The sequence below is a fragment of the Protomyctophum bolini genome (genome assembly GCF_963924005.1).
Source record: "Protomyctophum bolini genome assembly, chromosome: 3".
NCBI classification, from domain to species: domain Eukaryota; kingdom Metazoa; phylum Chordata; class Actinopteri; order Myctophiformes; family Myctophidae; genus Protomyctophum; species Protomyctophum bolini.
The window spans coordinates 30,341,071-30,485,249 of record NC_137864.1 but is presented as its reverse complement, the minus strand read 5'-3'; the positions used below and the strand labels follow the sequence as shown (position 1 = coordinate 30,485,249).

The 144,179-nt window shown below is 40.9% G+C and overlaps 2 protein-coding genes and 1 pseudogene across 8 annotated transcripts in view; all 3 read left to right on the top strand.

The window, feature by feature from the left end:
• LOC308312760 (A-type potassium channel modulatory protein KCNIP2-like) overlaps positions 1 to 13,267 on the top strand; it is a 17,004-nt pseudogene extending 3,737 nt beyond the window's left edge. Inside the window, exons 2-9 of the transcript in view lie at positions 6,946 to 7,058; positions 7,915 to 8,027; positions 9,780 to 9,849; positions 10,419 to 10,489; positions 10,751 to 10,858; positions 11,150 to 11,254; positions 12,091 to 12,153; positions 13,220 to 13,267. The product of the transcript in view is annotated as an A-type potassium channel modulatory protein KCNIP2-like (transcript). The remainder of the gene's footprint in view (positions 1 to 6,945; positions 7,059 to 7,914; positions 8,028 to 9,779; positions 9,850 to 10,418; positions 10,490 to 10,750; positions 10,859 to 11,149; positions 11,255 to 12,090; positions 12,154 to 13,219) is intronic.
• Positions 13,268 to 23,490: 10,223 nt separating this feature from the next.
• Positions 23,491 to 55,675, top strand: LOC308312915 (junction plakoglobin-like). Its single transcript, XM_080759702.1, has 16 exons — positions 23,491 to 23,636; positions 44,907 to 44,959; positions 45,488 to 45,661; positions 46,473 to 46,726; positions 47,561 to 47,799; positions 48,803 to 49,004; positions 49,914 to 50,058; positions 50,382 to 50,485; positions 50,793 to 51,131; positions 52,643 to 52,795; positions 53,091 to 53,210; positions 53,503 to 53,653; positions 54,033 to 54,154; positions 54,350 to 54,389; positions 54,667 to 54,809; positions 55,280 to 55,675. The coding sequence occupies exons 2-15, from the start codon at positions 44,947 to 44,949 to the stop codon at positions 54,801 to 54,803; spliced, it is 2,193 nt and encodes a 730-aa protein (XP_080615828.1). The 5' UTR covers positions 23,491 to 23,636; positions 44,907 to 44,946; the 3' UTR covers positions 54,804 to 54,809; positions 55,280 to 55,675.
• Positions 55,676 to 56,917: 1,242 nt separating this feature from the next.
• On the top strand, positions 56,918 to 107,826 carry hap1 (huntingtin associated protein 1). 6 transcript variants are annotated; one of them, XM_080759234.1, is made up of 18 exons: positions 56,918 to 57,294; positions 62,646 to 62,803; positions 77,294 to 77,633; positions 78,261 to 78,450; positions 92,646 to 92,722; positions 93,770 to 93,886; positions 94,152 to 94,246; positions 96,164 to 96,281; positions 96,599 to 96,677; positions 97,329 to 97,459; positions 98,956 to 99,030; positions 99,441 to 99,652; positions 100,704 to 100,916; positions 102,709 to 103,103; positions 103,950 to 104,144; positions 104,483 to 104,585; positions 104,894 to 104,946; positions 105,458 to 105,490. In XM_080759234.1, the coding sequence occupies exons 3-17, from the start codon at positions 77,520 to 77,522 to the stop codon at positions 104,919 to 104,921; spliced, it is 2,142 nt and encodes a 713-aa protein (XP_080615360.1). In that variant the 5' UTR covers positions 56,918 to 57,294; positions 62,646 to 62,803; positions 77,294 to 77,519; the 3' UTR covers positions 104,922 to 104,946; positions 105,458 to 105,490. The 6 variants fall into 6 exon arrangements, with proteins under 6 accessions (XP_080615360.1, XP_080615361.1, XP_080615357.1 ...); XM_080759235.1 differs by lacking the exon at positions 105,458 to 105,490 and adding an exon at positions 105,327 to 105,343; XM_080759231.1 differs by lacking the exons at positions 104,894 to 104,946; positions 105,458 to 105,490 and adding exons at positions 63,376 to 63,460; positions 105,495 to 107,826 and having other exon boundaries at positions 56,919 to 57,294.
• The last annotated feature ends 36,353 nt before the right edge of the window (positions 107,827 to 144,179 follow it).

Genomic DNA, 144,179 nt, shown 5'->3' with positions numbered 1-144,179 from the left:
CAATACTAACCCAAAACAACAACAGACAGCAAAGTATATCAAATGAAAAAATCAGGAGTGATTTGTACAACTGTTCCAAATTCCAAATAAATAATAGATTCAGTGATCATTTGCTTCATGGCCTTAAGTGTCTCTGTTGGCTGAAGGCCATAGTTAATGCTGTGCTGCTGTTTGTAGCTCCATTGCTAGCCTTTCATCAAGGGTGAAGGGAGCTGTTGCCATGGAAACGCTAATCAACTGCGTTGTGGAGCCAGAGAGGCATGGAAGAAATTTACAGAGACAGACCGCTGCACACAGCAGCGCTTGAGGATTCAAAAGCTGAAAGAAGTGATAAAAACAAATAAGAAGGTCAGAGGACATAAGAGAGAGAGGAGGGAAGGATGAAAGACAGAATGGCTGTTTAAAGAAAGAGAACATGGGAAAGTGTGAAAGATACAGAGAAAAGATAAGAAACAGGAAAACAGAAAAGATAGCAAGAGGAAATAAGCGAGAGAGACTGTGAGTCTAAAGTGGTGCAAAAAGGAGAAAAGTTGACAAGAGAAATAAGAGAGACAAAGAGGCTGAGGAAAGGGAGAGAGGTCAGTCTTCAGACAAATCCAAACTACTGGTCTAAACAACTCTGGACTTGGATCAGAAATACGTGAAAAGAAGGAGCCATCAGAGAGAGGATAGAAAAACTAAGATAGAAAAAGCAGACAGCTTGAAGAGAGGCCAGGGGGAGGGAAACAGGGAGGAGGGGAGGTTAACATCTCAGCAGGAGGTGTGTCAGTTCTTTTACAGAGAGGAGGAATGGAGGCAGAGGCAGAGGAGGAGGTGAGAGTGAGGATAGGATGGGATGGGATGGGAGAGTTGCTTCTGTTTCAGCTAGGGGGAGAGAGAGAGGTCTGTAAGATAGGACCGGATAGAATTGTAAAACCTTTTGCTGATGTCCACAAGGATAACTGGAGAGACAAGTGGATGTTTCCAAGGAAGGTGAGACATTTACAAAAGCCTGAGAGACAGTAGGAAGGATGTGCTCGAAGATAAGAGGAAGGTTTCTTCAAATCAGGATTATTTCAGACTGAGCACCTGGACTGACCTGGATTCTTAGATACAAACCACTTGGGTTTCAACAAAGGTCAAATAGTATTATTATTACTGGTTCTTTTTTAATCAGTTTGTATAATTGATTATTGGTTATAAATCTGGATTCTTGGCTTTGGAATAGAGGGTCATTTGACCAGACCAGAGATGATCGAGAGAGACAGAGGAGGGCAGAGAGACGGAGCTCCGCTTTCAGGACGCTTACTTTAGGCTCTTATCGAGACCATCTGAGCACCACACAGACCACAGGGAGGAACTGACACTCAGGCCTCAGGATAAAAACAAACAGGAATACAGGACATCCGCTGTCACATCATCTGGTCACCTCGGCACAAGACGCTCATCGGAATTGGCATCAGGAGGATTATGAACTCACTTCAAAACCACACACGCGCCCTGACCTTCTGAAACATTCATGTCCCCTTTGATGACACTCTGAGACACTTGCTCAGGGTCTATCCACCCACTGGCCTAGGGTTACATGCTTCTGTCCTGTGTCTGTCTCCCGCTGTCCTTCTGTAACGGGAAAGCAAGTACTAAACATCTTTTTGACCAGAAAGAAAGATCAAGACTGAACTTGTAAGCATGGGCCGACGTAGGACGAGGTACAGAAAACGACTGGTGGCTTTGGGAAGATACCTGTACCAATGGGTGACTGGCACACTGTTACCAGGTACTTTTTAACTAAATAGTTTGCTTCATCAAACTTTTGTTACATTGCTTCTCTGCAATACATAGATTGTTGAACATGACTGAATTGATTTGGTTTGCTGCTAAATTCAGCACAAATCATGTCATGTCATGGGTGTGTTTCTTCGGGTAATGTGGACACTGTCATTTATGTCATAATAACCTTTTGTCACTGTGCTGTCACAAGTGTGGCAAACGTTTCGAATTACAGTGCACACTGACTAACCCTGAGGTGCAATTTCTTTTATCCTTTTATTTATCCCAGGTGCATGTTTAAAGCAGCTACCCTGTCCTACATTCACACGCATGCACACATTCACAAGCTGCACTGCTACAACTGCAGTCGTTTGCATTTTGCCACTATACTAGGGATGGGAAGATTATAATGAAAATTACACGTCACGAATATTGTAAGCAAAATAATATTTCCGATTAACAATGTCTTGAGATAATCAAAATATGCTATGCTTTTTTGTAGGATTTGTATTTGCCTTTTTGCCTTTATTGATAGTTACAATTGAAGATAGACATGAAAGAGGGAGAGAGAGAAGGGGAGAGACATGCAGCAAAGGTCATCATGAGCGGGACTTGAACACACAACACACTGTCAGGCCAGAGCCTATTATGTGGCATGCGCCTGGCACTTTAACCACTTGAACACCCCTCATCCATAATCTGGTGGGGCCAAGAATAGCCAATTTACAAGCTCACAAAGCATTGCATAGCCACACGTTGTGAGCTTGTAGATCTGCTATTTTTTGCAAATGGATTTTTGTAGAGTGAAATAAGAGCGTACCAAATGCGCTCTTTATACGTCCGTTTTTATCAAGTATGGTTTAAGTGGTACTGAATTTGCAGCTCAATTCGTCCTGCTTGGACCGTCGGTTAGCTCAACCGTCTGGGCACCTAGGCTGCCAAGTCAGCTGGACGGCGTGAGCCTGACGGCCTTTGCCGCGTGTCACTCCCCATCTCTCTCCCCCTTTCCTGTCAGTCTACTGTTCACTATCAATAAAGGCATAAAAAAGAGAGGAAGCCCGAAAAATTAATCTTAAAAAAACTAAATTCATGACATTAATTAGTTACCAGCTGCTGCCTTATATCCCATGGCTGAGGTCGGCTAGAGGCAAAAAGTGTGTGGTTGCCTAGAGACGAGGCAGCCAATCAGGACGATAGGTTGTCAGTACAGCCAATGAGAAACATAGGTCTCAACTACAGCAAGTGTGCGTGAAAGCACCGCAGAGAGAACATTGACGTTTGTGTTTGATTGCCGATTGCTGGTGGTGTTCTGCCCCTCATCAAACTAAAATGTTTGGTCAAACCATGTGACTCCCATTGGAAAAGCATTGTGGTACTGGTGGCCCAGAAAAATCAAAAAAATTACCAAACATTTGTTTGATTGGTGTTTGATACGTGTCAATGAGGCCCTAGTCTGCCTACTTCGTCTCCCTCCACACCGCTGATTAATGATCAATGACTCTTGACACTTTAGCTCCTGTCCTGTGTTTCATTAGTGGCTGCTGTTGCTGCTGTGACCAGTGTTGCCAGATTTAGCAAGAAAAACAAGCGGCCAGGTCTATGAAAACAAGCCCAAAAGAAGGTAGCCTGGGCAGCATTCCATTTCGGGTTTATGATCCGGTCGGGCGCGGCTGGTAACTTTCATCTTGTTGTAGTCAATGATTTGTAGTCATCTGGCAGGAAACCACAAGGTGGAATCAGTACTATGAATGGATACTTCTTATTCCGCCTTGTGGTTTCCTGCCTGATGACTACAAATCAGTGACTACAACGTGACGTAAATTACCATCTGCTCCAGACCGGTTCACATGGCGGTTAAAAAGAAGGAAGCCCCAATATTCAACTGCACTTTAGAAACAAGCCCAAAAAAACGCAACCCGCAACTACCAATATTTACAAGCAACTTTATAGAAAAACAAGCCCAAAGTCGCTTATAATAAGCAGACATGGCAACACTGGCTGTGACACCTGAATCTCTGTATGGGGATTACATTGCTTGTTAACGAAGTAATTTGAATCAGCAGTGTAGAGGGAGATCTTGTAGGTTAAGTAGGCAGACTAATATGACCCTGATTTCTGTCTGGTTGTGTTACCACATTCTTGACTGATTTGATCCCTCAAATGAATGAGTGACAGGAATTGATGCCCAAAATGGACACACTCCCCTTTCCCCAGTAAGCTCCATTTGTTTGTTTGTTCATCTGCAGCTAGACCGAGTGTTGCTACACAGCAGCATTTTGCATAATTACAATGTAGTAAGGACAACGTAGGGAGGAAAGGGCAGGGAGAGAAAACTGTTCCATGTTCTGTAACATGGGGCTTACAGTTAAGAGACCCTGTCCATTGTAGTTCTATGCACACAGCCTGCATGGGCCCGTTTGGACACTACACCAGTCGGACGAATGACATTTGCCCTCATGGTGTTACAGAGTGTGACTGGTATGTGTTTCCTCTCTGTGTCTCTCAGTCTTTGAAGCAGATGTAGCAGATTTACAATTTACAATTTTGGTAGATGCTTTTAATCCAGGGTGATTTAGACTTGTCATTCAGCAACAAGGGTAATTCAAGGTGCTTTACATAAAACATGAGACATTAAGACATTGAGACAAGAGCATTAAGCATTTAGAGAGTGAGGGACAGATTCACTAAGCTTTTTACGCCCATATTTTGGGTTGTAAAGGAATTTTCCAACTTCCCATATTGGTAGTCTAGATATGTGTGTATGTATGTATGTGTATATAGGCCTACACACCGTCTATATCTATATCTAGGTGTGCCCGAGATTTTTAGGCTATGAAAAGTGTGCCCTGGAACAAAAAAGTTGGGAAACACTGGTCTAGAATAAGGCATTCTAAAGACATATACAGTACAGCAAGCTTTGGTCCCATGGTCATTTCTTCTTCAGTGCAGAAGAAATTATTCACAAGGCTCAAACGTTTCCTGATAAACACATATGCGTAATATAGGCAGGAAACACAGGTTACTCTGATAGGAAACACCTCTCAGGTTATAGACATGTCCCTAATAGGACGCTTTACATTACATTAGGGAAACTAACTTTCAGGGTAAGCTGAAAGGAAAAACCTACATTATCACCTTAAAGAAAGGAAACACCTATATCCCTAATAGGAAACACTCATTACACTGATAGGAAAAACCTATCAGTGTAATGAGTGTGACAAGTTGAGCTAGCTGGTCGCAAGCCGAATGGCCCCATGCAGCACTTCTGGGCATTTCCTGGACGTTCCTTTAATATCTTCTTGAGCTTTGAGCAGCTGTTGTGCCGTTTTTCTAGATGTGTAGTTCTTTGAATAGTGCTATTTGTTCTTAGCTTACACATGTTTCATGATAAATGCTTTTTATGTGATGTATTCCCATGCTTTTTTGTTCTTGCTTAATGTAAGTCGCTCTGGATTAAGAGCGTCTGCTAAATGCCTAAATTGTAAGTGAGGACAGAGGAATGTACTCAACATGAAAACATTATGCACATGCAATATCAAATATTAATATTATCCAGCAATATGAAAACATTAGTGCACCTTGACAAAATGAAGAAACTTACATTATTTGTGAATAGCATTAATAACCACATGAACCCCAACATGCCTATTCTGGGGGGAACATTTGCCAAGAAATTGCCGATCTACAAGCTCATAGATCAGCTATTTTTTGCAGAGATTTGGTGTAGACAGAGAAAAGCAGTCCAAGAAATGTGGGTCAGTTTTTAGTTTAAGTTAGAGGGTTTAAGTAGGCTACATGTGCCTTATTATCATATGGTAGAAGGGTGCAACTTATGACAATAAAGCATAGTTCTTTTGTAGCCCACGTTGTGAAACTGTAGAATTAATTAAAATATTTTCATTTGGATAATTTTCTATTCTTTATTATGCTCACATAAGCCATTCAGATCTGGTAAATAGTATTCATGCCATTCACCACAAATATTGAAATTGTCTGGCCTTTGCTTTGGGTTATCTTCCTTGCATTCCCTTTACATTTACTGATAGACAACTACAAGTGAAAACCCGCCCAGTGAAGGCGGACGCATCTGTCCTGATAGTTCACCAATGCTGAATCCGATCAACCAATCCATCAACTTATCGCACCGATACATACAGTCATACAGTCTTTCTAATCTAATGTTTAACCTTTACATTTAATTTGACTTGGCAAACACACATCTCTAAGGTGCTCTAGCAATTTCACTTCTTTCGAAATTCAGCAGTGAGCCCTAACTCTTCTATAAGACTCTTTCACTTTCTTGACATCTCTAACTGTAGGTATTGTCCCAGACAATGGAAAGTAATCCTGCTGTTACACGTTTATACTCTCAGAGCTAAATTAACACCTATGATTTTATTGTGTACAATAAATCCAGCGTAATCGATAGTTCATTGAGGCACGGAAGGCAGAAGGTTATTTTATGTAGTTCCCCTCATTAATTCCCCTTAGTAATTCATTCTGCTTCTTTAATCAGCTGCCTCTCCAGGTCTCCCTGCTCACTCATTCACTACGAGCTATCTCATCCACGCCCTCATTCCCACGCGTACAGTGTTTCCACACCTGAGCGGAAAACGGCCGACAGCCGCGGACAGAAGAAGCTGTGTTTTACGTAATTTCCGAGTTTTTTGAGCACGTCTATAAAAATGAAAAAGATGGTGGTTTCGTTTTATTATCCTAAGCTCTTCAGGTGTGTCATTTCACATTGTGGTACAATGGCCAACAGTTTGGATTTGTATGGCTCACAATGGGGCCAAAACCAGACCAGCAAACTAATTTGCTTACATAAAAAAAATATTTTATAGTGTAAACATTTGTACTGCGTTTTGTTTAGTATGTTATTCTCGTGACATGATGTAGGCAACATAAAGTGGACAGTTCCATATTAATGACTTTAAAGAATAAAATATACATTACTAATAGTTCATACATTGAAATAATTTGATTTGAATGAGTACCGGTAGCCACTATTATATGGTGACTACTCAATTCAAATTCGGTAATAATTATACTACTCCTACAGCAGAATACTGTATAGTAGGCCTACTATAGTACTGTATAGTATAGAGTATAGACAAGTAATGTGAAAGAAAGGAGCAAATTGAGTAGTTATGCTGTCTCCCCCTCTAACCTTTGCTGTGATTGGTTGTTTCCTAGGGAACGCTCCATCTAAAGCCAATAAAAAGACCATAAAGCAGCGGTTCCTCAGGCTCTTGCCATGCTGGCGCTCTTCCTCCAGCTCCTCCGTCAACCAAAGCAAGTGCTTGTCTGTGGATGTCTGGACCCCCGCAATGTCTGCCTCGTTACAAAAAACACTGTCCCCATGAAACCAAGTCGTTTTTCCACTCGTGTCGCTCAACAAAACATAATCGTACCTGTCACTCACTTAGCTAGTATACAGTATGAGAGCACACACACACTCCTGAGTTACTTTCTCTCTCCCTCTCCTCTGATTGAACCCCTGTTTTTCAAGCGACTACCTGGCCTCATTAAAATTAGGCCCCAGTATCCCCTCGGAACTGAGAATTTTAACATAGAATCTCAGCTAAAAAAAGACTACTCTATGTCCTACTTCTCTCTACCGCACTCTTTTTCTGGCCCTGTATTTCTAGAAAGCACAGTGGTTATGTTTTCCCTCACTTTGACCTCAGACATAATGACCTACGGTATTCACTGTCATCGTCCAAAGCAGGCTCTAGATCTCAGATGTTTGACCCCACAGACACCCATTTGGTGTCACAGACCTACAGTATTTCTATGGGGTCGGGAGTCATTCGTTTTTGTTTCCTAAAAAAATCTTATTTCAAAAGACTCTCAAACAAAAAAAGAAAAGAAAATTCTAAAAGAATTTCAGACTTAAAAAAAGAATACAAAAATCCATAAATTAAAAAGAAATGTAGTAGTGAAAATAATGAGCTGTGTTGCGAGCTTGTAGATAATTCATAGTGTATTTTTGGGTCTTCGGCTGAAAGGTTTGGGATCGTCTGTCTTAGTAGTACACCAGCTCTACTGAGGTTCCCATGAACACTGAGAAATGTAACGTAGAGGTTCAGCTGTACTGATGGTGTTACAGAGTGTGACTGGTATGTGTTTCCTCTCTGTGTCTCTCAGTCTTTGATCAAGCAGATGAAGAAGAATCTTCTACTCAGCGTTACAGACCAGATGGCATGGACAAGCTGCTGCAGCAGACCAGCTTCGACAAGAGAGAGCTACAGATACTATATAGAGGTTTTAAAAATGTCAGTTACACGCACGTGCGCATGCACACACACACACACACACACACACACACACACACACACACACACACACACACACACACACACACAAAACTAGAGACATAGTTTACTGTAGATTCCAACCCTCAGTAATTGCTATGTCACCATATTTTAGCTAAAGTCCTGCAAAAGACAACTAATCATGTGTTATGTGGATGAGTAGCAACATCTTTGAAGAAGTTTAAGATATCTCATTCATACAGAGAGTGCCCTTCTCCAAGACACCAATGACCTCCTTTTAACTAGTGGACTAAAGCACTACTGGGGATTGTTCTATTTTTGTTCTCTGATCGCAGTGCTGCTTTTGACACTGGACACTATTGGTACTAGTAGTACATGCATAGTTGTCGTAAACCATTAAAACCTCAGGCCGATTCTACAAATGTCTTCTAAATAAGTAGTTCTCAAACGTCCAAATGAAGTCCTGTGGTGTACCACAGGGCTTGATTCTACTGTAGGTCCCATCTTATTATTGTATGTTCCCCCATGGCTTGATCATCTGTTATCATGTATTTTTCCATTGTTATGCAGAAGGAATGTTGTATGTCCCTATCAGATCTGGTGGTTCTTGCTTTTGATGCTACTGATGCTACATACATCAGAATTGTATTTCTACAGTATACATTATTGAGTTTATTAGGATTTTCTAGCCCTCTTGCAGCAAACGATAAAACAATGGTAAAGAACGTAGGGGTAAATTAGGGGTCATTTTATTCTGAAAGCTGACAAAAATATATATACACACAAATACATACATATATATATATATATATATATATATATATATATATATATATATATATATATATATATTGGCATCTGGGGACCTGGAGAAAGTGAGGCATGCCTTTATTTACACAATTTACATTATGGAACTTCTCAACCTTTTCTATCACTCTGTCAATTCTTAGAGCACATTTATTTTAATTATCATTCAATCGATTGTGTTGCAGCTTGGATCAATGGAACTAACATAGTATACTACTATTAAGTACCCCCCGTATCACAATGATAGTTAATTGTTTTATATTCATGTTATATAATAATTTAAAAAAATCTCTGTGATTTGTAAAGTATTTTGGAGCCCACTTAATATTCTCAAGGCCAACCAGTGGGCCCTGGCCCACAGGTTGAGAATCGCTGGGCTATAGCAACCTACTTTCTACGCACTGCTCCAGCACTTCTTAATAGGTCAAGGAAAAGAGAACACATCACTCCTACCTACCTCATCTTTACACCGGCTGCCAGTCCACTTGAACCAAGCTGCGTCATGCTAAGGAAACAGGAGATAGGCTCCTGCCAGTATACAGGCTTACATTTTATCACAAGCTCACAAAGCAAGCATTGCAACGTGTTGTGAAATTCTAGATCTGCTATTTTTGCTGAATGTTCATCTATTATTACATAATAGGGATACTAGATTCAAGTGATTAAATTGACTTCAAAGATTTATTGATTTATTGACCCCTATCTTTTGACTGACATGATCCTTCTGCCTGTTCCCAAGGCCCCAAAACATTGGAGATGCCGTCTTTAAAAAAATCTCTTCTAAAACCACACTTTTATGGAATTGCTTTCACCCTTTGATTAGACATTTTGCGCTGTGCCCCTTTACTTTTAATGTATCTTTTTAGGTATCTATTGGTAACTTTCGCTCTTTTTATGAATTAATTGTGTTTTTTGCTCGGTGTGTGTTTATTACTGCTCTTACAGGAGTGTCCCAGTGGTGTGGTGGATGAGGAGGTTTTTAAAAGCATCTACGCCCAGTTCTTTCCTCAGGGAGGTCAGTTATGTTTTTTTATTTCACTCAATTCTTCAAATGCCTTCATATTTGCAGAGATATGGCATACATACACTGTCTGAAAAGTCAGGAGAAGGGCACCAATATTAATGAGGTGCCAAAGGCCTAAGGTGATGAACAATGAAAAGAGAAGCAAAAGGCTGCACACTCATAGCCACGATGCTGGAAATGTATTAACAGAAACCAACGCACGCATGCACGCACGCACGCACGCACGCACAGACAGACAGACAGACAGACAGACAGAGACGGACAGACAGACAGACAGACAGACAGACAACTAGGTCTGTAGTTTGTAGTCTGTACAGTAACTGCTTTATTGCGTCTATTATAATGGCATTTTCAGGTCACGGAGACCCGCAATCTTATGGGCCATTAGTAAATTTGCCTATATTAATACATTTTTGTAAGTTTGGGTCCCGGGGATACACAAAATGTATGTTTTGGGTCTGGAGCTGAAGGTTTGGGAACCCTTGAACTAGAGTGAAAGGTGCCACTATATCTTAGCGGTCACTGTACTCTTGTATCACTGTATTTTCTCTTCCTGTCAGATTCCAGTATGTATGCTCACTTCCTGTTTGAAGCCTTTGACACCAACAACAACGGAGCAGTCAGCTTTGAGGTGTGATCTCATTGGCCTCTACTTTCCAGCCAACATGCTTTGCTGTGCTCTGTCTCTCCTCTTACCCCATGTTTTATTCTAGTTAAATGAACACGTCACATTAAGTTTATCATTTATTATTCCTTGCGATGGGACTTTCTGCTTTTTGTGTTTGTTTGTGTGCACAGTGTGCTCTTTCAGTGTGTTTGTAACGGTATCTAAAACGATCTATCTCTGTTTTTCTCCCTTCTTTCATGAATCCATTCATTTGCCCTGCTAAAGGACTTTGTAACAGGCCTGTCAATCATCCTACGAGGCTCCATCACTGACAGACTCCACTGGGCCTTCAACCTGTACGACCTCAACAAAGATGGCTGCATCACCAGAGAGGTGACCAGGGCTCACTCTCTCGCTCTCTCTCTCTGCACCTTTCTCTTTCTCTTCCTGTATTTGTGTTTGTGGATGCACATGTAAACCATGTGCCCACAGTGCCCTTAAACCCTGTTCATACTGTTGTGTATGATCTTATCTACAATTTTTCATAATAATAAAAAAGAAAAAACAGAAAGGGCTATAATGACATGCCCCAAAATAGGGACGCCAGTTTGAAAGCGGTTATGAGAGGTGTGACTTCTGTAGTGCTCTCCACAACATCACCCCCTCTTTCTTGGTCCTGTCCAGGAGATGACAGACATCATGCGTTCTATCTATGACATGATGGGAAAGTACACCTACCCCAATATGAAAGACAACACACCCAAAGATCACGTTGAGCTCTTCTTCCAGGTAAACCAAGCAAACAAACACTAGCCAGGATAACAATGCAATGTGATAGTCAAACAAAGAATGCAAAAGGTGAGGGCTGGCCTGTTACCCAGACTAGGAACCTGATGATTGGATATCCAATTATCTGATCACCAGGCTGGATAATAGACGTTTTTCACAGCCATATTGACATAGTTGTGTAATGTTACTTCCTTCAGGTGTTACTTACTAATTAAGGTGCTGTTCCGTGTAGCAGAGCCTTTCCACAGCTTGGCTGAGACGGGGCCGGGGGAGGGAGTACTTTGTTTCATGTGATAAACGATTCCGTCCACCACGGCTTGCCAACATGGACAATGTGCTGGACGGCTGCTCGATGCTGCCCCTTGTTCGCTTAGCGGCTAACTCAGGCTACAGTAACATCACACATCCAACTATTGGCTGCCATGAAAAAGATTTGTATCATGGAAGGGAAAATGTGAGGAGTTTCATAAAATGTGCACCACACAAATGTAACTTGCAGAAGTAGAGTATAATCGCAGGAGTAGAGTATAATCTCCCCTCCTGAATCTTCATCATGAAGAGTTCACAAACAGTTCAAAACAGTATTTGTCTGCTAGGGCAGACCTTCAATGGTGCAGTGTGAGTTCAATGTTAAATCACATTGCTACAAAAGAATGATTGTCAGGTTTTTATTATTTGTGTAAAGAAGCCACAGTAAACCTGACTGAGTATCAATTTAACTCAGAGTGTAAAAACATTAAACATTAAATGAACACATACAATGCATCCATACTGTATGACAGGTTCTGTGTCCTGGAGTTTGTAACTTGTTGAAGTCCTGTGTTTCATCTCAACAGAAAATGGACACGAACAACGATGGAGTGGTTACCATAGAGGAGTTCTTGGACTCATGTCAAAAGGTCTCCTACATTATACCCTATACTATTCTTTGTTGACCTGAGTCCCCCGGGCATCTATACTAGGCCCCCTCCAATTTTCCCCCTCATAGATTAACACATTGTGAGCTTGTAAATCTGCTATTTTCACCAAATGTAACGTTCACCCTCATTTTGCGTGTCTTAAATACCAGGTCTTATTCCCTAACTTGAGTAAACTAAAGACCTGGAGGCGTGATCAATGCCATTTGGCTATTCTGAGTGGCCAAAGAGCATTGATCACGCCTCCAGGTCTTTAGTTTACTCAAGTTAGGGAATAAGACCTGGTACTTAAGACACGCAAAATACAGCCCAGAGCTGTTTCATGAGGTGAATTTCCACGTTAATAGTTGTGGTTAATCATTAGAGTTACTCCAATTCTACTTTCGACAGTTCAGCTCAGGATGAACCATTTACCATTTATTGCAGTTTGGTGGTGTGACTCTGCTCCTGTGATAGGCCTACTACAGATTATTCCTGCACAAGCATAACATAGAATCTGAGATCACAAACCCACCATAAGCAGAGCATGAGATACAGAGTTAATTATGCATCAACATAGAACCCTTCAAGGCATGAATTAATATACAGATTTACATACAATCCTCAGAAACAAACATTTAAATATTGAGCCCTTTAAAGACACGTGTATCTAAAAGCCCTAACACGCTAACATCTACATCATACGGTTCATAACAATGATACCATCGACTTGTGAACTGCTTAATGCTTATAAAGACAGCCTAAGAGTGAACCATTAGATTGAAGCTTGTTAGCTTGTCAGCAAATCAGAAAGAAGGGGCTGAGAGAGTTGAACGCTGAATTAATGGGAGGCTAACAGTGAACACCTCCTGCCTCATAAAATGGATTGTATGAGCCCTTGTTTAGTTTATGGAAATGGGTATAACATACACTGAAAAGGGTATAGGAACTAGATAGAAATAAAATGGAAACAAACATTTTTATATAGCCCTGTTGTGAAATGTTTCTTAATCTGCCCACTGGCTTCTAAATAAAGCTGTTCTTTTGTTCATTCGTCCATTCCATCCAGGATGAGAACATCATGCAGTCCATGCACATGTTTGACCATGTGATTTAAGGGCACGGTGGGTGGACTTTGAGCAATATATGAGAATGTGGTCTTTCATCCCATTCCCTGGACTTTCTGGAACCGTTTTGCAGTAATACCTCTCCTTCCACCACACCCTAACCCACTCCACTCCACTCCACGGAGCCCAGTGGAGAGACTATGCAAAGTAGACCTGTTGAGGGAGAGGGACTGGCTTATACCAACCTCCTGTGGATCCCTGTACTAACAACAAGTACCGTTTTTTATTCATGACCAAGAACATAACATGATTGAATTGACTCATCACTGTAGGCGAGTGTGTCTGATTCTTAAAGGACTCGAGTGGTTCACCCATTCTTGTGCTTTCACTGAGCTGTATTGAACACTGCATGGGACAATTAAGTGATATCCTCCTGATGACACCACTGGGAGAAAACTATTAACTTGACCAATGATGTAATGTGAGACTTCTTGATAATTTCATGTGTAAATGTGAGTTTACTTGCAGAATAAATGTTATTTCTATGAAATGCCCTTTTAAATAACAATCCTATATGGCAACCTTTTCTGGATCAGAGCCCACTTGAAAAATGGGCTTTGTCTGTCAAAGATGTCAAGTATATTAATGTCTGTTGTTAACTTTGCACGTGCAAAAAAACACTTTGTCTTAACGTGTTGAAGCATCTGTTTAAACACACACGAGAAACACAGAGCTCCACCCCCCGTGCAGGCAAAACAGACTGGATTTGATCCGCCAGGACATACATGGAGACTATCTGAAGAATTGGCTCGAGTCGTCACTGGGTGTATTGTTGTAGATGAGGTTAACCCGTACCTCATGAACAGTTGACTCTGCCTCATTTACATCCATCATGGTCCGGAGCGGTTGCGCAAAGACCCGCCCGGAGGCAGCACTGTTTAATGCAATGTATTTGTGTGTGTTTAATATACTTTTTTTTATTTTTTTTATTACTCATGACAAAGTTGTAAAAGTCAACAGTATGTATATCCATAAAATAAGCAAGCATCATACTATCTATCGTTTCAGCCTGTATAGTTAGGTTGTCGTTAGGCATTCCGCATTTTAGATAACAAGATTTAACTTAAACCTTGATCTTCCAAATCATTAAAAGTTCTTCCTATTGAGTTCAGAATCATTAACAGTGGTCTGGGTCTCCCGTCTCTCCTATGGGCTATAATAGTCTTTAAGTGTGAGAGATCCTTGGTTTGATTCCACTCAGTAGTGGAAAAATTACTCAATTTGAGTTAAGTAAAAGTATTGTATAGGAGCCATCTTATTTGATTTGACATATTTGTGACCAAATGGCGCCCCCCACTGGTTGCCTTGAGAAATGGCACCATGGTTCCCTTTAATTAAGCCACAGGCCCACAGCTGTAGGGGGAAAGACGCCAGTAGAGATACAGATTTCAACAGCTCGCAAGCAACGCACAAACAGCACAGTTTAAAGAAAGGAAAGAAAGAAAGAAAGAAAAGTACTTTATTATTTGTTTATTGAACCCTGTGCTCGTCTGTTTTAAGAGACCTTTATTTAGTTTATGTCTGGAGCCTGTTCTTGTTTTGTTTGCCCCGTTTATTTTGAAACCATTACACTCACACAACACAAACTCCTACAATAATATCAACCTGTTGCAGTCATCATCAATCACCATCACAACAACTACAAGTGAGTAAACAACAAGACGCCCAAGTCCCAAAGTGTGAGCACGTTGTTAAACCGTATATCTCTGGTGATAAAAGAAAGAAAGGCATATTGGCCCTACAACTACCAAGTATCAATAAAAGAAAACCAAGACATGTCTTGCATGTGCAAGACAACATGCAGAAAAGTCAAGGGTAGACATAGCTCTGATCCATAACCTTCTACTGCTTCTACGATTCTGCCCTGCGCAGTACAAGAAAGAAATCAAAAAACGATGGGCAATAACCGATTGTTTGTTTTTTTCATTTCTTTCAAATCTTCAAAAATGATGAAAAACGGCGTGCTATAGTATGCCGTTATAGCCCATCGTTTATTTATTTATTTTTATCCTGTTTTTTTTTGTTTTTTTTTACCATGGACTATAGCCCATACCGTACGGCATACTATAGCACGCTGTTTTTCATCATTTTTGAGGATTTGAAAAAAAAGAAAAAAAACGTCTAAATAGACGTCTAAAACACGTCTATTTTTAGACGTTTTTTATCCCATTTTTAGACGCTCGTCTAATAGCCCATATCATACGGCATACTGTAGCACGCCGTTTTTCATCATTTTTTTAAAGAATGAAAAAGAAAAAAACGATGGGTTATAGCCCATCGTTTTTTGAATTTTTGAATTTCTTTTTTTATAGCCCGTCACACACACACACACACACACACACACACACACACACACGCACACAATTGCTATGTGCCTATGTGTGTCAGTGCTGCAGTTGAGAGGAAAGAAGGTGAGAGATGCATGCTGTTGATATTTTATGAAGGGTGCGGGGGAAAACATTTTCGAATGGGGGGTGCCTCAGAGGGGGGTTGCCCAGAGCGCTAGTTGGCCCAGCCCCGTCCCTGCAGGCTACTACTTGGCCTCACTCCCCAAACCCACCTCACCCTTGCCCACTTTGACAGGCCGGAATGGCTTAGGGTTGACGACAGAGTACAGCATCTTGCATTGGGTCCAGTCCACAAGATTCGATACACCACCAAGGTACCTGCATGTCTAAATATTTCCTTAATGTCAGCAAAGTCCACACCCACAACACCAGAGGGAGTTCAACAAATCCAGAAACACTGTGAAACCCAGATTCGGCACAAACAAGGGACTAAACAGTCATTAAGACATGGGAATCCCTTGACTCCTCTCAAAGGGCACCTACGGACGGCTGCAATTCGAAACTGGCCCCCGTAAAATGTGAATCCCCCACCCGACCCACACCTTTTCCTCCTCACTGTATATGTTTTTTTTTACCGTTTTACCTCCTCTATGATGATTTCCTGTTTTTGGCTATAAGTGTATCTATTATAACATTTGTAAAGTTGTCACGTGGCCAAAAGTTGTGAACAAAAGTTGTGAACACAAGCCAATGAAAAGATGTGAACTAAAGTTGTGAACAAAAAAGAGCCAATCAGAGCCAACATGCTCACCCGTCACTAGCTCTCAGCCCCTCCCCTTTGCCTACTGCGAGCCTGCAATTTGATCCCCCTCTCTCCGAGTCCGCAGAGAAGAAACATCTTCACGCAACGAGGAATAGTCGGCTCACCATTTCGCTTATTCCTTCTAAATCTCTGTATATAAACTATATCTCTCTCAGCGATAGTCTTAGTTACATCAACATTGTTGCCTAAGTAAAACAATTAGACTGTTCGCAACTTCGCATTGGCTTTTGATTGCATGCACACACACACACACACGCACGCCTGTAAGCCACCCCCCCACACACACACACGTGTCCCACACACACACACACACAAAAACAGCGGAGCGCCGACAAAACGTGCCAGCAGACTCGCTGATTTAATGTTACAGTAAGGATTTCATGGGGAACAGACTCAGTGACTGTACTTGCGGACAGTGGACTACCACGCATACTACCGCGGACCCCCTCCGCCCCGCGCCGACGATCACACACGGCCACACGACAAGAGTTCACCAACATGCGATCCAGACGATACATATAGGCAGCGGCTGCAGCGGCTACATCATTTGTTTTTTATTCCAATTAATTTTGACGTGCGGAGTCTCTCTCTCTCTCTCTCTCTCGGCACGCAACACACACAGGAATTGGGCTAATATAGGCTACCAATACAGGACGTTTACGTTATAATCTTGAGTTTCATTAAATAACTGTCTTTAGTTAGAAATAGAGGGGGGAAATGGTAGGGTTTTATTTTTGTTGGTATTTCACTTTGCTACTGATTGTAAGCAACAACAAGTATTGCATTGTGTGTTTGAGCTGACAGGCCCTTTTTGATGCCAATCAATCAAGTCATCTCAGGTCATCTAAAGCGGCAGATGCAAAAATAACTAATAACCCATCCGTTACTACATGTTGAGTTAACTCCCGCAATTACCTTTTTCCCATAGTGCACTGCAACGTAACTAGGACGGGCCGCGAAATTCTAGTGTTTGTACATCTCTAAATGTTATGATGAATTGAACATGGTGGACCATATTGACAGTAAACAAGTGTAATTCTTTATGGTGTCGTCCACAGTTAACAGTTTTGTATTGAGTTTCTGCCTGAATGTACTGTAATTCTCCAATCTGTTAATACTGTAAATACTTCAATCAATCAATCAGTAGAGATCACAGATCTGGTTTTCTCAGTCTCTGTCTCCCTCTAGCAGCAGAACAACAATACACACAAGCGCACATGCTCATATCTGGTACATCCACCCATCCATCCATCCATTCATTCATTCATTCATTCATTCATTCATTCATTCGTTCATTCATTCATACTACATACCATAGTAACATGTAACTATTTAATATCCTAGAGTCAATAAAACACTTTCATGAATACACAGTGTCCTATTTCTCCTCCAGATGATGAAAGCAAAAAATATCAATTTGATTTTAAAGAACTGAGCTTGTAGCAGATCTGGAGTTTGTTCCAGATATGATGCATAAAAGATATGGTGCAAAGCAAACGTGGAGAAGCGTGTGTGTGTGTGTGTGTGTGTGTGTGTGTGTGTGTGTGTGCATGGTTAGAAAATGTAGCTCTGTTTCCACCACATGTTGTGTGCAGTGGTTGTATTCTAGTGTCTAGAACAGTGGGTGTGTTCCCTTGTGAGCGGGGTCTGCCTGTGGCGGCCTTTTTCTATTGCAACTAAGACTGTGTTTACTGAGTCTGTACCTAGTCAAGGCTCAGGACTCAGGTATTCTCATTCTGACAGTGTTTATTCTCTTTTTAGTCTGCCAAAGTAGTAGTATCTTTTGTTGTTTTTCTTGTTTTTTCGCCCCCTCTCTTCGAAGTAGACTGGGCCATCTCTAAACTGACTGGGCCACGGCCCGCGTGGCCCAATGGACCCCTACGCCGGTGGATGCATTCCATTTTGCTTTGATTTTTGCTTGTCTCTTTCCAGTATGTCAGGTAGCTCTCAATGAGTTTTCCGTCTGGTAGTTTGTGAACACGGTCCCTGCCCTGGACCAGCTTTCTTTCTTTCTTTCTTTCTTTCTTTCTTTCTTTCTTTCTTTCTTTTATTTTTGTTTGGAACACCGTACAATAATGTAGTCACAGGGTCGCCTGCTGGCCGAGTGGTCCATGCGTATATGCCACATATAGGCTTTGGCCTGATAGTGTGTTGCGTGTTGTATGTATGTATATATCAAAAAATAATTGAGTCAATAAATATTTCCACTGCATATTTTCATCTAGTTCATTCCTCTGTTAATGTAGGTTTAAAGCTTGCACATGAAATAAAAAGCACATCTGCCTGGGAAGAGTACAGAGTACAGAAAATAAGGAAATAATAAATAGGCCTATTGTAAAGTGTAAAGACAAAACATGATATGTTTGGAATGATATTGACTGCATTTAGTAAAGAAAGTAATTGATGGAATAGAAGATCCACTAACCGATATTTGTAATGTATCTTTTAGAACAGGAATATTTCCAGAAAAAAAGTCATCCCAATAAATAAAGCTGGTGACAAACATAATTTTACTAAGGCATGTTTCCCTACTCTGTCTCAGTTACTTGAAAATGAAATGAAAATAATTACTTTAGATCAGCCAGATCAACATCAATGGCTTTAACAGAGTTAACAAATAACTTATTGAAACCATCAACCACCTCATTCATATTGCTAATACTGTTATTCGCAATCCATTGCCAGCAGGAACAACAATGGCGACAGCAAGCAACACCGCCTCATTCTTGTTCATACGTGGAACCCTTTGATGAGTTGGCCATCATGGATCACCCTGCAGGTCATTCCCTCATGGGTGTTTTTGATGATGTTGGTGTAGGCCTAATCTCTGGTGCTCTGTATAGTGTCTGAGAAAGTTCCAGGGGGTCTCTCAATTAAGTTGTTGTATAGTGGCGAGTTCCACTCTGCTCCAGGATAATGCAGTCTTGCAATCTGATCTATTCAAGATAAGTCCTTGCGGAAGCCAGCCAGCTGGTGGTCTCGGAGCTGAGGATGTCCTTCATCCTTTCCAGTATGATTCTGTGGAAAACTTTGAGGAGGTCTGTGTGGACTGTGAAGCTTAATTCATGCTGTTAAAGAAATCTGTCAGTGAAAATGTTTAATTAATCTATAGGCCTACACTACAGTAACAATATATATATATGTATATGTTGTTTTTAGTATATATATATATATATATATATGTATATGTTGTTTTTAGTTTAGTTTAGTTTTAGTTCCTAACACCATGAATTCATTACAACACTTTTGGTGAAAGTGACAGATAATCTTTGACATTACTGTTCTCTGTGGTTCTACTCCCACTGTTCTTTGACTTTGTAGGACAAAGCTACTGTTAATTGTTCAGTGACATTCCACAGCGGACAGTCTCTCCCTTACAGCGTGTGTCTGTCTGTATTCTGTGTGTGCCTCCCATCTGGTAGAAGCCATTAATTATTTACTCCAATCTTCATCCAGCCAGTCGACTGCTGGTTTGCTCTGGACAAGACAAGACCACTTCCTGTCTCTAGGACAATAGAACCATTTCCTGTGGTGGGGGTTGGGGTGGGCGGTGGGTGCAGAAGAGGTAGAAGGCGCACAGGAAGGAACCAGAACGAGAGCGAGAGAACAAGAAGGACACAGAGGGAGAGAGAGAAGGGGGGGGGGGGGGGGGTGACCTATTTGGGTCAAATTCAACACTCAGAGTTCAGAGTTACTGAGGATTTTAATGCACAGCTGCGGAATCAGTCAATTATTACCATCCGGTAATTATGTGTGCAATGCTGAGCAATGTTGAGCAATATTAAAAATACCATGTTGTTGTTGTTGTACTATGATTGTAGCCTTGCTTAGCCAGCCTTATGCCTTTGCTATGCAAATTGCCCCACGCAGTGATATTAGTAGGATATGGCTACGCGAGGCTACTATGATTGATGTAATGACCATATTCTATAGTGAATGCAACTCTTATTATAACCTTATGCTTTCGCAATGTGTGGAATGTCCATGTCCAGACAGATAAGCACCCATTGTATTGAATTCAATTGAACGAAGTGACTGTCAAAGAGTACAGAGTGAATAGAGAGACAGAGACAGAGAGAGAGAGAGAGAGAGTGAGAGAGTGTGTGTGTGTGTGTGTGTGTGTGTGTGTGTGTGTGTGTGTGCGCGTGCGACCGTGCGTGCGTGTGTGCGTGCGTACGTGTGTATGTGTGTGTGTAGTGTTGACACTAATGGTTGCCCAACTGCCTGTGGCAACTGGCAAGTAAATAAAACGTATGGGCAAGTGGAGTTTGATTTCAGTTTGCCCAACGGGCATGTGTGTTTGAATAGGGAAGCAATTGGTTATTCATGAAATAACACATTATGCTACTGTTTTACAAGTAGCAGTTGCAGCACTCATTCAGATTTGCCAACTGACTGTCACCACTCGCCAGTTATCGATTGGATTTAACATTAATTCAATTAACTTTTCGGGCAAAGGAGCATGGTCTTTGGGCAAGTCAAACTTGACCTGTGCCTCTGAGACACTAGTGTTAACCGTGGTGTGTGTGCGTGTGTGTGTGTGTGTGTGTGTGTGTGTGAGGGAGAGAGTGAGAGAGAGAGAGAGAGAGAGAGCTAGATTCAAGAATATTAAATTATAACATCTGTGATGTGCACACGACTCAGTAAGAAGGACATGTTAGGATATACAAATAAGCATATCAAAACATAATAGAACTGCAGTTTGTTTCTGACTTCGCTGCATGTCGACTTACAATCACAGGTGTTACTGACATGTCAGTATAAGTATCCCAGTATAGTATCCCCCATGAACCCCAAATATTGGAGTCCTGGCCACTGTTCACAATAAAGAGGCTGCTGTGTTCAGGACAGTAACCCCATTCATTCCTGCAGATGTGTCTGCCTCCCCACTGATGTCAGACGGAACTGGGAATAAATTGAATGAAAACTAAATTATGAGAGAAAAATGTTTGGCAGAACAACATTTAATATATTTACAGTTCTTCTTTTCTGTTTAGGCATTATGGCTGCAGGTTGTCTTCTTATTCAGAATAACTTATTACAAGTTTAATCAGAGAAATACCCTGTAGTTCCTAGTTTACCAACATAGATTCAACATGAGTATTGAAGTAGAACAGTCAGTGTTGCAGTGTCCACTGTCCAGACAATATATCTTATTATCCTGCCCTCCTAAAGTCCTAAAGGTGAAGGACTAAAGACCCAGAATAAAGACAAGAGCAAAGAAGAGCAGAAAAAAATGAAAAATGTATAATAAATCATGGTCACGTTAGAGTGGCTAGTGAAGGAAAGTTGTACGTCACAAGATATTTAGATCTTTGGATGTACAACAATATTTTAGGACTTGTTGTAGGTACTCTTTAATAGTGTATTATGTCATATGGTGTATACCTGATGAATATAAAATACAGTGATACTACTAAAGCGTTATTCATATTCTAATATTTTTGGTGGTGAGGTGACCACCAAACTACAACATGACGTCACTGAGCCAGTGAAGAGCAAACCCTTCTCTCTGTTTTTACTCACCACTGCTCCACGTTATTACAGCTCCGGTGGTCACCTCACCATCGGAGCGGTAGTCACCTCACCATCGGAGCGGTAGTCACCTCACCATCGGAGCGGTAGTCACCTCACCACTGAAAATCCAGACTATGAATCGGCAACAACAACAACAACAAACCTCTCTTCCCTTGTCAATAAGTCCCCCTAGGGCACAGCCATGAGTGGCCTGGCATTCAGTTAGAGCTCAAACATAATGGCCTATATAACCATGACTCTGCCCCTTTCTCTCTCTCTCTTTCAGGCTGACAGTCACAGATAGATGATGACCGCCAGCCACAGTGGTCAGATGGGAAAGAAGAACGGTGACAATACTCACCCTGGGGCAGAAATCACATTGACCTATTTGGGTTTCTCATACAGTATGTGTCATGGAGACAGACAGCTAGACAGCGATGTTTGCTATACATTGTTCTATGCTGCTGTGCAGTTTCACTGCTCTCTCTGGTAAATTTGGAAAATAAGTTATTGACTGATTTATTTGGATTCAAAATCCAAATAAAATCAAAATTGGAGTCCAAATCATTAGCTTAACTTTGGTATGAAGTCAGCTTTAAGTGGGTGGAGGGTAATTGGGAAACGATAGGATTGTTTCAATTTTCACTTTGATGAGGGAGAACTGGACACTGTGTCAGGCACCCTGAGCCAACCCAAGGGAAAACAGTGAACCACCTGTTAGACACGGTGGAGCTTAGGCTACAACACTGCAGAGCTCAAGACCCTGCTGCCAGACAGGAGGGTATGGAGAGCAGCAAGTCATAGGGGTCACGACGAGTTGGTGTTGGCTATAGTCTGCACATTGCATCGTATGGCAATAAATCACTGTAATGAATGATTCAAGTTATTGGATAATTTATTTATAATTTATAAATAAATAAATAATAACAATAAATAAAAAACCCACACAAATAGTTTTTTAGGATTGAAAATAGGTGATTACTAGGGGAAACTGCCCCCCCCCAATCTCTCTTTCCTTCTCTCCATTTCCACTGCCTCTTCCAATTTTACATCTCCGACTCTGCCCCTTGACTCATCCATTTCTTTTCTCCTTTTTCTATCTTATGGACAGAGTAGTCAGAGAATTGAAAAGATTGAGGCCCCTATAGTTCCCTAAACAAAAATAGAAACCTTAATAAGTGTCAGATTTTTGGTCTATGACATCACAATTGTTTCAGCGAATCTACAGTATCAGCCACCGTCAGACAGTGAGTGAGTGTGCAACTTCCCGACTATCCAGAATGACTCACTGGCCAGGTTTCGTGACATAATTATCTAGGTGTGGTTAGCCCATACCCCCTCCCCCAACACCCTACAGGTGTTAAACAAACTATAGGGTAATTAGTGTGTCAACATCAACAACACTTATGTCGCATTCTGAACAAGAGCGCTACAGATTTAATTAAGCTTTTTAGCATTGTTAGTTCACATTAAAAAATTACTACTAATATATCTCCCTTGTTCATTTGATATCCACGCACACATTCTGTCGTGCTAAGGTTATTGAGCTGTAGACAGGGTGGGGTCGTTTTCAAAAGGCTTGTAGTGGAGAGGGGCGGAGTTTGGAGCTGAGGTGACGCTGAGACTCATTGTTCACAGGACTGTCGGACACACAGCGATAGAAAGTAAAGTGTCCCTTCGAAAACAACTCGTACGTGGACTAACTCCCAAAATACACTTGTATTTCGACAGGTAAGATTATATTCTTCTTCCACGTTTTAAATCTTGCTCTTCAAGTTGGCTATTTCTATATTCTTGCTCTTAACGAATTTACTAGTTCCTCAGTCCGCTTTTTTGGCTCCTTTTTAGGCATAACCTACTTTAAGAGTTTTCGTCGTATGTGAGCCTGCTTTTCTCGTTGTGTTTTGTCGGGTGTGTGCATGGCTTTTGCAATAGGCTATACATTTAACGTACCACGTATCCTACCCGTAGTAGAGTTATATACTGTAAGGACCCTACCTGGTTGTGAATGTATGTAGTGTTTGTGGATTCGTTTCCGCATGCTGCGGCTTAAAGCCCGTCACAGCAGCACAATGTCCATTCTCTGCTTCCAGAGTGCTGTGCTCCAAGCAGCAAGGAAAAGTTTGCCAGTAGCCTATAGCTACGTCAGCCTGTGTCAAACGCTCTCTACTCGATCAGAACAAGGGTATCGATCAGTTTGACGTTACTTAAATGTCAATAGGATGTGTGTGTGTGTGTGTGTGTGGGGGGTCGTCTGCGTGCGTTTGTGCGCGTATGGCCCTGTCTGAGTGGCCCCCATGGACAGGGGAACATAAAATGCGCACCGTACGCACATTTTAAAAGGGAATAATCAGTCCAAACTAAAGCAGATTTAACTGTTCCAGCTCTCACTCAAAGGAAAACATCCACTACTACAACAAAGTTATTTGTTATTTTAAGAAAGCTGCTATATTTTGTTTTGCCAGCAGGTATGTCTTGTAGCTCTAGCTAGCATAATATTTTGGTAGTCCAAAACACAACTATGATGATAATATGTACTAGGGGCAAGGCACTGACCCCACAACATGCACTTAGATTTTAAATTGCTCTTTGTGTGTCAGCTAAAAAGTATGTATACCATGAGTCAGGACCCAACAGCATATTTCTTGAGACTGTTTTGCTCAATTTAACCTTCAACTTGGCACCTCTGTTTTGGCCATGTCTTTATCATGGCATGATAGTTTTCAAAAATGGTGAAAAGCTCACATGAGACATGACATATCATTGAAAATGTAATGGGTTGCAGACAGTCACAGTAAATGAGCCATGTCTCCCTCCTGCTGTTTGTCCACAGCAACCCTATGGTTAACAACCTGACTTACTGTACACGAACGATCCATAATGAATGACACTGAATAATAAATAAGTAACGATGAGCAATGACACACATAGTGGTGTTTTTACAAGCCCATGATTCCCCCCCTCTAAGTATCCACATGCACGCAATCTTTCATCTTGAATGTATGCCAACTCTAGAGAATGTACAGTGACATGTTCTTATCATCTGTAATGATGAACCGTTTATGTCATACTTGTCAGTCTTTTGACACAAACTTGTTCTTCAGAATTCATAAGAACACTGAATCATTCCACACCCTTTGCAATACTGTTTAGCAATAATTAACAATTTCTCATTTGACTTTATGGGAAGATCTGTTCTTCCTATCTGTTCAAATGTTCTCATCTACATGTCCTCCTTATGTGATTAAGTCACAACATGCATTCTTGGACCCATACTACCCAAGGGACAACTTTATTGTACTGTGAAAGTCAATTTTGACATGGGGCAGTGTGGCATTCAAGCTTGTTTAAGCAGATCTCTGTCATAATGAAGAGAAAAGAAAAACTCACTGTAGTCCTCCACTGGACCCTTAATTATTTTTGTGCCATCTACGTTTATAAACATACCCCCTCCCCCGGGACATATTTGTGCCATCTAAGCGTATATGCGTAGACAACCGTTTACTCCATATATGAACACGCCGTCTGTCTGTTTACAGAAGGAGCTCCGTACCGATTTGCGTGACATTTGGATGAAATCTGTGCGACTAACATAAGCAATATGTTATGCAGAAATTGGCCTCATGGTGGCGCTATAACCGGCAGATGTGTAGGGATGCAGGGACAATGTTTTTCCCTGGCCTCTAGGGAGTGCCATACATAAGTTGTATACAGATCGATGCAGTTATAGCTAAAAACAGGAATTGGCCTGTTATAGCGCCACTGTGAGGCTGATTTGGGGAAAAAACATTAGTGGCATCGGCATGTCGTCCTCGGCCGAGTGGAAATGTGCGTGTATAATTTCACGGAAATTGCACACTGCGTTTGTGATTTGTGGCATTTTGTTCGAAACGGACCAATCATGTGAGCTTTGGAAGCCAATCTTAGCCAATCGGGATGGAAGATGGGAAATGGTGCAGATCCATGTTGATCACATGACTATGGAGATAGTGTTTACCGAATTGTGTGATGTATGGATAAAATGTGTACGAGTAATCTGCAGAAATGTGTTTTGCCTAAATCGGCCTCATGGTGGCGCTATAACAGGCCCTTGAGGAATATTTGGGGCAGAGGTTCGTCGTTGGCATCCAGGGAGTGTGTGTGCAAAGTTTGGCATGGATCGGGCCAGCGGTGGCGGAGATTAGCTGATAACGGACAGACGGAAGGACGGACACTCACACGGACAGAGTGCAAAACATACTCTCTCCCCAAGCCTTCGGCCTGGTGGAGACAATTACCACAAAAAGTAATTGCGTTACAGTAACATCTGTAACTTATAGATCCTGACACTGCATATTAGGAGGGGTCCAAAACAAACAAGTTCATTGGCACCGTGCTTCATTCTGGAACAAGCGAGCTGTTCCAGTGAATGTGTCACACAGGTTGAATTTAAGCAGGGTGTTAACTTCACTGTGCCAGAACAGAAGCATACTGCTGCTGGTTGGGGCCTCCGCTACAGACAAACAGGAGGACTACTTCAGTTAAAATGTTTTTTTTAAGGCAAGCGTCATGACTACAGTTTTCAATACATGATACATGATACTTTTAATATACAGAACATTCTAATATTTCTCATTATTATCAAACGGTGAGGCAGGCCAGGGACCCAAAGTGGGTCTGTGACATGTGCCGAAGTCTTATGAGGTATAGGTATAACTGTAGAAATTCTTCGGTTCAGAAACCTTGTAAACATTCAATGTAGCTAGCTTAGCTTTTCAACACTAACCAATGTCCTGCATGACATTTGTGTGATGCAGGACATAAGGAGCGGTCCCCGGGCAAAACACCTGGTTTGATCCAGGTCCTACACCTAGAGCAACACCAGGCTAAGGCACTCTGCGCATACCTACAAGAACGGCAGACAAACTTCATATATAGAGTTGTAACTTGTGGTCTGACACAGATGCTGCTCTGTGTGTGTGTGTGTGTCTCTCTAGGACTAAAGTGGGTTCACAGGCAACCAGCTGTATGCTGGTGGCACTGGCGATAATCCCTCTTCATTTTAGGCCCCCCCATCATGACACCCTCAGTTTAATTCCCCGATATTGTCCTACATTAGCATTGCAAGAGGCCGCACACCAGGAGATCCTGGTTTAGAAACTGGTTTCTAAACTTTGCACAGGGAGGTTGGTTTTATGCCATGTCTCTTCTGCTGCTGACTGCTGTCCTCAACTCAGTCAGAATGTCTCTTCATAGTGGATTTGTGCCCTCCCTCGTTCTTTTTGTCCATTCTTGTCCTCTCATTCATCCCCTCTTTCCACCTGAGCACTTCCCGTGGGTGATATTACATCGATATCGTTATGATAGATATCGTCTGGGATTCTGAATATCATAATATGATATTCCTTAATATTGTTTTAGGTATTTGTAAGAAAATATTGTGATGTTTTTATTTTGTCTATCAACAAGCCCTAAGTTCCACTCACTCCTTGTGCACACATGGGACCTGTTCCTACTGGCAACCAACAAAGTGTGTGTGTGTGTGTGTGTGTGTGTGTGTGTGTGTGTAAAACACACGTATGTGTTTTACATGGAGACTGAAGGGCGGAGGGAGATTAGGTTTCTCTGGTCAGGGATGATGGCGGTCTCTGTGGTTGTAAGTCAAAGGGGAAGGTGATGGTGTGTGATTTCATCATATAATCTCTCTGAGAGTTACGTTTCATCAGCTTAAGATCATAGATCCCCAGCATTCTCAGACAATACTGTTATCTTCTTCACCAGTTGAAATAATATAGCTTATTCTGTGCCGGAACTGACTAGCTATGATATGACTCGATCAGACTCTCTCTGGATGCCCTTCTTAGTGGGCAGAATATATGTTGGTTGAAATCAGGTGATATTCTGGGCCAGATCTAACTAGTCTTGGTTTGATTTGATCTGGCCCCAATCGAGACGTCATTAATTCGTCCAGTTCCTGACCGTGCTTGCTGGGAAGCTTGCCATCCTTAGCAGCGGTTGCTAAACTATTTGGATTGGCACTGGACAATCGCTTTTGGGGTGGGGGCTTAAAGTTAGCGAAGGGCTAATTGCTGCGAAAGTGTCTTCAGTAGTATCAATCAACTCGACATACATTATAATTTGACGATGGATAATGCAACACTATCTCCTTTTCAGACCCATGAAATGAAGGAAATTCACCACATGTTTTGTATATTGTGTATATTTACATATATTGCAAGACAGGGTGAAGCATGACTGATATCACTTACTACCATGATGGACAGGGATGACCCTGCCGCCCGCCACACCCAGGTGTGGCCGTCCGTTCACAGGGCAGGAGTGGATAGTAACTAACCTGTAATAGCAAAGCTTTATTTATCTGTTATTACAGTGCAATACTGCCACCATTTGGTAGCCAGTTATACTGGTGTAATGTGTGCTGGCCTCAAAGTGGCCCTATCAAGCTATGCTGCCTGCCTCCACTTGGCCGGACATTGACACTGCAGGGCCTTGCTTGGGGAAAACCTGATGCGATTCTATTGGCTGTTGGTGTGTTACCACTATAGACGCCTCGCCTTCCTTCACACACCACATTTCTGTGTTTGTGCTTAACTGGAATGCGTAGTGGAGTCTCCGCTTGGCGCTTATACTCTGTTCTGGGAAAGCACAGGGCAGCGTAACTGCAGCAGGTCATCAGAGCAGTAGCAGATAATTATGCTGAAGAAGCTAAGTTGGTGTTGGCCTTGCTGAGCCCTGCTGTGCTCCTATTACAGCCCTGCAGATGAATTATTCACCTCTGACAGTTCCCAGGGATGGATCACAGAAGGAGGACGCCTACTTAAAATGTCAAGAGGGCCTAATGGTAGTGTTCTTATATCCCCATCACTGACTCTTTTAGGATGCCGGTGTGTATCTGTGCCAAGTGCCGAGTGCCAACCCATTGTTTTCAAGTCATCTCCCATATTAAAGAAACGGTCAACTACAAAACGACAGTGTGAAACCTGAAGTTATGCTGGATCCTGCCGTTTCAGTAGTAATTACTATTGATGATTACATTTTTTTTACATGGCTGACATAGCTTTGGGACATCTACGTAACGAATTGTGTGTATGTGTGATCTAGATTCCAAGTCCTGACTCAAAGGAAAATGTTCTCTCAGTTTGGTGACTGGGCGGAGCAGTACATTCTCAACACATGGATTCTGATGAGTCCTGTGGTGGTGGTACACCCCCTATCTTCTCCTACTCATCCTTCTCTTAATTACACTCCAATGACAGGCTGAGAGAAGGGAGGAGAGAGCGGGTGTGGTGGAGATGGAATGCTAAGTGTTGAAGATGTTTTACTTGTTGGACACACTCTCTATTAGCAGAGGACCAAGACTTCTTGAAGAGGAGAGAAGATTGTATTTGTGTGTGCACGAGAGGTGATATGCTTGATGCGATGCATGCATAGGCCTAGTTGTCAGTAGTCTAGACAGATCTATTTCTGATTCCATGGCTTTAGGCTTGAAGCAGCTTATCCTCAGCAGAGTTGTGCGTTGCATGTCATCCTCTTGAGTCTTGATTGTCACTGAAATGTCCAATAAAGCTTCAGAACGAATCTAAAAGAAAATACAGCAGCGGTCCATTTACAATATGCTGACCATGTAACTTTGCTATGATCTCTACTCTGGTGAGACAGTGAAGAGTGAACATATTCACTGCTTTCTCTCCCCTCCCATATTCAGGGCTTAAAGTTCTCAGTCCTGGGGACTGTAGTAATTTTCAGTCTTGGGATTCTTTTTGGCTTTAAGCCCTGCATATTGCACATTGTACCATGTGATGACACCTTCAAGTCACTGCTAGACTCTGGACTTAGAATTTTGCTCCGCTCTCCCAGGCCCGAGGCCTCCTATCTCTTTGAAAGTTTTATTACCCATCAGTTCATCTCAGTGTTCACTAGCACAGTGTTTCCCAACCTGTGCTACGGGGAGCTATGGTGCTCCTCTTGATGTCTCCAAGTGTTCCGCCTGATTTTAACTAAATTAACACTATCCCTCCCCCGAAAGCAAAAGCTATTGAGCTGCAGGCTTCCTATTGTTGCGTCGTTGTTGTCACACGTCTAACCATTAGACATGCGATAACTACAACACGGAACAATAGACTCTAACGAGTCAACGACCCTCGGCCATTGAAATGTTAATGCTTAGATGCATGCAGAAGACGCTACATTTCGCTCCCTCCAGAAAGACTGGAGCGCGCAGAGTGCATATGCACGTAGACGGCAGACACACACAGTCCCGACCCAAACACTGAGGAGGTAAAGTAAACGTGACGTTGTTGTGATTAAACATAATGTGCCACGAAAAATAGCTGTCCAAAATAGCTTTCCATAGATGTCCAAACATGATCGCCTCGTTCGGCCAACAAAATATATCTCCCTCCCTTCACAGAAGCGCAGCGATGCCTGATTTATTCTTCGTCGTACACGTGTTATGCTTGCATGCTGAAAATGGCTGATCTACAAGCTCACAGCGCGTTGCGGACGCAACGCGTTGTGAGCTTGTCGATCAGCTATTTTCAGCACGTGGAAATAAGCAGGCTGTGAGAACTGAGACCCTTCACAATAAAAGCATGCAGCATTCACAAGTTGGCTCATAATAAAGAAAGGAAAAGGATTAGGTGGCATTCATATGAGCATTTTTTTTTAAACTGAGGCTCTGTCTCTGTCCTTTTCTTTCTCTTTGAAGTTATTTGATGAGTGCTGTCATGTGTGTTTTTAAAAGTATATTTACTTTTACGTTTTACTATATATTTAATATATATATATTTAATATATATATATATTTAATATATATATATATGTATATATATATACACACCCCCCCCCCCCCCCCCCTAGGTGTTCCCCGAGATTTTAGGGCTATGAAAAGTGTTCCCTGGGACAAAAAAGGTTGGGAAACACTGCACTAGCACAGCCATGCGAGGCAGTGAAACTTCTGTGCTACAGCAACACAGCCAGAGGTTAGTGAAGCATGTAGGTCACTGTAGGTTACTGGTTCGAATCCTCAAGCTGGCTGATAATATCTGGGTGTGGAGAGCGAGAGGGAATAGGGGTTTAAAGCAAAATGGCCAGCATCACTGTGGGAATATATGGTCAATGAGAAACATCCCCTTCCCTCCATCCAAGTACCTTAATCAAGTGTAATGGGCTGGCTCAGAGTTCAGCATCTGAGCTCACATGTCACTTCTAAGGCTGTAACCAAATCCAGCAAGAGCCTATATTCTACTATGCCTATGCTATCTTCTTCCCTCTCTGCCTTTCATACTAGCTGTCAATAAAATAGAAAAAGTTAAGGGGAGTGCCCACTTCCATGCAGCAGGCCGTTTTAAGACGGAGCCATCCAAGTTGGCCAGTGAACAAACAGAGCTGTCCAGGGATGTGCTGCAGCCCTGTCTCTCTGTGGATGGATCCAGCAGAGACACTTGAGAGCCAGGCTTCCCATTCGCAGTCACACTAGTCAATGGGGTAAAGCTGCTACTCTTTGCTCTCCCCCAGCCCAAGATGCAGAAGTAACTGGGACACAGAAGCTCTGTGTTTGTGCGCACGGCCGCACGCATGTGTGTGCGCTCGTGCATGAGCACGTGTGCATGCTATATCAGTGGTTAAGATCATTCTTTCCCTTCCTACCCTCCACCAAACAACATGAGGGTTGGGGCAGGGGCATCCTGCCTAATCATCTTCCATGTAAAAGGGCATGTCAATGACTTCCCACTTATTATTGCATGTTTACTGAACTCGCTGCACAGCTCTTATTTTTATCCAGTTACCCACCAAATTGGACAGGACACTCACTCACTGCTGTTATGTTGATTGTGACTTCCCTGGTTAGAGTAGAGATTCGAACATCTGTGGATATGCATCCCTCATATGTATATCTTTCCCCACATTCTATAATGAGGTCATATAAAGAATTTGGTTTTGGTAGTGGTGAGAGTGATTTTATGTGAAACAATATTAACATGTACGTACGTGTCAAGGAGCCAGCTAATAGGTGGTTCTGGCATCTGGTTAGGATGTCTCGAGCATCTAGGGAGGTCCTCGATGTGGATGCAGCCGATGCACATGCAGATCCGACACATCAAAGGTCCGACATGCGGAAAGAACTGTCGGACAATCGGACATGCAGTCGAATATGCGCTGCTCCCATGCTTGTGGTTATGGTTAGGTTAGGTAGGGTTTTTAGGTAGGTTGTTGGTCTAATTTACAATTTAGGCATTTAGCAGACGCTCTTAATCCAGAGCGATTTACATTAAGCAATAACAAAAGCATGGCATACATGCATCACATAAAAGTAGTTATCATAAATCATGTATAAACTAAGAACGTAACAGTGGAGTATCTATGTAAACTATACATACTATATTATATATTATACATGTGTACTATAAAGTGCTATGACTACATAAAATGCAATTCTAGTGCTGTCTACGTAACAAGCTAAGTCTGTTTAAAATACTATCTAAGTCTACATAAAGTGCCATCTAAGGGGCTAGGCTAGGGCTAGGCTAAGTGCTACGGGCCATGGTGGAGTCTGAAGAGGTGGGTTTTCAGACTATGGCGGAAGATTGGGAGTGAGGCTGCAGTTCTGACTGTGATGGTGCATTCCATAGGGACATAATGACATGTCGGACCAATAGTATGTCGGAACTAAAGCCTGTACCCCCTCAATGCACGCCCCACTGGAAGGAGACCCCCAAGGATGAGTCAGCCAGGAACGCCTTGGGATCCTCCAGAATAAAGTTACTAATGTTGCTGTAGAGAGGGACGTCTGGCGCTCTCTGGTGGAGCTGTTGCCCCTGCGACTGAATACGGATAAGCGGTTGAAGATGGATGGATGTACGTGTCATAGTCACATACAGATTTACTGAAATATGTGATGGACCTTATGTGAAAATATGTTGCTGTGGTCTGTCCTGAGGACATGTTGCTTGAAGCTTCACAAGGTCTACCCCGCGCCCCCGACCTGAACCCCCCCCCAGTCTTTATCTCGCCCTCCTCGTAATCTGATCTCGTTCTGTACTTACACATCTCCTAAGAGACAACTCACATTTCCTTTTGATTTACAGCGGGACTCCAGTGGGAATAAACAACATGAATTAACCACTAGTTTGTACAGACTCTACTACAGTACTATTCTGTACCCACTGACTGACCTGATTCAACTCTCACCTCAAAGTGCTTTTAATGCATTGACATATCTAGGGCTATGTATATCACTGCTTTATTTATTGTTTATTTTATGAATATGAACAGTTGGAGGAAATGGTGAGATTATGTTCACTACATTTAGAATGTTTTGGCAAATAGTCATTTAGCTTTGTGACTTGAATTGAGCGCAACAATAAAGTTGGTTTCAGTTCCCAGCTCACCGCATCAGGCACCGTATGGGTCAGAGTCATAGCATTAATAAAATATTCATTTGATCCTAGACCTAGAGGAGGGGTAATGAAAAGAACAAGAACAAGGATAAGTGGACAATTGTGGCAAGAGAAGAATTCTGGCAGTTAAACACATGTAATCTCTAACAGGCTGAAGTTTGCTTTTTTTCCCATTGGTGGTACTGTATGTGAACCTGGTCGACAACTAGCCTAACTGTCTTGAACATTTTCTGCACTTCATATCACTCATTTGATATGCCCCCTGAATGCAGCTTACTAGATATTCTTGTTGTGTTTTATGCCAAATTCCACAATTGCTTGTTCTTGAATTTAGGCCCTTATCTTAGTGCGAATGGCAGATGGAATATTCACAATATTTCATCAGTCATGAAAATTCCAAACTGTATATTGCACAAGTGTACAACAGCAGTGTTTCAGTCTTCATTTTCCACAATGTGAGACTGTTAAGGGTTCTTCTTGGCATGTCCATATTGCTGCCAGCTGGATTCTGTTACAGAACATATTGATGAATTCTCTCCCAAAGACTGATGTCTTTTCCCCCAGTCCTTTCCTTGGATCGGACCCTTTGAACAAAGTCATTGAAAGTAGATTGTGATGACAACTATCTATGAGCACAGTAAATCTTAAAATCTTATCTTATTAAAAGGGATATTGAATACTTTAACACTGTGATTCTGACCTTTGTATTTGCTATTTATTGCCGGTATTATATAGCAAAATTGTATATAAATTCTATTATTGTTCCATTTGTTATATAGGTTACTCTTTTTAAGAGCATTGAGCTGAATGATTAAATGGAAACCTCTGTGTAATGTATGGACGAATGGTTAAGACCTCTGCCTCCAGAGACCCTCAGTCACACACCATCCTCTTCCTCGTCTCCCTCGGCTCTCAAAACGATACAAAGGGGAGTGTAGTAGTCTGACTACAAATTCTATTATATACAATATTATGGGCCAGCCCATAATAACCCTGTGATGATCGTGAGGGTGAAACCTCGAATGGACCTTGATGACCACGATTTCCTGTCACAAATAATACAATGCCTCCATTAGCCGCACACCACTTCACATCCTCACTTATTGATTTATAGCGAACAGCTAGCCAATTAGCCCCCAGTGCTGCTGTTAGACAACAGAGCCACTGTATGTGTGTGTGGGGGGTTGGGGGGGGTGGTTTCATTCTTGAATTGGCCTGCACCTTTGATTCTAGCTTAGAGGAAGCCTTTATGACCAAAGTCATTAAATACCAGCCGCTCCTCCAGACCATCATAGAGCTAGGCTATAGGTGAAATCTACTTGTGTTTATCTTCGGCAGCCTAGGACATGTACATAGTTTGCTGTAAGAGGCTTCCAACAACTTGGGATGCCAAAAATTCAGCTAAACGGCGTACGAAATTCTGTGCAATCTCTTCTGCTATCAGTAGCCGCCAAATATGGCGAAGACGCTGGTATGGTGGGTATTTGTCAGGGATTTGCTGATTGCATTCTGACTGTACAGCACCTTGTAAATATTTGTGTCCTTGTATTTTATCTCTTATGTGGACATAAATAAATGGTGTGTGTGTGTGTGTGGCATCAAAAAAGCAAGAGAAGCAGACGGACATGCAGGAGTTGTCATACTGTTGTGTGTGTGTGTGTGTGTGTGCATAAAGCATACAGGATGTTGTGTTAAAGAGGAGTGTGTGTTGGGAACCATATGCTTTCAAGAGTGCATGACGATGTGTGTGTCTGCCTGTACTGTACTAGGTATATAGGCTGGTCCAATACAGATGCGTGGAAACCTTTGCCCTCACCCACCCCATTTTCTGGAGCCACATTGTAAAATCCTATTTTGTACAGTAGACACTTACTTTATTGTTGATTTCTTTTTTGTAAAGCACTTTGAGCTGCATTTCATGAAAGGTGCTACACAAATATAGTAAATATTACAAAAGAAATTACCTAGATGACCCATAACGGTCCATTTGACTCATTTGGATACATTTTGGGCTAAGTTATACTTTCAGAGCTATAACCAACTATTTTTTTTAAATCTGTGTGTGGTCTATATCTGTCCGTTTTCTCTCTGTCTGGATGGACTGTGGGGTTGTAACAGGAACTGTCCTACTAGTATCTTCATCTGTATTCTTATCTTTGGCGCTTGAATCTACTCTTACCTGTGCCTCTCCTGTATTATATAGACAAGTCATTTTGCATACAGGTACTTACAAGGAACAGGTGCATAGAAGAGAACATCCAACAACATTGAATACAAATTAGTGGTCTTGAAAGTGAAGACAATGAGTGGCATTGTCTTCACTTACAAAACCTTATTTAAGAGAGAATGACATTCTTTTACAGCAGATGGGATTGGGATTACAATGTTGTGTGTATGTTTTACTATGATCTGGCTGCAAACCAATTTAGCTAACCTTGAACTTAAATAAGTGTGCAATGGTACTAGTATTACTACACTATTGTTTCTAGTACTAAATTAATTATTGGTATAATACTAATCATCTTATTCATTTTGAAGTTTTGATAATGGCAAGCTGGAGAATCAATATTATGTTAATGTAAAAGAAATACAATACTGCATGACAAGGGAAAAAATTATATATAGGCTAGACGCCTCAAATCAGTGTTTTAAGAAATTATTAAGAAGATGAAACAAATGTATGACTGGGAGGAGAGGTACCAAAGCCTAGCGGGCCGGGACGGCTGGATGTGTGACTAGTTGGTCGAGGTTATGCCACATTCTGGAACCCTTTCAAAAGCAGCTTAATCACCACCACCCCACCTGGTCCCCCCCAACCTGTTAATTCATGCTGGGGCAGCGTGACTTTGGGTAGAGTTTATTCAAAAGGTCACACCACGGAGAGAGTAGGTGACGTGGAGAGTGATAAACGTCACTGGCCTAATTTAAGCTTTGTCGCACAGCGTCGCAGGAAATGGCACATTCGTTTGCAGATCCGTTATTTTCGTCAAGCAACACAATGCATGCATTGATGCATAGTCTACTGTAAATGTGGCTCAGCTGCTGTACAGTCTCACTGGTGAGAAATACAAACGTTGCAATACGGCAGCCTCACCCCCTCTGGCGCTTGGGTGTATTCAGCAGAATACAGCCTCACTCTCACACCCTGCATGGACACACCTTTGAGCTGGGGTTCTGTCACTGCTTTCTGTGGAGTCACGCCCTGTTTGAAATGCCTGTGGGGTGGAGAGAGGTGTGTAGTCAGTTGTTAGATTGTTCCAGTCAGTCATTGTGACTTTAGTCATCAACAATGACCCAATGTTAATTTCACTGCTGTGAAAGTGTAAATAAGAGTTTACCTCAGCCTGTATTGGTTTGAGAGAATGTTTGGAAATTAGGAAGGCAGAGTGAGCATGAGTGCTTTTGCGTGCACATGTGTGTGTAAATGGAACAGGGTGAGGGAGAGGTGAGAAGTCCATGTTTCGTCTTTCAGGATTTATGGGAGCAGGACAGATTGAATATGCCAAGTTAGTGTGGAATCTCACAGCAGGATTATAGTGCTGGGAGCCAAACGCTCTCTGACTGCCTCTCTTTCTGTGTCTGTATCACTCTCACACAGTTAAGACTAACTTATAAGTCATTATTTGATCCTGATGCTCGCTGATAATAGCTACATGAAGACCGGTTATTTTCTATGAATGACTGTCACATGCCAATATGAATGTTTTATTCAGAAAGCATATAAAACTCTCACTGTCATCTCTCTTTTCTATTGCTCTCGCCTGTTGCTGTTCATACTTATTTGCACTGAAGCACATTCCTTTTCATTCTGTACTGTAGCCAGTGTGTGAGGGAGCAGCCCCTCTATATCAGCAGTCATCCTCAGTGCTAGGAGGAGTAGTTGGGACCCACACCCACGGCTATACTTTTCCGGAGAAAAGTATGGCTCATGTCTTAATTGATTGATTTTATGACAAAAAAAAGTCTATTTAGAATCTAGGAAAATTAAATGGTGTACTGGATTGTTGGGATGTGTAACATGAACGTGATTTGTGGGAGAGTGGTGTGGTGGTGGTGTGGGCGGTTGTAATGATCCCAGGTGCAGTGAAAAATGAAAGCATATCACTCATTAACTGTGCCACTGATGGGAAGAGAGCAAGGTCCACTTCAAACTGCACAGCACAACAAAGAGCTCTATATATCAGCTAAACATTGGTTAGTGGCAGCCTGCCTGGCAGGGATGGCCTCAGTGTTCATGATCAACGTGCCAGTCGGGGAAGGTTCAGTCAGTGCTTTATTATTGGTCTGTAAGGGACTGTACAGGCTGTCAGACAGGCTTCACAGTAGACGTAAATGAGTGAAAGGGTGAACCATTGAAAGCGTTTGCAGTAAAAAGGGGAAACAAATTATTTAAGCAACAGTACAGTAGCTCAACTGAAGTTGTGCATATAAATTATGTCCTGTTGTTGTGTGTTTGTATGGCTGAGGTCCAGTCTGACTCTGCCCACAATGTCCCAGCCTGCCTGTCTGCTCTGACGTTGGTTTTCTGTATCAGCAGAACAATCTATACAGTCCAAGAGCGAGAGGGCACAGTCATCAGGACTGATAGACCATGGAGGGATTGTGTGTGTTTCAATGCATTTTTATGATCGTATGGGGAGGAATGAAAGTAAGTGGGTGTGTCAAGTTGTATTAATGACATACATGCGTGTATATGAGGCCTGGTCAAAAATAATCGAATGAACCAACGCTGATCGAGGCAGAGCATCACAAAGCCAACTGATAAAACAACTACAGTAGAATGACTGAGTGGGCACTGGGCACAGACTTTGTGTTACCTAGGCAACGCACAGGGTGTGGCTCGCCGCTGCAACAGTTGACTAAATTCTCAGCCTCGCCCAGAAAAACAAAAGACTACACAAGCACTGTGATTGTCTGACAACAGAACAGTACTGCCACTCACTGGCCTTGGTATTGATGTATGAGTCTGACTGCATAAAATATAAACTAAAAAGTACTAACTACACCCACCCTCACAGGCTGCAGAGCACACAGCGCAGCAGTCTAGCAGTCCCAGTTTCGCAATGTGTCAGACCAAAGTAACAACCAACATGGCTACCTCAACCAGCCAGACAATTAGAGGGGGATATCCATTTGTCCAACTTAATCACTCTTCAAAAGTAATCTATTTAGAGACAGTTATCCATGTAAAAAGGACAAAACATGACACAGACATAGGAACTGACCAACCAACCACTGACCTCCTTAGACCAACCATGGATTTATATTGTAGCCGAGCCAATCGGATGCTTTTTTCCTCTGGCAAAACCCAGACATGTTGACTTGTGACTGAGATCCTCTGTTGATGGAATTGATGATGTAAGATGTCTGACCCTGTGAATCTGTCAACTCTTTGGCAGTACACACAGTGCACCACACTAAAGACAGTGGCAGCCAGGATAACAAAGAATAAGGGGAAGGGACTTAGGCTAAAACCAAAGAACAGTGTGGCAGGGCATCGTTTTGGAAATGTAATCTTTAAGAGGTGTTTAATGCACTGTAATTTATATTTGTGAAAGGCAAATGTGACTCACTCATGTAGGGACAGATGTTTTAGGTGCTTTAGATGTGAGACCCTCCCATTGACAACCCAGCTCAACACAATCGGAGCAAGTGTTTAGTGTACTAGAAATCTTATCCTTAGCCATGGTGAGTCAGGGAGTTACGGTACCTCGTAAGCTGATGTGTGCAGTGAGCACAGACAGTCTTTATTGGCGGTGGTACAGTGTTGTGCTGCAGGGCCTCAGGCTAAGTGACTACTTGCCTGACTCACCACTGCTGCTGCTTGAGTTCCACCGACTCACTGGGATGTGCAAGTAAGTTCAGCATGAGATGTATGTGGTTTGAGTATGCACACTGACGGACACACTCACGACTCAGACAGGCATGCACACACCCTCATACACCCAGATGCATGATGTGGAATTGTAGTTGTATAGGAGAATGTGGTTACTTGCCAGTGACTCACCAGGACAACCGAGAGTTGCAGAGATAAGCACTTATTATTAGAGGGGAACAGACGCACAATGTGGAAGTACACTCTCTCACACACACACACGCACCGCCACCCGCGCACATACACAGTTACACACGCATACCGGTACACACACTAGCAAACACATGGAACACCCAATTCCTTTCCAATCGTTTTCCCTCTGGAGAAACAGGCCCCAGCAGGGGCTACAATGAAACACACACACACACACACACCTATCGCAGCGCCTGCACATGCACAGAGTTGTTGTAGAAAGAAACCCCAGAATGCTTTTCTGACTGTGGGAGTGAAACATAAGATGAGACATGTCCCTGTGCCAGGCCCCAGGGCACAAAGCAAGGGAGTGGTACTTTCACTAACACTACTACAACACCAAGCAAACCAGATCTGCAGAACAGCTTGGTTTCCTTTCATTAGTTTGTATGAATCTTTCTTTTCATTTAATCTTTGATGTGATACAATTCGTAATCCTGTAAATACACAAGATGATGTCTGAGGCATTGTGAACAAATTCCAAGATAGCAATTTCACTGCGACTGCATCACGACTCATGAGCCAGCATGCCAGGCTGCTGTTACGCTCCAACTTGTTTAGTAGAAGGAATTTGACTTCCAGATGGGAGACTGATCATTTTAATTATTTTGGCATGAGCTGATTGTGCTTTCCACAAGCCGTGACCAGTCAGCTTACCGTTTTAAACAGTAAGCATGGGAAGAAAAGGATATATCTTTGGTTTATGGGAGCTGTGTTGTTGGGAGTCAGTCACTTTGCTATTAGGTTGGAACTTGGAAGTGTAGTTACGCAATTAATGTAAAACATTTTAAAGGTTGGACTATATGCATTCTTGAATGTTCTCTTTGGACTGTTATGTTATTGGGCTGTACACACCCTTTCCTCTCAGATTGGGCTAATAACTAGTAATTAAACTTTTAAATAGGCTAACCCTTTGTAAATTTACAAGACAGTATAACTATTACAATTAACATTACATAAGGAAGTATAACTTAAAAAAATAAAACAGAAAAAATTGACCAAAGCATAAAATCAAAGACTGCTCTTTTTATGTGGGTCTTTATTGACCCACATAAACAAGTTCAAAGTTGTGCATTTTGTTGTTGATGCTGGAGTGTGTTCGTAACTTAGCAGCCTGTATGGGGCCCTTTGAGAGGGAGGTTTTCAGTGACTCAAAGTCTCAAAATAAGAAGAGTCAAAAATAGTCTGAACATGGCTGCAAAATGGGTGCATGATGCAACAGACACTGATGTATTAAGTAGGTTAGAATGTCATTTTTACATCTACTTGTTTTCTTGTCATTTGGTCGACATAAATGACTCACTTCACTGCATTTAAACGTTTTAAGTTCTCAGCTGACACGTCGCCTACTGTTAAATAATTGCAACTGTAGCTGGAAAGGTCAAACCATTCCAGGCAGCCAATACAATCAAAGACATTCAGCAGTGCCCAGAGACACTATTCCTGATTCTAGAGTTCTAGACATAATTATTCTGTGCTATAAGAAGAAATATTCAGAGAGAGACAGAGGGGTAGAGAAAGAAGATTTTGTTTAAAAAAAGAAGGCAAACAGGATATGACCTGGGTTTGAGACTAAAGCCAGATTGATGCTTTGACAACATAGTGGTGAAAACGTATGTATTTTCAACTTGACACCCCCCCCGCCCGCTTCAACCGTTCAATGTGACGTTTTTTGTAAAGTGACACATGACACTGTCATGCCATCACACTGACAGTTTATGCTAATGCATACATTTGTCTTTAGGGAGTTACAGTATGAGGTCTACTGTAGGTAACTGATTCTAAATCCACACCATATCATTGAAACTGAGGTAAATTGTGAGCACTGAACAGACACTTGGCCCCAGGCCCCCACATTTTTAGTTAAATGTTCCCAAACAGTAAACCGGATATACTTGTTGCAAGTCAGTGTCGCGCACCTGTTTCTTTGCTCCTCAATACACACGCACGCGCGCGCGCACGCACGCACGCACGCACGCACGCACGCACGCACGCACGCACGCACACGCATTAAACACACACACACACACGCATTAAACACACACACACGCATTAAACACACATTTACCAGACATACTCTCGTAAACATTCATATGTCGAACATACTACAAACGGCCACACAGACAATCGTATTCACCACACACTCGGACTGACACGCGTCAGCAGTATGCCAGTAATGTCCCTAGCAAAGAATGCTGTCCCTCCAGTTTCACTCCCGACACCACAAACATCTGAGGACATCATGGCTGCCCAACAGTGTACACATTGTTAACACTAATTTTGAGTGCACAGCCTTTGTAATGTTGAACGAGAGCAGCAGCATGTTTTAGAAACATACAGAACAATGAAGAGTATTTGTGAGATACTACAATGGAGTGCAGCATTGGGCACACTGTGACACAGGTGTAGAAAAGATATGCTAAAAAGAAAAAACACATTTAGGTGAAACGCTAAGTAACTACACCAAGAAGCTAGGGGGGTATCAATTGCCTTTATGGACCCCCTAATTGACGCCCCTTGACATAAAACCCTCCCACCCATCCACCCCTGTTGGAAAATAAGAAGTAGGAAAAACAGAATGATGAATAGAGCCTGTGGTTTAGTGGTTAGATACAGAATCCAATCCCACTAGTGTGCCTTCCTGCTGTGCCACATTTTCACTCCCATTACTCCCAACAACTATAAATCTTCCATCTTTAAACTTGTATAGATACAAATTTTACAAACGATGTTCCTCATCATGGCCACGTACAAGAAACGGAGACACGGGGGCGTTACCAGAGTGTTGTCTCACGTAGCCATTAGCCAACCCTCCAAACTCGCTCCACTCCGAATGGAGGTCTGGAGAAAGTGTCATTGGAAACGGTGAATAGAATGAGTGAGATAATTGTATTAAAACATTGGCTGAGGTATGTGCACTCTGCACTGCACAAAATAAACGCTCCTGACACACATCAACAGCTTTTGTTGGTGTTACATTACCGGTACTTGCTGCAGTGAGTCGCCATGTTTGTTTCACTGAGTACTAGTTTCATGCAGGCTCTATTGATGTGCACACCTGAGTGAGCCCCTCCCCCTTGGTCCTGCTCCCTAAGACCTTTTCACTTCACCATACCCCAGGCTTTCTTTCTGAGAACTCAAGCCTAGGATACAAGGTTATTGTGGGGATGACCATTGAAGCTGTTCGGACCTGGAACGCCAGAGGCAAAATAAGAGAAAATTAAGTCAAGCACCACGTCACTTATTTCATACAGCAAAACATGCATTTGATAGATGTCCTGAATACAGACAGTAACATTCTCTGCATTAATTTAACCATTTTGGTTAAATTGAGTTGAAGTAGCTCTGAGGATTTGACTGTGCATGCTGTAAAAATGATATTAGAAGAAGTAAGAACTTGTTGATGGGACATGGGAAGCATGCATACTGTGAATAGTAAGGCATTTTGGAATTTGAAATCAAGAACCAATAAATAGCTGAGGTTGTGGTATTTGTGTGGTGTTTTTGGGGGGTTGTGAGTAAGGGGAGGGGAGGTGGCATGTGTGTAAGTAAGTGTGTCATGGACACACAGATACACCGTTGAGTCGAAACCTAACAAGCTGGTTCCTGGTGCGTCAGCAACAGGAGTGTAACTCCCACGGTTGTTATGGGTGGTGGCTGGGGTCAAAGTTCAAGCTGAGATGAGAGGTTGGCATTCCTGTAACACAGCTGTCTCCCCTCCCGTGCCTCATACACTCTCCTCTCCCATAGGACACCCACTGCTGTGTGCTTTTTTGGAATATTTCAGTGCTTAAATATATTTTTGTTGTGACGGTAGTACTGCATGTATCAGAGCATGGTTTTGGTAGATTCAGAGATTGTTGTACCTGGGTGGTGTAAACTGAATGATGGGGACAGACGAGAAGAAAAAACAGGAAGTTGTTTGATTCCCAGCCACGGTGCCTCCAGCTTGGTCAGATGCTCCAAATATATATTACCGGTAGACCTTTTCACAGTGGTCATTTTGATGGGTAAACGGTAAACACCAGCTTATGGTATAACATTAATTGTGGGTTTGTCACTTCGGTGTTAGCTCACATGCCTTTATTACCCATCAGCTGTGTCGCAGCATTTATCTGTCAAAATTTGAGTTGTCCTGATACCGATACTGGTATCGGTATCGGTATCGGTAAGTGGTTACTCAACGAAAATAAAAAAGTACTCTTATCGGTACTCTGTATCGGCGAGTACTACATTTGAAATACTTGTACTGGCATCGGGACAACTCTAGTCAAAATGTATGCTGTGCATAGACTGTAAAAAATATGGACAAAGCGTTCCCCGGGTCTAACATGAACGTAAAATGAAGCCTGAAATCCCTTGCACTGTAAGTCACCATCTTTCAAGATCCGTTTGAGCCCAGTTTGGCCATTGGCTGGCCCAGACAACGAGGCGGGACTTCCCCCCTTCTTCTTCGTTGGTTTTTATTTTGACTCGAGTGGGTGGGGGATCCCGTTCATGAACTGTAACGGTAGCCACGCCCCTCAGAACATTTTACTTTATGGTCATTTCTTTTATAAATGGGGCCATCATTTTCCAAAAAGAATATTATGACATTAGAAATGTATGACCATGTTTATTAAGGTAATACAGTCTAGGTGAAGTTGGGCCCAAATACATGGACTTCTATGGGGCTATGGGTTTTTTTGAGCCCAATGATAGCGCCACAACAGGCCATTATATGAACTTTCATTTCCTTAGTGGCTAATCTGTCTGACTGCCCCCCTGATGCTGTGGAAAAGGTCCTTTGACAGTGTTATGTACATAGGATGCCAGCGAGGGGGGGGGGGGGGGGGGGCGCTGCCAAAAATAGAAAGAGAGGTTACTGAGGTGAGCATCACATCACCTTGGTCAGTGTTCTTTTTTTTTAATATATTTTTTATCCCACGATTTTGTAACTCATTTCACCCCTGTGTCAATCATCTACTGTGATCCTGGGCTCTACACACCCTCCGCCAACCTGGGGAGAGCAACGGACTTAACTCATGCTTCCTTCATGCTCGAGTGTCCAAGTTGCTCCTTTACACCTGACCGGGGGGAGTTTCCCTGGTTGGACGTAGCGCGTGAAAGGAACACTTTATTCCAACCAGTTCCTTTCCCCTCCATCAGGCGCCCCGGCTGGCCAGGGGGAGGAAGTCAGTGTGGTTCTTAAAATTATAATCTGGTATTGAACTTTAGCCAATATATTGCACCATATGTCAGATATTGAGTTGGAGCCTTGACGCTGTGTTATTAGTTGATGATTCAGTGTTGTAGGATGTCTTTGCAGACAGAGTTTCTTGACATACAAAAAGATACATGAAACTAGGTTGGGACAAGAGTATAATCCAACAATTTATTTTGTATCATATTGTGGCCAGCTTTCTTGAGTGCTCTGAGTGAGTCTACACTGCAGTATTATATTACCGGTACATATCTGTACAGAGTTCTATTACAATAATTCCACAATTCTTATTTCATCTTTAAAAAATATTCTTCCTCTTTTGTGTCATCCAGGTTTTCTCCATTGCTGTTGGTTTGAGCCCACAAGGCTAGAATGGAAATGCAAAGTAAGTGTTTGTTTTATTTCCATTCAAATATGTTCTTGCATGCTGGCCTGTACCTGTCTACGTCGCTTCTCTTTCTGATGTACTGTCAGTTCATAGTATTATGGTTATTAGGCTCTTTTGGAATGTACAATTTAATCATGGCCTGTGGACTGGATTACTGTTTTGATATTATCAAAGTCTCCAATACTTAATCCAATTAAAAATGGTTGCAGCTGTTGAATGGCCCTTTTATGTTTGTATTGTCTGCTAACTAACAACAGAGCAAATTAGAATGTCGTGGTCATAATTACAAAACATGTTTGTAGCTCCTGAACCTGTATCGATGCATAACATTTAAACGGTTTTCAGGCATAAGCTCAGAGATGAGTATGGGTATGGTTACTATGGTATGGTCAGGGGAAGGATCTGGGATAACACCTGACCTCAAGCTCCTGGAGGTTGTAGACATTGGGAACCGGTTCAAGAACCATGAATCAGCTGTTGTCTATTTTCCTTCACTCAAAATGGCCCTCTCTTCCTGTTTGCCAGTGGCTGACCCTGAAAGCGTGGTGAAAGTGTCCGAGTGGCAGCAGTCGTACTATGGCACAGACTCTGGTATCCAATCTGGTGCCACTACAGTCAGAGACGATGACGCAACAGAGTACAGCACCTCCACCAAACACTACACTGTCACTACGACTGTCACAGGAGATGACCCGCGTGGTAAGATGCACACACGCAGATGCACACGCTTGACCCTTCACAAATTCACACACCCTTGGACAACACCAAACCACATACAGTCACAATCTGCTCTCACGGCCACAACGAATGACCAGTGTGTTTGATGATGCGAGAATCTAATACTTTTAGTGTTTTGACTTTCTCATTTATATACTGGTTTAATGGGTTGTTTGTGAAAGACAGAAGAATAAAACGGTATTGTGAACGTCTGCTCTATATAATCGGAACACAGCTAAGAGGTGGCCAAGAAAGAAAAGGGCATTATTACCCAACCTGACCGTGTTCTGTCCAGTGAATTCAGAGTAATGAACCTCAGGCTGGTGCCATCTCAGGAAAATAAAGCTCTACTCACAGACAGTCTAGTCCTTTATTCCTTCCGCTAACAGGCTATTAAACTCTGACAGTAGTTAAATGTCTGTTGCATTCCTTGAACTCAGTTATTTATATGTAACTATGACAACATTTTTATAATATTTTTGTAATGTTTATTTTAGTTTTAATTGTTTGCTGCTGCTCATTGTTTCCTTATGTTGACAGTGTGTTTATCAGTTTAACTGCATTGCCAGTAAATCTTCTTCGTAAGTCTTTGTGTGATTTCTGTGGCCTGGGTTTGTTGCAAAATGAACTGGCCCAGGGATGGACTACAACTGAAAATGCACATATTTGCAGTGATGTTGATTAATGATCACTCTCCCCGTAAAACCAGAATAATAAGTAAATTTAATTGACCTAAATACACATAGTACTGTCCAATCCCAACTTTTGTTCTATTCTGTCCATCTATTCCCAGAACTAGAGTCCCAGTATGCCATGACCAGAGCCCAGCGAGTGCGGGCGGCCATGTTCCCAGAGACTGTGGCCGAGGGCACAAGCATCTTGTCCACGCAGACGGACGCGTCCCAGATGACCAACGTGCAGCGCCTGGCCGAGCCATCACAGCTGCTGAAGACAGCCATCATACACCTGATTAACTACCAAGATGATGCAGAGCTGGCCACGCGCGCTGTGCCTGAGCTTACCAAGCTGCTCAATGATGAAGATCAGGTGAGGAACACCAGAAAAAGACACACGGATAGATAGGATGTCTGGTGGAAAGTCCAAAACAGCAGACTTAATTTTAAGCTCACTGCTCAAGTTTTGATGCGTCATGAGCTTGTGGATCTGCTATGTTTTTGAAAATGTTTAAATTTTTTGCCTAGAATGACATGCCCAAAATGGCAACGCCAGGGTTATGTGTTAGATTGGCCTTGATTTTTGTACATCTATTAATAACGTCTCTCATCACTCACTCAGAATAGTCTAATGAATGCGTTAATACCCCCTTGTTGACTCCATGGCTGACAAATGCCATCCCAAGGCAGACTAGATAAGATAAATGCATATTCACTTATCATGGTCACGTTGTTGAGCTCAGTGGAATGTTGAGGCCAAGTGCAAATGCTTAACAACCAGAAGCTTCTAGTGGCCAAATGATCAATATCACATAATGATAGTTATAATAATATATTGTATTATATTATGTAAGATAATAAAACCATAGCTCTGTACCAAAATTTGTAATTTGGCTTAAAGTGCAAAATTATACAAAATTGATAAACTTAAAAGAAACAGACTTTCCCAATAATGTCCCCCTAAATACCCCAATGGGGGTGCCTGGTGACTTGGCCAGTTAGGGCACTGACTATATGTTCATTCCAAGCTACCAGAGTTCAAATCCAGCTATTGTCATGTCTTGCATGTCTATCCTTGGTTTCCTGTGTTTCTTTATCTCAATAAAGCATAAAATGCCAAAGAATAATCTTTAAAAAAAAGGAGAAAAGAACACACACACATTCTAGTCTACAACCACTTAGTCATTGTGTCTATGTCCTTCCTCAGGTGGTGGTGAACAAGGCAGCTCTGATCGTGAACCAGTTGACCCGGAAAGAGGCATCTCGTCGTGTCCTCATGCAGTCGCCCCAGATGGTGGCGGCCGTGGTCAGGGCCATGAATAACACTGGAGACATGGACACAGCCCGTGCCACAGCCAGCATCCTCCACAACCTGTCTCATCAGAGGGAGGGGCTGCTGTCAATCTTCAAGTCTGGAGGCATCCCAGCCCTGGTTCGCATGCTCAGGTATGAGTGATGGATGCATCACTCGATAGATCAGTCGACATTTGGGTCTTTTGAGGTCCTTGGTGAAATTCAAGCAGCCCCTTAGTGGCCAACACAATAATGGCACAGCGTCGCTGTCCAATCTTTAGCTGTCGGTAGTAAGTAACTACCGGTATGTGCACTTGAAGCAACAGAAATTGTCAATGCCTGTTGTCTTCAGTGGTGAAGCCGCAGTATAGGGCAACTAGTACAGTATAGTGAGACTACATCTCATTTGGACCAATAGAAATGGCACTATTTATAAATGCTTATCCTAATAGAACAAAAGTGTGTCACAAGAACAATGTAGTTATAAATAAGGCATTCACAATTTTTAGGTATATAGTTATAGGTAGGGATAGGGATGTCCCATATAGGTATGTCCCGATACACTTTATTCGTTCCCGATCTGATCACGATACCACAATTTCTGTGTTAGCCGATACCGAATACCGATACCAGTGTTGTGATCTTGTGTTGTGTTTATAGCTATATATCTCGTGTTTACAGCAGACTCTTCACTCAAATGTACACTTGTCAGTTTGGGCAACTCCAAAGCAAACTCCACATGCCCCAACATTTTATTTACCTGCCATAGTGTCAACCACTTACCCCTGTGTTGGATTGGTGGTTAGATCAGCATATTTGTCGATCCCGATATGAGAAATAAGGGCCGATACGGATACTTTTCAGATACAGTATCGGGACATCTCTAGTTGTCAACTACTATTTTCACACACTTGAGATGCACATTCCCAGGCGTTCATGACCAAAGGTTTGGTGACCTCATGCACGTAGAAGCTTGAGCTGTGATTAGTCTACCTTTAGAGGAGACATACAAACCCCTATTTTAGACAGCTTTGCCTCAAGCCATTGTCTAAAGAAAAAGCAACACTTTGGTTGTCCTGGGCAGCTTCCATGTGTGAATCTGTGTGACTGTAAAAGAGCAGCAGCAGCAACAAATCATCTCTCCTGTCTCTCTCAGCTCTCCCATGGAGTCGGTGCTCTTCTACGCCATCACCACCCTCCACAACCTGCTTCTCCACCAGGAAGGGGCCAAGATGGCCGTGCGTCTGGCGGATGGCCTCCAGAGGATGGTGCCCCTGCTGAAGAAAAGCAACCCCAAGTTCCTGGCCATCACCACCGACTGCCTGCAACTGCTGTCATACGGAAACCAAGAGAGCAAGGTAGAGTGTGTGTGTGTGTACACACATACAATTATGTACTTACTGCTACAGTCGGCATGTTTTTCAGTTCTTGTACTATCTCTGTACTGCCGCATCCTAGTAACCCACTGAACGAGTTGGTACATGTGTTGATTCGGTTAATGTGGTGTGTAAAACTGAGTCATCCAGCTGAGTGGTGCATTTATGGGTTGGGTGGGGTTGTTTACTGTAGTACACTAAGTATATCCTGATAGGCCAGTTTTTTTAAAGTTCTCTTTAGTCTGTACTACAAGGCTTTCTTTAATTAGATTTAGAATTTACTTTTTATATAATAATCTTTATTGTCCCGAAGGATATTCGTCTTCAGTCTGTTCAAACACCCACATCAAAACAACACAGAGCACATAACACCAAGATAAAATAAATAAATACAAAAACATGAGGTCCCCACAGTATACAGAACCATCCTATCGGCAGTTTGTTTAAAGCTGCAATGGCTTTACTCGTACTAAACTCGTACTAAAACTGACCTTTTTCCATGGCAAGGTTTTGTAATCTTTGTCCAGATGGCATGAGGTTAAAGAAGCGATACAGAGGATGATCAGTGTCATTTGATATTGAAAGTGCTAGCCGTGTGATAGCCTTTTAGTTCATATCAGAAAGTGGGTGTAGAAAGTCCGATGATCTTGGAAGCAATACGGATAATACTGAAAAGTTTGTTCCTGTTATAGGGAGTAGCTTATTTTAATAATGATGCCCTGCGTTCAACTCAATATCACTGACTTTCACCTGCTAATTTACTCTCCCTATTCCTCTCTGCCTTTGTTCCATTCACTCAATCTTTCTCTCAAGTCGATGTACAATACTGTCCAAAACACGACTCACAAAGGGAAACATCACATAAGGTCTTTTTTTTTTACCCCCCATCAGTTGATCATCCTGGCTAATGGAGGTCCAGAGGGTCTGGTTCACATTATGAGGAACTACAGCTATGAGAAGTTGCTGTGGACCACCAGCCGTGTGCTGAAGGTCCTCTCCGTCTGCCCCAGCAACAAGCCTGCTATCGTAGAGGCTGGTAGGAAGAGTTTACACTTCTTACCACTGCTAGAATATCTCCTGTGACCTATTACCCCACCCTGTGTCTGTCCCGTTGGCCTTCTGGGACTTTCATCATGTTCTAAACATAGTTGCTGGTTTATGATCCAGTGACTCATACTATATTTGTAAATTATTCCTCCTGTTTTCTGAGACTAAATAGGCATATTCCTGAGAGGTCTGCTAGTTGATTTTAGCTAGCTTCTGTTTGTGAAATAAATGGATCACATTGAAATGCATGTGAAAAACAGTTATTTCTAGCTGCCAGGCAAAGAGCTTAACTGAACGTCTTTCTCTTTCCAGGTGGGATGCAGGCTCTGGGGAAACACCTGACTGGCTCCAGTCAGCGCTTGATGCAGAACTGTCTGTGGACGCTCAGAAACCTGTCTGATGCTGCCACCAAGCAGGTTCGTCTGTCTGTCTGTCTGTCTGGCAATGTTATCTCAGTACTATATTGTAGTTGTTCCTGTCACTTAAAAATAATAGTCATACAGTGCATGTTGCTGGCGATGGATTTAATACTGAATTTGAAAAAGAAAAACAATTCCATCACCTAATCAACATGAGTTAGACTTTAATATATTAGTGCCCCTCACTTCACAAGGGTGTTTTCTTTTTTAATATGTATATTCATTGTCACAGCACTTCTTATTGTCATGAAAACCGTGTTACCTAAGCAGATGAACTAGAACTAAAAAGCTTCTCCACATCCAGGAGGGTCTGGACAGCCTGCTGCAGGTCCTGGTGGGCCTCCTGAGCTCTGACGACATCAACATGTTGACCTGCTCCACCGGCATCCTCTCCAACCTCACCTGCAACAACGCCCGCAACAAGGCGCTGGTCACCCAGGGCAACGGGGTGGAGGCGCTCATCCACGCAGTGCTGCGCGCGGGGGAGAAGGAGGACGTGACGGAGCCCGCCGTCTGCGCCCTCCGCCACCTCACCTCCCGCCACCCAGACGCAGAGGTGGCCCAGAATGCTGTGCGGCTGCACTACGGCATACCGGCCATCGTCAAGCTGCTCAACCAGCCCTACTACTGGCCTGTTATCAAGGTACTGCGTGGAGAGAGATGGTGGTGTTTATTACTAAACAAGACAAAAGATGATGAGGGGGGGGGGGGGGGGGGGGGGTTAGGATGAGAGTCCTAAAGAGAAACAGAGTTTCTGACCCCCAGGGATCAGTCGGGGGGGTTCAGGGGCCCCCAGAAAATCTAGTTAATATAGCAGTTAACAGTTTAACCACTTAGGCTCATAATGTGTCACCATGTTGTAGAGCTTAACCCATTCTGACCTGAGATCAGATTCTAAGGCACAGAAGAATGGTGGTTCTTTAACGAATTTTGACCTGAGATCAGATTCTAAAAATGTCTTAAATCCTGACAGTTAGCAGACCTACAAGCTCGTAGCGCGCCACTCGGTGGCGCACTATGAGCTTGTAGATCTGCTATTTTTCAATAGCTAAAGCATAACATAGTGCTAACACCAAAATATATTTGAAACATCGTAACACAAACATTGCGGCCAAATACATATTAATTTGGGGTCCTTGACAAAACGTTTGAGAACCACTGGTTTATATCTTGCAGGAGGGAAAAGGTGTGTGAGTGGGGTTGTACAGGCGGCATATAGACTGACTCAGATGGTATAGGATAAACACCACCACACAGCAGCAGAAAGAGAGAAAGACAGGAAGGAAGGAAACCCTGCACAGGCCTTTGATCTGTGGAGAGACCTAAAGGGACAGGGAGGATTAAACTTGAATCCTAGGCATCTCAATTTTCACTTGAAATACCAGATCTCCAAGCGCACACATCGGAACTACTATTTTCAGTGAAGAAATTTGGTGCAGAGGGGGGGGGGGGAAACAGACCAGGTACAGAGCCACATCGGGGCAAGTTTACCAAGTATAGAGGATTTAAGTGGATGTTTTATGGGAAGAAACAGGAGATAGAAAGAGGGAAAGGAATAGACAGATGGATGGAGAGAGGGGGAGATGGAGGACAGGGCAGAGGACCAGCCTCTCTGTGAGCCCAAGAGCGGAAGAGCATGAAACACACATGCTAGACAGATTGTGCACCCAGTGATGTAGAGTGACCCGCAGACCCTCATCCCTGGACCCACATGAGGCAGATTTTACGCCTTCCAATATTCTAAACGAGATGCATGATGAAGTCATAAATTATTTTCAAAAGTTCTGATCAAAACCACGGATAGCGACGTAGATTCAGATTAAATGAGGAAGATTGTCGGCCCGTAAATCAGGAAGTGAATGGCTGCGAGTGCAGCAAAACGGCTCCGGGATCGAGGGATCGACGAGCAAGGCGTTGCCTAGCAACGGCCGTTGTCAAAAAATGGATTTTAGCGACCGCATTTTACATCATTAAAAGGACCTAAAGACATGTCCACAAGTCCTAGGCCTCATATGGGTGTAATTTTGAAGACGTGTGGACACGTCCTGGGCATCAAAGTGCTCGGGGAGGGGTTCGAATAAATTATGGTCTCAATTGGATGCTCCCTAATATCACTAACCATGCTAAACCCCACCTGTCATCCTTCCCTTGCAGGCTGTGGTTGGTCTGATCCGTAACCTGGCGCTGTGTCCGGAGAACCAGGGCCCGCTGAGGGATGCAGGAGCCATCCCCCGCCTCGTCAACCTGCTGCTCAAAGCCCACCAGGATGCCCAGAAACACGGCTCCTCTGCCCAGCAGACATACCAGGTTCGGAGACAGACAGACACACATAATAGCTTTTGTACTACCCTACAAAGGCAAACAACAGCTAGGAATACTTTTACTTTTCAGAAATGAGGAATAATAAATATCACAATGGATATTTACTGGTGTGTTCCAGTGTTGATTTTGTCAGCAAATTCTGAATCTTCTGAACACACCATTGAGTTTTAAAGTCTGGCGACTAAATATCAACAAAATACACACTGTTGTGTTCAGTTTGTGCATATAGCTATGGTATACTCAGTTTATTGAGCGACGTCTGAGTAATGGTTTGCTTCAGGATGGTGTGAGAATGGAGGAGATTGTGGAGGGGTGTACGGGAGCCCTGCACATCATGGCCAGAGACCCTGTCAACAGAGCTAGCGTTGCCGACATGGAGACCATCCCACTGTTTGTACAGGTACAGTATGGTAACACCATAGATCCAACACCCAGATGTATATAAAATGTTGGATCTTTTTTTTGAGCGGTGCTAAGCGCTCTGTGTGGTTTTGTGTTCATGTCTATTCCGGCCCCTGTCTGTCTATTCTGCCCCCTGTGACGTCATGTGGACATTGTGGGTCCATACATCATCATAATCATGCTAAAAGGCAAAGCTCACTTCACAAAAGTGTGATTTTAGTTTGTCATTCTTGACGTTTCATCTCCAGAATGTGTTGACTGACTTGGCCGCCTCTCTCTCTCCTGTATAGCTGCTGTACTCTCCGGTGGAGAATGTGAAGCGCGTGGCAGCGGGCGTTCTGTGTGAGCTGGCCCTGGATAAACAGTCAGCCGAGCTGATTGACGCCGAGGGAGCCTCTGCTCCACTGATGGAGCTGCTGCACTCCAACAACGAGGGCATTGGTATGCACCTGGACTGTTACTCTCACTGTAACCATTCAAATGAAAGTAGTCTTGTGAAGCCACTAGACAGATGTACAACCTGCAATGTTGGCTCGCAAGATCAGTTTAATCTTTTCAGTTAAACAGTAAATCCAACCTTGAAGCATTTTGTAAATGGAAGTGTGCAGCCCACTCTGTTAAGTATTGTTGCTTTAATGAAACAGATTGCAGGAAAGTTGAGAGCAAGTCGGCCCGAGGGTACAGTAGAGAATGTTGTGGTGGGATTCAGGCAGGTCTCCAAAGACGGGGATCTAAAACACTACACTGCTGTGTATCTGAGCATGCTGGAGTGGAACTTTGTCCCAGTGTTGACCTCAGACACATGTTTCTGCCTCCTTAGCCACCTACGCTGCAGCCGTCCTCTTCCGCATCTCTGAGGACAAGAACTCCGACTACAAGAAGCGTGTGTCCGTGGAGCTCACTCACTCCCTCTTCAAACATGACCCGGCTGCCTGGGAACTGGTGAGTGAAGGGCTCCCTCTGTTGGCGGGAAGTGGAAACTGCAGATCTTAATACTTGAGTTTGCTTTGTCCAGTGCAATCATCCCGTGATTAGAATAAAGTGCAAAGTTTGCAGGAAATGATGTGGTCAGGTTTGTTGCTAAAAGTTTGAGATGACCGTAGTTTAACCTTTGCTTTTCTCATGAACACTCCACAGGCCCACAACAATGTACCCATGGACCAGGGCTATCCAGATGGTGAGTGAATCGCTGGAGCAGAACTGCTCATATGGCAGGCAGGCTCCTGTGTCTATCCAGCTCTCCACATGAGTACATGACGCCCTCCCTAGCTGATCAAAAACATTCATCCAATTCATATTCATATATTATTTTAATGACTATATAGTTACATTAAACGACTTGTTACATCACTTCACTTACTCTCAGACACTAATGCGCCGTGCTTTGCAGATTTTCAGTTTCTGCCATTTTTTGTGGTTAACGAAGCTAATACTACATGTATCCCGTGTTGCAGAGCTGGACGGTTTCCAAGGTCAATGGCTTCCAAATGACATGCCCATGGCCATGGATGCAGAGGGAGAGATGCTGCCAGAGGACTATGGTCAGACGAACATGGTCTACGGCGGACAGCAGTACTCTGACGCATACTAACAGAAGGTACATACAAACAGGAGTCCATGGATTCATAGAGGAGGCAGGTGGCCTAGGGCAGTGGTTCTCAAACATTTTCATGTCAATTATCCCCAAATGGATATGCATTTGTTTTTATATTTTGTGCCAGGGACCCTGATTAGAGAAGATTTTTGTCAAGATTTGACCACATTAAAACATTTTTTGCAGATCTACAAGCTCACAACTATTTTCGAATAGCAGAAGTAAAAAAAATAAATAGGGTTTAAATGTTTAAAGTGTTCCTTATTTTGTTGAGGACTTCCACAACGCCCCCATGGACTCATTTGAGAACCAGTGGCCTAGGACGGCTGGCTAACCTCTAATTGTAAATGTCAGTTGTGGCCATGGGTGTATTTCAGCTGTTGAACTCAACAGTCAGTCAATGTGCTCATAAATGCGAATGCGTATAGTCTCCTGTGTGTTTTCTGATGCTAACATGATCGTTTTCCTTCTAGACCCAGAAGACTAACAGAGGAAGAAGATGAGGAAGACCTGAGATTGGGGGGAGAAGAAACAAGCAGTGAACACATCCATTTCATCCACCTCTCTCTCTCCCTTCAGCTTCAATGTAATATATGCAATTATTGCTGACTGTGGGACTCAATTATCTTAACAGGGCTTTTACTTTGTTTTATAGTATAATAATGCTGGCGATACTGACTATGATGATGATGACGATAATGCATGTAGGTTGAGGAGGACCTTCAACAAGTGTGTGACTGTGTGTATGCGTTGTGTGCGTGTGTGTGTGAGTGTAAGCTTTTGGGTGGGTAATCTATGCCAAAGAGATTTTATTTTGAGACAATAATCATGTAGCTTTTTTTCCCTTTTCTTTCTTTCTTTCTTTTTTTTTTAACAAATAAAACGTTTATATTAGTTGAAAACACTGCCAGAGGTGGCTAAACGTGTACAACACACCTCACACTGCTCAATCATTCTTCCTTATAGCTCCTTTGCAAAGGACACTGCTACAGTCTAATTACCATACCTTTAACACTATATATACAGTATATCAAACCACCTCTCCCACTGTGACCTGCCTTCCTCTAACTAGGGGTTAGTTTGTGAATTAAAATACTGACTGTTTTCCATTTACACTTATTTAGTAGCAGAGAATACGAATTAAGTGATCGGAAGGTCTTTGGAAGAATTATATTGTGACCTTTATAGTATACGGTTGCCCCCACTCTCTCAATTGGTAATTTGTCAGTCAGTTCATTTTAAATATTAATTTATCAACTAATTGGTGATTGGGATCATAGTTGAGTTTTTGAATAGTTTCTCATCGTTGTGTGTATATTGCATAATGCATCCGTACACAATTGTTACCTGCAAATCATGACAACATTCACAAATATATAAATGTGGTCTTTTATAAACGGTTCACCTGAGGTGTAGTTTTTGCATAACTGTATTCATTTGCAGGAGGATATTGATGTGCGGGAAGTAAAGTTGAACTGACAGTTGGATTAGCCAACGACGTCCTGAGACAATGATCTGACTAAAAAGCATGTGTTGGTACAGCCCAGGAACTAGATCAAACTACTGACAGGGAATTTGTCTTTATACTTAAGAGTTTTTACCTAAAATTTGTTTAAGAAAATAAAGAATATATTAAACAAATTGTGCTGTCAGTTTTCATTGAGTGAAAGAATGTGATATGGTGATCACACTTCTTTGTAATGGCAGAGAGGATGAGCCTAGTCTAGATATAGACTACTAGGCCTGGCTGTGCTGGCAGTGAACTCCAACCCTAACTTAATTTAGAACTTGAAATGGCACGTGGGTGCAGGGGATGGAATTAGCCCTGTTCCAGTTCTTACAGCGTGTCTCACTGTGAGAGACTCGCTGTAAGCACTGGACCAGGGCTAGGCATGAAATGTGTGAGTGTGTGGGTTGCGTTGCATTATGGTGGTAGGTAATACAATTGTACAATTGTGTGTGTGTGTGTGTGTGTGAGAGAGAGAGGGATAGGCTAAGGCTATGCTATGATATGATATGATACGATACGGTCATACGGCGCTCCGGGCGCTGGCTATGTAAGCGGTACAGTTATTGGGTCAATTTGGCTAGCGTTATAAGTGACATTATTTATTATTGATTTTAGTCGAATGACGGGGATGATAAAAGTCACTAGTCTCAAATAGATAGGTGTCCTTTGTAAACTTTTGTAGAAGGAGTAGGCTACAGAAAATAAAGGCTGCCAGCCTGCCGCTATACACTCCAGCGTATAGTGATTCTAAAATGATGTAGGTTGATTGAATACTTGATTGATTGATTGCGTGCGTGCGTGTGGAAGTTCCACAGTGGAACAAGTTAACAACTACATTTCCCATGATACGTCAGTAGATGACTAAACAGACAACAGAGCAGCTTCATCGCTTTGACAGCTGAGTCGGAGTTAGTTTGCTGCTAGGAGGAAAAGTTGTGAGCGGACAACGACCGTGAACAACGCCGAGTACATGAATATGTAAGTTTATCTTGTGCTTTCTGCTTACTTCTTAACTATTTATGCTGTTCTTCCCATGGAGAGCTTCCTTACTATCCGCCTGATACACCACAGACGTAAAGGGAAATGTCCAGATAGCACTCAGGGTGGGAACTCTTTGAGTCTTTGGTGGTAGGAAGTGGAGCCTAGACTTGTCTCTTTCTTGAGGAGTTTAATTTAGAGACCTTGTTTTATTGTCTTACTTTAGACTGAAGTTGATCCACTTCACTTCACACTCACAGTTAGCTAACAGTCTACCTGTGACTGTGAGCTGATGTTCGAAACCTTAATTTTTCTTTTTTTTTGCAGACGTCGCACCCCACAATGCTTTTTTAACTGATATTATTAGGCTATTTTTTGTTTGCGCTTGATTTGACCATTATCCTGTTGGTAGGCGATCTTGTTTGTTGCTGTCGTGGCTGTGGACAAGAGCATCCTCCGTGTGTGTGTGTGTGTGTGTGTGTGTGTGTCATAGGATAAATCTATGAGACACTGACTATCTCAGCCGGTAATGCTTACATACTGACAATCACTTTCTGTCACATCACAATGATCACATCATACTATCCTGAAAGCATTAGGCTTATTAGCACAATGAATGCAAAGGACAAAAAGTCAAAGCAAAAAGCATTAGGGGACAAAAATCCATTCTAGCCTATTTGATCAATCTTCCCCAGTCAATACTGTTTAATGTCTGTGTCCTATCGGGGAAACTGATGTTTAAAATAGTGGTATTGCTCTTAGTGCTACAAATAATAAGATAATGTAAAACAAGGATTCCAAGCCTTTAACATTTTTTGAAATGTCTTTACTGTGAAAACATTAGAAATAAGCTGCAGGGAGACATTGTAAGGGATGAAACGGAAAGCTATGGTGATGATGCGATTAACTTCTAGATGAGCATCAAGTTTTGACTATGAACTATACAGTACACAGTACACTGCATAGTTTGTCAAGAGAAGAGGGGAATTAATTGCTACAGTATATGGAGTTTTGGGAAGGCTGAGCTGATTCTTATTGTGCGAACAGTAGGCTACTCTATAGTATAATATGCTCAGCTGTCTGTATTTCCACATGAAAGAAACTTCAGTCTTATAGCTGTATGTGACACAGTACCACACACAGCCAAGCTTGTTCTTAATTTAAAGACCATTGAGATATATCAATGTAAATGTCGATGAATGCATTGTGGAAGGAAGCACTTGCACAACCTCAACTAAAACCCAAATAGGAAGCCTGACTAACACGTAACAGGAGATTGCTGTCTGCCCTTAAGGCAAAACCGCTAAAGACAAACTCCAGTTCAGTAAATTAACTTGTTGCCTATATGCCTACATTATTTGTTTGTTTTGTTAATCTTTCTACTGTACCTATCTGGGTACAGGGTACAGTAGAATAGACCGGTTAGGCCGAGCAGCTGAAAGAATGCAATGTTTTGTTAGCCACTTGCATGTGTGAGCATGACGTAATGTAGATTCTAGATAGAATATCTGCTGTGTAATTTGACGTAATCAAAGCCAGATCATGAGCCATGAGTCAAAAGACACTCACTTCTAGAAAAAAGAAAACAAATCTGCATGCCAGGGTTGATGAGAAACTTTAATGCCATTTATGGTATAATCACAGCATAGCACAAAGCCATCATTTAGCCTTGATACTGTTGTGTCCGTCTTGATCCAAGGCTGAGCCATCATTATGAGACTATTAGAAAAACATCTGACAGCACAATACAAACAAAGGTGGTAAAATGTTGGCTTTGGGACAGGATGAAACTTTCACTTACCAAAATATCCATAGACATTTAACAGTAATTTATACCTTTTTGTCCTCATATGAGATTTTTACTACCAGATTAAAAAGTGTTTGCAGCTAAAAACTCACATTGCCTCTTCGTCAGAGCTGTACATTTGTTGCCATGAGTACATTGACGTCCAGTCGTGCAATGCAATGGGCAAACAAAAATGTGCCCATGCAGAAGAAATGTTATATTACTGTATGCTACATGAAAATAGTAATACATGGGGAATTGTGATACAAATTAAGTGAAACATTTAACAAATTACATATTTTGTATATAATCAGTATATAATGACACAGTATTGTATTTTATAACAGTCAAGTTATATGAAAACGTAAAATAAGTTAGCTGCGTGTAGTCCTAATCTCGCTGGCCTGATTTTAATCATGAACTCTGATTTACATTAACACTGGATTTGAATGTCAAGTAGCCTCTTATGCAATTTGACCTTTGTACTGCTTACTATCACTTGATTATAATATTGGTGATTAAGGAAATTAAGCATATTCTCTGATGTCACTACTTGTAATTCACTCTGGGTGAGAGATTCAGCTAACAAGGAGCTTGAATGAGAGTCAATTACTACACGCACACAATATTTGTCTTTGTTTTATGGCTAGTTGTCAGTGTGTCCTCACTTTCTGTCCTCATTTACCAGTACAGTGGATCATTGTCTCCAACATTTAGCTAAGCCACTTTTAATGACCATATTGACCTGTAAACAGTAGGCTGTTCTGTGCCTTACTCTTCTAAGCCAGCTACAGTGTTGTGGCATAAAGGTTAATGTAAGGCCAGCAATTGTTGTAAAAACAAATATCTGGATTTTAGTCAAATTGGGTCTCTCAGACTTCCATGGCTTTGCTTCACACTACAGCTGATATGGCCACCAAAAGCCTAGTCTGAGATGCTGAATAACAGCGGGTGATAGCCAGACGAATTTTCCGGACTGTAGAGCATCAGTCAAATGGAGATACACATCGGCTGGTGTGGGGGATTGAGTGTGCAACGTTACATAATTGTTGCTGCTCTAACCATTATAGCAACAGTTTCTCTAATGGTTAGAGCAGCCATCCAAAGTGCTGCATGGTGGCAGAGTCATGTCTATGCCACACTGCAGCCCTATGTTATACACAATAAGCATGCCTACACACATAAAACAAAATACATCATATTATATTTACTGTTCTCAGAAATTTACAGAAAATCACAAAGAGGATACAATTTGACCCAGTAAATGATGGTGTATGGTTGATCAAATGTAATCCCTCCTGACTTCAGATCAGAGCCTGTTTCACTCTGCTTATAGACACACTGCGTCCCTGTTCTAAAGCCTGCCAGGTGTACATTATTGAATGAAACAAAAATTACACTGTTTTGTTTGATAATGACAAAGTCAATAATCTGTTAATGGAACACATAAATATGCCTTTGACCTCACTTAAGGCTGTAATTAATCAGTGCTTGATCAACAGTCAAATCAGACAGCCTTGCATTAATCAATAAGCCACTGTGTTGGGAACGGTGATAGTCATTTACCTGCGATAACAAGCTAAGCCTGCCAATGTGTAGATCTGCTATTTTCACTACTTCTTAAAAGTTTTCTTCCTAATTTGTTATGGCTGAGAATTTATTTATTCATTAAATTCTTGCTATGCATCCAATGTCTATGCATTTTAAGCATACTTATAATTCGTTATAATCTATAACAGTATAATTGCTTATAACTGTATAATTATATATAGTACAAATATAGGTACAGTGTGGGTAATGAGATGTAATAGATCACATTATTGATTGGGAGGGAATTGTTAACGGATGATCATGGGAAGGGCACAAAGTTAATATTATTAGGCATTAGGCAAGTGGTCTGCGGAGCATTCCCTGGGGGAGGGCCCAGGGTCTGTATTCCTGGGACTCGCATAAATACGTCTCTGTATGGCTGAGACACGAAGGCACACACGACAGATATTCGAGGCGATGCTGCTGTTCATTGTATCACATTCGGTGCAGTAGGCTATTGTAACATTGTCCTTGGCTTTGACTATACTTCAGACAGGACATCTGTAACCGCACGTCACCAGGCTTTCAGCTGTCTGTCTGCCACCCCCCCCCCCCCCCCCACCACAATGCCTGTGCTGTTTCACCCGTGTTTGGTTTGAAGTGATATCGAGTGACATTCGAATTTGCAAAGTTGTCGCTATGTTATTGGGGAGGAAGCGAGGCTGCGAGAGTGAAGGCACTTTACTTATCAGTATGGCTAAAGCTTGGGGACTGAAGGTGTGTTCAAACCTGTAGATACAGTATATGTTTCCAGTTGCTTCAGTTGCTTCACGTTGGTCACGCAGGTCAGCATTTGTTTAAAAAACGTATACACGGTTGGACAACCGTGTATCCGACCCACTCGAGGCCAGGCACTGCACTCCGTGTGGTGATGTGGAATGCGTGTGTCGAATTAGAAGTCGGTGGATCGAACGGTTCACAAGTTATGATGTGTACACAGTACACACACACACACACACACACACACACACACACACACACACACACACACACACACACAGAGACGTGGTGAATTTATTGTAAGACATAAGCATACTATATTGATTGTAATTATAATGCATAAATAAGTTGTATAGAATATTACAAGAATTATTGAATTATAATGCACAATGCCGTTTGGCGGAAACATTACTTACGTATGTCCAAAACCGTTCCATTTTTAATACCAGTATTATTTTTAAAACATGAGCTTGTTGATCTGCAATTTTACTTTTGTGTGACACTTGTGTGGTGAAGTTGGGCATTAATTGACATGAGTTGCAAGGTTTCTGATACAGTATGATTGGAATAGTGGGGATGGACGGACGTCGGGTTGACTGGACAGACAGACTAACCAATGGGCTGAACGACATGGCCATCCTTAGAGCCCTAGTGGGGCTAAAAACAGGTACTGATGTCTGCCGACACAGGGTAGTGTGTAGATCTGATTTCACGGCACAAAGACCAGTGCTTTGTAGAATTTGACTAATGCAAATGACTTGGATTCAGTAGTACAGTAGATGGAAGTCTATAGGACTGACTCACAGAAGTCTGGCTTCTCACGGCATGCTTGCTGAACTATTTCTTCACTAAAGACATGAACTGGGACTTCTACGATAGCTAAACACTGTACGTTTTGCAGACCATGGAGTTGGAGAGCCCACGCTGCTCCACATCGTTTACTTGATGCTAATAACTGGGATGCAGCTGTGGTAAACATAAACTCTGTCATCTGTCTCTCTCTCTCTTCTTAACACACACACGCACACGCACACGCTTCCTCTCTTTCTCACACACACACACACACACACACACACACACACACACACACACACACACACACACACACACACACACACACACACTATAATAAACACGCCCTCTCCCTCCTCTCTGTATATTTCCTTCCCCCATCCTCTCTCCTCTCCCCCTCTCTTCAACCCCACCCACCCTCTCTCTCTCTCTCTCTCTCTCTCTCTCTCTCTCTCTCTCTCAGGCAGGATACAGACTCCTGTCGGGACAGTAGCTGAGAAAGGCAGCTACAGGCAGCAGCAGCGGCGAAGGGCCTTTCATCTGACGTGCACTTTTACTGAAGGACACACAGGCCAATATGTGTACAATGCCCTCTACAAGGGTAACTACTGGAGCCACACAGTAAGTCCCTGACCTATACTAACATACAGTATGTACTGTACATAATACTAATTGGCTATTATGTATGTTGTTGTTGTGTTAAGTCCGCCATACCTGGCCAATGTTGTTAGCATCTGATAATAGTAGTATACTGCTGGACACAGAAGACAAACAAGAGTTTCCTGTGCAAGTTTAAATAATATTACAATTCAGCCAGTTTCTGTAATGCATACATATCATAAGACAGAGACATGCTGTATTATTTTGTTACAGTATTTCTAGCTTTGCTACTTGATTGGTCAATACTGATTAATCAATACTGTGTGTTTCAGCACTGTAAACCATCCTACTAAACATTGCAAGTACAACATCCTGCAAAGATAAATGCTGTAACAAAAGACTCTAACCTTACCCTATACCATTGGGTATCTTATATATAGTTCATAAACTTCATATTAAACCTATATTAATATGGTGTAGGAGCCATGATGGTTAATACTTACATTATAAAAGTTGTTTTAGACAGCACGGTGTGTGTCATTGATGCTACATTTGTTACAGTGTAGCTGTGTCTTTTTATGTTGATTGTTTAGTAGCCAGGACAGAGGCCCCAGTGTTCTCCTTGATTCTTCTCATGTCAACATGCCAGAATCCTAAACAAAGTCTCATTCTATTGGCGTGAGTCTATGTAGATCGAGTGGAGTGTACTGTATGTGGAGGTGTAGACTAAAATGACTGACTTGTTACCATATTCTGTGGAGGGCTGTTTAAACTCTGACTCACTCACCTGCTCCGACTGGAGCAGGTGAGTGATTCAGGTTTATTGAGTCATTGTTCATAGGCTACCTCTCTGTATGTTTTTCAACCTGTCCTTTTGAATAGACCTCCATATACAACGCCTGACTGTGTGACGTTCTGCTTGTGTGTTTTGCTGTGACAAGGTGGTCCGTCACCTTCACGGGCATAGTGGGAGATAATGCAGGGTTTTAGTGTGTCACTGTACTCGCCATGAGTTTTCAGACATACTGAGGAACTTCTACCACTAATTAATTAACAAACTGAAGGTGAATAGTTTGGCACTCCTTATTGAACGTGAAGCGCCGTGCATTGTGTGCGCCTGCATTGGGTTGATTATTGACTTATAAGGCTTATAAGCTGTATTTGTTATACGCCAGGTGAACCCAAGTGCAGACTCAGACAATTAGACAGGGTTAAGGTTATAAAGGCATTTATTAAGAAGTTGTGGTTGGGTGGGGTGCAGGTCACTGGAAGCTCAATTTTATGGGAAACGGCAGCAGTCAGTGGAGATGGACGCAGGAGCAAGCCGAGTTGGGGCAGGCTAGGGATGGCAAACCTGGGCAGATGAGATGGGGGACTGGAGACAGGAACCAGAGTTGGAATAGATGTCATGAGCAAATAGCTAGGATCAGGCAGTGTGGAAGCCAGGTATCAGAACTTTTGCAACTGGCGGGGCTTGACTTGAGCACACCTATCTCCACTTAGACAAACAGGCAGGCATGCTCTAGCTGGGCGGAGCAGACATTTTCTAGCATAAGCTAGCTATATCACTTGAGTACAAGGCAGGTGCGCTGCCAGCAAGGAGTTGCATCCTTTACGAGCGAATGCCTGCACCGAGCAGCAAATTACCAACTCTGTCGACTAGTGCGCTGTCCGAGTTGTAAACCGAGTTGGAATAGGTTAAAATGTACTTTGAAATTGCACATAATAGTACTTTAATTGATGTGAAACATAATTTTGGTTCAGAAACCTTATTGACATTCAACATAGCTACTTAGGTTAGCTTAGCTTGACAAAATGAGCCGATGAGAATGTGCATCATCACACAATATCTGTGTGTGACCCAGGATTTAAGGGGCAGTCCCGAGGGATGTACTTACATGTATAGATTTACATTCCTTAGTAACGGTAATTAAGACCTTGTAGTGCCCAGGGCTATGACCAGGTTTAGTTTCGCTGCCCCAATACGTTTTTCTGAATCACAGTCATTGTATATCAGACGTATTTCAGAAGCAGAATCAGAATCATCACAGGTTTGCAGGTGTAAATAAGTGGGTGAAATACTTTTTTTCCCCTCGAGTATGCTCCCTTTTATCTATTATCCTGACGGTGTAGAATAATAAAAGCTAAAAAATACCCCCCAAAAAGGAAATAACGTGTTGTGGAACTCACACAGAAGTAGCTGTCTACCTCCATTAGTGCTACCATTTAGTGCACATTACACAAACTGATCATAATTTTCTTTTAAGAATTTGCTTTATGCCTTTATTACGATAGCACAGTGAAGAGTGACAGGAAACAGGGGAGAGAGCTTAGTATCTGTAGCCTCTTTTTATTCCCTGGGATGGGTTTCCACTCCAGATATATCTGTTCCAGTTGTCTGGGTGACTGTAGTGAGCTGTGAAAATAACCTGCAGGTCTTTTCTACTTAAAGGTCTTCTGGACACTTCCCCTGTTCTTTTCCCAAGCTCAGCTCACAGTTTTATTCCTTTTCATCTTGTCTTCTCTGGCCTTCCATCCATCTAGTAAAATTGGTTCTTGTACAGCTTTACAGCTGTGTCTCTACTAGTCAACACATGTTTGACTAGAGTAGACTGTCCTCTGTCATTATGCCTTGCCTAAATCCTCATCTCAACCCTACGTATCTCTTTTTACACACAGCTGGGCCCTTTCGTTTTGTTAGTTTATTTCCCCATCTCTTTCATGTAGCTAAACTCAGTTTGTGCTCTTATTATTGTCCACTGGCCAGTGGCCAGTGCATCATATCCTGCCTTTTGTCATGCTGATAAAGCTGCTAGGATAAGGCTGTGACTGTGAAGAACTGCTGATGGGATTGTTGGTGTGGAGCTGTTGGGATCTCTTTGGGCGAGGGGTTTGATGTCACCCTGTGTCCCTTTGAGCAAGATACTGGACACCTTCCTGCTCATATTTTCCTCTGTCGGTCTCCTTTATCAATAAGGTCAGACGATGTAACAAACCCTGTCTTTATGGGCATACTGGGCAATTGGATTTGTTAATGGTTAACTGTACATGCTCTGTACACAAGAGCCTGATAACTATTAATACAGCTGCACCATTATGGATACAAATATTATCATATGGATTTTATTATCTAATATCTATACGATTTGATTACACCTTTTGTGTTCTGTATCAACATGTTTTCTATTTTTAATCACAGTGCCAATATAAGCGTTACAAAGAGTCAAGATGTCATAGTTTGATGCAATAATGAATGGGGCCATAAAAAGACAACATTCACCGTATTCACACACTTCAGACAATATACTCCTACTTCATGCTCGAGGGTTATCCCCCCCCCCCTCCCCGCTGTATGACGTAAGTGCAAAATGGACAGATGTCCTTCCCAACCCTAAAGGCAAAGTGTGCGGGAAAGGTTGTAGTGTAGGACTTCATCATATCCTGCAGGGATACCATGGTTTCTTGTACTAACTAGATCATCACCAGGCTTTGAGCAGTACAGGCAGCCAGTGGAGTGAGTGCATATTTGTGAACATTTTGGGAGGTTGAAGGGTTCGTGCTTCCACATTCTGGATGAAGATTTTTGAGAGAATGCAGGTAGACCAGCAAGGAGGTAGTTGCACACACATCACATAAAGACTTGGTGGCCTGTATAGTAACTCTGAGGACCACCATATATAGACCACCACCACCACCATGGTAGGTCTATGTATATACCGTGAGAGTAACTCTTACATTGTGGGGCATAATGATTAATGAGTGTCATTATCCACATTTTGTTTATTGGTTTTATAACGAGCTTTCACGATGGTTACTTTGTGTGCGAACTCTACAATTTAATTTCTGTTGAAGGACATGGTGATTGCCACACAATATCCTTGTGTTAAGGGAACTACTTATAGATAAAAACACAATAAACATGATGAATAAAACATGAAATAATCAGAAGGGCAGAGAGACTGCACCTGAGCACCTGTTTACAATACCCAGAATTATTCTAACCACATCAGCCCAGTTTGAGATTATTCTAATTTGGGTAATCTTATAGTTCCATTGTTCATACATAGTCATAAAAAAATATAGTAGTTCAATTTTGTATCATTTAGCAACTCAAATGAGTGAGCTGTATATGTTTTGTGACTCTATACAGTATAAACACCAGGAGATAATGTCCAGGTGTTTGTGTGTGTACTATACAGTATGTGTATTTGTCTTATCTAATTGAGTGCACCAGTCTAACCTTGCCGTCTCTCACGTAGTGACAGAGACACATGGTGAGCGTGCAGGAGAGCTCGTAGTCATTGTGTATTGTTTGCAGAGTTAACAGTTTGCCAGATAGTGAACTGATAGTGAACTGACACACACACACACACACACACACACACACACACACACACACACACACACACACACACACACACACACACACACTATTCTTGTTTGGTTAAGATCAGATGTTCCATCCAACTTGAGATTTTGAAACTGGCAGTAGGCTATAATCCAGTAAAGGTCTCACAATTAAACTAGATAAAGTCTCCACCAGGGCAGGTGAGGTTGTGGCCTCCTGGTAGCGCTATAATAGACCAATGTGAAAAGGGTGCCATTTCTTTTTACACCTTGGATGATTTGAGGAATTTTGTTCCAAAAATGTGTTTTGCAAAAATCCACATGTTGGTGGCACTATAACAGGCCAATGTGAAAAGGGTGGGATATATTCCTCAGCCTAGTAGAAAAGTCTGTGAAAGATTTCACATAAATTGCATGCTGCAATCTGGAGTAATATAAAAAAAAAAAGTTTTACAAAGGTCGGCCACCTGGTTGCTCTATAACAGGCCGTTTTTGAGGCAGAGGTTCATCGTTGGCATCCAGGGAGTGTGTGTGTGCAAAATTTGGCATCGACTGGGTTAACGGTGCCGGAGATTAGCTGGTAACAGACGGACTGACGGACACACACACAATCCTGCAAACTTTGAAAGCCAATGTTAGCCAATTAGGCCGGAATATGAGATATCGGACAGATTCGTCTTGATCGCATGACTATAGGGATACTGTGTAACGATTTGCGGGATTGTTGGACAGAATCTGGAGAAGTAATATCCAAAAATGTGTTTTACAAAAGTCGGCCTCCTGGTGGGGCTATAAGAGGTCGTTCTGGAATATTTGGGGCAGAGGTTCATCGTTGGCATCCATGGAGTGTGTGTGTGTATGTGTGCAAAATAAATGGTTATTTGTAAAACCTTTTTATAGCATTTAATAAATAGGGGGTCCACCCTGATGTCAGCCCCCCTTGCTGTAAATGGCTTCCCGTCGAATCCTGCACGTCTGGCACTGGAGGCCTCTGGAGTGGGCTGTATTTTGTATGCCCTGGAGCAGTTGAATAAGCTCGGTTACACCCTTTAGTCAAAGCACTTGGGTCGGTGAGCCTTAACTTCTGACGTGGTCCCTGATGAACAGAAAACAAGTTATCTTCACATCGTCATTTTCTCAGATCCCTGTGAGACCGAAATACAATGGAATATCTAGGGGCAGATCAACAGTGTCCCTCTGGAACTTGTAACAAGTAAAACAAAAGAAAAGGAAGGCAGCCATGTTTCCTGGTCATTATAAGTAGGCCTAAAGCTTATCGTTTCACAGGGTGTAGACTTCCACTAAGAAACAAAGTCTTTACTTTTGGTCTACTGGTTTGGGGTAATGTTTTAAAACACTAATTGCATGTTTCCTACAATGTTTTTAGCTGTTTTCCAATGTTCACGTCTCTATCAGGGAGCTATACTTGCACATACGTGACCAGGCATGCATGTGCACGTGGCCACACATACGCATTAGCGGCAAACTGCGGTCATAGTTAAACATAAGAACAACAAAAGAATCCCACACGTGTGAAGTGAGGGTGCATTCCGTGCTCAACAAATCAAATTACAAATGTCATTCCGGCCAATGACAATTTGCATCTTCATTTTTCTGTCCTAACTTTTGGCTTCAATGTTTGTGTTTACACGGACACCAAAAGCTGGACATAGGAGGGGCTAGCTAGCGCACCTAAAAAAAAGCAGCGTACAATTTAGGAAAGTGAAAAAGGGCTTCGCAGATCTTGTGCATAAGCTAATGGACAATGGCCGTGTGCAAATTCAGATCAATTGGTCCAGCCAGTGAGGAGAGGACAGTCAGACACCTCTATTGCAGTAAGATGGATTATGCGTGATCTTGTCACCATAGGTGAAATGAGGTCTTATAAACCCAAAGAGAATCCAGTCAATTGTGCAGGTTTCAGGTAACACATAATACTATGGGTAAATGATAGCTATCCAGTCCTAAGCATTATTGTACTTGGAACACCAGACCAGTGATCAAATGTACTGTACTGCCTGAGCAGATGGAAGCTATTATTGTAAATAAAGTTGATATACCGGTAGTTCATGATGTCCGGTTGACGTAGAGGTCAAACCTTTGCCTTCCACTGAACATACCCAATGGTTCACGTGCCTCTGGCTTGGGCGGCATACACCCCAAACGAAGCTGGCAAGGGATCATGTTCTTGTCGCTGCACTAGCGACTTGTGACTGGCGGAGATGTGGGGGGATGGAGTAAACCTCTGTGCAGTGTGCACATTACACTTTCATGGTGAAACTCCTTGCTGTCAGGTGAAAATAATTTGTAGGAGTAGGTACTGTACGTACATGCAGTAGTAGTTTACTAGTAGGATTGGCAGCTTCAGGGGAGCATAGTACACATGGGAAATGGATTAAATTGAGGAGAGAAAAAAGCTGACATTTCAGTTTGAACAATGCATACAGTATATATGCTGCTATTTATGATGATAATGAGCTTTTGGATGGAGGTGGTTTATATTTATGACGAGAGCTTTTGGATCATGACGAGTTCATGAGTAGTGATATTTTGACGTGTGTACCTGTATACAGATCAGCATACTTGTCATGATTTCAACACAAGCGTTTTAATATTCATGCAGGAGAAATGCATGAAAGGGGACACTGTTTACAGTAATGCAGAATAGAGCAGCGCATGTCGGACCATCGCTTTTTCGCATCGTATCGCATGTCCCCCCGCTTCGGATCTTCGGTGTGTCGGAAAAGCGTGCGCACTCCCGTCCTGTCGCCACATCGCAAACTCATCCCTCCTCTGATAACTCAGTCCAGCCCAGTCTCAACCCCTACATACAGTAACAGTGAGTAAGGTTAGAGAGCCCTCCAAGACTGGATGGCTGTTGACGTCAGAATACACTTCTATACCTAGGTTGAAAAATGCTCCTTGTCCACGAGGGTGAGAAACGTCAAAGTTCCACTTTTTGTATTATACTGGTATGCACTTTGTCCTACGCACCTGTCATCAACCTATTGAGGTGTGCATCAGCCTTTTTCTAAAAACCATAACGGATTTCCAAAAATATTTATATGAATTATTTTAAGCCTATAATGTAGGCTTAAATAAATAATTTAGATTTTATCTAGTTAAATAAAGGATTAATATAAAGAAAATAAAAATATATATTTCTACACTACAGTGGCTATTGCTTACAGTACTAATGCAGGATATGCATGAAGTTGGACTTCTACAATGGCGGCCACTATCCAGCACTTTATTTCTGCTTTGTCACATGAACAAGCCACTCACTCTCCTACAGTTCCCAGGGCAACAGTAGGTCCAGAGTCCCAGACCTTGTCGGCCAATTATAGAAGAGACCAGAATGCCCCTCCCACTCCCCTCTGTTAGCTAGCAGATAGTGATTTATCCAGGACTGGTTGAATACAGACTGGAACCAATTAATGTATTTATCCCCCCCCCCCCCCCCCCCTGCTAAGTAGACACCATCTTTCAAATGCATTCCAATGGCATTTTTTCTGAACTTTCTTTACTTTAGCTTTTCTCTTCCACTGTCAGACACGCGGATGCACGCGCACACACTCTTGCTCTGGTCTACAGTATAGTAGAATGTTCCTGCCCCCTTCCTCCGCCAATAGTTCCTCCCTTCACTCATGCTCTCTCTGCCCTGTGTGCCCCCTCTCACGTACACACACACCATCTTGTAGGCAGATTGTTTGTAGAGTACCACGACCTCTCAGATCTCAGTCTGACACTGACTGAGGTCAAAGGTGCTGTCAGACACTGCAACAGTTGCACCTTTATCCACTTGCTTTATGTGTATAGGGATTCATGCAGTTTAGTTTATTTTTGAGGGGTGCTCCTCCAATGCTAAGTTATGTCATATGGCAGCCAAGTCTATGGGCTTTTTAATGTTTGTTTAGAGCAGCAGTTAAACAAACTGTGTGTGTGTGTGTGTGTGTGTGTGTGTGTGTGTGTGTGTGTGTGTGTGTGTGTGTGTGTGTGTGTGTGTGTGTGTGTGTGTGTGTGTGTGTGTGTGTGTGTGTGTGTGTGTGTGTGTGTGTGTGTGAGTGACACTGTGTGTGCGTGTGTGCGTGCAGTATTGTACAACCACAATACTAATCTCTCCTTGAGCTTCAGTGAATTGTGCAGCTCTGAAGCAGAACCAGAGTAGTTCTCTGCTGACAGGTTGGGTCTGTTCCCTGGCTTTATGTCTGTGCGAGAGAGAGAGAGAGAGAGAGAGAGAGAGAGAGAGGCTAATGATGCTATCCACCAGCGTGACAGTTGAAGTGTCACAGTTAAGTGGGCGACAGAGTCTGGCTGTTTGACAAACCAACAGGCAACAACACTCACCGCCAAATTAGACTTGACGGAGGGACAATGTGTTACACAAAATAATGAGCGTGTGTGCAACTGTGCATTTGTTTCTGTGTATGTTTTGGAGTGTCTGTATATCTGTTTGTGTTGACATAAAAATGCATACGTATTTACTTAAAATAAATAAAATAAATCAAGCAAACCCCACGGGACATAAACATGCTAAACTCTTCACCCTATGACACTTTCATGGTAATTTCCAACAACTCTTATGCCATTATGTAGCCTACACTGTATTTCTCTCTCTCTCTCTCTCTCTCTCTCTCTCTCTCTCTCTCTCTCTCTCTCTCGGGGGGAGAGGGTATAGAGGGGCAATCTTTTTTTTTTTTAAGATCAAAGTAAAGTTTAAAAAAAAAGTTAAATGGCAGATCTTAAATATGCAATGCAACAAGACAAGAGCCATTTACATAGGAATAATGAGTGCAGTGGTGTGTCCTAAAAGGAATATTTGTTAGCAAACCGAATGGCAGTTATAAAGAACACTTTCTTAAGCTTGAATTTTAATTTGTGTCAATTTGTGGCACAAATCATAAAAAGCATAAAATACAGTTCATACAATGCAGTCATAACGTATTTTTTCCTACTACGTATTTTACTGCATATTCCAAAGGGGTTAACTGTAAATGATGCACTGCAGTCTGTTTCCTACTGTAGAGACAGAGCACACATAAGTACCCCTACTACTGTAATGGGCTGTATGATATAGTAGCCTCCGAGTCTCGTGTGCGAGCTTCCCTCTATGACAGCTCTAAGTGCAGAAAGAAATGATGTGTGGCAGGGAGGGCTGGGACAGGGTGAACCTGGCGAAGACCCATTTCACTCAGCTGATTGCATGCGACCAGGTCGGGCGATGGATATGTAAAAGTGACATGGGTGCTATTCAGAATGGGCCTTGTGGGGATGGGGGGGGGGACTACATAAGACTGTCCGCATCACGACTACTCTGCACACTAAAGGCACCTTACTTGAGAGAAATCAATGCAAAGTGTGTGTGTGTGTGTGTGTGTGTGTGTGTGTGTGTGTGTGTGTGTGTGTGTGTGTGTGTGCGCGCACGTGTGCGCGACAGTACCATCCAGTGGTAGCGGAGGCACCGCTCAAAAATGTATATTATGCTTGAGTAAACAAAAATTCAGATTCTAATTCTAAGGAACAGATGAGTTGTTACAATCCTAATGATTTTATTTGTTGAAATAGGCAAATAACGGATCTCTTATAAAGCGTATATTTTTTATTCTCTACTCCTATCATGTTGGTGATGGTGATTTTCCTTTGGTGTGACTAAAACCTCTGACCTGAAACCTGGCTGAAAAAAAATCCAGCTTTTTACATGCGATCCCCTCGTTAGTGTGTTTGTGCATCTATAGTATGTATATATGTATTCTGAATACAGTATGTATTCTGTATCTATGGTTCTTCATCGATCTTAGATTTTCCTGCTGTCCTTTTTTAAAGTTCTATAATATATGTCGTCAAGGCCTGTGCCATGGCTCAGTGGTCAAGGCACCTTGGCTGGCAATCCAGTCTGGCAGTGTGCCGCGGGTTCGACTCCCGATCCCGACGGCCTTTACTGCATATCTTCCCCCATCTCTCTACCCATTTCCTGTCAGCCTACTGTCTGTCCCTCCATAAAAAAATATAAAATAAAGGCAAAAGCCACAAAAAAACAATCATCAATCATTTTGTACATTCAGGTGTCACCTTTTCATTTTGGAACAAAGTTGATAATCCCTCCATAACCTGTTAGGCATGTATTGTACTAGAATTTCGCCGGCCGATCCTAGTTACATTGCAGCGCAATATGGGAAGAAGGAAATAGCGGGAGGTGACAGACTCCACTTCATGTTTCAGCTGTGTTTTTAAACTCAGTAGTGTGCCCTGCACATGTAGTAACGGATGGGTTATAAATTATTATAATAACAGAAAGTGTTTTTTATTTCTCATAAAAACGCAAACATGGTGAAACAGCCTATTTAATTTATACAAAAGGAGAAGAGAGAGAGCAATGTGTTTGTGGCTCAAACTTTGTCTAATATTGTTTTAGAGCAGTGGTTCTCAAACATTTCCATGCCAAGAGCAAAGGACCCCCAATATTTTTTCAATCTACAAAAATAATCCCCAAATCGCTTATAAATTAAATTAAATTACTTACTAATCGCTTATTTGGCAACACTGGCCAGAAATTACCAGTGTTGCTTCTTTTTGTCTTATTTTGTATAGACCTAGGTGGCTTGTTTCTGCCATAGAGTTATACTGGCAACACCTGGCTTCAGCTAGCTGGTGCTGCTGCTCTCTCGTCTCTGTGTGTACTGTCAGTCCCAGCTCCGTGACTGGGAGATGGGACTGTCGATAGTCTGGATAGAACTTTCTGTTACAGTTAAATCAATATAAAAGTACCACACAACTGAAAAGTATTGCGACTGTGACGGCGATCATGTTTGGACATCTATGGACAGCTATTTTTCGTGGCACATTATGTTTAATCACAACAACGTCACGTTTACTTTAGCTCCTCAATGTTTGGGTCGGGACATGTATGTGTCTACGTGCGCTCCAGTCTTAAGCATTAACATTTCAATGGCCGAGGATCGGTAAGAGTCTATTGTTCCGTGTTGTTGTTATTAGACGTGTGACAACGCAACAATAGGAAGCGATTACCACGGTCCATTCTGTTGCTGGCGCTCCGAGTAAAATGATCTGATTATAATCAGCTGTTTTATGTGCGTGCGTGCAGGCCAGGGTGTCACCCAGGAACCGATAGAGAGAACCGAAATTTAATTATTGTAATGGGTACCCGGTACTCGAGCATGTTCGGTTCGGTACCGGATTGGTCCCGAGGTTCGGGACCCACCCCTACCCCCCCCCTCTCTCTCTCTCTCTGACGTTCTCTCTCTCTCGCTCGCGCGCGTTACTCTAACACGTCTTTCTGTCTTTCTGTCTTTCTCTCTCTCTCTCTCTCTCTCTCTCTGTCAGAAAGCGTTGTCAGTTTACTCACAGCACCGTCACTCCTGTCAGTTATTTCGTCGTGTATTGGTAGCCTATATGAGCCCAATATTGGCGTTACGCATTTCACTTGAATAATGTTGTGTGCGCACGTGCGCACGCTGAGAAAGACAGTTATGTAATGAAACTGAAAATTATAAGTGCTGCACTGCTGTCTCGCTGGCGTATAGCCATTCCTGTGTGTGTGTGTGTGTGTGTGTATGTGTGTGCAGGCGTGTGTAGTCGGCATTGGCTGGCAGGCGAAAATAGCAAAAGCTATACGTGTAATGTAAATATTTCGGCACAATCCAAGTAGTGACAATGAACAATGTTGATTTAACTAAGGGATTCGCTGAGTGTTTTATTTTGTAAATACAGGGATTTAGAAGTGATAAGCAAAATAGTGAGCCAATAATTTCTCCCCTTCCTTCTGTCTGTTATCCTGCGAGAGCCCTAAAAAGCAAGATGGCTGCCGATTGCGAGCTGAGAGACGGAGAAAATAGTGACGTGTGAGCCGGGGGCGGGCCTCTGACAACAGCATGAACACAGGGCAGTGTTGCCAGGTTTGCGAATTGTAAGCGAGTTGTAGTGTGTGTAAGTAGCCTGGTTAAAAGGCCTTGTTTCTGCCCGTGTTGGGGCAACAGCATAATGTCCACAGTTTCTGTCCACCGCTTTTGGCACGTGACCAACTTAAGCCTTGTTAAATTAGATAAATACAGTCTGTGCCTTTGGCCTGCATGGGGCTCATGTTTTATTGACTGACAGCTCAGGTATCAGCTGTCTCTTTGTCACTGGTCTGCTAAGCATGAAGCCTTTGTGTTCATTTCGTCGCCATGGCATTATTCCCGCAGTAATGCTTGTCAATTTAACGATATGAAAATGTACAGGGTTGTCATCTCATCAGTTATATCAAATAAACTGTAAAAGGACTTGTAATGTCAGACTTTAAACCATGGGATTTCCCTGGAGCATATAGCCATATGTTCTGGCACAGTTAAGTGACCAGTGACTGGTTTCCCCTTGCAGCCATTGTCTCTGTAGCGTTACATCATTGTTTACAGTGTCAATTACAGATCAATAGCAACGCATTGCCTGGCTGACTCACAGTATACAATATGAGCTTAGAGTCTTAGACAGTCTCCTGTTCACTCAAACACAGCCTGTTTTGTAAACAGTACAGTATGAATGATCTTTGTTCATCCATTTACATTCAGCTGACACTCCAAATCCTCACATTAAAGAAGTACAGAGATCGGAGTCATAGTGCCCAGACTTTACTCATGTAATCCTGGATTTTATATGTGGTGCAAGTGAATAAATGAGTTATTTTGTGTTGTGTTGTTGAGTAACATGGGTCTCAACATCTCTCTCCAACTCTTTAATAAAGAGAAAATACATTTTCAGATGGCGATTCCAATCAAGAGAGAGATCTATGGGTTCCTGGATACAGGATAAACCAGTCAAATAAGATGTGATGACACAAATTATTTACTGGTAAAATGGGAATTAGAACACTAACTTTTAAGCTGAAAACTGGTTTCTCTCTCCGAGTCCTGATTGGTTGGAATTTGTAACCCACCTGAAAATAGTTGGTATATTAAAGAGCTGTAGAGACAGGGAGAGACCTCTGTTACTGAATACATGGACATAGCTGAGGAGATCTGATTGGAGGAACAGTGGTGGGATGTCATAGCTCTTGTTGGTACAAAGTTTTCTCTACACACAGGATGCGCTGCCCCCTGCTGTTTGGTTTTATAGGACTTTATTGTTTATAGCACTTTCCACTTACTTGTTTTATAATGTGTCTAATTCCAGCAACATGCTGAGCAATCTGGGAACCCATTGGCAAAACAAAACGGTGTCTGGTCTCCTGTGTGTAGCTAGAGGCTGGTCATGGAAACTCTGATCTCTCTCTGACCCTCAGAACACAGTCCCCAGCCTGGGCCATGTGATTCTGACCCTCAAAACACAGTCCCCAGCCTGGGCCATGTGATTCTGACAATGAAAAAGGCTTTATATACCTGGTGTCACCCAATTTTGCTCAGTCACATCGCTGTTTATAACTTCCCTATCAAGATTATTTCATTTGTTCTAATGTAGTTCAGTTTGAATGTATAACGTCCTGCCAGTTACATACTGTATTCATTATAAGAAGAAGAAACAAAAGAAGCCAGGCCCAGCCTACCAGCGTGTCGCGGGTTTGAGTCCCAATCCCGACAACCTTTGCTGCATGTCACCCCATATCTTTCTCTCCATTTCCTGACGGACTACTGTAATTTGTCAATAAAAGCCAGAAAGGCTAAAATATAATATCTTAAAAAACCCATTTAACACATTTAATTATAGCTATTCCGGTTAAATAAATGACTGTGATGGGGACTTGAAAAATATTCCGTAATAAATCCTTGTTTTGTGAGCAGCTTACTGTAGATGGGAAGGAGTATGTACTGGCCTTTACTATCTGATCATGGCCAGATTATTGTCATTTGTATCGCATTACAGTAAAGCCAGCATCCCTAGAAGCACAGAGCATCTCTTCATGGGTATTGAAGATTATACTAAAGTATTTTCTATAGATATAGGTGGTAACCAGCAGTGATCTGATGCAGCTTCACAAAATTATCTTTGTCCCTGTTTGAGGGTTATAATGTGGGCCTATTGAGTTTGTAAGAGCAAGTTCTACATAAATACTTTCGAGTGGAGTTGAGTTGGTTTGGTACAATCAAACTGTTTCACAGATACACTATCTGCTGTAGAGTGGAAGGTGGAAATCAATTAATCTCTCTCTCTCTCTCTCTCCCCCCCCCCCCCCAGATCCTGATGCCCTGGCAGCCTGCAATTATTCCCTGAGCCACCAGGGGGCCTCGGTCCCTCCCTGGGACGCCCACCCTTCAGTCCCCTGCCTTCACCCTGAATCCTCCAGCACCAGTCAAGCTGTCCCACCCTGCTCCCCCTCACACCTCTCCTCCTCTTCCACTTTCTGCCTCCTCCTGGCCACCACAGGCCCTCCTGGCCTCCCAGCTAGACTTCTCCTCCCTCCATGAGGGGCAGGGGGAGGCGTCAGGGGCCCTGGATGAGCTGGGCTCCGTTCATCTTCCTGGGAACACCAGGCAGCCGGGACCAGGGGGCCTCCACCATGTTTCAACCATCACAGGTAGGTCACACACAAAGCTGTGGTGAGTTGGATGGGAAGAGAACTACCCTAGCTCACTTAACAGCCAAGTAAAGAACATAAATTTGTGTTTGGTGAGACATAGTTGTCATTATTAACATAACACAGAAGAACATAAATTTGTGTTTGGTGAGACATAGTTGTCATTATTAACATAACACAGAATAACATAAGAATAGGTATCATTATTAACATTACACGGAATCAGAATCATCTTTATTGTCACATCACAGTTTTACGTGTAAAATAGTGGTGAAATTAGTTTTTGTGCATAGTTCCCATCGTGTTATTTTTCCAAGAAATCAAAGAAAGGGAAGAAGAGAGGGGTGGGGGGTAAGGAGATCAAGGCAGGAAAGAAATTCAGATGCTGTGTAACATTTTGAGAGAGAACATTTTGTTGGAATGGTTAATATGATTTACATCAGGTTGTGGTGACTTAATGACAGGAGTAAATCTACACCTCACCTCTAGAGGGCAGTGTCTGTTCATTTCATGTCAGTCTGAAAGCTGTCTCCTTGTTCTCCCTTTCTGTCCCTACTTCTGTACTTATAAAACACACACACACACACACACACACACACACACACACACACACACACACACACACAGACCTTTGCTCAGACCTGCCAGAGTTGGAAACTAGTGAGCCTGCTGTCAGAGGGTCAGCCTAACTACCGCCTGCGTGCTGACTCTGTGTTTGGCTACGACAATGATGACTGGCTGCACACCCCTCTACTGCCCCCAGAGGTCGTACTGGGACTCACATATGAGCAGATTGAGGAGACATTGAAATACTTCTGTGAGTGCCATTTCATTTTCATCTGTAAATTGATATTTTATGAGGTTTCTATTTGTACGACATTTCAGCTTTATAGAGGGTATGCACGTGACGGCATCATCAAACCAGGAAGATATGCAGGAATGCCTACTGAGCAGAGCATGTGAGCGGAGCGGAGCGGCCGAGAAATCCGCTCTTCGCTCTGGACGGCTTTAATTCCGCTCTCATTCGCTCATGTTGATTCCCCCCCCCACGCCGCTCCACGCTCGCTCAGCGCTCACCTTCATTTACGCATCGAGCGCTCCCCGCTCCGTGCTCCACTCAGATATGCCCGCTCAGCAGAAAGAAATGACGGGGGGAAAAAATAAAATATAATGCTGTTTTCCTGAAATTCATTCGTCATGTGTCCAAATCCAAAAGAACAGACATGTAAACTGTCGACACGAAACGCCATGAGCGGTGCATTGGTGATTTGTATGTCTATTCTCATGGACAGTCCGTGAAGCAGATTACCAGTATGGGCTTGAGAGCAGGCTCGGCGCCAGGATGAAAGACTGAGGGGGCAATTGAGATTTTTGAGGGGGCACAAAAGGCAAAGAGGTTGATTTAAGGGTGCAAATATCCCCTTTTCCCCCCCGTGGTGCCGGGCCTGCTTGAGAGGCAATGATTGATGCAAACTGCTAGCCAAGCTTGCACAGTGCCGTGTGCACTGAGCGGCTCGGAGCGGAGTACAGTTCTCGCTCCGGAAGTCAATCTGACCCATTTAAAAACCCACTCCGCGCTCACGTCAAAATCCCCCCGCTCACATGCTCTGCTACTGAGTGGCAAAAAACTACTTTCTGGCCTTGACAGCCCATACATCCACATAGAAAAGTCATATCTGATTGCATTAAACAACGTTAAACAATGTTAAACTCACTTTGCATGTTGCTTTGCCACTCGATTTGCCACTCGGTGTGCCATTCACTTTAAGCATGCCCTCTATTGGACAGTACAATGGAGACTAAGACGGAGGGGGAAAACAGGAAATCCCTTCCCTTCCCTTATGATGGAAATTGTAATGCATCGATTTCATAAACATTTATTGTCATAATGGTACATATAGAATCAGATCTCTCTTTTGTCATGTTTTTGCCCATAAATGAAAATGTAACTGCAGAAAGTGTTGGCTCCTCACCCACTGACTGAAAGGATGTGATGGGATACCCTTTTTTATTTTATTTTACCTCTGTGGTAACAAAAACAAAAACAAAAACATTTTCAAATAGTTCAAATAGCCTATCTATAAGCTCACAACGTATCGTTATATTTAACTATGTAACTAGTTAAAATGCTTTTCCAAATAGGAAAATATGGCTACTAAGGTTAGGAATATGGGGTTAAGGCGCAATATAGGGCCCCTAATCTCTCTACCTTCCCCCTCACATCACCATACCCCGGGTCACAGACACCAAATGCCACCAAGCTGATTACCTTTGCTGTTTCTTCTTAAGCTCTGTCCCGCTGAAACCCCACAACCATATCCATATCCCATACAGCCTCTGTGGTGAACCTGATAGTGACCTCATAGTGATAGGGTTAGCAACCCAAAACATATTCTAAATGCAGAAGTGTAAAGGCCTGGTTGTACTTTCTGTGTCCATGTAGGCGCGAGGGTCGGCAGACACTAGACAGCAGGGTTATCAGTTGTGATTATACTCAAATGTGTGTCTGCAGACGCGTAACGCCTTCAAGAGCAACACACTCCATACGAATCGTAATCTAATTAGCTTCTTCCAGACTAGTGAAGGATTTGTGAGCAGAGGTCTACTGTCCTAGTTAACGCTACCTTGCATCAATGATTTCTGCAGTGCATTCCTGTAATTTTCTTAAGACCTCAGATTCTAATGGATTCCTTCAGCCATGCTTTGAGGAGTCATTTTTTAAAATTCTAACGCCCCATCGGTCAAGCTTTATTGTCAGCCTTTTTATTATGGAAACCGGTTCCTGCTGATGATCTTATGTTATGGGATGAAGTGATTGTATGGCTATTGGCTAACTAAACTATTCTGTACTAAACATTGTCGAATCCAACAATCAAACCTTATCCATACTACACGCATACTGTAGCATGTGCTTATCAATACTGCACACACATACTGTAGCACGTGCACTCTCAGTACAAGAGATTAACTTTGAAGTTTTGTTTATGAAGTGTAAGACCTGAGGTAATTACTGCTCTTTGGCCTTTGGCCTGAGTAAAATGCTTTGTACCCAGAGGCGCCGTCGCCTGTTTATTTTAATGCTACATGAGTGCCTGCTCCAATGCACAGCTTTGTCTGTCTGTCTGTCGGTTCGTTTGAGCATGGGATGTCAGTGACGTCATGTTGTTGACATCATCAGACATCGTCATTGTGAAGAAAGGCACCGCTCACTTGATTTATTTTTAAATGATGACTGACCCGAAAGGGAGGGACCCGTGAAATTGTTACATAGATCCGAGTAGAGCCGTCATTTAAAAAAAAAAGACGCACCAGGACGCTAATTCCCCCCGTGGTGAGAAAATATCCGGCCAACAACCTCATAACATAATGTTAAAGTCATATGAAGGGCACGGTGGCACAGTTGGTAGTGCTGTCGCCTCACAGCTAGAAGGTCCTGGGTTCGATTCCCACTCGGGACGCTGTGGGTGCTGGTGGCGTGTTTCCTCCTCCGCATCATCAGTGCCCATACCCAAAGGTGGGGTTGGCGAAAGGGCCTTTCTGTGTGGAGTTTGCATGTTCTCCCCGTGTCCCCTAGGGTAGGTACCCTCACAAAAAACATGCAGTAATCCTGGTCACTAAACTGCTTCCCCCTGGCCAGCCGGGGCGCCTGATGGAGGGGAAAGGAACTGGTTGGAATAACGTGTTCCTCCCACGCGCTACGTCCAACCAGGGAAACTCCCCCCTGTCAGGTGTAAAGGAGCAACTTGGACACTCAGGCATGAAGGAAGCATGAGTTCAAGTCCGTTGCTCTCCCCTTGTCCCCCATATGGGGACTAGGTTGGAGGAGGGTGTGTAGAGCCCAGGATCACATTAGATGATTGACACAGGGGTGAAACAAATATATATAAATATATTTAGAAAAAGTCATATGATTTTTTAGACTTCGCAAATCTTAAACAAACCCTATAAAACACTATTTTGAGATGTTCTCATATCCTGTGAATCCTGATGTCACTGCCTGGCCACGCCCACATTAAGGTCCTCCTACTGCAGTGGTTCCCAAAGTGGGGTCTGGGGACCCCCAGGGGTCCTTGAGGGAGTTCCAGGGGTCCTTGAGGGAGTTCCAGGGGGTCCCCAGCTAAATGATAGTTTGGAACCAAATGGACCCTTATGGGTCTGTAACTGTCAGGGTCCATTTGATTCCATTTGTACGCTCAGAGTTAGATTAGCATTGATTTTACAATATAAATTTCAGGTCCCAGAGATAGAAATGCCATTAAATGGGGGTTCGTAGACTAATGCATGTCAAACTGGGGGTCCTTGAAATTAAATGGGTTGAAAATCACTGCTAGAGCTGTACAAATCTTCTCTTATTGGGGTCCCTGGCATATCTTTTCTAATGGGGGTCCGCGGGTTATTTAGTGTCAATTTGGGGGTCCTTGACATGAAAAAGTTTGGGAACCACTGCCTACTGTATGTTATTTTCCAGTCAGGCGGGCCTGTTTCTACCGGACTGTGTATCTGATATCTTGTACTAATGTCAAATAACGTTAGATTACACTTTCTTCACTTCTTTATAGTTTATATGCTGATGGTTAAAAGATGTTCTAACAAGGTAAAATATTTCTAGTTCTTAAATTAAAAGTGGTATGTTATTGTTTGTTGAGTAACAGGAGTCTACTCTCTATACATCCAGGTTTTTTTTAGTAAAAGAAAATACAGTTTCAGGTCGGGATACCAATTTGATCAAATGAGGAGATAAATCCCAACATAATTTATTCGTTTTAATTTTAGCAGTGTTCCATTTTCAATTTTGTGTGCTCATTAACACAAAATTTTATCCCACGATTTTGCAACCCATTTTTTTAGTAGTATTAGTTTAGAGATCAGGATGTTTTTTGTGAGGGTACCTACCCTAGGGGACACAGGGAGAACGTTCAAACTCCACACAGAAAGGCCCTTTCGCCAACCCCGCCTCAGATATGGGCACTGATGCCGCGGAGGAGAGAACACGCCCCCAGCGGGAATCGAACCTTAGGACCTTCTAACTGTGAGGCGACAGCACTATCGACTGTGCCACCGTGCTCACTTGTGTATCCTAAAGAGTAAAGAGCTGGAGAGACGGGTAAATGCCTGTTACTCAACAAACACACTATAGCAATGATTACTATGGGTATATAGAGATATTTGACACCTATTTGAGAAGAATCCTCTTAAATAATTGATTTTAGATGAAATATGTCAGCTAAATTTTAAAGCATGCTTTAAAGTGAAAGGTTATAATCAGTGCAAGTCAATCTCCGGAACAGTTCAATGATATTTATAGTTACTGTCTAAACAATAAAGTGACTATGGTTCATATTTCAGTATTCAGTTGGCTGACCAATGACCTCGCTCGTGGTTAGGTAGTTATTTTTTTGCGTTCAAATAGTACAGCATGATGGAATAGTATAGCTGTTACATACATGGACATGTAAATACTGTAACTAGACCAGACAACACATACAGGACTTCATACTGACAAAAGGACATCATACTTTTGTGCCCATATGGCAAAATCATCAGATATTATAAATTCCATTACTTCAATCAAATCAATACAGATATTGGACATTTAGAACACATCTGCAGATTAGCTTTAATTATGTTGTTGTTGTATTTTTTAGAGCTGCATTTCCATAGAAGCCATTGTTGATAAAACTAAGTGGCCATTGCCCTTTTATAGGGTGTGTGTTCAAGTCAAACATTGATACAGTATCTGTTTTTATTCATGCCCAGGCTCATATCAGTCAAAGTGGCTTGCCATGTCAATATTGAATGTGCTTTCATATCTAGTGACACGTATGGGTCCAGACAAACTGTTAAGAAGCTGTTGCTCAAACAGTACTTACCTACATGTAGAATGTGGATTTATTGTTTTGCTATACAAAAGCAAATAGTACTTGTACCTAGATGTAAGATTTATTATTTTGCCATAGGAAAGCAAATAGTATTTGTACCCACACATGCAGATTTATTATTCTGCCCTACAAAAGTAAACACCAGCTTGGGTGTTCACAGGTCACAGATTATCACTTGATTAGGGATCAACAAAAGCTACACCCATGAGACAAAATCACGTACAAAGCATTTTCTTGTGTCTGTACTTAAGCAGTTAACCTAGTATTTAGAATTATTTTCTTGTCAATCCATATTATAACCCTTCAGTGACCATGTTTTCTATTTGCTCTGTTGTGTGGTCACAATGCAAAGTTTAAGGAAGGCAATTCAAAGAAAAGTATTAACCAGTTGACTACCAAATGGGTTTAAATCTCCTCTCTTGACTTTAAACTCCGTTAATCTCAGTCTTTACCATGACCTCTCTTAATCCTAAATTACATTTCCTTTGTTGTCTGTTGTCATTGTCACTTTGTTAGTTATCTTAAACTCTCTTAATCCTTAATTTCCAATGTGGTCTGTTGTCGGTTACTGTACAGTATTCAGTGGCGGAAGGTTCTTATAACGGCAGTGGGTACATGCAGCCACGCCCCCCCCCCCCCCCCCCCCACCCAGCGGTGGAAAAAAACCGAGTTTTGTTTTTTCGGTTGGTACTTTAAGCGCCCCCAACCCCCCGTAAAGGTATGTGACTACGTGCATGACAACATGACCACTGGGGAAGGGAAATTTCAGTGGACAGTGGGTGCATATATATATGATATATTTTGCCAAAATGCCAGTGGGTTCATTTGCGCCTCTGAACCCACGGAGTTGACGCCTCTGACAGTACTGACCTCAGTACTGACTACTGAGTAACAGAAAAATAGGCATCAGATTTAGATTACATGTAATGTAAATCTGTATGAAAAACATAGTAGTAAAAGAGGAGGGCACAGGCCATGATGTTTGGGGGGGGAGACAATCTGAGTAAGTGTAATTGAGAGGCAGTGAAAGTTCCTCCCACCCAACCATTGCGTGTTGTAGCTGACCTAGAGGAGACCGTCTGTGTGTACAATATTGATGAAGGAGACACGGTAAATATTTGATGGTGAGGTGGACACTGCAGTACAGTGTACCAGGTGGACACTGCAGTACAGTGTACCAGGGTAACAGGGGAAGGAGGTCTGGGATGGATGGGGAGATGAGGATGTTTTGTTTCCGTTAATAGAGCGATTGAAGGCCCCCCTCAAGCCCTCATGACTTGACACCTGTGTCCCTCTCAGCTTTCCTTCTGAAATACTGAAAAATCACAAAGGGACGAGAAAAGGCCTGGGTGTGGAATGATTGTCACCAGAAATTATCTTACATTTGTATTATTTGTATGGTAATAAAAATTATATCAGACTTATAGGGATTGCCTGCAAATGCAGCTAAAACAACATGGTCATCAAAACATCACTGAAAAACGGGCATTTCTTGTATTCTTTACATAAGCCTGACATAACAAATGAATTATTGATTTCATACAGAGAATTCTGTGAATGCATCTCTAGACAATGAAATGCCTGAGTGACAATAGCTAGGTTAAAATGGTGCATGATTTGCTGCAGGTAAAACCTCCATACACTACATGCACATTATCTCTCTCACTCCTCATACCTCCAGCCGAACCACACACTGTATGCGTGCGCATGAAGGGGGAGTTGCTAAGGGTGCAGCAGTGTTACCAGCCGCAGACGTTGGCAGGAAGGTACCACCTCTCTGTTTCATAGGGGTGTTCAGGATTTCTTGCAGCCTGCCTTTAGACCAGATTAGCTTCCCTTCATGGATTTTTTTACTGTGTAAAATAGAATAATGTTAATGCCTTATCTGTGAACAGGACTTCATCATCCTTATCAGAATCTCTGTGTGACCCCGCCCTGCCCTCCTCCACCACCCCTGTGTCTCTTCATCCTCTTGTCTATCCCCGGAAGTCCAGCGTGGCCAGGTAGATGCAGGCAGTGTGAGGGGAGGGAGGGGTGCAGGCGTGTGACGTCAGACTGGCCTCACGGCCGCGGGAGGGATTACATATTAACACTGAGCAGCTGAGTGCTGCGCACAGATGACACAGGCTCACTGTAGAATGTGATCAGAGAACGGCAGACTCTGCCTCCTCTCAGCAGCCAAGACGCACCACTGCACCTAGAGGAGAGGGGCGAGGGATTTACCCTTATGGACGGAGGAGGGATGGAGGACACCACAGAGGTGTGGAGCTCCTTCGTGTCAGATGATGAGGAAGAGGAGAAGAGCAGCTCCAGCCTTGGGGAAGAGGTTGAGGTGGCACATAAGAGGAGGCACTACGGCAACGGCAACAATAATAACAACGTCCACAATGGCAATCTGTGCGGGGAAGTGACGCAAGGTGAGGGAAGCAAAGGGACAGTTAGTGGAGGACAGATGCTGTTGAGTCAGTGGGTGCAGAGGAGAGAAACTGGTTCCATGCATGCAGGTCAGGAGTCAGTGATATGCAATCGGAATCATCTCGACCCGGTTTCTTTACACAATTGGGGAGTGTGTTATGGAAAATCGGCATGGATATGCATCGCTTGTTATGCGGCACACTGCAGTGAAATGCATCAGGGTGACAGTGTGCTTGTATTTGAATGTAGGATTGTTTTTTTTATCCGAGTGTGACCTTTAGTGCTTTATGATGCACTGCAGCATGCGTGCACTGTATAATCCAGTGATGTCATGTGCGCTACAGCACACACACACACACACGCACACACACACACACACACACACACACACACACACACACACACACACAGTTACTGACTGGGATGCTGCAGCTGCATCCATTGAGCACTGTAAGCCGGCCTGTATTAGTGTACGTCCTCTCTGCAGATCTTCTACGTACGCTGTGTAGAGTCCCACTGAGCTGCAGTACCTGGACATGATGTCTAAATATAGTGAGCTGACATATCTTTGCCTAGTGCAATATGTGAAGGTCATTGGTTGTAAGTGTGTACTTGGTTGGCACACTGCAGCAGTAGCAGCATTTCAATACAGCATGTCGTTGGTTGTCATTGAACGGTGTGTGGATTGGACGCAAGCAGCTCATCAGCTCTAATCTGTTCTGAGAAAGGTTAAAGTCTTTACATTGGTGTGATTTGTTTTCCCCACCATGGTATTCCATCCTAACTAAGTCTATTAATTATTAGAAAGATCTTATTTTTTATTCTGTGCCATGACCATGATCTGAACATGAGCTGATATGATTTAACAGGTTAAACAACCTCAAACGTCCCCTCGGTCTCATCCTTGGTTTAAAGGGATATGTGCCCTGACTCCCTAGTGGACATTTAACATGTTGCCCTAGTTTCAAGTCTAGACTTGAATGCTGCAAGACCACCCCTTCTCCTAATACTGTGGAATAGATTAACCTTGCTAAAAGATGATTTTTCCAATTAATTTGGTTTATTAGAATGAAAGACACATTTTCACCTGTCTTTTAGTCTTTTTATTGAGTCCTGAGAAAGCATCCGTTTTATTCCTCCACACTGTGTGGCAGTCTTTGTCTAAATGGGCGTTTTGACTAACCCAATTCTGCGACCCTGGCATCCTTCCAGAGGACAGGGTACTCTATGACTGACCCTGGCATCCTTCCAGAGGACAGGGTACTCTATGACTGACCCTGACATCCTTCCAGAGGACAGGGTACTCTATGACTGACCCTGGCATCCTTCCAGAGGACAGGGTACTCTATGACTGACCCTGCATCCTTCCAGAGGACAGGGTACTCTATGACTGACCCTGACATTCTTCCAGAGGACAGGGTACTCTATGACTGACCCTGGCATCCTTCCAGAGGACAGGGTACTTTATGACTGACCCTGACATTCTTCCAGAGGACAGGGTACTCTATGACTGACCCTGACATCCTTCCAGAGGACAGGGTACTCTATGACTGACCCTGGCATCCTTCCAGAGGACAGGGTACTCTATGACTGACCCTGACATTCTTCCAGAGGACAGGGTACTCTATGACTGACCCTGACATTCTTCCAGAGGACAGGGTACTCTATGACTGACCCTGACATCCTTCCAGAGGACAGGGTACTCTATGACTGACCCTGGCATCCTTCCAGAGGACAGGGTACTCTATGACTGACCCTGACATTCTTCCAGAGGACAGGGTACTCTATGACTGACCCTGACATCCTTCCAGAGGACAGGGTACTCTATGACTGACCCTGGCATCCTTCCAGAGGACAGGGTACTCTATGACTGACCCTGGCATCCTTCCAGAGGACAGGGTACTCTATGCGGGAAAATTCTGTCCATTCATTCCCTTACACAACAGGATAAAGTATGCTTGGATTGGATGCTTTGTTTTCATCAGAGATAAAATTACAGCCCTACGTGTTGTACGAGGATCTGGCTCCGATGCTGGAATGTAATCTGAGAATGTATGGTACAGGCTGGAGGATGTCCTTGAGCTGCATCGACTAGACATGATGGCACTAAGCTAGAAAGGTGTATTTTAAATCCGTATTTTAGGTATTTAGCTTGTTACACATGAGTTCAGTAGATGTAATACTATTCAATCCATTAAGACCTGAGGCCGATTCTACAAATGTCTTCTAAATCAGTAGTTCTCAAACTTTTTCGTGTCAAGGACCCTCAAATTGTTCTAACAAAACATCTCCTAGCGGATTCCTCGTGTCCACCGGCCGCAACTGGCGACTTGCATCGGTGCAACCCCACTTGCAATTTCCCCAGAATTGCTTGCACCTTTCTAGTTGTAATTTAAAGCCTAATTTATTATACTTGTTTGCACATCATGTGTTTGTTTGTTTGTCATGTTTATTTCGAATATGCCAATATACAGAAACAATTCCTTGCATTTCACCAGGAAAAACTAAAAAATTAGTAACAAAAAAAAAAAGGAAAATAAATAATAAATAAATAAATCTAAGCGTATCCGAAAAGGAGTGAGAAGAAGTAAAAACGTATAAACTCCCACCCCTCTATAACTGAAATTACTCGCTGGATTCTGTGCCAGTTAAGCTGCTCTTCAAGAGCAATACTAGTATACATATAAACATATAAACACCCATATATATACTTACGTATATACATACATCCATATTATACATATCCAAAGATTGTCTATTTTAATATATAGACAATTAAAGACCAATATAACATAACATTCTACATAAAAATAATATAATATACATAAACATAATATATTTTGAGTACTCGTGAAATCAATTTTCTTCCTCCCTGTATCCTCCCTGTGTCACACTGAAAATGGCAGATCTACAACATCACAACATGTTGCACTGCAACTAGTTCTGAGCTTCTATCTGCTATCTTCGGTGCAAGACACCAGCTTGCAACTAAGTATAAATCAGTTGGCGTAAATCCATCCGGATAACAGCATCTGCTAAATGTCTGAATTGTAATGATATATACCCTGGTGCCAATTGACTAAAGTGTAATCCTGGGTGCTACTCTCCCTCTGCCAACTTGGGGAGAGAGAGAGAACATGCCCTCAGTGCCACCGCGTCCACGGTGGGAATCGAACCCAGGACCTTCTAGCTGTGAAGTGACAGCGCTACTGATTGTGCCACTGTGCCCCTATTATTATTATTATTATTATTATTATCATCATCATTATATATATATATATTTGTATTATTATTATTATTATTTTAATGGCATTCACATTCGTTCATCTTTATAGACACAGGCCTTTTGCATAAGCCTTTTAAGTGTCCCAGCCATTTTTGGTTAATTTACATTTTATGCAAAAAAAGTAGGTAAAGGTTTCTTGACTGCTCATACTGTACATCAGGGGTGCCCACACTTTTTTGACTTGAGAGCTACTTTCAAAATGACCGGCTCAACAAGATCTAGCCACCTAAAAAATTATTAAACCATTGCTGAAAATAGTTTAAATATGTACCTGAGGTGGCTTTGGAATAGCAGAGCTGGTGTTAAATAATTATAGACCATTGTACTTGGAATGGGAAATAGACCTACCGGTAGGTAGGGTTTTTTCTTTATTCAATTTGTAATGCTACCGACCTTTGTGCACAGCAACACAAAAGATTGCATTGTGGGTTTGAGCTGAAAGGCCCTTTTTGATATCAATCAATCAAGTCACCTTAATTCAAGTGGTAGATGCCAAAAATATCTATTATTTATATTTCAATTATATTTCAATGGCCCTAAATATTCTTTAGGGCCATGTCATGTGCTCTACCTGCTGGTAGATCGTGATCTACCTTTTGGGCACCCCTGCTGTACATGCTCATTTGGCCTGGTCAATGCAATGTACAGCAGCAGTTGGTATTTGTTTGAACGATAATGCTTTAGTAACATCTTAAACAGGACATGTTCCATAAGTATAACCATATAAGATTACTACTGGTATATAAAAGACGCTGACCAAAAAGTGAACTGCATTAGATGCAAATACCCAAACAAGCTGCATTGAATGGTTTGTTTATGCCACAATAATTTAAAGCGCTTTACATGGGATCACTAGGAACAGACTTTATTAAGAAAAAAAAAGAAAAAACAAAGCAAAACATAACAGATACATCAACAGTACAGGGTTAAAAAGATAAAAGGAGTATGACATTGTGGCTCTGTTCCTGCTGTATGTTTTGTGGGCAGATCATTTCTAGCAGTAATAAAGACAGGTTTACAATGTGCTTTGTGATGATGATGATTAATTTATTTATTTAACTATAATCTATGAGCAAAATCTGTGATTTGAGTATTACACAACTTGTCACAGTGATGCTGTGATTTCAACTATTTTGGTTAATGTTTAAATTATTAACCATCATTCATTCAAAAAATATCCTGGACAGCCTTCGCATTTTAAAACATGCATGCTTTTTTCATTGGTTAACTGAAATAATAACCAACATTGTAGGCAGTGAAACATGTCAAATGATTGTTTCTTATAAACCTCATGGCTTTTGAATGATGTTGCAGGGCTGTCAATATCCTAGCCTGGCTTCTTGGCCAGAGCCGCCAGACTCGTATCACACTGTCGTGGATGCCGGAGGCAATTTTAGTTTTGCTACTTATCTAACTGGCAGATTCGCGTCTGGCTACTGCGAGGCTATCAATATGCTGCCTACATCCCATCCCATCTGTTTTACACAGAGCAGAACATCATTGTAGCACAGTTTCAGAGTATGCTGCATTTCAGTGGGAGTCTCTATGAGCTCTGGGTATCTACTGTATCTTCTCTCACTGAATCTATTTAATTAATTTGGCCACATCTAAAGCTGTACCTTAAATCACCATTTAAACCAAGTACACAATACACATTATATATGGTACATCATTTATGCCCAGTAGAGCTATTTATTGTTCAGGCCCGAAGGCAGGCTCAGTCCATTAGGCTGATTAGAAACTGATAAGGCCACTCTGTCATGGTGTTTTAGGCCAAATTCCAAGCACCTCAATATAATTACTTTACTCTAGAGTCTAGTCTATCTATTCTTGCTGCCAAAGTTAGATTGGAGAGGTGACTTAGGGGAATGGTATGATATACTTTTATGCATGTGGTGGTGATTTGTGTATTTCCTTTAGGGACGCCAGCCCCTCCAAAATTGCGTCATGTGGTAGGCAAGTCTATGGACTTTAAATGTTTGTTTACAGCCTAATTAAAAATAACCAGTCGCCAGCCAAGTCTATGGACTTTAAAGTTTGTCTAGGGGCCGTAAAAGATCACTGATATTAATAGCCTACTCCGCTGCTCCCCTCACTTCACACGAGTGTGATTGTTTTTATTTATTTTAGGACTTTTTGGTTACTCCATCGTCTTTCTCACTTTAACAACAAAAACAAGCTATATTTAGTCGTAAATTACATTGCGTGTTTGTTTACATGGCTGTCATGTCAGATACAGCATGAAATCAAGTATCGCAGCAGGTGTCTTTGATTAGATGGCAGTCTGTTCGAGCTCATTGGTCATTATCCAGAAATGACACACCGCTGAATTCAGTGATTGACCAATCAGAATCAAGCATTCAACCAAACTGTGTAATAAGGCATAGTATTACAGTAATAGACGGCATTAGCTTAAAGGGGCATTCCACAACTTTTCAACATTTCCATACCTTAGAGCCGTTGAAAAAGTTCCCCCATTCTGTGTTTCTTAGAACTGGAGGTTCCACCATTAACATGGTGAATCACAACTTGATGATGTCATCATAGTAAAATGTTGAAAATGAGTGGTATTCCCCTTAAGGCCTAATGATCATCTACTCCACCCCTGTCAACTCTCATAGTACATACTGTAAACAAACCCATCATCAGGATGTAAACAAAGTTTCAGGTCAGATACTAATCTCCCTACACTACCTTTCAAGGCTCCCAAACAAGATACAACATTAGCAGCAACCTAGTGTCCCTCTACTAAGCTCAGGCGTCTTCTCAGATGTTTTATGTGCACAGACTCCCTTAACTGAGAGTGTACGAACTATTTGGTTCCATTTGAACACACTCAGAGTTACAGACATGGTCATTCAGGTCTTTATGTGTTTCTGGTAATATTATTGTCCACTCATTTGTCCGTGGCAAAACAAAAATGTCTGCCACAAGCTAGCATGGCGATGAGGGGTCATCACCATGCTGGCTTGTGGTAGACATTTATTTCTAAATTAAATAGCTGAGCTATATTGGTAGATAGATAGGCAAATAGACAGAGAGAAGCTCTTAATTGAGTCTTATCTGGCATAATGGGGATCATGGTAAGAGGATCAGTATTGGCAGAACACATGGAGATGTTGTGGTCTGACCTGGCTGGGACACTTAAATGAGGCAGGTAATGAGTTCATTCTCACAGTAACAAATCCTGTTTTTGTTCCTAATAAAAAGCTCAGAGCAAATAACGTAGGCTGTACAATGTCGGCTTAATAATGAATGCAAGCATCCTTTTTATTTCCATGTGGTAACTTTATTATATACAATGTCAAGCTGTTAAAGACTACAAATGACAAATGGTAGCAGAGCCTGTGAGCACTGAAAATATATGAGCTGTTTTCAGATTTTCCCTTTTTAAATTAATTGAATACATTGATATTTCTTTACTCCCTGCAGTGCTGTGCTCGGAGAGAGTGGGCCAGATCACTAAGACGTACCATGACATTAAGGCTGTCACCCACCTGCTGGAAGAGGTAAGCTCTAAATTCTGCAAATGCCTTCTAAATAGTTCTGAAACTTTGACATAATTCAAAACTATTCAATGTTTTTCAAACATTGTAAAGATTTTTCTAAATGTTCAGATATACAAACATAACTTCTTTTTTTTAACAAACAACATGCACAGTGTCACATTAAACATCAGAAAACATCTCATACTGTGCTTGGAAATGCCAAGGAATAAATACTAATTTGAGTCTGGATTTATAAACAAAGTAACACAATCAAAAACCACACATTCATTAAGAGGTTTGATTATTACACACACACACGCAGCCTCTCCCTGTGTCTGTACGTCTATCTCTCTCACACACACACGCACACACACGTCACGGACACAATCACACACGCTAGCCGCAGGAGTCGTGGGACCGACACAAACGTGTGCACGCACACAATAGTTTTCCGTCCAATTTGCCGTGCGTTATTTTCTTTGTGCTCGACAAAGGTGAAGTAGTGAGAATATATCCATTTGGAGAAGCACAATGTGGGCTCCGCCGCCACCATGACAGTCTTGTTAGCAAACACATCCACAGCGCGTGCAGCCACACACACTCGGTCTCTCCCTCCTCCTCCCTCTTCTTCCATTTCTCCTCCCTCTCTCCCAGAAGTCTGTCTCTCTCTAGCCGAGACTACATGAAAATAATTACGAACTAACGGAGTAATGCACCATGTAGTAACGGTAACTGAGTTACTGAATTAAACAAATAATGCGTATGTGTGACCGGGCCCTATCTGCATATTTTAGGTTTTTTTTCGACATACTTCCTCATACTACAGATTCACAGTTTTCACACACGAGTACGATTATGAAATTATGCCCGAGATCGGTATCAGTATCGGCTAAATTGTTATTTTAAACATCGGTATCGGCGAAGAATTTCCATATCGGTGCATCCCTACTAAATATGCATAACTGCCAAAAGTCATTTCTCAAAAAGCATGCATTTTCAGAAGCAAAACTAATTTGTCACCTGCATGTGGAAAAGGGGTTCTTCATAATTGTGACTCTACCCTTTTAGAAAGAACGTGACCTGGAGTTGGCAGCCCGTATTGGCCAGTCTCTACTGAAGCAGAACAGAGAGCTAACGGCCACTAATGAAGTGCTGGACGAACAGCTGGACATTGCCAAGGAAGAGGTAAAAACCCATCACATCATATACTGTAGAATATATATTTACCACTGAACTAACAATGACTTGTTACTTTGCTATCGTCTCTTCTGCTGTATGTTATTTGTATTTACTATTTATATACAGTGCTTGGAGGTGGACTCTACTGTAATTATAGGTGTCTCTGTCTATAGTGCGTCTGACAGTGATCTCAACCGTAATCACAACCTCATCAGGTTATCCTCTCAGGTATGATGGCTACAATAATTGAGCTGGACGTTTCATTCTGCAGATTGCCCAGCTTCGTCATGAGCTGTCCATGAGAGATGACCTGCTGCAGTTCTACACCAGCAGCGAGGAGGTGGAAGCATCCGAGTCCCGCTCACCGTGAGTGTACAGTGTACACCATCACATACAATTCTGTGTTTATTCCTACTAACAACAACACTACATAATTAGGGCAGTGATGCAGATTCTGCAAGACATTCTTTCAAGACAGATTCTGCGGAATCTGTCTTAAGTGATTACTCAGAAATATTACTATTATGGTACATACATCTCCGAAGGAGGTTGTATTTTCTCTTGCTGCATATTTCTAAAAAAGATAGACTCTTATCGCGCGATAAAAAAAAATCACACCCATGTGAACTGAATGTTGCAACTCCCCCCCCCCCCCCCCCCCCCCCCCCCCTCTACTCTCTCTCTCTCTCTCTCTCTCTCATATTAGCAGCCAAAGTGCAGCACTATCTCTCTCTGTTTCTGGCACAACAGCGCCCCTACTGGTACTAATTGTCATACTGGTGCTCACAGTCACATAGGTGCATGGGTGGGTGAACACGGACATTGTTATTCCTTGGAGTTGTTGCACCACTCAAATATCGCCGTTAATCTATTCTTAAGAAAAAATATAAAGCACAAAACAAATTATTACCAAACAACATCCAGAGGTTGTTCCAGAAGAGAGAGAGTCATTATGATCTGAGAGCGGTATGTTTAATCAGCCGTTAGTGAAGCCAGTGCACAATACCACTGTGTTTCAGTGAAAGGGGTTAGGCCTATCCTGTGGAACAAATGCAAAGACGAATTGAAACATGGAATAAGTTTAAAACGGATAATAAATATATATAGGATATAGGATATTCCTATATGTGTGTGTGTGTGTGTGCATCTGTGCGTCTGCGTGTGAGTGTGCGTGCGTGCGCATGCGTGTGTGTGTGTGTGTGTGTGTGTGTGTGTGTGCGCGGGCGCTCATAGTATAATCCTCCGTGTCAATTTAACTGTGCAAAATGGGTTTATTTGGGTGAGAGGTTTCATTTTGTAACTCTCAGAGTAGCACTGAGGCTTTTACTGCATGGGGGATTCTTATAGACGCTTCAGTCATCATGTCCAGTTGAATATAGGAATAGCTGGGTACAGTGTGTACGCATACGTTTTTGTGTGTATAAATGTATGTCCTCAAGGGTCAACCTTGACCCTTGACTGTCTTGTACAGTAATAGAATTTCGATATTAGATATCCCTTGTTTTATTTCATTTTTGTTTTATTATTATTTTAAATCTGGTTCTTCCTTTATTTCCTTTGCCTGTTCATTTATGTTTTAATATGTTCGAAATAAATAAATAAATGAAATTATTTATTAAAAAATTCTCAAAGTTGGGTCTGGGAGCTGGGTCTGCAACTCGCCCTCATCCGTCTAAACGCCCATGTGCCGTTATTTGAAAACGTAGTCAGCCTTATTTATATTATACAGAGTGTTGAGTTTGCAGATCTCCTATTTTCTGCATGGCACTCACCACGAATCCAAGCAGAGGTCTTATAGCGGTGTATAGAACACCGCCACCACAAAGTCCTCAGCGCATGGCATGTCCCTGCAAAAAGTTGAGATTGAAATCCTCAAGCGATTGGAGAGAGATGCCATGCAGCCTATTATTGCATGTGCACTGGTACACTCTCTCAATTAGGGATGTATGTTTATCATACCTTTTAATTTAAAATGATTTTGCATATTAACAGCCCGGGCTACTATTTGGTAATTTACATTGGTAGTATCCATAATTAGGGCTCCTCGTCTAATGGGCCACCTGGCCTGAGAAACCCGTTCTCAAGGACTTACTTCTGGTCATTATTTAGGTAGTGCACACATATTTTGAATGCCTTCGGCAGAGTTCAAATAAACCATTTTAATCTATATTAACTCCAGGATTGCAGTGAGATTAATCTAGATTTTTTTTAATCTATGCCCACCACTAATATATGAATAGAAATAAGGGATGACCAACCCACTTTCTCTGTTGGTCCTCCTAGAATAAGACGGAACGAGTCGGCCAACTCTCTCAACTCTCTCACCAACCTTGTCCACTATGACTTCCTGCACCAGAAACTCAAAGGTCTGGAGGATGAGAACCGCAAGCTGCGCTGCGAGGTGAGATACAGCCTGAAGTGTTTGATGCAAGCTGAAGGTTTCTATAAATAGCAGTGTTAATTAAGCTATATACTGTATACGTAGGCCATTGTATATATCCAGTAATATTGCTCAATCACTGTATGAATCAAATTGAATTACTCACTTTCTAGTATTTTTATTATAAATGCTATCTTGCAATCAAATGGATCTCGTGAAATGTTAAAGATTTTAATTAAATTGGAAATGTATCTTGTGAAATGTTAAAGATTTTAATTAAATTGGAATCGACTGAATTCAAATTAATAATAACACGTTGACATGAATACCTTTTCTAGGCCAGTGAGCTGGAGTCAGAGACCACCAGCTATGAGGAGCAGGAACAAGAACTGGTGATGGTGTGTGTGGAGGAGCTCAGTAAGTACCACATAATGAATTTCATGCAGTATTTATGAGATGTCCAAAAATAAGTGCTCTTTTTAACCATTTAACCCCTATACTGTATACTTTGCTATAAGTGTTGAAAAATTGTGTCCAGTTCCTTTTATTTACAGTCAGATATCAACCTTTTGAAATTAAATTGCGTGGCTTTATTTCCACATAATATTCCCATTCTGTGAGACTGCATAAAGGGCCTTTCAAATGTGAAGCGATATAACGCACCTATAGTTCATTTTCAATGAGACCTGTGTTTTTTCGCAGAGCTATCGAGCTGCGACAACGTGTGTATTTACGTGAGCGCAGTCCCGTGAATTTGTTGCACGTGTGCTCGTTTCGTGCACACGCCCGCGACTCACCAGACCTGGACTCTGTTTATTTAATTGTTTACGCTTGCGTTGTCACGCCCCTCTTGAGCAGACCTGTAGCAGACCTCTCGTTGATCCAGGCAACAACGTGTGCGTTCCTCGCTTCCCGTTTTGAAAGGCCCTTTACACACACAACAGTTGGAGAAAATATATATTTTGGTACGAATTAATCACGGGAAAAAACGATTTAGAAGGCCTTTTTAGAATTGGCCTCAGTCCTAATGAAATGGTTTAATGTAACATGACTGGCTGTGTGCTGCAGCCACGGTGAACAAGCAGGTGGTGGACCTGTCAGAGGAGCTGGCCAGGAAGGTGGAGGACTCTTACAGACAGCAGGAGGAGATCAGTTTACTGCTCGCTCAGATAGTTGACCTGCAAGCACGCTGCAAGGGGGTGAGGGAGACGCACGCACGCATACACACAGAAACACACACAGAAACACATACACGCACACAGTACACACACACACACACACACACACACACACACACACACACACACACACACACACACACGCGTACACTCGCTAATTAATGTGGACATTGATCCTTATAATAACATTTATGGGCATTTCACCTACCGACCGACCGTCCCAGGACCAACGGAGAACTGAAGTCAAGACACGCACACACGGTACCCAATGCTTATTATAGCCACACCCACCACACACTTTAATATAAATGTAAATATAATATTTGGGGCACGGTGGCACAGTTGGTAGTGCTGTCGCCTCACAGCTAGAAGGTCCTGGGTTCGATTCCAGCTCGGGACGCTGTGGGTGCTGGCGGCGTGTTTCCTCCTGTGTCATCAGTGCCCATACCCGAAGGCGGGGTTGGCGAAAGGGCCTTTCTGTGTGGAGTTTGCATGTTCTCCCCGTGTGCCCTAGGGTAGGTACCCTCACAAAAACATGTAGTAATCCTGGTCACTAAACTGCCTCCCCCTGGCCAGCCGGGGCGCCTGATGGAGGGGAAAATAACTGGTTGGAATAACGTGTTCCTTCCACGCGCTACGTCCAACCAGGGAGACTCCCCCCTGTCAGGTGTAAAGGAGCAACTTGGACACTCAGGAATGAAGGAAGCATGAGTTAAAGTCCGTTGCTCTCCCCTTGTCCCCCATACATGGGGACTAGGTTGGTGGAGGGTGTGTAGAGCCCAGGATCACATTAGATGATTGACACAGGGGTGAAAAATGGGTTACAAAATCGTGGGATAAAAAATATATTAAGAATAAATGTAAATATAATAGCCCCTGTACATCACCGTTCTACTCCCAATAAATCGCTTCTACTCTTATGAATAATAACTAAATTATACTCCAATGTTCAAACATTACGGGAATAACTGTATTCTTAATAATAAAAGCTTATAGTGATAGCTGATGCAAGATATCGATAGATGATGCTAGTGATGTGATGCTCTCCAACTACCTCTAGGGTGCATCACCGCTTTACACACAGGTCAAATGCTGTCAGCTTAAATATAAAACCACAATATATAGTACAGTATATTGTACTATACATATTACTATACAGTACATACTACATACACATAGATAGATACTATACTATACCATACATATATATTCAGGTTTTCTTAGACTAAATACCCTAAATTCTACTTCACTTTCTGTAAAAACGTGCTTTATCTTATCCATGCATGCCCGGAGCTTCCATTAATGTACAGACATAACGTGCTCTTGAGTACACGCCTAAGTGCCCTCAAGGACGTTACTGTACATAAATCAAACACGCCCTTCCTGAACTCTTGCATAACAGAACCCATTAAAATATTTATCCTTGTTTCTAAGCTGTTGGTTAGTTCCTTCCTCTCTACAAAGGCCCTCACAGCTGCAACGATAACACCAATCTGTCTTCCATTCTGTGCGTCTAGCTGGCCAATGAGAACGAGGAGGTGAACCAACACCTGACTGGCACCAGGGAGTGTCAACTACAGCTCAAATCAGAGGTGAAGTCAGTTCCGAGATTACCATCTAAAAGTACACAAGTGTGATTTGCAGCCTTGTAATGGAAGCCTTAACGTTTCATTGGTGTAATATTTGTAAAACGCACATACACACTTTCACTTAATTTTACTCTACAACAATATCAGATCTCCAAGCTCACAATGCACTGTGATGTGGCACATTGTGAGCTTGTAGATGTGCAATTTGTTCTACTTTTGTCTGACTCTGTAGTATGACAAAGTGCAAATAAAGAAATAAACAAATAAAAAAACATGAAAACTTGAAATATGGAGATTCAAGGTATCCACCCAACGGCAACAACATGTACTTCTATGATTCCTGTAATCTTTGCTGTCTTTGTGTCTTTGTTCATAATACAGTTTGACTGATCTCTGTCTCCCTCTACCTGCAGCTAAAAGACTTGCAGGACAAGTACTCTCAGTGTGGGGACATGCTACGTGAGGCCAGAGAGGACATAAAGAACCTGAGGAATAAAAGCCTGCCTAACAGTACAGTGCAGCGCTACAGTGCTCTAGCTGCAGTGTTCCCCATGGACTCCCTGGCAGCAGAGATTGAAGGCACCTTCCGCAAGGGACTGGACAGCCCCGCCCCCATCGAGTACAAGTCAGTTTATTAACTTGAACACCATTGTATATAAAAAGGATACATACTATGTAAGGGATAATATCCTGTCGGTGAATTATTTACCGACATTGACCACCTAGCCAGATATTATCCCGCTTATTACATGGCTACCTAACATAAATTAATAAATTGCCCAAAACACAAAAAACTGTCGGAAAACAAGGAAGTGAGTTGATGAATGTCTATTTCTCGCTCAGATGTTTTTAAAAACATTTTTGAGAGCAGTGTGTGTGTGTGTGTGTGTGTGTGTGTGTGTGTGTGTGTGTGTGTGTGTGTGTGTGTGTGTGTGTGTGTGTGTGTGTGTGTGTGTGTGTGTGTGTGTGTGTGTGTGTGTGTGTGTGTGTGTGTGTGTGTGTGTGTGTGTGTGTGTGTGTGTGTGTGTACATGGCTGTCATGTTGGAAACAGCAGTAAATCAAGTGGGGCGCAGCTGGTGCTCAGAGTGTTTGATTAGGCAGCGGTCTGTTATAGAGCGGAGCGTCTTTATTAAGAGATAACTCACCGCTGAATTCAGTGATTGACCAATCAGAATGAAGCATTCAACCAATAAATTATATAGAATAATAGATATTCTATATCTCTTATATCTACTGTAGCTATCATATTTAACGGAAAACATATTACATATATTAAAACAAATATGACATTATAATATCACCATAAGGCCATTTGTTGTTTTTAACTGTATAACTAATAACAATGGGCAGCCCTCGTCCATCGGTATACAACTCACTTTGTTATATTTAACACCAAACATATAGATAAATAAAAACTTTACATAATAACAAGTCTTGCTTTAACACTTTGGATAATATGATACGAGAGCTTATATTATATATATATAGAGGAATATTGTGGATTTTCTTTTTTCCAACTTCAACATGTAACATTGAACTCATTAGACAGTATTGCTCACTTAATATGTATACTGTTCTTTGAGGTGTGAAAATGTGGTTGGGTTGCATCATACAATCTGACCATCAAAGGTTGATGTCATCATGGACTCATTTGCGGTCCCGTCCCTCCTGACAGGAACCACCCGTGGCGTGTGTTCGAGACAGTCAAGGTGGCGAACAGGCTGCGCTCTCATTGCCACTCTCCAGCGCTGCCGGGGTCCAGTCCCGTGTCAACTCGTTCCAGTCGAAACAGCACCCCCCGCACCAGCTTGTACGGTTCGGATAACGCCAGCCTTAACCTGGAGGACCGCCTCTACTCCCAACAGAGCCACAGAGAAGACTGCAATGAGTAAGTCTGCACATGCACAGACCCACAGTCTCAACATTCTAGGTTAAAATCCTGTTCCATAGCTTTCTTGTAAGACGCCTCTCCCTCTATCCGGGATTTCCTATGTGTTTTTAACGGCACATGCCAATAAATTTGTACATTTAATTTGATATTAATGTAATATAAGATTAGTGACTGTAGAGAGAAGACAAATTGTGTCTTATTTGTATTTTGGGTATGGCTTCTTCTCTCTCCCTCTTTCCTGTCATTTTTTTTTTTTTAACAATCAAAAAAAGTACAGTATGTTTACCTCTTGCCTCGTGATCTCTTAATTATTATTATTATTATTTATTTTTTTATAAAGTATATTTATTGGGGTTTTTTTTTAAAGACAAACAGACATTATACAACAAGAACATAATCATAAATAAAAATAAAAATCAAAAACAAAAACAAAAACAGCTCAGGCACAACACTATTATAAAAAAAAAGAATTGAGTATACAAAGACATGACAAGGACAATGAACCATAATGACAAGTGGCTTTTCAGGAAATACAGAACATATATTAAAAAGGCAGACAACAGTTATCATAGGCACAGAGTATCTATGGTTGGTACGGAAAACCTCCAAGTATCGTGGCAGACAGTGTGGTTCCAATATGATTCAAATAAGGGTCCCAAATTTTGTAGAAAGTGTCCAATTTAGAATGCAGCATGCATGTAATGTATTCACAAGGAATACAGTCCATTATAATGTTATGCCATGATTTCTTTGATGGAGCAACATCCTTGATCCAAAACAAAAGAATATTTTTTCTAGCAGCAAACGTTAATAAGTTGAACAACTTCTTATGTTTGTCATCAATGACATGATCATCCGGGAGACCAAGTAAAAGACACAACGGATCTAAATCGATCGAGACACCAAAAATAACAGAGTTCTGACACAATGTCATACCAATAGTTCTGAAGCTTCACACAGGACCAAAGACAGTGAACATAATTACCAATTTCTGTCTTGCACTTAAAGCAAAATGGGGACGCACTGACATCCATTTTGTTCTTGAGAGCAGGAGTTATATGTATACGATGTAATATTCTGAACTGGATGGATTTAGTTCGGTTACAAACTGAAATCTGTTTCGCATAGGCCCACATATTTGCCCAGCCCTCATCATGAATAGAGACATCCAGATCTTTTTCCCAGGACTGCTTAGTGGTCTGAGAGGATATAGATGAGTGGGAATTCAATACGTCACAGAAAATTGAAATTTGTTTCTTAGATAATTTCAAAGAGAGGGCTATTTCTACCTGTGAAGCGGAACTATTGGCTAAAAGTGAAGTGTCCTCAGTAATAAAATGTCTAATTTGTAAATATCTGAAGAATTCAGAATTTGGCAACCCATGACGCTGCTGCAATTGTGTGAAAGACCTCAAGGTCTGGCCATCAAAAAGGTCTCCAAGTTTGGTAATGCCCTTCTCATGCCAGGTCCTAAAGCCTGCACCTGTGTGTCCCGGCCTAAAGTCAGGGTTGCCTACCACTGGAGTGAGGGGAGATGTCAATTTAGCACGGCCTTCAATTATTTTATTTTTTTAAAGATTTGTTTTAGGCTTTTCTGCCTTTTATTGATAGTATCAAGTGAATACTGACAGGAAAGAGGGAGAGAGTAGGGGAGAGACATGCAACAAAGGTCGTCATGAACGGGACTCGAACATGCAAAAGCCTGGACCACTTGGCCAGTGGGCGCCCAGTGATCTCTTTATTATTAACTTGTCCTTGTCTTCATCTCTTTCTCACTTTTCTCTCTCAGTATTAGCGGTCCGAAGCGTCTGGGTCAGCCCGGTACGCCGGGAGGTCGCGATCTGGAGGCCGCTCTGCAGTGCCTGTCGGCGCGGCAGGAGAAGCACTCCTCCGAGAGGCCCTTCTTCGACGTGGAGCGCGAGCGGAAGCTCTGGGCCCTGGCCAAGCACTGCGAGGACGAGGAGGGAGGGCAGAGAGATGGCAGCGGGGGCAGGGAGGGGGAGGGAGAAGGCTCCAGCGGTTTCCTGACGCCCGGTAACGACAGCGGGGGCTCGGCGGCCTCCTCGTCCACGGGAACCAACTACTCTGGAACCAACTACTCAAACGGCAGCAGCTCGTACGGCGGCTCCACGACCTCTCGCTCCTACCTGCCTGACCGCCTACAGATCGTCAAACCCTTGGAAGGTGAGCTGCTGTACTTTCAGGGATGTCACTGCTGGCAATACAGCTACTAGCAACAATGCATGAACAGTGTGGATATCAAAATAAGAAAATAATAGTTATAGGGATAAAAATTTGAAATATAACTGGAATAAGTTGTTTTATGTTATGTGACTGACTGATTTTGTGGATAGCATAAAGATAAAGAACATACTGTATTCTATGGTTACAAAATTAAATTACAAGTCATTTGCGTACAAAACATAAGCGAAAATGATGACACAGTTGAGGTTGTATAGGGAGTGGGACATGGTCAGTGAAGCAGCTCAGACCTTCTTCACTGGCAGATTTAAGAGACCATCTTTGGCATTTTGGAGTGAGATCTTACAAATACTTTATAGAATGATAGATGCAAGGATACCATTGGATCCAAAACTACTTATACCAAGGAATAAACAAATTCTTATAGATATGTCGCTACTCCAAGGAAAGCGCACAATTGCTCTAACATGGAAAAACACTCGAGCCAATGGCTGAGGAAAATGAGCAGCTGTTGTGCTATGGAAAGGATAACTTATATTTTGAAGAAAAAAAGTGAAATGTATGATGAAGTCTGGGGACCTTTCACCCAACTCTTAACGACAGTATACTCTCATTTATCTGCTTATATATTGTCTGCTAAATGTTTCGTTTATCGTCGTTGTCGGTTTTTTCCTCTTCACTTGGTCTGCTTTATTGATCCTCTCCGCTCCTGTGACAAATTACCAGCATTACCATGTTATGTATAGGCCTATGTATGAAAACAACTAAAAAAAGAAAGAAAAGAGAGATCACATCTCTTCCCATCACTCATCGTCTGTCTCTCTGTAGGCTCAGTAACTCTGCACCAGTGGCAGAAGCTTGCTAAGCCCGACCTTGGGGGGATCCTGCAGCCCCGGCCAGGGGTCCTCACCAAAGACTTCAGGGAGTTGGAGACAGACGTGCAGCATGTCTACAGCCTCAATGACCTGGAGGAGGACGAACCTGACCTCGTGCAGCTCCCTGCAACGCACAAACGCAGCATGGGTAAGACCACCAGGAAATAGATTTCTTATTTGGGACACGCGCATAATGTATACATGCACGCACACATCCAACACCACACATGCACGCTCACGCACGCACACACACACACACACACGCAGTACATACAGTACATGCATATACACAATGTTAACAGCTGTAACTGGTACACACCACTGGAAAACATCACCACCTGTGTCAATTTCCCCAGCATTACCATTTTACATTATAATCCTCATTATCTCATCCGTCTTGTTTTTATCATACAGTCGGTAGCTAAGTGTGTGCGTGTGACTGTGTGACTGTGTGACTGTGTGTCTGTGTGTCTGTGTGTCCATCAGTCAGTCCATCTGGTCCCAACCTCCCCCAGACCTCTCACACACACACTGTCACCACCTGCCAAGTCCTCCAACCATCCATCCTCATCCCCTCTCTCTCCTCCAGGTAAGGACAAATAAACACACACACACACACACACACACACACACACACACACACACTGAGGATTTTATTTTGCAGAGATGATATTCTTCGTCATCTCGTTTTTATTGCATGTAGTTTGATGTACACAAGTGTGTGTCGATGTTACATACACTGTATGTATGTACAGTGCTCTATGTCTATGATTATAACCCTGAGCATTTGTTTTGCAATGTTATTTTCATATAGTACACTGCAGTAGTGGCTGGGTAGTCCTCTCCTCTAGGTCTCTCTTCCGCTCTTCTTACCAGCCTCTCTTATCTCTTTGGTAGGAAGCGATGGTCGAAGCTCTTCCACTAGCTCTGACAGAAGCCTTCTAGGCCAAGTAAGAGCTGTGGATACTAGTCTTCTAAAGGGTAGAGGCATGCAAGTAGATGTATTGAATTACAAAGTATGAACTGTGGATACAAGTCTTCTAAAGGGTCGAGGCATGCAAGTAGATGTAATCAATGTCAGAAGCACCAATGTTGCAATGCTGAAAATCTGATTGGAGTGTTTGCATAAAAAATACTAAATCCCTCCGTGTGGAGGGACCTTCCTTTACTTAAACCACATCCCACCTAACGCTATCATCCACGCCACTCCAGTCTCTGCGACAGTACTAAACTTTTCTTTTTCCGACCATTGTTGAGCTCATATACTGTACCTCCCTTCTTGGATTAGAAACATTAACACATCTTGTTCTAACATCTTTGCCTTTTATAGGTATGCAACATGACCAACGCCCCACTAACATTATGTTTATCCTCGCATGCAGCCACCATACTGAGACGATCAGTGAACTGAACTAACCACAATGACTTCATTCTTTGTGGTCATTTTCAACTCCCTTTAAGCAGTTCTTCATTCTTTTCATTGCCTTTCCTCATTCAGCAGCCTTCCCGCTGTCAGCCTATCAGCTTGTGGGAACACTGAGCATGTGACCACCTCCTCTGGCTCCCAGCAGCACTTTGGTCTGCCCTTTGACCCCCATCCAGGACGGCCCACCTCCACCACATCCTCACTGGGACTCCTGGAGCTTCTGCGGGAACAGGGCATCTCCGCTTCTACCTGCCACCACCAGCAGCAGCAGCCACTACACCCTTCCACCTTCCACCACACAAAGCTGGCCCACCCTATGGTGACGGGAAAAGGCATATGGTCGATGGAAGACCAAAAGAGGACAACAAGCGTTTTCAGCTTCAATCTGGTGGAGAAGCTACAACGCCTGGGCCTCCACCAAGTGGTGGCCTGGGGGACAGTGGGCACCAGTGGGGGGGAGAGAGAGGTGGTCAGCACCCACCCACCCCCATGACACATACCCCTCCCTCCCCAGTTTCCATGACTCACCGCAGTGACTTTGCGTCAAACTGTTAACCTAGCTAAGCTAGCAGCCATGTGTAATCCCCATTTTGAGCATTTACATTGAGAGGGTCCAAACCCTCCGTGGCATCGTCAAGGGAACGGAAGAGATCATACCTAGAGCCATACTTTTCATTTTGTGTGTGTGGTGATATGTGGTGTACAGTTCTTTTCTATGGAGTTGTTGTACACTAGATGGATTGCCATTGTGTGTGTGTGTGTGTGTGTGTGTGTGTGTGTGTGTGTGTGTGTGTGTGTGTGTGTGTGTGTGTGTGTGTGTGTGTGTGTGTGTGTGTGTGTGTGTGTGTGTGTGTGTGTGTGTGTGTGTGTGTGACCCCTCCATCTCAGGACTGTCACCTCACCATAAGTACCAGAAAGTCAGCAAAACGTTATTATCTACTTTTTATAAGCGCAAAAGAAACATTGTGAGGAGTAAAACATTTTTTTACACTGTATAAATTGGAAAAGTGTTCCTCGGTAAGTTTGTAAAAAAAAAAAAAGAACTCAACTCTAATCCCAGTATCATTGCTTTGTGTGTAACAAAGTTGTAATTTGAAGCAAAATCTATTAGACTACTGTAGTTGTGCTAAATTATTGTCATTTTACACACCAAAACAACTGCTGATGCTGTCACACTGAAAACATGCTTTGAAATGCACTGAAATTCAACCTGTTTTCTGCTTATGAGCTGCTACAGTGAATGAAGTACATTGTACATACTGTAAATCTGTGTCCATTCACATTTTGAATTTAGCCAAGGCTCTTATTATAATGAGTGAGCCAGTAGCAAGTCTGTGTTTTTGCTTAAGGACACTTTTTATGTACACATATACTGTATTGCACATAAGGTCCCACCAAGCACTTACACATACACCTTGCCCAATGTGGCAGAGATCACACGACATTGAATACAGCAATACTGCCCTGCAAAGCCAAAGAACAGAAACCATGTGAATAGTTAACCTGAGTAGAATGTCTAGCAACATCAATACTCTGTCCCACTAATAGTACACAGTAAAATCCAGTGTTATTTGAACTCTTTAGTGTATGAATTTAACCAAATGGACCTGGAAGGGTACGTAAATAAGGATTTTACTGTGTACAGTAATTTCGTCTCGAAAGTGGGCGCTAGATGCCATTTAGCAGCTTTTCTTTCTCAGACATTTAAACCCTTGTCATGGTGTTTGTCTGTTTGATATTTAAAACAAACGAGCACGTATGCTGCTGCTGTTTGACTTTGTAGGGCTGCATGATTTGACTGAGTAACCTTGAGGACACTGCACCCTGGAAGCCGTTGCACTACTACTGTACATGTCATGTATACCCAGTACAGTACATCTACTGTATAGGCTACTGTGTTTTTCAGTCCTCGCAAACACGAACCTCACCAGAACAATTCAGGTAGTTATCTGGTACTTGCTGTATCAACAATATAGACTTGGATTTGCGATAGCAAACAATTATATACACAATTTTCCTCACTGAAATGAAATCACAATTGGGACGGGCATTCAAGGTCGATTCTCCAAGTTTATGAGTGGGATAGTCATGTAAATATTAGCAAATTGTTATTAAGAAATGAGAGGTCCTAATTATTTAAAACTGCATGCTTTGACACTAGGTGCTTTCTGGACAATCAACAGTAGGGCAAAAAAGGCATAGGATACTACGGAATAAAAAGGGAAAAGAGGTCATGAATGCGGATTCTTATGATTTGTATCGAGATGATAATCAACCAAACTGCTGTTTCTCAGATGACAAAATGGACTCCTGTGTGCTGAATAGTAGATTCACAGTTGTATATTTGTGTGTGAATGTGTATATAAATTGTGTCTGTGAATTAAAACTGTACCATGCATCTCCATCCAGTACATATTTTTATATTTAACATAGTGAACTATTACGTGTGTGTGTGTGTGTGTGTGTGTGTGTGTGTGTGTGTGTGTGTGTGTGTGTGTGTGTGTGTGTGTGTGTGTGTGTGTGTGTGTGTGTGTGTGTGTGTGTGTGTGTGTGTGTGTGTGTGTGTGGGGGGGGGGTTGCATGTGTGCGCGTGTGGAGCACACACCGTATCTATACATCGAAATGAGACTAGACTTTGTTGTTAAAATGTGCAATGTTTATTTGGCAGCAAAACAAGAGTTTGACAGCAGACAGAATGCATTACATCTGAGATGTTGATCTCTTATCAGCTGTCACTCAGCGCTTCGCCGTCCAAAGTCCACCCAGCCCCTGTAGTCCTGATCAGCCATGCAGTCGGAGTTCATTATCTCTGTGAACACAACATGCCTACATAAACCAAACGGAAGAATTCAAAACACATTGAAAAGTCGCTCAAATGTCATTTTTATCACAATGCACTGTTGACTTCATGTGGAATCTATGTGACTGCATACCTGAAATGCCGTTCATAATTTGTTTGGTCATGACGTCACGCTCGTCCTCCGATAGCTGTGCCAGCCGGTGTGCGACAGGTGACCGGACCTGCCGCGCCTCGGCGGCCCCGGGCCCCTCCCGTCTGAACGGCTGCTGTCTGGAGAGGTGTTGTGGTGGCAAAAGCCTGCTTTCTTCAACGCCTCCATTTAAAGAGGACGATGCTGGAAGTGCCTCTCCGGATTGAAGCAGTGCAGCCACAAGCGCAAGAAGAATAATTACTTTCATTGCCATTATCTGTATAAGAGGGAAAGTAAAGTAGCAAACAACTGAATTTTACAACCAAAACATGAATGTTCCACCAAAATGTTCTTAAATAACAAAAATAACAGACTTACTGTAGTGCCCTTTTGAAGGAAGTGTTCAATCTCTACAAGGTTGAGTCAGAGAAGTGAGATGGTTCTGGTGTATTTTGAGAGCATCGTCTCTTTTATACTTCCAACCTTGGTGTGAGTAATGCTTCCTAAAAGCAACAACTGATAACACTTTTCACTATACAGGCTTTGATTGATTTGGAAGTGTTTAGATGGAGAGGATGTGCGTAAAAGGAATGACGCAATACTCGATCTTTCCTCTGGATACATCAATATAGTCCTCACTCACCTGTAAATTTGTCATTTATTCTGCACTGCATGACAATGAAAAAGAGTCAATGCGTTTACTGTAGAAATACAATAATGTTTTAGTGCTGTTTAGACATTGATTAGGTTTTCTTGTCAGTTTTCCAAACCCTTCTCTGTTTTAAGGCTGAGACAGATGCTTCTCTATGGCTCATTGTGTCCGTAAGATTATAGGTTTGTAGGAACCATTCTTCCCTAATTTTCTTGAAAGTAGCACTATACCTAATCTGGGTAAAGGGTTGGAAAGCAAACTTCACCATAAACTAATTGTTGCATGAATATATTGTCATTGTAGCCGTTATTTTCAGATTTGACTATACAGTGGCACATGGTTAAAATACCAGAGGGCCCATGCAAGCAACTTCTTCATACCTTGAAGAAGGCAGTTGTCTGCCAAAACATTGGTTTCCTTTATTCTCTGCTTCCTATAATAAAAAATCAGCACTTTAGCTATTAGAGTGTGCGGCCACTTCTTTGTCTTTTTAAGACTAGACCTTTTAAATTATTCTGCCGTGGACTGGCACCACTACAAGGACTGGTGTGTGTAGTAGCATCCTTCTGCACAGTGTGTGTGAAGAACACACATTTACAGTTCCATTAATCTGTACTCTGTTTAATGTGAATACGTTTCATTAGATATGGACATGTGGGGATTATAGGATGCATGCACGCGCGCGCACGCACACACACACACACACACACACACACACACACACACACACACACACACACACACACACACACACACACAATTTACAATTTAGGCATTTAGCAGACGCTCTTAATCCAGAGCGACTTACATTAAGCAAGAACAAAAAAAATCCGCAATTTCCGCAATTTCCATTTCTGCAATTTCCGCAATTACCATTTCCGCAATTTCCGCAATTCCGCAATTTGACAAAAACGATGGGTTATAGCCCATGTTTTTTGAAATTTTGAAAAAAAAAGTTATCCTCGTTTCTCATCATTTTGGACCATGGGCTATAGCCCATATCGTACGGCATACTATAGCGCGCCGTTTTTCATCATTTTTGAAGATTTGAAAAAAATGACGAAATGACAAAAACGATGGGTTATAGCCCATGTTTTTTGAAATTTTGGAAAAAAAAGTTAGCCTCGTTTCTCATCATTTTGGACCGTGGGCTATAGCCCATATCGTACGGCATACTATAGCGCGCCGTTTTTCATCATTTTTGAGGATTTGAAAAAAATGACGAAATGACAAAAACGATGGGTTATAGCCCATGTTTTTTGAAATTTTGAAAAATAAAGTTAGCCTCGTTTCTCATCATTTTGGACCGTGGGCTATAGCCCATATCGTACGGCATACTATAGCGCGCCGTTTTTCATCATTTTTGAAGATTTGAAAAAAATTACGAAATGACAAAAACGATGGGTTATAGCCCATGTTTTTTGAAAATTTGAAAAAAAAAGTTAGCCTCGTTTCTCATCATTTTGGACCGTGGGCTATAGCCCATATCGTACGGCATACTATAGCGCGCCGTTTTTCATCATTTTTGAAGATTTGAAAAAAATGACGAAATGACAAAAACGATGGGTTATAGCCCATGTTTTTTGAAATTTTGAAAAAAAAAGTTAGCCTCGTTTCTCATCATTTTGGACCGTGGGCTATAGCCCATATCGTACGGCATACTATAGCGCGCCGTTTTTCATCATTTTTGAGGATTTGAAAAAAATGACGAAATGACAAAAACGATGGGTTATAGCCCATGTTTTTTGAAATTTTGAAAAATAAAGTTAGCCTCGTTTCTCATCATTTTGGACCGTGGGCTATAGCCCATATCGTACGGCATACTATAGCGCGCCGTTTTTCATCATTTTTGAAGATTTGAAAAAAATTACGAAATGACATAAACGATGGGTTATAGCCCATGTTTTTTGAAAATTTGAAAAAAAAAGTTAGCCTCGTTTCTCATCATTTTGGACCGTGGGCTATAGCCCATATCGTACGGCATACTATAGCGCGCCGTTTTTCATCATTTTTGAAGATTTGAAAAAAATGACGAAATGACAAAAACGATGGGTTAAATCCCATGTTTTTTGAAAATGTGAAAAAAAAAGTTTGCCTCGTTTCTCATCATTTTGGACCGTGGGCTATAGCCCATATCGTACGGCATACTATAGCGCGCCGTTTTTCATCATTTTTGAAGATTTGAAAAAAAATGACGAAATGACAAAAACGATGGGTTATAGCCCATGTTTTTTGAAATTTTGGAAAAAAAAGTTAGCCTCGTTTCTCATCATTTTGGACCGTGGGCTATAGCCCATATCGTACGGCATACTATAGCGCGCCGTTTTTCATCATTTTTGAGGATTTGAAAAAAATGACGAAATGACAAAAACGATGGGTTATAGCCCATGTTTTTTGAAATTTTGAAAAATAAAGTTAGCCTCGTTTCTCATCATTTTGGACCGTGGGCTATAGCCCATATCGTACGGCATACTATAGCGCGCCGTTTTTCATCATTTTTGAAGATTTGAAAAAAATTACGAAATGACAAAAACGATGGGTTATAGCCCATGTTTTTTGAAAATTTGAAAAAAAAAGTTAGCCTCGTTTCTCATCATTTTGGACCGTGGGCTATAGCCCATATCGTACGGCATACTATAGCGCGCCGTTTTTCATCATTTTTGAAGATTTGAAAAAAATGACGAAATGACAAAAACGATGGGTTATAGCCCATGTTTTTTGAAATTTTGAAAAAAAAAGTTAGCCTCGTTTCTCATCATTTTGGACCGTGGGCTATAGCCCATATCGTACGGCATACTATAGCGCGCCGTTTTTCATCATTTTTGAGGATTTGAAAAAAATGACGAAATGACAAAAACGATGGGTTATAGCCCATGTTTTTTGAAATTTTGAAAAATAAAGTTAGCCTCGTTTCTCATCATTTTGGACCGTGGGCTATAGCCCATATCGTACGGCATACTATAGCGCAACGTTTTTCATCATTTTTGAGGATTTGAAAAAAATGACGAAATGACAAAAACGATGGGTTATAGCCCATGTTTTTTGAAATTTTGAAAAATAAAGTTAGCCTCGTTTCTCATCATTTTGGACCGTGGGCTATAGCCCATATCGTACGGCATACTATAGCGCGCCGTTTTTCATCATTTTTGAAGATTTGAAAAAAATTACGAAATGACATAAACGATGGGTTATAGCCCATGTTTTTTGAAAATTTGAAAAAAAAAGTTAGCCTCGTTTCTCATCATTTTGGACCGTGGGCTATAGCCCATATCGTACGGCATACTATAGCGCGCCGTTTTTCATCATTTTTGAAGATTTGAAAAAAATGACGAAATGACAAAAACGATGGGTTAAAGCCCATGTTTTTTGAAAATGTGAAAAAAAAAGTTAGCCTCGTTTCTCATCATTTTGGACCGTGGGCTATAGCCCATATCGTACGGCATACTATAGCGCGCCGTTTTTCATCATTTTTGAAGATTTGAAAAAAAATGACGAAATGACAAAAACGATGGGTTATAGCCCATGTTTTTTGAAATTTTGGAAAAAAAAGTTAGCCTCGTTTCTCATCATTTTGGACCGTGGGCTATAGCCCATATCGTACGGCATACTATAGCGCGCCGTTTTTCATCATTTTTGAGGATTTGAAAAAAATGACGAAATGACAAAAACGATGGGTTATAGCCCATGTTTTTTGAAATTTTGAAAAATAAAGTTAGCCTCGTTTCTCATCATTTTGGACCGTGGGCTATAGCCCATATCGTACGGCATACTATAGCGCGCCGTTTTTCATCATTTTTGAAGATTTGAAAAAAATGACGAAATGACAAAAACGATGGGTTATAGCCCATGTTTTTTGAAATTTTGAAAAAAAAAGTTAGCCTCGTTTCTCATCATTTTGGACCGTGGGCTATAGCCCATATCGTACGGCATACTATAGCGCGCCGTTTTTCATCATTTTTGAGGATTTGAAAAAAATGACGAAATGACAAAAACGATGGGTTATAGCCCATGTTTTTTGAAATTTTGAAAAATAAAGTTAGCCTCGTTTCTCATCATTTTGGACCGTGGGCTATAGCCCATATCGTACGGCATACTATAGCGCGCCGTTTTTCATCATTTTTGAAGATTTGAAAAAAATTATGAAATGACAAAAACGATGGGTTATAGCCCATGTTTTTTGAAAATTTGAAAAAAAAAGTTAGCCTCGTTTCTCATCATTTTGGACCGTGGGCTATAGCCCATATCGTACGGCATACTATAGCGCGCCGTTTTTCATCATTTTTGAAGATTTGAAAAAAATGACGAAATGACAAAAACGATGGGTTATAGCCCATGTTTTTTGAAATTTTGAAAAAAAAAGTTAGCCTCGTTTCTCATCATTTTGGACCGTGGGCTATAGCCCATATCGTACGGCATACTATAGCGCGCCGTTTTTCATCATTTTTGAGGATTTAAAAAAAATGACGAAATGACAAAAACGATTAGTTATAGCCCATGTTTTTTGAAATTTTGAAAAATAAAGTTAGCCTCGTTTCTCATCATTTTGGACCGTGGGCTATAGCCCATATCGTACGGCATACTATAGCGCGCCGTTTTTCATCATTTTTGAAGATTTGAAAAAAATTACGAAATGACAAAAACGATGGGTTATAGCCCATGTTTTTTGAAAATTTGAAAAAAAAAGTTAGCCTCGTTTCTCATCATTTTGGACCGTGGGCTATAGCCCATATCGTACGGCATACTATAGCGCGCCGTTTTTCATCATTTTTGAAGATTTGAAAAAAATGACGAAATGACAAAAACGATGGGTTAAAGCCCATGTTTTTTGAAAATGTGAAAAAAAAAGTTAGCCTCGTTTCTCATCATTTTGGACCGTGGGCTATAGCCCATATCGTACGGCATACTATAGCGCGCCGTTTTTCATCATTTTTGAAGATTTGAAAAAAAATGACGAAATGACAAAAACGATGGGTTATAGCCCATGTTTTTTGAAATTTTGGAAAAAAAAGTTAGCCTCGTTTCTCATCATTTTGGACCGTGGGCTATAGCCCATATCGTACGGCATACTATAGCGCGCCGTTTTTCATCATTTTTGAGGATTTGAAAAAAATGACGAAATGACAAAAACGATGGGTTATAGCCCATGTTTTTTGAAATTTTGAAAAATAAAGTTAGCCTCGTTTCTCATCATTTTGGACCGTGGGCTATAGCCCATATCGTACGGCATACTATAGCGCGCCGTTTTTCATCATTTTTGAAGATTTGAAAAAAATGACGAAATGACAAAAACGATGGGTTATAGCCCATGTTTTTTGAAAATTTGAAAAAAAAAGTTAGCCTCGTTTCTCATCATTTTGGACCGTGGGCTATAGCCCATATCGTACGGCATACTATAGCGCGCCGTTTTTCATCATTTTTGAAGATTTGAAAAAAATGACGAAATGACAAAAACGATGGGTTATAGCCCATGTTTTTTGAAATTTTGAAAAAAAAAGTTAGCCTCGTTTCTCATCATTTTGGACCGTGGGCTATAGCCCATATCGTACGGCATACTATAGCGCGCCGTTTTTCATCATTTTTGAGGATTTGAAAAAAATGACGAAATGACAAAAACGATGGGTTATAGCCCATGTTTTTTGAAATTTTGAAAAATAAAGTTAGCCTCGTTTCTCATCATTTTGGACCGTGGGCTATAGCCCATATCGTACGGCATACTATAGCGCGCCGTTTTTCATCATTTTTGAAGATTTGAAAAAAATTATGAAATGACAAAAACGATGGGTTATAGCCCATGTTTTTTGAAAATTTGAAAAAAAAAGTTAGCCTCGTTTCTCATCATTTTGGACCGTGGGCTATAGCCCATATCGTACGGCATACTATAGCGCGCCGTTTTTCATCATTTTTGAAGATTTGAAAAAAATGACGAAATGACAAAAACGATGGGTTATAGCCCATGTTTTTTGAAATTTTGAAAAAAAAAGTTAGCCTCGTTTCTCATCATTTTGGACCGTGGGCTATAGCCCATATCGTACGGCATACTATAGCGCGCCGTTTTTCATCATTTTTGAGGATTTAAAAAAAATGACGAAATGACAAAAACGATTAGTTATAGCCCATGTTTTTTGAAATTTTGAAAAATAAAGTTAGCCTCGTTTCTCATCATTTTGGACCGTGGGCTATAGCCCATATCGTACGGCATACTATAGCGCGCCGTTTTTCATCATTTTTGAAGATTTGAAAAAAATTACGAAATGACATAAACGATGGGTTATAGCCCATGTTTTTTGAAAATTTGAAAAAAAAAGTTAGCCTCGTTTCTCATCATTTTGGACCGTGGGCTATAGCCCATATCGTACGGCATACTATAGCGCGCCGTTTTTCATCATTTTTGAAGATTTGAAAAAAATGACGAAATGACAAAAACGATGGGTTAAAGCCCATGTTTTTTGAAAATGTGAAAAAAAAAGTTAGCCTCGTTTCTCATCATTTTGGACCGTGGGCTATAGCCCATATCGTACGGCATACTATAGCGCGCCGTTTTTCATCATTTTTGAAGATTTGAAAAAAAATGACGAAATGACAAAAACGATGGGTTATAGCCCATGTTTTTTGAAATTTTGGAAAAAAAAGTTAGCCTCGTTTCTCATCATTTTGGACCGTGGGCTATAGCCCATATCGTACGGCATACTATAGCGCGCCGTTTTTCATCATTTTTGAGGATTTGAAAAAAATGACGAAATGACAAAAACGATGGGTTATAGCCCATGTTTTTTGAAATTTTGAAAAATAAAGTTAGCCTCGTTTCTCATCATTTTGGACCGTGGGCTATAGCCCATATCGTACGGCATACTATAGCGCGCCGTTTTTCATCATTTTTGAAGATTTGAAAAAAATTATGAAATGACAAAAACGATGGGTTATAGCCCATGTTTTTTGAAAATTTGAAAAAAAAAGTTAGCCTCGTTTCTCATCATTTTGGACCGTGGGCTATAGCCCATATCGTACGGCATACTATAGCGCGCCGTTTTTCATCATTTTTGAAGATTTGAAAAAAATGACGAAATGACAAAAACGATGGGTTATAGCCCATGTTTTTTGAAATTTTGAAAAAAAAAGTTAGCCTCGTTTCTCATCATTTTGGACCGTGGGCTATAGCCCATATCGTACGGCATACTATAGCGCGCCGTTTTTCATCATTTTTGAGGATTTAAAAAAAATGACGAAATGACAAAAACGATTAGTTATAGCCCATGTTTTTTGAAATTTTGAAAAATAAAGTTAGCCTCGTTTCTCATCATTTTGGACCGTGGGCTATAGCCCATATCGTACGGCATACTATAGCGCGCCGTTTTTCATCATTTTTGAAGATTTGAAAAAAATTACGAAATGACATAAACGATGGGTTATAGCCCATGTTTTTTGAAAATTTGAAAAAAAAAGTTAGCCTCGTTTCTCATCATTTTGGACCGTGGGCTATAGCCCATATCGTACGGCATACTATAGCGCGCCGTTTTTCATCATTTTTGAAGATTTGAAAAAAATGACGAAATGACAAAAACGATGGGTTAAAGCCCATGTTTTTTGAAAATGTGAAAAAAAAAGTTAGCCTCGTTTCTCATCATTTTGGACCGTGGGCTATAGCCCATATCGTACGGCATACTATAGCGCGCCGTTTTTCATCATTTTTGAAGATTTGAAAAAAAATGACGAAATGACAAAAACGATGGGTTATAGCCCATGTTTTTTGAAATTTTGGAAAAAAAAGTTAGCCTCGTTTCTCATCATTTTGGACCGTGGGCTATAGCCCATATCGTACGGCATACTATAGCGCGCCGTTTTTCATCATTTTTGAGGATTTGAAAAAAATGACGAAATGACAAAAACGATGGGTTATAGCCCATGTTTTTTGAAATTTTGAAAAATAAAGTTAGCCTCGTTTCTCATCATTTTGGACCGTGGGCTATAGCCCATATCGTACGGCATACTATAGCGCGCCGTTTTTCATCATTTTTGAAGATTTGAAAAAAATTACGAAATGACAAAAACGATGGGTTATAGCCCATGTTTTTTGAAAATTTGAAAAAAAAAGTTAGCCTTGTTTCTCATCATTTTGGACCGTGGGCTATAGCCCATATCGTACGGCATACTATAGCGCGCCGTTTTTCATCATTTTTGAAGATTTGAAAAAAATGACGAAATGACAAAAACGATGGGTTATAGCCCATGTTTTTTGAAATTTTGAAAAAAAAAGTTAGCCTCGTTTCTCATCATTTTGGACCGTGGGCTATAGCCCATATCATACGGCATACTATAGCGCGCCGTTTTTCATCATTTTTGAGGATTTGAAAAAAATGACGAAATGACAAAAACGATGGGTTATAGCCCATGTTTTTTGAAATTTTGAAAAATAAAGTTAGCCTCGTTTCTCATCATTTTGGACCGTGGGCTATAGCCCATATCGTACGGCATACTATAGCGCGCCGTTTTTCATCATTTTTGAAGATTTGAAAAAAATTACGAAATGACATAAACGATGGGTTATAGCCCATGTTTTTTGAAAATTTGAAAAAAAAAGTTAGCCTCGTTTCTCATCATTTTGGACCGTGGGCTATAGCCCATATCGTACGGCATACTATAGCGCGCCGTTTTTCATCATTTTTGAAGATTTGAAAAAAATGACGAAATGACAAAAACGATGGGTTAAAGCCCATGTTTTTTGAAAATGTGAAAAAAAAAGTTAGCCTCGTTTCTCATCATTTTGGACCGTGGGCTATAGCCCATATCGTACGGCATACTATAGCGCGCCGTTTTTCATCATTTTTGAAGATTTGAAAAAAAATGACGAAATGACAAAAACGATGGGTTATAGCCCATGTTTTTTGAAATTTTGGAAAAAAAAGTTAGCCTCGTTTCTCATCATTTTGGACCGTGGGCTATAGCCCATATCGTACGGCATACTATAGCGCGCCGTTTTTCATCATTTTTGAGGATTTGAAAAAAATGACGAAATGACAAAAACGATGGGTTATAGCCCATGTTTTTTGAAATTTTGAAAAATAAAGTTAGCCTCGTTTCTCATCATTTTGGACCGTGGGCTATAGCCCATATCGTACGGCATACTATAGCGCGCCGTTTTTCATCATTTTTGAAGATTTGAAAAAAATTACGAAATGACAAAAACGATGGGTTATAGCCCATGTTTTTTGAAAATTTGAAAAAAAAAGTTAGCCTTGTTTCTCATCATTTTGGACCGTGGGCTATAGCCCATATCGTACGGCATACTATAGCGCGCCGTTTTTCATCATTTTTGAAGATTTGAAAAAAATGACGAAATGACAAAAACGATGGGTTATAGCCCATGTTTTTTGAAATTTTGAAAAAAAAAGTTAGCCTCGTTTCTCATCATTTTGGACCGTGGGCTATAGCCCATATCATACGGCATACTATAGCGCGCCGTTTTTCATCATTTTTGAGGATTTGAAAAAAATGACGAAATGAAAAAAACGATGGGTTATAGCCCATGTTTTTTGAAATTTTGAAAAATAAAGTTAGCCTCGTTTCTCATCATTTTGGACCGTGGGCTATAGCCCATATCGTACGGCATACTATAGCGCGCCGTTTTTCATCATTTTTGAAGATTTGAAAAAAATGACGAAATGACAAAAACGATGGGTTATAGCCCATGTTTTTTGAAAATTTGAAAAAAAAAGTTAGCCTCGTTTCTCATCATTTTGGACCGTGGGCTATAGCCCATATCGTACGGCATACTATAGCGCGCCGTTTTTCATCATTTTTGAAGATTTGAAAAAAATGACGAAATGACAAAAACGATGGGTTATAGCCCATGTTTTTTGAATTTTTAAAAAAAAAAGTTAGCCTCGTTTCTCATCATTTTGGACCGTGGGCTATAGCCCATATCGTACGGCATACTATAGCGCGCCGTTTTTCATCATTTTTGAGGATTTGAAAAAAATGACGAAATGACAAAAACGATGGGTTATAGCCCATGTTTTTTGAAATTTTGAAAAAAAAAGTTAGCCTCGTTTCTCATCATTTTGGACCGTGGGCTATAGCCCATATCGTACGGCATACTATAGCGCGCCGTTTTTCATCATTTTTGAGGATTTAAAAAAAATGACGAAATGACAAAAACGATTAGTTATAGCCCATGTTTTTTGAAATTTTGAAAAATAAAGTTAGCCTCGTTTCTCATGATTTTGGACCGTGGGCTATAGCCCATATCGTACGGCATACTATAGCGCGCCGTTTTTCATCATTTTTGAAGATTTGAAAAAAATTACGAAATGACAAAAACGATGGGTTATAGCCCATGTTTTGTGAAAATTTGAAAAAAAAAGTTAGCCTCGTTTCTCATCATTTTGGACCGTGGGCTATAGCCCATATCGTACGGCATACTATAGCGCGCCGTTTTTCATCATTTTTGAGGATTTGAAAAAAATGACGAAATGACAAAAACGATGGGTTATAGCCCATGTTTTTTGAAATTTTGAAAAAAAAAGTTAGCCTCGTTTCTCATCATTTTGGACCGTGGGCTATAGCCCATATCGTACGGCATACTATAGCGCGCCGTTTTTCATCATTTTTGAGGATTTAAAAAAAATGACGAAATGACAAAAACGATTAGTTATAGCCCATGTTTTTTGAAATTTTGAAAAATAAAGTTAGCCTCGTTTCTCATGATTTTGGACCGTGGGCTATAGCCCATATCGTACGGCATACTATAGCGCGCCGTTTTTCATCATTTTTGAAGATTTGAAAAAAATTACGAAATGACAAAAACGATGGGTTATAGCCCATGTTTTTTGAAAATTTGAAAAAAAAAGTTAGCCTCGTTTCTCATCATTTTGGACCGTGGGCTATAGCCCATATCGTACGGCATACTATAGCGCGCCGTTTTTCATCATTTTTGAAGATTTGAAAAAAATTACGAAATGACAAAAACGATGGGTTATAGCCCATGTTTTTTGAAAATTTGAAAAAAAAAGTTAGCCTCGTTTCTCATCATTTTGGACCGTGGGCTATAGCCCATATCGTACGGCATACTATAGCGCGCCGTTTTTCATCATTTTTGAAGATTTGAAAAAAATTACGAAATGACAAAAACGATGGGTTATAGCCCATGTTTTTTGAAAATTTGAAAAAAAAAGTTAGCCTCGTTTCTCATCATTTTGGACCGTGGGCTATAGCCCATATCGTACGGCATACTATAGCGCGCCGTTTTTCATCATTTTTGAAGATTTGAAAAAAATGACGAAATGACAAAAACGATGGGTTATAGCCCATGTTTTTTGAAATTTTGAAAAAAAAAGTTAGCCTCGTTTCTCATCATTTTGGACCGTGGGCTATAGCCCATATCGTACGGCATACTATAGCGCGCCGTTTTTCATCTTTTTTGAGGATTTGAAAAAAATGACAAAATGACAAAAACGATGGGTTATAGCCCATGTTTTTTGAAATTTTGAAAAATAAAGTTAGCCTCGTTTCTCATCATTTTGGACCGTGGGCTATAGCCCATATCGTACGGCATACTATAGCGCGCCGTTTTTCATCATTTTTGAAGATTTGAAAAAAATTACGAAATGACAAAAACGATGGGTTATAGCCCATGTTTTTTGAAAATTAGAAAAAAAAAGTTAGCCTCGTTTCTCATCATTTTGGACCGTGGGCTATAGCCCATATCGTACGGCATACTATAGCGCGCCGTTTTTCATCATTTTTGAAGATTTGAAAAAAATGACGAAATGACAAAAACGATGGGTTATAGCCCATGTTTTTTGAAATTTTGAAAAAAAAGTTAGCCTCGTTTCTCATCATTTTGGACCGTGGGCTATAGCCCATATCGTACGGCATACTATAGCGCGCCGTTTTTCATCATTTTTGAGGATTTGAAAAAAATGACGAAATGACAAAAACGATGGGTTATAGCCCATGTTTTTTGAAATTTTGGAAAAAAAAGTTAGCCTTGTTTCTCATCATTTTGGACCGTGGGCTATAGCCCATATCGTACGGCATACTATAGCGCGCCGTTTTTCATCATTTTTGAGGATTTGAAAAAAATGACGAAATGACAAAAACGATGGGTTATAGCCCATGTTTTTTGAAATTTTGAAAAATAAAGTTAGCCTCGTTTCTCATCATTTTGGACCGTGGGCTATAGCCCATATCGTACGGCATACTATAGCGCGCCGTTTTTCATCATTTTTGAGGATTTGAAAAAAATGACGAAATGACAAAAACGATGGGTTATAGCCCATGTTTTTTGAAATTTTGGAAAAAAAAGTTAGCCTCGTTTCTCATCATTTTGGACCGTGGGCTATAGCCCATATCGTACGGCATACTATAGCGCGCCGTTTTTCATCATTTTTGAGGATTTGAAAAAAATGACGAAATGACAAAAACGATGGGTTATAGCCCATGTTTTTTGAAATTTTGAAAAAAAAAGTTAGCCTCGTTTCTCATCATTTTGGACCGTGGGCTATAGCCCATATCGTACGGCATACTATAGCGCGCCGTTTTTCATCATTTTTGAGGATTTAAAAAAATGACGAAATGACAAAAACGATTAGTTATAGCCCATGTTTTTTGAAATTTTGAAAAATAAAGTTAGCCTCGTTTCTCATCATTTTGGACCGTGGGCTATAGCCCATATCGTACGGCATACTATAGCGCGCCGTTTTTCATCATTTTTGAAGATTTGAAAAAAATTACGAAATGACATAAACGATGGGTTATAGCCCATGTTTTTTGAAAATTTGAAAAAAAAAGTTAGCCTCGTTTCTCATCATTTTGGACCGTGGGCTATAGCCCATATCGTACGGCATACTATAGCGCGCCGTTTTTCATCATTTTTGAAGATTTGAAAAAAAATGACGAAATGACAAAAACGATGGGTTATAGCCCATGTTTTTTGAAATTTTGGAAAAAAAAGTTAGCCTCGTTTCTCATCATTTTGGACCGTGGGCTATAGCCCATATCGTACGGCATACTATAGCGCGCCGTTTTTCATCATTTTTGAGGATTTGAAAAAAATGACGAAATGACAAAAACGATGGGTTATAGCCCATGTTTTTTGAAATTTTGAAAAATAAAGTTAGCCTCGTTTCTCATCATTTTGGACCGTGGGCTATAGCCCATATCGTACGGCATACTATAGCGCGCCGTTTTTCATCATTTTTGAAGATTTGAAAAAAATTACGAAATGACAAAAACGATGGGTTATAGCCCATGTTTTTTGAAAATTTGAAAAAAAAAGTTAGCCTCGTTTCTCATCATTTTGGACCGTGGGCTATAGCCCATATCGTACGGCATACTATAGCGCGCCGTTTTTCATCATTTTTGAAGATTTGAAAAAAATGACGAAATGACAAAAACGATGGGTTATAGCCCATGTTTTTTGAAATTTTGAAAAAAAAAGTTAGCCTCGTTTCTCATCATTTTGGACCGTGGGCTATAGCCCATATCGTACGGCATACTATAGCGCGCCGTTTTTCATCATTTTTGAGGATTTGAAAAAAATGCCGAAATGACAAAAACGATGGGTTATAGCCCATGTTTTTTGAAATTTTGAAAAATAAAGTTAGCCTCGTTTCTCATCATTTTGGACCGTGGGCTATAGCCCATATCGTACGGCATACTATAGCGCGCCGTTTTTCATCATTTTTGAAGATTTGAAAAAAATTATGAAATGACAAAAACGATGGGTTATAGCCCATGTTTTTTGAAATTTTGAAAAATAAAGTTAGCCTCGTTTCTCATCATTTTGGACCGTGGGCTATAGCCCATATCGTACGGCATACTATAGCGCGCCGTTTTTCATCATTTTTGAAGATTTGAAAAAAATTATGAAATGACAAAAACGATGGGTTATAGCCCATGTTTTTTGAAAATTTGAAAAAAAAAGTTAGCCTCGTTTCTCATCATTTTGGACCGTGGGCTATAGCCCATATCGTACGGCATACTATAGCGCGCCGTTTTTCATCATTTTTGAAGATTTGAAAAAAATGACGAAATGACAAAAACGATGGGTTATAGCCCATGTTTTTTGAAATTTTGAAAAAAAAAGTTAGCCTCGTTTCTCATCATTTTGGACCGTGGGCTATAGCCCATATCGTACGGCATACTATAGCGCGCCGTTTTTCATCATTTTTGAGGATTTGAAAAAAATGACGAAATGACAAAAACGATGGGTTATAGCCCATGTTTTTTGAAATTTTGAAAAAAAAAGTTAGCCTCGTTTCTCATCATTTTGGACCGTGGGCTATAGCCCATATCGTACGGCATACTATAGCGCGCCGTTTTTCATCATTTTTGAGGATTTAAAAAAAATGACGAAATGACAAAAACGATTAGTTATAGCCCATGTTTTTTGAAATTTTGAAAAATAAAGTTAGCCTCGTTTCTCATGATTTTGGACCGTGGGCTATAGCCCATATCGTACGGCATACTATAGCGCGCCGTTTTTCATCATTTTTGAAGATTTGAAAAAAATTACGAAATGACAAAAACGATGGGTTATAGCCCATGTTTTTTGAAAATTTGAAAAAAAAAGTTAGCCTCGTTTCTCATCATTTTGGACCGTGGGCTATAGCCCATATCGTACGGCATACTATAGCGCGCCGTTTTTCATCATTTTTGAAGATTTGAAAAAAATTACGAAATGACAAAAACGATGGGTTATAGCCCATGTTTTTTGAAAATTTGAAAAAAAAAGTTAGCCTCGTTTCTCATCATTTTGGACCGTGGGCTATAGCCCATATCGTACGGCATACTATAGCGCGCCGTTTTTCATCATTTTTGAAGATTTGAAAAAAATGACGAAATGACAAAAACGATGGGTTATAGCCCATGTTTTTTGAAATTTTGAAAAAAAAAGTTAGCCTCGTTTCTCATCATTTTGGACCGTGGGCTATAGCCCATATCGTACGGCATACTATAGCGCGCCGTTTTTCATCATTTTTGAGGATTTGAAAAAAATGACAAAATGACAAAAACGATGGGTTATAGCCCATGTTTTTTGAAATTTTGAAAAATAAAGTTAGCCTCGTTTCTCATCATTTTGGACCGTGGGCTATAGCCCATATCGTACGGCATACTATAGCGCGCCGTTTTTCATCTTTTTTGAGGATTTGAAAAAAATGACAAAATGACAAAAACGATGGGTTATAGCCCATGTTTTTTGAAATTTTGAAAAATAAAGTTAGCCTCGTTTCTCATCATTTTGGACCGTGGGCTATAGCCCATATCGTACGGCATACTATAGCGCGCCGTTTTTCATCATTTTTGAAGATTTGAAAAAAATTACGAAATGACAAAAACGATGGGTTATAGCCCATGTTTTTTGAAAATTAGAAAAAAAAAGTTTGCCTCGTTTCTCATCATTTTGGACCGTGGGCTATAGCCCATATCGTACGGCATACTATAGCGCGCCGTTTTTCATCATTTTTGAAGATTTGAAAAAAATGACGAAATGACAAAAACGATGGGTTATAGCCCATGTTTTTTGAAATTTTGAAAAAAAAGTTAGCCTCGTTTCTCATCATTTTGGACCGTGGGCTATAGCCCATATCGTACGGCATACTATAGCGCGCCGTTTTTCATCATTTTTGAGGATTTGAAAAAAATGACGAAATGACAAAAACGATGGGTTATAGCCCATGTTTTTTGAAATTTTGGAAAAAAAAGTTAGCCTTGTTTCTCATCATTTTGGACCGTGGGCTATAGCCCATATCGTACGGCATACTATAGCGCGCCGTTTTTCATCATTTTTGAGGATTTGAAAAAAATGACGAAATGACAAAAACGATGGGTTATAGCCCATGTTTTTTGAAATTTTGAAAAATAAAGTTAGCCTCGTTTCTCATCATTTTGGACCGTGGGCTATAGCCCATATCGTACGGCATACTATAGCGCGCCGTTTTTCATCATTTTTGAGGATTTGAAAAAAATGACGAAATGACAAAAACGATGGGTTATAGCCCATGTTTTTTGAAATTTTGGAAAAAAAAGTTAGCCTCGTTTCTCATCATTTTGGACCGTGGGCTATAGCCCATATCGTACGGCATACTATAGCGCGCCGTTTTTCATCATTTTTGAGGATTTGAAAAAAATGACGAAATGACAAAAACGATGGGTTATAGCCCATGTTTTTTGAAATTTTGAAAGATAAAGTTAGCCTCGTTTCTCATCATTTTTGACCGTGGGCTATAGCCCATATCGTACGGCATACTATAGCGCGCCGTTTTTCATCATTTTTGAGGATTTGAAAAAAATGACGAAATGACAAAAACGATGGGTTATAGCCCATGTTTTTTGAAAATTTGAAAAAAAAAGTTAGCCTCGTTTCTCATCATTTTGGACCGTGGGCTATAGCCCATATCGTACGGCATACTATAGCGCGCCGTTTTTCATCATTTTTGAAGATTTGAAAAAAATGACGAAATGACAAAAACGATGGGTTATAGCCCATGTTTTTTGAAATTTTGAAAAAAAAAGTTAGCCTCGTTTCTCATCATTTTGGACCGTGGGCTATAGCCCATATCGTACGGCATACTATAGCGCGCCGTTTTTCATCATTTTTGAGGATTTGAAAAAAATGACGAAATGACAAAAACGATGGGTTATAGCCCATGTTTTTTGAAATTTTGAAAAATAAAGTTAGCCTCGTTTCTCATCATTTTGGACCGTGGGCTATAGCCCATATCGTACGGCATACTATAGCGCGCCGTTTTTCATCATTTTTGAAGATTTGAAAAAAATTACGAAATGACAAAAACGATGGGTTATAGCCCATGTTTTTTGAAAATTTGAAAAAAAAAGTTAGCCTCGTTTCTCATCATTTTGGACCGTGGGCTATAGCCCATATCGTACGGCATACTATAGCGCGCCGTTTTTCATCATTTTTGAAGATTTGAAAAAAATTACAAAAACGATGGGTTATAGCCCATGTTTTTTGAAATTTTGAAAAAAGAAAGTTAGCCTCGTTTCTCATCATTTTGGACCGTGGGCTATAGCCCATATCGTACGGCATACTATAGCGCGCCGTTTTTCATCATTTTTGAGGATTTGAAAAAAATTACGAAATGACAAAAACGATGGGTTATAGCCCATGTTTTTTGAAATTTTGAAAAATAAAGTTAGCCTCGTTTCTCATCATTTTGGACCGTGGGCTATAGCCCATATCGTACGGCATACTATAGCGCGCCGTTTTTCATCATTTTTGAAGATTTGAAAAAAATTACGAAATGACAAAAACGATGGGTTATAGCCCATGTTTTTTGAAAATTTGAAAAAAAAGTTAGCCTCGTTTCTCATCATTTTGGACCGTGGGCTATAGCCCATATCGTACGGCATACTATAGCGCGCCGTTTTTCATCATTTTTGAAGATTTGAAAAAAATTACAAAAACGATGGGTTATAGCCCATGTTTTTTGAAATTTTGAAAAAAGAAAGTTAGCCTCGTTTCTCATCATTTTGGACCGTGGGCTATAGCCCATATCGTACGGCATACTATAGCGCGCCGTTTTTCATCATTTTTGAGGATTTGAAAAAAATGACGAAATGACAAAAACGATGGGTTATAGCCCATGTTTTTTGAAATTTTGAAAAATAAAGTTAGCCTCGTTTCTCATCATTTTGGACGGTGGGCTATAGCCCATATCGTACGGCATACTATAGCGCGCCGTTTTTCATCATTTTTGAAGATTTGAAAAAAATTACGAAATGACAAAAACGATGGGTTATAGCCCATGTTTTTGAAAATTTGAAAAAAAAAGTTAGCCTCGTTTCTCATCATTTTGGACCGTGGGCTATAGCCCATATCGTACGGCATACTATAGCGCGCCGTTTTTCATTATTTTTGAAGATTTGAAAAAAATGACGAAATGACAAAAACGATGGGTTATAGCCCATGTTTTTTGAAATTTTGAAAAAAAAAGTTAGCCTCGTTTCTCATCATTTTGCACCGTGGGCTATAGCCCATATCGTACGGCATACTATAGCGCGCCGTTTTTCATCATTTTTGAGGATTTGAAAAAAATGACGAAATGACAAAAACGATGGGTTATAGCCCATGTTTTTTGAAATTTTGAAAAAAAAAGTTAGCCTCGTTTCTCATCATTTTGGACCGTGGGCTATAGCCCATATCGTACGGCATACTATAGCGCGCCGTTTTTCATCATTTTTGAAGATTTGAAAAAAATTACGAAATGACAAAAACGATGGGTTATAGCCCATGTTTTTTGAAATTTTGAAAAAAAAAGTTAGCCTCGTTTCTCATCATTTTGGACCGTGGGCTATAGCCCATATCGTACGGCATACTATAGCGCGCCGTTTTTCATAATTTTTGAAGATTTGAAAAAAATGACGAAATGACAAAAACGATGGGTTATAGCCCATGTTTTTTGAAATTTTGAAAAAAAAAGTTAGCCTCGTTTCTCATCATTTTGGACCGTGGGCTATAGCCCATATCGTACGGCATACTATAGCGCGCCGTTTTTCATCATTTTTGAGGATTTGAAAAAAATGACAAAATGACAAAAACGATGGGTTATAGCCCATGTTTTTTGAAATTTTGAAAAATAAAGTTAGCCTCGTTTCTCATCATTTTGGACCGTGGGCTATAGCCCATATCGTACGGCATACTATAGCGCGCCATTTTTTCATCATTTTTGAAGATTTGAAAAAAATTACGAAATGACAAAAACGATGGGTTATAGCCCATGTTTTTTGAAAATTTGAAAAAAAAAGTTAGCCTCGTTTCTCATCATTTTGGACCGTGGGCTATAGCCCATATCGTACGGCATACTATAGCGCGCCGTTTTTCATCATTTTTGAAGATTTGAAAAAAATGACGAAATGACAAAAACGATGGGTTATAGCCCATGTTTTTTGAAATTTTGAAAAAAAAAGTTAGCCTCGTTTCTCATCATTTTGGACCGTGGGCTATAGCCCATATCGTACGGCATACTATAGCGCGCCGTTTTTCATCATTTTTGAAGATTTGAAAAAAATGACGAAATGACAAAAACGATGGGTTATAGCCCATGTTTTTTGAAATTTTGAAAAAAAAAGTTAGCCTCGTTTCTCATCATTTTGGACCGTGGGCTATAGCCCATATCGTACGGCATACTATAGCGCGCCGTTTTTCATCATTTTTGAAGATTTGAAAAAAATTACGAAATGACAAAAACGATGGGTTATATCCCATGTTTTTTGAAAATTTGAAAAAAAAAGTTAGCCTCGTTTCTTATCATTTTGGACCGTGGGCTATAGCCCATATCGTACGGCATACTATAGCGTGCCGTTTTTCATCATTTTTGAAGATTTGAAAAAAATTACGAAATGACAAAAACGATGGGTTATAGCCCATGTTTTTTGAAAATTTGAAAAAAAAAGTTAGCCTCGTTTCTCATCATTTTGGACCGTGGGCTATAGCCCATATCGTACGGCATACTATAGCGCGCCGTTTTTCATCATTTTTGAAGATTTGAAAAAAATGACGAAATGACAAAAACGATGGGTTATAGCCCATGTTTTTTGAAATTTTGAAAAAAAAGAGTTAGCCTCGTTTCTCATCATTTTGCACCGTGGGCTATAGCCCATATCGTACGGCATAATATAGCGCGCCGTTTTTCATCATTTTTGAGGATTTGAAAAAAATGACGAAATGACCAAAACGATGGGTTATAGCCCATGTTTTTTGAAATTTTGAAAAAAAAAGTTAGCCTCGTTTCTCATCATTTTGGACCGTGGGCTATAGCCCATATCGTACGGCATACTATAGCGCGCCGTTTTTCATCATTTTTGAAGATTTGAAAAAAATGACGAATGGACAAAAACGATGGGTTATAGCCCATGTTTTTTGAAATTTTGAAAAAAAAAGTTAGCCTCGTTTCTCATCATTTTGGACCGTGGGCTATAGCCCATATCGTACGGCATACTATAGCGCGCCGTTTTTCATCATTTTTGAGGATTTGAAAAAAATGACGAAATGACCAAAACGATGGGTTATAGCCCATGTTTTTTGAAATTTTGAAAAAAAAAGTTAGCCTCGTTTCTCATCATTTTGGACCGTGGGCTATAGCCCATATCGTACGGCATACTATAGCGCGCCGTTTTTCATCATTTTTGAAGATTTGAAAAAAATGACGAAATGACAAAAACGATGGGTTATAGCCCATGTTTTTTGAAATTTTGAAAAAAAAAGTTAGCCTCGTTTCTCATCATTTTGGACCGTGGGCTATAGCCCATATCGTACGGCATACTATAGCGCGCCGTTTTTCATCATTTTTGAGGATTTGAAAAAAATGACGAAATGACAAAAACGATGGGTTATAGCCCATGTTTTTTGAAATTTTGAAAAATAAAGTTAGCCTCGTTTCTCATCATTTTGGACCGTGGGCTATAGCCCATATCGTACGGCATACTATAGCGCGCCGTTTTTCATCATTTTTGAAGATTTGAAAAAATGACGAAATGACAAAAACTATGGGTTATAGCCCATGTTTTTTGAAATTTTGAAAAATAAAGTTAGCCTCGTTTCTCATCATTTTGGACCGTGGGCTATAGCCCATATCGTACGGCATACTATAGCTCGCCGTTTTCATCATTTTTGAAGATTTGAAAAAAATGACGAAATGACAAAAACGATGGGTTATAGCCCATGTTTTTTGAAATTTTGAAAAAAAAAGTTAGCCTCGTTTCTCATCATTTTGGACCGTGGGCTATAGCCCATATCGTACGGCATACTATAGCGCGCCGTTTTTCATCATTTTTGAAGATTTGAAAAAAATGACGAAATGACAAAAACTATGGGTTATAGCCCATGTTTTTTGAAATTTTGAAAAAAAAAGTTAGCCTCGTTTCTCATCATTTTGGACCGTGGGCTATAGCCCATATCGTACGGCATACTATAGCGCGCCGTTTTTCATCATTTTTGAGGATTTGAAAAAAATGACGAAATGACAAAAACGATGGGTTATAGCCCATGTTTTTTGAAATTTTGAAGAATAAAGTTAGCCTCGTTTCTCATCATTTTGGACCGTGGGCTATAGCCCATATCGTACGGCATATTATAGTGCGCCGCTTTTCATCATTTTTGAGGATTTGAAAAAAATGACGAAATGACAAAAACGATGAGTTATAGCCCATGTTTTTTGAAAATTTGAAAAAAAAAGTTAGCCTCGTTTCTCATCATTTTGGACCGTGGGCTATAGCCCATATCGTACTGCATACTATAGCGCGCCGTTTTTCATCATTTTTGAAGATTTGAAAAAAATGACGAAATGACAAAAACGATGGGTTATAGCCCATGTTTTTTGAAATTTTGAAAAAAAAAGTTAGCCTCGTTTCTCATCATTTTGGACCGTGGGCTATAGCCCATATCGTACGGCATACTATAGCGCGCCGATTTTCATCATTTTTGAGGATTTGAAAAAAATGACGAAATGACAAAAACGATGGGTTATAGCCCATGTTTTTTGAAATTTTGAAAAAAAAAGTTAGCCTCGTTTCTCATCATTTTGGACCGTGGGCTATAGCCCATATCGTACGGCATAGCGCGCCGTTTTTCATCATTTTTGAGGATTTGAAAAAAATGACGAAATGACAAAAACGATGGGTTATAGCCCATGTTTTTTGAAAATTTGAAAAAAGAAGTTAGCCTCGTTTCTCATCATTTTGGACCGTGGGCTATAGCCCATATCGTACGGCATACTATAGCGCGCCGTTTTTCATCATTTTTGAAGATTTGAAAAAAATTACGAAATGACAAAAACGATGGGTTATAGCCCATGTTTTTTGAAATTTTGAAAAAAAAAGTTAGCCTCGTTTCTCATCATTTTGGACCGTGGGCTATAGCCCATATCGTACGGCATACTATAGCGCGCCGATTTTCATCATTTTTGAGGATTTGAAAAAAATGACGAAATGACAAAAACGATGCGTTATAGCCCATGTTTTTTGAAATTTTGAAAAATAAAGTTAGCCTCGTTTCTCATCATTTTGGACCGTGGGCTATAGCCCATATCGTACGGCATACTATAGCGCGCCGTTTTTCATCATTTTTGAAGATTTGAAAAAAATTACGAAATGACAAAAACGATGGGTTATAGCCCATGTTTTTTGAAAATTTGAAAAAAAAAGTTAGCCTCGTTTCTCATCATTTTGGACCGTGGGCTATAGCCCATATCGTACGGCATACTATAGCGCGCCGTTTTTCATCATTTTTGAAGATTTGAAAAAAATGACGAAATGACAAAAACGATGGGTTATAGCCCATGTTTTTTGAAAATTTGAAAAAAAAAGTTAGCCTCATTTCTCATCATTTTGGACCGTGGGCTATAGCCCATATCGTACGGCATACTATAGCGCGCCGTTTTTCATCATTTTTGAAGATTTGAAAAAAATTACGAAATGACAAAAACGATGGGTTATAGCCCATGTTTTTTGAAAATTTGAAAAAAGAAGTTAGCCTCGTTTCTCATCATTTTGGACCGTGGGCTATAGCCCATATCGTACGGCATACTATAGCGCGCCGTTTTTCATCATTTTTGAAGATTTGAAAAAAATTACGAAATGACAAAAACGATTAGTTATAGCCCATGTTTTTTGAAATTTTGAAAAATAAAGTTAGCCTCGTTTCTCATCATTTTGGACCGTGGGCTATAGCCCATATCGTACGGCATACTATAGCGCGCCGTTTTTCATCATTTTTGAAGATTTGAAAAAAATTACGAAATGACAAAAACGATGGGTTATAGCCCATGTTTTTTGAAAATTTGAAAAAAAAAGTTAGCCTCGTTTCTCATCATTTTGGACCGTGGGCTATAGCCCATATCGTAGGGCATACTATAGCGCGCCGTTTTTCATCATTTTTGAGGATTTGAAAAAAATGACGAAATGACAAAAATGATGGGTTATAGCCCATGTTTTTTGAAAATTTGAAAAAAAAAGTTAGCCTCGTTTCTCATCATTTTGGACCGTGGGCTATAGCCCATATCGTACGGCATACTATAGCGCGCCGTTTTTCATCATTTTTGAAGATTTGAAAAAAATGACGAAATGACAAAAACGATGGGTTATAGCCCATGTTTTTTGAAATTTTGAAAAAAAAAGTTAGCCTCGTTTCTCATCATTTTGGACCGTGGGCTATAGCCCATATCGTAGGGCATACTCTAGCGCGCCGTTTTTCATCATTTTTGAGGATTTGAAAAAAATGACGAAATGACAAAAATGATGGGTTATAGCCCATGTTTTTTGAAATTTTGAAAAATAAAGTTAGCCTCGTTTCTCATCATTTTGGACCATGGGCTATAGCCCATATCGTACGGCATACTATAGCGCGCCGTTTTTCATCATTTTTGAAGATTTGAAAAAAATGACGAAATGACAAAAACGATGGGTTATAGCCCATGTTTTTTGAAAATTTGAAAAAAAAAGTTAGCCTCGTTTCTAATCATTTTGGACCGTGGGCTATAGCCCATATCGTACGGCATACTATAGCGCGCCGTTTTTCATCATTTTTGAAGATTTGAAAAAAATGACGAAATGACAAAAACGATGGGTTATAGCCCATGTTTTTTGAAAATTTGAAAAAAAAAGTTAGCCTCGTTTCTCATCATTTTGGACCGTGGGCTATAGCCCATATCGTACGGCATACTATAGCGCGCCGTTTTTCATCATTTTTGAAGATTTGAAAAAAATGACGAAATGACAAAAACGATGGGTTATAGCCCATGTTTTTTGAAATTTTGAAAAAAAAAGTTAGCCTCGTTTCTCATCATTTTGGACCGTGGGCTATAGCCCATATCGTACGGCATACTATAGCGCGCCGTTTTTCATCATTTTTGAGGATTTGAAAAAAATGACGAAATGACAAAAACGATGGGTTATAGCCCATGTTTTTTGAAATTTTGAAAAATAAAGTTAGCCTCGTTTCTCATCATTTTGGACCGTGGGCTATAGCCCATATCGTACGGCATACTATAGCGCGCCGTTTTTCATCATTTTTTAAGATTTGAAAAAAATTACGAAATGACAAAAACGATGGGTTATAGCCCATGTTTTTTGAAAATTTGAAAAAAAAAGTTAGCCTCGTTTCTCATCATTTTGGACCGTGGGCTATAGCCCATATCGTACGGCATACTATAGCGCGCCGTTTTTCATCATTTTTTAAGATTTGAAAAAAATTACGAAATGACAAAAACGATGGGTTATAGCCCATGTTTTTTGAAAATTTGAAAAAAAAAGTTAGCCTCGTTTCTCATCATTTTGGACCGTGGGCTATAGCCCATATCGTACGGCATACTATAGCGCGCCGTTTTTCATCATTTTTGAAGATTTGAAAAAAATGACGAAATGACAAAAACGATGGGTTATAGCCCATGTTTTTTGAAAATTTGAAAAAAAAAGTTAGCCTCGTTTCTCATCATTTTGGACCGTGGGCTATAGCCCATATCGTACGGCATACTATAGCGCGCCGTTTTTCATCATTTTTGAAGATTTGAAAAAAATGACGAAATGACAAAAACGATGGGTTATAGCCCATGTTTTTTGAAATTTTGAAAAAAAAAGTTAGCCTCGTTTCTCATCATTTTGGACCGTGGGCTATAGCCCATATCGTACGGCATACTATAGCGCGCCGTTTTTCATCATTTTTGAAGATTTGAAAAAAATGACGAAATGACAAAAACGATGGGTTATAGCCCATGTTTTTTGAAATTTTGAAAAAAAAAGTTAGCCTCGTTTCTCATCATTTTGGACCGTGGGCAGTGGTGGAAAAAGTACAAAAATATTTTACTTAAGTAGAAGTACTGATTCTCTACTTGAAAATTACTTAAGTAAAAGTACAAAGTACCCATTAAGAAAGTTACTTAAGTAAAAGTATAAAAGTACCTCAAATTAAATGTACTTAAGTACAAAAAGTACCCGGTGTAAAAATGTACTTAAGTATAAAAGTAAAAATTACAAAGTACAAGTAAAAAGTACAAGTAAAAAGTACAACATGCTTTTCAAAATGCCTACAAAGAAATGAAGTCCAAAAGTGGCTTTATTTCAACACTCGTCTCGAAACTGGCCATTCATTATCAATGGCATTTATGTTTGTGTTGGGATAAACACTAGAAACTAAACTGGCCACTCATTATCATTACAAACAACTCAGGGTGCAAGCAAGCTCACACAAAAATATATTTCAGATTGGGGTCCACAGTAATTTAGGGGAGAATGGGGAGAGCCATTGCAATTTGCAAAACAGACATTATAATTGCGTGAATTCACGCATTATAATTAGCCCTTCACTAATTAAGCCCCACCCACTCCACTTTGCAGGGCAAACTGTCTCCCATTGAGATGCATGTAAATGTGTATTACATTATTGGGGGATAAAGTTGAAACCGATATCAACTTTAACGACCATCCCGTTCGACAGACATATAATGCACGGTAAAGACTAGGCCTACAGTGATTATTTTTGCAATTACCTGGATGGGTGAGTCGTGTAACATTCCTGACGTTAAGATGTGTATGTGAGTCCCATACACATGCGCTGCATCTGCTGGTTATTGCAGTTCTGTTTTCGTCACACATTTCGACGAAAACAGAACTGCAATAACCAGCAGATGCAGCGCACGTCAGACACACACACACACACACACACACACGCACACACACACACACACACGCACACACACACACACACACACACACAGCGCGGCTCGCTGTTATTTATTCACCGCACCAGAGAGAGAGAGAGAGAGAGAGAGAGAGAGAGAGAGACGGGCGCTTCTTGTCCAGCTTTTTCAACGCACCGCACCACCATGCTTCTGTGTGAATGTCAACGAATGAGTGAGGCGATTACTTTATAAACTTTATGTGGAAAATGCGGAGATTGCGCATATTTCGCGTGGAAATGTGTAGCGAGTAACGAAAGGTGTCCAATTTTAATGTAGCGGATTAAAAGTACGATTTTTAACTTGTAAATGTAACGAAGTAAAAGTAAAAATACAGAAAAATAAAAATAGTAAATAAAAGTACAAATTCTCAAAATGTGTACTTAAGTACAGTAACGAAGTAATTGTACTTCGTTATTTTCCACCACTGACCGTGGGCTATAGCCCATATCGTAGGGCATACTCTAGCGCGCCGTTTTTCATCATTTTTGAGGATTTGAAAAAAATGACGAAATGACAAAAATGATGGGTTATAGCCCATGTTTTTTGAAATTTTGAAAAATAAAGTTAGCCTCGTTTCTCATCATTTTGGACCATGGGCTATAGCCCATATCGTACGGCATACTATAGCGCGCCGTTTTTCATCATTTTTGAAGATTTGAAAAAAATGACGAAATGACAAAAACGATGGGTTATAGCCCATGTTTTTTGAAAATTTGAAAAAAAAAGTTAGCCTCGTTTCTAATCATTTTGGACCGTGGGCTATAGCCCATATCGTACGGCATACTATAGCGCGCCGTTTTTCATCATTTTTGAAGATTTGAAAAAAATGACGAAATGACAAAAACGATGGGTTATAGCCCATGTTTTTTGAAAATTTGAAAAAAAAAGTTAGCCTCGTTTCTCATCATTTTGGACCGTGGGCTATAGCCCATATCGTACGGCATACTATAGCGCGCCGTTTTTCATCATTTTTGAAGATTTGAAAAAAATGACGAAATGACAAAAACGATGGGTTATAGCCCATGTTTTTTGAAATTTTGAAAAAAAAAGTTAGCCTCGTTTCTCATCATTTTGGACCGTGGGCTATAGCCCATATCGTACGGCATACTATAGCGCGCCGTTTTTCATCATTTTTGAGGATTTGAAAAAAATGACGAAATGACAAAAACGATGGGTTATAGCCCATGTTTTTTGAAATTTTGAAAAAAAAAGTTAGCCTCGTTTCTCATCATTTTGGACCGTGGGCTATAGCCCATATCGTAGGGCATACTCTAGCGCGCCGTTTTTCATCATTTTTGAGGATTTGAAAAAAATGACGAAATGACAAAAATGATGGGTTATAGCCCATGTTTTTTGAAATTTTGAAAAATAAAGTTAGCCTCGTTTCTCATCATTTTGGACCATGGGCTATAGCCCATATCGTACGGCATACTATAGCGCGCCGTTTTTCATCATTTTTGAAGATTTGAAAAAAATGACGAAATGACAAAAACGATGGGTTATAGCCCATGTTTTTTGAAAATTTGAAAAAAAAAGTTAGCCTCGTTTCTAATCATTTTGGACCGTGGGCTATAGCCCATATCGTACGGCATACTATAGCGCGCCGTTTTTCATCATTTTTGAAGATTTGAAAAAAATGACGAAATGACAAAAACGATGGGTTATAGCCCATGTTTTTTGAAAATTTGAAAAAAAAAGTTAGCCTCGTTTCTCATCATTTTGGACCGTGGGCTATAGCCCATATCGTACGGCATACTATAGCGCGCCGTTTTTCATCATTTTTGAAGATTTGAAAAAAATGACGAAATGACAAAAACGATGGGTTATAGCCCATGTTTTTTGAAATTTTGAAAAAAAAAGTTAGCCTCGTTTCTCATCATTTTGGACCGTGGGCTATAGCCCATATCGTACGGCATACTATAGCGCGCCGTTTTTCATCATTTTTGAGGATTTGAAAAAAATGACGAAATGACAAAAACGATGGGTTATAGCCCATGTTTTTTGAAATTTTGAAAAATAAAGTTAGCCTCGTTTCTCATCATTTTGGACCGTGGGCTATAGCCCATATCGTACGGCATACTATAGCGCGCCGTTTTTCATTATTTTTTAAGATTTGAAAAAAATTACGAAATGACAAAAACGATGGGTTATAGCCCATGTTTTTTGAAAATTTGAAAAAAAAAGTTAGGCTCGTTTCTCATCATTTTGGACCGTGGGCTATAGCCCATATCGTACGGCATACTATAGCGCGCCGTTTTTCATCATTTTTGAAGATTTGAAAAAAATGACGAAATGACAAAAACGATGGGTTATAGCCCATGTTTTTTGAAAATTTGAAAAAAAAAGTTAGCCTCGTTTCTCATCATTTTGGACCGTGGGCTATAGCCCATATCGTACGGCATACTATAGCGCGCCGTTTTTCATCATTTTTGAAGATTTGAAAAAAATGACGAAATGACAAAAACGATGGGTTATAGCCCATGTTTTTTGAAATTTTGAAAAAAAAAGTTAGCCTCGTTTCTCATCATTTTGGACCGTGGGCTATAGCCCATATCGTACGGCATACTATAGCGTGCCGTTTTTCATCATTTTTGAAGATTTGAAAAAAATGACGAAATGACAAAAACGATGGGTTATAGCCCATGTTTTTTGAAATTTTGAAAAAAAAAGTTAGCCTCGTTTCTCATCATTTTGGACCGTGGGCTATAGCCCATATCGTACGGCATACTATAGCGCGCCGTTTTTCATCATTTTTGAAGATTTGAAAAAAATGACGAAATGACAAAAACGATGGGTTATAGCCCATGTTTTTGGAAATTTTGAAAAAAAAAGTTAGCCTCGTTTCTCATCATTTTGGACCGTGGGCTATAGCCCATATCGTACGGCATACTATAGCGCGCCGTTTTTCATCATTTTTGAGGATTTGAAAAAAATGACGAAATGACAAAAACGATGGGTTATAGCCCATGTTTTTTGAAATTTTGAAAAATAAAGTTAGCCTCGTTTCTCATCATTTTGGACCGTGGGCTATAGCCCATATCGTACGGCATACTATAGCGCGCCGTTTTTCATCATTTTTGAAGATTTGAAAAAAATTACGAAATGACAAAAACGATGGGTTATAGCCGATGTTTTTTGAAAATTTGAAAAAAAAAGTTAGCCTCGTTTCTCATCATTTTGGACCGTGGGCTATAGCCCATATCGTACGGCATACTATAGCGCGCCGTTTTTCATCATTTTTGAAGATTCGAAAAAAATGACGAAATGACAAAAACGATGGGTTATAGCCCATGTTTTTTTAAATTTTGAAAAAAAAAGTTAGCCTCGTTTCTCATCATTTTGGACCGTGGGCTATAGCCCATATCGTACGGCATACTATAGCGCGCCGTTTTTCATCATTTTTGAGGATTTTAAAAAAATGACGAAATGACAAAAACGATGGGTTATAGCCCATGTTTTTTGAAATTTTGAAAAAAAAAGTTAGCCTCGTTTCTCATCATTTTGGACCGTGGGCTATAGCCCATATCGTACGGCATACTATAGCGCGCCGTTTTTCATCATTTTTGAAGATTCGAAAAAAATGACGAAATGACAAAAACGATGGGTTATAGCCCATGTTTTTTTAAATTTTGAAAAAAAAAGTTAGCCTCGTTTCTCATCATTTTGGACCGTGGGCTATAGCCCATATCGTACGGCATACTATAGCGCGCCGTTTTTCATCATTTTTGAGGATTTTAAAAAAATGACGAAATGACAAAAACGATGGGTTATAGCCCATGTTTTTTGAAATTTTGAAAAAAAAAGTTAGCCTCGTTTCTCATCATTTTGGACCGTGGGCTATAGCCCATATCGTACGGCATACTATAGCGCGCCGTTTTTCATCATTTTTGAGGATTTAAAAAAAATGACAAAATGACAAAAACGATGGGTTATAGCCCATGTTTTTTGAAATTTTGAAAAAAAAAGTTAGCCTCGTTTCTCATCATTTTGGACCGTGGGCTATAGCCCATATCGTACGGCATACTATAGCGCGCCGTTTTTCATCATTTTGGAGGATTTGAAAAAAATGAAAAAATAAAAAAACGATGGGTTATAGCCCATGTTTTTTGAAATTTTGAAAAAAAAAGTTAGCCTCGTTTCTCATCATTTTGGACCATGGGCTATAGCCCATATCGTACGGCATACTATAGCACGCCGTTTTTCATCATTTTGGAGGATTAGAAAAAAATGAAAAAATAAAAAAACGATGGGTTATAGCCCATGTTTTTTGAAATTTTGAAAAAATAAGTTAGCCTCGTTTCTCATCATTTTGGACCATGGGCTATAGCCCATATCGTACGGCATACTATAGCACGCCGTTTTTCATCATTTTGGAGGATTTGAAAAAAATGAAAAAATAAAAAAACGATGGGTTATAGCCCATGTTTTTTGAAATTTTGAAAAAAAAAGTTAGCCTCGTTTCTCATCATTTTGGACCATGGGCTATAGCCCATATCGTACGGCATACTATAGCACGCCGTTTTTCATCATTTTGGAGGATTAGAAAAAAATGAAAAAATAAAAAAACGATGGGTTATAGCCCATGTTTTTTGAAATTTTGGAAAAAAAAGTTAGCCTCGTTTCTCATCATTTTGGACCATGGGCTATAGCCCATATCGTACGGCATACTATAGCACGCCGTTTTTCATCATTTTGGAGGATTTGAAAAAAATGAAAAAATAAAAAAACGATGGGTTATAGCCCATGTTTTTTGAAATTTTGAAAAAAAAAGTTAGCCTCGTTTCTCATCATTTTGGACCGTGGGCTATAGCCCATATCGTACGGCATACTATAGCGCGCCGTTTTTCATCATTTTTGAGGATTTGAAAAAAATGACGAAATGACAAAAACGATGGGTTATAGCCCATGTTTTTTGAAATTTTGAAAAAAAAAGTTAGCCTCGTTTCTCATCATTTTGGACCGTGGGCTATAGCCCATATCGTACGGCATACTATAGCGCGCCGTTTTTCATCATTTTTGAGGATTTGAAAAAAATGACGAAATGACAAAAACGATGGGTTATAGCCCATGTTTTTTGAAATTTTGAAAAAAAAAGTTAGCCTCGTTTCTCATCATTTTGGACCGTGGGCTATAGCCCATATCGTACGGCATACTATAGCGCGCCGTTTTTCATCATTTTTGAGGATTTGAAAAAAATGACGAAATGACAAAAACGATGGGTTATAGCCCATGTTTTTTGAAATTTTGAAAAATAAAGTTAGCCTCGTTTCTCATCATTTTGGACCGTGGGCTATAGCCCATATCGTACGGCATACTATAGCGCGCCGTTTTTCAACATTTTTGAAGATTTGAAAAAAATTACGAAATGACATAAACGATGGGTTATAGCCCATGTTTTTTGAAAATTTGAAAAAAAAAGTTAGCCTCGTTTCTCATCATTTTGGACCGTGGGCTATAGCCCATATCGTACGGCATACTATAGCGCGCCGTTTTTCATCATTTTTGAAGATTTGAAAAAAATGACGAAATGACAAAAACGATGGGTTATAGCCCATGTTTTTTGAAATTTTGGAAAAAAAAGTTAGCCTCGTTTCTCATCATTTTGGACCGTGGGCTATAGCCCATATCGTACGGCATACTATAGCGCGCCGTTTTTCATCATTTTTGAGGATTTGAAAAAAATGACGAAATGACAAAAACGATGGGTTATAGCCCATGTTTTTTGAAATTTTGAAAAATAAAGTTAGCCTCGTTTCTCATCATTTTGGACCGTGGGCTATAGCCCATATCGTACGGCATACTATAGCGCGCCGTTTTTCATCATTTTTGAAGATTTGAAAAAAATTACGAAATGACAAAAACGATGGGTTATAGCCCATGTTTTTTGAAAATTTGAAAAAAAAAGTTAGCCTCGTTTCTCATCATTTTGGACCGTGGGCTATAGCCCATATCGTACGGCATACTATAGCGCGCCGTTTTTCATCATTTTTGAGGATTTGAAAAAAATGACGAAATGACAAAAACGATGGGTTATAGCCCATGTTTTTTGAAATTTTGAAAAATAAAGTTAGCCTCGTTTCTCATCATTTTGGACCGTGGGCTATAGCCCATATCGTACGGCATACTATAGCGCGCCGTTTTTCATCATTTTTGAAGATTTGAAAAAAATTACGAAATGACAAAAACGATGGGTTATAGCCCATGTTTTTTGAAAATTTGAAAAAAAAAGTTAGCCTCGTTTCTCATCATTTTGGACCGTGGGCTATAGCCCATATCGTACGGCATACTATAGCGCGCCGTTTTTCATCATTTTTGAGGATTTGAAAAAAATGACGAAATGACAAAAACGATGGGTTATAGCCCATGTTTTTTGAAATTTTGAAAAAAAAAGTTAGCCTCGTTTCTCATCATTTTGGACCGTGGGCTATAGCCCATATCGTACGGCATACTATAGCGCGCCGTTTTTCATCATTTTTGAGGATTTGAAAAAAATGACGAAATGACAAAAACGATTAGTTATAGCCCATGTTTTTTGAAATTTTGAAAAATAAAGTTAGCCTCGTTTCTCATCATTTTGGACCGTGGGCTATAGCCCATATCGTACGGCATACTATAGCGCGCCGTTTTTCATCATTTTTGAAGATTTGAAAAAAATGACGAAATGACAAAAACGATGGGTTATAGCCCATGTTTTTTGAAATTTTGAAAAAAAAAGTTAGCCTCGTTTCTCATCATTTTGGACCGTGGGCTATAGCCCATATCGTACGGCATACTATAGCGCGCCGTTTTTCATCATTTTTGAGGATTTGAAAAAAATGACGAAATGACAAAAACGATGGGTTATAGCCCATGTTTTTTGAAATTTTGAAAAATAAAGTTAGCCTCGTTTCTCATCATTTTGGACCGTGGGCTATAGCCCATATCGTACGGCATACTATAGCGCGCCGTTTTTCATCATTTTTGAAGATTTGAAAAAAATTACGAAATGACAAAAACGATGGGTTATAGCCCATGTTTTTTGAAAATTTGAAAAAAAAAGTTAGCCTCGTTTCTCATAATTTTGGACCGTGGGCTATAGCCCATATCGTACGGCATACTATAGCGCGCCGTTTTTCATCATTTTTGAAGATTTGAAAAAAATGACGAAATGACAAAAACGATGGGTTATAGCCCATGTTTTTTTAAATTTTGAAAAAAAAAGTTAGCCTCGTTTCTCATCATTTTGGACCGTGGGCTATAGCCCATATCGTACGGCATACTATAGCGCGCCGTTTTTCATCATTTTTGAGGATTTGAAAAAAATGACGAAATGACAAAAACGATGGGTTATAGCCCATGTTTTTTGAAATTTTGAAAAAAAAAGTTAGCCTCGTTTCTCATCATTTTGGACCGTGGGCTATAGCCCATATCGTACGGCATACTATAGCGCGCCGTTTTTCATCATTTTTGAGGATTTGAAAAAAATGACGAAATGACAAAAACGATGGGTTATAGCCCATGTTTTTTGAAATTTTGAAAAATAAAGTTAGCCTCGTTTCTCATCATTTTGGACCGTGGGCTATAGCCCATATTGTACGGCATACTATAGCGCGCCGTTTTTCATCATTTTTGAAGATTTGAAAAAAATTACGAAATGACAAAAACGATGGGTTATAGCCCATGTTTTTTGAAAATTTGAAAAAAAAAGTTAGCCTCGTTTCTCATCATTTTGGACCGTGGGCTATAGCCCATATCGTACGGCATACTATAGCGCGCCGTTTTTCATCATTTTTGAAGATTTGAAAAAAATGACGAAATGACAAAAACGATGGGTTATAGCCCATGTTTTTTGAAATTTTGAAAAAAAAAGTTAGCCTCGTTTCTCATCATTTTGGACCGTGGGCTATAGCCCATATCGTACGGCATACTATAGCGCGCCGTTTTTCATCATTTTTGAGGATTTGAAAAAAATGACGAAATGACAAAAACGATGGGTTATAGCCCATGTTTTTTGAAATTTTGAAAAATAAAGTTAGCCTCGTTTCTCATCATTTTGGACCGTGGGCTATAGCCCATATCGTACGGCATACTATAGCGCGCCGTTTTTCATCATTTTTTAAGATTTGAAAAAAATTACGAAATGACAAAAACGATGGGTTATAGCCCATGTTTTTTGAAAATTTGAAAAAAAAAGTTAGCCTCGTTTCTCATCATTTTGGACCGTGGGCTATAGCCCATATCGTACGGCATACTATAGCGCGCCGTTTTTCATCATTTTTGAGGATTTGAAAAAAATGACGAAATGACAAAAACGATGGGTTATAGCCCATGTTTTTTGAAATTTTGAAAAAAAAAGTTAGCCTCGTTTCTCATCATTTTGGACCGTGGGCTATAGCCCATATCGTACGGCATACTATAGCGCGCCGTTTTTCATCATTTTTGAGGATTTGAAAAAAATGACGAAATGACAAAAACGATTAGTTATAGCCCATGTTTTTTGAAATTTTGAAAAATAAAGTTAGCCTCGTTTCTCATCATTTTGGACCGTGGGCTATAGCCCATATCGTACGGCATACTATAGCGCGCCGTTTTTCATCATTTTTGAAGATTTGAAAAAAATGACGAAATGACAAAAACGATGGGTTATAGCCCATGTTTTTTGAAATGTTGAAAAAAAAAGTTAGCCTCGTTTCTCATCATTTTGGACCGTGGGCTAAAGCCCATATCGTACGGCATACTATAGCGCGCCGTTTTTCATCATTTTTGAGGATTTGAAAAAAATGACGAAATGACAAAAACGATGGGTTATAGCCCATGTTTTTTGAAATTTTGAAAAATAAAGTTAGCCTCGTTTCTCATCATTTTGGACCGTGGGCTATAGCCCATATCGTACGGCATACTATAGCGCGCCGTTTTTCATCATTTTTGAAGATTTGAAAAAAATTACGAAATGACAAAAACGATGGGTTATAGCCCATGTTTTTTGAAAATTTGAAAAAAAAAGTTAGCCTCGTTTCTCATCATTTTGGACCGTGGGCTATATCCCATATCGTACGGCATACTATAGCGCGCCGTTTTTCATCATTTTTGAAGATTTGAAAAAAATGACGAAATGACAAAAACGATGGGTTATAGCCCATGTTTTTTTTAATTTTGAAAAAAAAAGTTAGCCTCGTTTCTCATCATTTTGGACCGTGGGCTATAGCCCATATCGTACGGCATACTATAGCGCGCCGTTTTTCATCATTTTTGAAGATTTGAAAAAAATGACGAAATGACAAAAATGATGGGTTAAAGCCCATGTTTTTTGAAAATTTGAAAAAAAAAGTTAGCCTCGTTTCTCATCATTTTGGACCGTGGGCTATAGCCCATATCGTACGGCATACTATAGCGCGCCGTTTTTCATCATTTTTGAAGATTTGAAAAAAATGACGAAATGACAAAAACGATGGGTTATAGCCCATGTTTTTTGAAATTTTGGAAAAAAAAGTTAGCCTCGTTTCTC

Bases quoted from the DNA above. Each gene is read 5' to 3' on its own strand.
- LOC308312915 (XM_080759702.1), top strand. The intron at 47,800-48,802 runs GTATGAGTGATG...TGTCTCTCTCAG, and splicing joins GCCCTGGTTCGCATGCTCAG to CTCTCCCATGGAGTCGGTGC. The intron at 54,390-54,666 runs GTGAGTGAATCG...CCCGTGTTGCAG, and splicing joins GGACCAGGGCTATCCAGATG to AGCTGGACGGTTTCCAAGGT.
- hap1 (XM_080759230.1), top strand. From the start codon at position 77,520: ATGAGGGGCAGGGGGAGGCGTCAGGGGCCCTGGATGAGCTGGGCTCCG. The intron at 96,678-97,328 runs GTAAGTACCACA...TGTGTGCTGCAG, and splicing joins GGTGTGTGTGGAGGAGCTCA to CCACGGTGAACAAGCAGGTG. The intron at 97,460-98,955 runs GTGAGGGAGACG...CTGTGCGTCTAG, and splicing joins TGCAAGCACGCTGCAAGGGG to CTGGCCAATGAGAACGAGGA.